Source organism: Galeopterus variegatus, unplaced genomic scaffold (assembly GCF_000696425.1).
Source record: "Galeopterus variegatus unplaced genomic scaffold, G_variegatus-3.0.2 Scaffold324, whole genome shotgun sequence".
In the NCBI taxonomy this organism is placed as follows: Eukaryota; Metazoa; Chordata; class Mammalia; order Dermoptera; family Cynocephalidae; genus Galeopterus; species Galeopterus variegatus.
This window is the reverse complement of record NW_007726435.1, coordinates 236,052-380,230: the sequence shown is the minus strand read 5'-3', so window position 1 is coordinate 380,230 and position 144,179 is coordinate 236,052. Positions and strand designations below refer to the sequence as shown.

The following is a 144,179-nucleotide window of genomic DNA, read 5'->3' as shown; positions in this document are numbered from 1 at the left end:
CCTGAGATATATACTTTGAAAGTTGAAATTCACCCTTTCTTCTTTTCACAATTTAGGGAAGATTATAAATGTTCCCCCTAAGTACAGTCTTATGTGCATCATACAAATTCTAATGTGCTGTTATTCAATTAAAAATATTTTTTAATTTCCACTGTGATGTCTTCTATGACATATGGTTTATGACTGTATTGTTTATTTTCTGCATGTGAAATTTTATTATTATCATATTGTTTTTGATTTCTTGCTTAATTCCATTGTGGTGGGAGAATACGAAATGATTTCAGTTCTCTAAAATTTGTTCAGACGTACTTTATGGCCCAGCATAAAATGTTATGGTCCAGCAGCAGACAAATGTTCCATGATCATTTGAAAAGAATGTAAGTTCTGTCCTTGTTGAATACAGTGCTGTTTATTACCAAGTTGTTTGTTAGTACATTGTTCATATCATCTGCAGATGTACTGATTTTAAAATCTGTTTGTTCTTTAGTGTGTTGTGTTAAAGTCTCTCACTATGATTATGGATTTTTTTCTCATTCTACTTGTCAAGTTTTGCTTTATATATTGTAAAGCTATATAATTAGTTGCATGCAAAATTAGAATCACCTTATCTTCCCAGTGGATTGAGTTTTATAATCTTACAAGCATCCTCTTTTTTTTAGTAATACTTTTTGCTTTAAAGTCTATCTTAACTTACATTAGTATGGCTATATCTGCTTTATATTCATTAATGTTTTCTTGATGCATCTTTTTATATCCTTTTATTTTTATCCCTGTGTTTAAGATGTCCCTCTTATAAGCGATATATTTCTAATTTTTTGTTTTAGTTTTCTTATGCCTTATGGCAATCTTTGTTTTTTAATTCAAATACATAATCGATTTTCATTTAATTTAATTATATTAGTTTCCTAGGGCTACCATAACAAACCACAAATTGGGTGTCTAAAAACAACTGAAGCTTGTTCTTTTATAGTCTGTAGGCTACATGTCTGAAATTGAAGTGTCAGCAGTGTTGGTTCCTTTTGAATGTCTGAGGGAGAATCTGTTCTGTACCTTTTTACTAGCTTGTGGTTGTTTCCAGCAATCTTTGGCATTTCTTGGTTTGTAGAAATATCACTCCGGTTTCGGCTTGTTTTCATGTGGTGTTCTCCTTGTGTGTCTATGTCCAAATTTCTCTCTTCTTTTAAGGACATCAGTTATTGAATTAGGGTCCACGCTAATCCAGTATGATGTCATCCTGATTATATCTGCAATGATACTACTTCCAAATTCAAGGCTACTTCCAAAATTCACAGAAAGATTCACACGATCCTTTGATTCTATTTTTCCAGAAACTTTTTGAAGTACCTCTGTACAGTTGGCCGTCTGTATCCATAGATTTTGCATCCATGGATCCAACCAACAACAGATCTAAAATATTCAAAAAAAAAAAAATAACACTACAATAATAAAAAATAATACAAATTAAAAAGTGCAGTAGAATGACTATTTGCATAGCATTTGCACTGTATTAGGTATTATAAATCATCTTGAGGTGATTTAAAGAATATGGGAGGACATGTATAGGTTAAATGCCAATATTATGCCATTTTATATAAGGGACTTGAGCATCTGTTCATTTTGGTATCCAAGAGGGCCCAGGAACCAATCTCTAGCAGATATGGAGAGACGACAGTAAGGTTACCTTCTCAGATACTGGGGATTAGGGCTTAAACATATCTTTTTGGGGGCACATTTCAACCCACGACAATAATTAATGATTTATTTAAGATTATATCTACCATCTTACTCTTTATCTATTTGTCTCATTTTTATCTTACTCTTTCTCTACTTTTCTTGCCTTCTTTTGAGTTACTCAAGTATTTATTTATTTATTTATTTATTTATTTATTTATTTATTTATTTATTTATTTATTTATTTATTTATTTTCCTTTTTGTCTTTTTTCGTGTCTGGCAACAGATCGCAACCCTCAGTGTCGCGCCCGTACCGGACCGGGACCGGCAACGGGATCGCAACCCTCGGTGTTGCTCCCACACCTCGCTCAGCCAGTGAGCGGGAACCGGTCTGTATGTGGGATCCGAACCCTTGGCGGGAGCGCCACCCTCCCAAGCGGCGCACTGTAGCAGTGCGCCACCGGGCCGGCCCTCAAGTATTTTTTTTACTATTTCATTTCCACCTTCAATTATCTGTTTATATAAACATTTCTTTACTATTCTTTTAGTGGTTCCTTAAGAGTTACAGCACTTATTATAGTCTAATATAGACTATATACTTATATGGTCTATACTTAATATAGACTATATTATACTTAGTCTTACTTAATATAATTAGACTATACTTATTATAGTCTAGTATATTTTTTGACACACTCTAGGAAAATAGAATCTTAGATCACTTTAATTTCATTTACCACTCCCTACCAACATTTGATTATTGTCATGTGTTTTAATTCTACATATATTTTTAATCCCCCAGAGTAGTCAAGATTTATTTTTATCTACTTTTTTTAGTGCTCTTCATTTCTTTCCATATATTCAAGTTTTTATCAGATACCACTATTCTTGTTTTTTAGGAACTCCCTTTGGTATATCTTTTGCTGTAGGTTTGCTGAGAACAGTTTTGATTATTTGTTTTAGTTTTGCTTGTCTGAGAATTTCTTTATTTTTGTTTTCATTTTTTTAAGGTTCTTTTAGTAGAATATTTTCTTTCAACATGTAAAAAATGTGATTTTACTGTCTTTTAACTTTCATCATTTTTATTAAGAAGTCAACTTGCCAGTCATATTGTTTTCTTGAAAGTAATGTTTCTTTTTCTCTATGACTGATTCTACTCATTTCCCTTTGCCTTTGGATTTCACTGCCTAGGTATGATTTTCTTTCTGTTTTTCTTCCTTGGGTTTTATAGTGCTTCCTAAATCTGTAACTTTATATTTTTCATCACTTTTGGAACAAATCTAATCCCTTTATAGTTTTCTGTGATGGGATTCACTATATATATATATTTACATATATATACACACACACACATTTTTATGGTATCCTACGTGTGTTCTGTATGTTTTTTATGCTTTTTTTGTATTTTCCCTTTTTTTTCTTCTCTGTGCATCGACCTGAAAATTTTCTGTTGACCTTTCAGTTCTTTAACTTTTTCTTCTACTTTGTTGAATTGGCAATTAAACCTATCAATTGAGCTTTTAATTTTAAGTATTGCATTTTTTATTTCTTCAGTTTCCATTTAAATCTTGTTGATAGTTTTAGCTTTCTGTTGAAATTTTCTACTTTATCAACTGTTTTCTTAAATATATCACTTACTGGATCAGCAGTTATTCTTTTTCTATTTTCTTTTTTGTTCTTCTTCTTCTTTTTTTTTTTTGGTTAGCCTTGTAATTTTTATTTAATGATGGACACTGTAAATGAAAAATTGAAGAGGCATAAGATGATATGATATTCCTCCAGAGAGGCAAACAGGAAGAAGATCGCCTTAATCCAATTAATGACTGAGCTGACCCGAGGCTTTTTTGTACTTTTTTATAACTCTCTGACCAACTCTGGGCTGTTCTTGATCCTCCTGCAGTATAGTTTCCCAGGGTTGCAACTATAAGGGCCTGGAGTGTTTACTGAGGTTCTACATACTTGTCTAATTCTGAATTTCAAGTTTGTCTATTCTGTGCTATGAGGAAGCCAAAACTTTTGTTCTGTATTTTTGAAAAAAAAAATTATTAATATTTTTTTACATTCTACAATGTTGTTGTAGAGCAGTTGGGAGGGAGAGGGGAAAAGGGAAGGAAATGGGATGAAAGGAGGAGGAAAGAGGAGGGGTGGGATTGAGGCCTGTGGCACCCCCACATTCCCATAGGGGAGACTGGTGGGCTTCCAGCGGTGGCTTGGTTATTGCCAGGCTAGGTGCAGATGTCAAGGGGGTGTGGCAATAGCCCTCGCCCCCCACCACCGCAGCTCAGGAACCCGGGGCCCTCCTTGCTGAGGCTTGCTGGTAGTTACTGGGCTGGTTGAGTGAGGGGAGGGTGTAGTTGAGACGCTCAGTCCCCAACTCTCCTGGCTTGGGAGAGCCTGGGGTGCCTCCTGCAGTGACTTGGTGGTCATCACTAGGATGGTTACACTTGTCAGAGGGGGTGTGGCTGAGGCCCAAGGCCCCCATCCTCAGGACTGGTTGTGGGTGTTGGGCAGCATGGCTGAGGCCCTCAGCCCTCCCCCACTTCCTGGCTTGGTATCCAGGGGACTTCCAGTCCTTCTAGGTGTTATAGGTGTTCTTTGGTGAAATGAGACCCTTACTACTTAATATGAAACTTTGTCTCTGTTTGTGGGTACTTTGTTTTTTCTTTCAGTTCTGTGTTGGGTTATTTGCTGTTCCCATCACTTAAACTCTGCACTGGAACTAATTTGTTGTCCTTTGCTTACTTATAAAATGGGGGAACTTCCTGTGGGAACCAGTACTTGAGCCCTGTGGTTGTGCTAATTTGCTGCTTTGTTGCTGATTCCCTAGGGAAGTCTTTTTGTGCATCTTAGGTTTTAATAGTTAACTTTATAGGTACTTCGGGGTCTGGTGAAATCTAGTGCACCTGGGTTGTACAGAAACAATAGTCTGGGCACCTGAGTCTTTTCATCAAACTGCACCCCCTGCAGTTCTATATTCCTGACCAGTCTCCTCTGAGTAGTACTGCACTGATTGGGGGGCAGATCAGCTGTCCTTGCTGTGCCCCAGTATTCCACCCAGGGGCCCATCTCCTCCACCTCCCATGCTCCAAACACTTCCTATTGGATGGGCAGTGCTCCGGTCCTTTGCAATGACTCACCAGCCTCTGAGTGGCTCCTTTTTTTCAGTTGTTGTGGCTCCTTGGTCCTATGTGGGTCCACAGGAACCCCTTTGGTGGTACTGCTGGCCTGGGGGCCACCAAGGCCCGCTTCTCCCCTGCTACTTCCAAGCAACTTCATCTGAAAGGCACAGCTGCAGCTTTTGCCAGCTCTTGATCTGTGCACTCAGCAGCTCCAGCCTTAAAGTGGCCGCAACATGAAACCGTAGGAGTGTTTTTTTCTTTCTCTCATCGTGGCTTCTCCCACCTTTGTGAGCTCCTTAGGTCTCTCCTCCTCCTCCCCTGAGCTCTAGCGGCCCCAGCTTGGCTGTTGTTGCTCTTTAATAGTTGTAAATTAATTGATTTATGGGAGAGAGTGACACTGGGGGGCCATCTATTCTGCCATCTTGACTGGAACTCTGTTCTGCATTTTAATAACTTTTTACTTAGGTCTTAACAATTACCCTGCATTTTTTTTTTTTTTTTTTTTTTGGTATCAGATTCCTCTAGGATAAAATGACAGAATTCAGGCTTTCTTTTCTGAACCAATCTTCCCACCAGAACTTTGGCGCCTTAAGTCCTCACTTCCTGGAAACCCATGAACTTAAATTTTTTGTTTCTTCATCTTCTTGAGACATCCAGAATCTTCTCTGACTCTTGGTAATGGTCCCCTTTTTATATTCTTGACCTCTGTCCTTGACCTTTACAATTATCAGTATATACCCCAAGGAAAAAACCTGGTTTCAAGAATGCCAGTGGAACTCTATACAATTTCTTGTTTTACTACCATGTCTTGGTTACCTCAGCAGCTGTCCAATACCTTCAAAAATTTTTTTTTTGTATTTTACCTTTTTTTAAAGTTGTTATTATGGAAGCATTGGTCTGCTGCAAACTATTCCACCATAGCTGGCAGTAGATATCTTTTACAAAGTTTTGACAAAGCAATGTAGACTAATGAAAAGAACATAGATGGACTTGAATCCCAACTTAGCTGCATGCTAGTTGAAGAATATTTTTGGGTAAGGGGTTTAATTTCTCTTATCCTCATTTATAAGAATATGATATTGATACATGCCTTCAAAATGTTTTTATGAGGATTATATTATATGTACAAAGTAAAAATACCTAACATAGTGTTCCTTCTACATGTATAAGATAATTGTTCCAATCTATTTTTAACTATCAGTGTTTCACTTCATTCACTACATTCTCTGTATTTTGTACCAACTATGCCCTGTCAACTTGTGAAGAAAAAAGGCGTACTTTACTCAACAAATTATAGTTCCATTAAAGCAATGCTATTTATTTGGAATCAATATAGTATAATGAAAGCAGCATAAATTTTGTAGTCAGACAAATACCATTATGTTTATACATTATTTTTACTTATTTAGTTTGCAAAATGGAGGAAATACTATCTTTGTCATAGTGATGTTCTCAAGTTCACATGATGATTATGTATAATGTTTGTCCATTTCAGAATTCAGTAAATGTTAGGTCCTTCCTGCCTGGATGATATTTTGCAAGCTAGCGAGTCAGAATGAAACATGGGTTTGTAGGCTTGTTCTGAAGATATTTTTACATCATTTACTCTGGTCATTAAGTATTTTAGTTGCTTTCATTTGGTAGAAGCTCTCTAATCAGCCCCATGTCAGAACCATCATATTTAGCATGTCTCAGTTCTTCAAAATATTTTTTCAAAGTATTCAACATCTAGAGAAATTGGGAAGCCATGTTTAGATTTTGGAAAGGCACATACTTGAGATCAAAACTTGACTCTGTGAATTAGTATATATTTGGCCTTGGAACTGTTCATTTCTTCCTCCTCTTAAATGTTTCATCTGTTACTCCTTTTCTTTTCATATCTTTAACATTTAACCTCCAGTAACTCTTTGTTCCAAGATACATTTCCAAAAGATAAATTTATTATAACTAGCAGTGGTTTTTCACTAACACTGATATACCCATGGTTTTAGGTACCATCTGTGCCTAAGTTGAAACCACAGACTTCAAAAACTAATGTCTTTGAGAATAACATTGAAATTTAAAATCTCTGAAGTAGCTCTAAGCCTCATTTTTCTCATTTATTGTAGCTTAAGTGTAGGTGTAAATTTATTTTAATAAAATTTCTGAGGTATGTTAAAGTACTTAATAGTATATGTAAACATGGCTATATAATATACACAAATATGAGAACATATGTTTTAGCATACATTTTGACATTTAATAATATTATTTTAGATTAAACATTTATGTGTATATTTTTTGTTTTAAAATATTTGTGTTAGTAAACATATCAGTGTGTATAAAAGTTATGGGCACATTTTCATTGTGCCCATAACATCCAAAGAATTAAGAACATGTAAATAAACATATAAATCACCACCTTGAAATTTTTAAACAGTTATGTAACACTTGTTAGACTCCTAGCTAGGGGTCTTTAAGATACCTATTGTAAGTTGATTGTGCTACTAAAATTTTTTACTTCTTCTTTCTTAGTCCCTTCTTAGAACTGGGAAATTATAAGTACAGGTACTTTTTATATATGTTTGATAATAAATAATAATATATATCTCTTCATCTCTTTTGACAAGTTTTTTGACAAAACTTGTTACTGATAATAGAATTATACTCTTTTATATTGAAATGAAGCTCTGAAAAGATGGCAGACATCTAAGTAGTAAGCTACAGGCTAACCAGATTCAGTTTTTAAGTTGGAACACAAATTAGTTTATTGACCTATGGATACTAGAAGAATGCCTTGGTGGGCTAAAAGGAATTTATCAAATTTATGCAGATATCAGAAACTTAAAGCTAGCTACTTAAGACTGTACAATGTGGAAATTCTAAAACAGATGTTTTCAAAACTTAAAAAAGTACATTTAGGGCCGAGCCTGTGGCGCGCTCGGGAGAGTGCTGCTCTGGGAGCGCAGCAGCGCTCCCGCCGCGGGTTCGTATCCTATATAGGGATGACCGGTGCGCTCACTGGCTGAGCGCGGTGTGGCCGGTCTCAAAAAAAAAAAAAAAAAAAAAAAAGTACATTTAAAATCAAACCACCTGCCCTTTTCATTAAAGAGTATAATTTCTTAATACATTGTTGAAGGCAGTATTAAGGGAAGCGTTATTCCAAAGAAATTATTATCAGGGGCTGGGAGAGAGACAGGAGAGAGAATAGAGGATAGAGGGAGAGAGAGAACTATTTACTTAGAAAAAATACAAACTCTGCTGCAAATGTTCCCTATTCCCCCAAGGTTTTCAATTATGATTTTTATAAGAGTCATCTGGCTGACAAAAAGAACTTGGGGCATTAAAATACCCTTTAAACCTTTCCTCTTGAGGATGCAATGACTGTATCTAGAAAATTTTGGCTAGACACATTAGTTTCTTTTTGAGTGCATTAATGTCCCAAAGAAGACTAATGTCTCCACCAGGACCATTGTAGCACAGGCTTGCCTTGCTTTATGCAGTAGAACAGAGGTCCCCTTAGATGTGGCATATAAATAGTATTTTTGTAAGTTACAGCATACTTGGATGTTGAATGCAAAGGGAATTTACTAAAAGTTAACCTAAAAAGCATAACTTGGGAAAACAAATAATTACGTCTCCATTCATCACTATTGTAAATCTGACATGAATCTGCCTAAAGAATGGTAGTGGTCAGCATAGTATTTTATACCAAGCAAATACTCAGAAAATACTGGTTAAATGGAAGAGTAGAGAGCCAAGAAATGCAGGATATTTTGTTGTTGTTGTTCTTATTAATGCATCTTGTCCTATTTATAGGTCTCTTGAATACAGTGCCCTCGAAGACCTAAAGGTGAAAACACCATTTGTTTAAACCTAAATAGGAGTGCTCATCATGCTTTTTGACATTAAAGCTTATGAGCACTATGTGAGACAGAGCAAGTTCCTGGACCCAGTGGCCTATGTTGGTAGCTTTAATGAATGTTGGGATGTAACAGTAGAGTTTATCATTTTACCATTAGAGAAAATTTGCTTTGCATGTCCTCAAATCATAAAATTTGTAAATATTTGTTGCCAAAAGAATCTTGATTTTATCAAATTTTCGTCTATATTATGTCATGTTGAATTTATTTTTCCCCACATTTCAACTTGAAAGATAAAACCAATACATTAATGTTTGTGCAAGTGTTTATTTATTAAATATTTTTGAGTGCCTTCCATGTTCCAGGAACTTTACATATTATAAAATAAAGGACTCTTTTTATTGTCATATATCAGAAAATTGATGTTATAAATATACCAATCTATGATACCTGTGATGTGTATAGCATCTTCTTAGACACAGTAACTTTGTTCAGTGCACAACCTGTCGAACTGTATGTTGTGGCCCTGATGAATAATGCATGTTTCTTGCCTTCAGGGAGCTCCCAGTGTAGCCAAAGAAAATAGTCTCAAAGAAAACTATAATTCAGCTCTATTATACATATAATAAAGGTATATATGAAGAATTGTGGGAAACATGAAAGACATTGTAGTGTGGAAGTGTGGGAAAAGTTTCCAATAAGAGGTTATCAAGTATGAGAAAAATATTTACCAGAAACACAAGGAGGTGAAATTCAATGTGAATGTTTTTCATCTGTGCAGGGAATGTCTGCTCATTTCTCTAGCTGATAACCTTCTCTTCTCCATGACCACACAGCTGCATGTATCTTTATGCAGTTACAAGGTCATATCTGGTAGATATTCATCAGTGAAACAATTTTGTTCATATGTGGTAGAAGATAGTATTTTCCTTAGTTTCTTTTCTTCTGCAAGTATGAAAATCTTCTACCTGTATTGTATAGGCACTGTGTATGCAAATAGGAATGGAACAAGGTCAATTATTTAACAGTTTTATAGAATTAATGAGGGATGTGAAACAGAAACTTATAATATGGCATAGAAAGTGCAAGAGAGATGTACTTAAAAGGTGCTATATTTTTAAAAAAGCTTCTAGGAGGTGGTATATATTCTTTTACACATTAAGTAAACATTCTTGAGAAGTTGCACATAACTTTACTTTTTTTCATTTGTTTTCTTTTGAAGAGTATTTACTGATTTTTTTCTAATTGTAATTCTACTAGTAAAATTTTTTGAAAAATAAAAACATAAAAAGAAAGCCCTTTTAGTATATATTCTAATCTCTTCTCTGTGTATGTGTGTGTGTGTGTTTATATGTATGCATGGCTCTGTATTTTTTTATTATTATTATGAATATTCATGAGATACAAAGCTGATTGTCACCCCTTATGCCCATGATGTGAGTGCCAGATTCATACTGGCAGCATACCCATTACCACACTTTTTCATTTTTATTGATTCCAGTATTAATTCATTCATCACTATGGAATTGATGACTCCTAGGTTCCTTGACTTTTCATGTCCTTGGTCATATTTTATCATGATATGCATATTTAAAATAATAGTTTTTTTAAAATATTAAAAATATAGGCCTTATTTAAATGTAATATGCTGCAGATTTTTTCAGACATTTTTTAAGTTGCTTGTCATCATCTTCATAATCATATTCATCTAGCACACTTTCCCCAAATTACTTCTTGCTACATTTGTATGCTTTGGAAGACCTTTTCCAGCCTCAAGGTTTTAAATACTTTTCCATTTCTAGTTCTATACTGGCTTCATTTTTTTTTTTCATAGTCAGGTCTTTAAATAGGTATATTTTATTATAATGTTTGTTGTGAAGCTTCTATATAATTTAATTTTTTTTTCATTGAAGTAATATATTGCCCCAGTACTGCTTAGTGAATATTATATTCTTTCCTTACTGTTTTGTTATCCATTTAGGTCTATCTGTGTCTGAGTTTTCCAGGCTATTACTTTGATCTTTAAAAACAAACAGAAGAAATGGTTACTTTTACAGATTTATCTTTATGTATATATATTTAAATCACTTTGTCAAGTTTCCAAAAAAAATTGCATTGGTATTGATTGACATTGCATTAAATTCAACATTGTTGAATTCATTTGACCCTGAATTTATATGGTAACAGACTTAGATGTCTCCTATCCATGTCTGAGGTATCTTTCTTATGCTGAGATTATCTGTTAAGAAATCATTTTATGGGCCTGCCCAGTGGCGCACTCGATAGAGTGCGGCGCTTGGGAGCGCGGTGGTGCTCCCGCCGAGGGTTCGGATCCCATATAGAGACCGGTCTGCTCACTGGTTGAGCACGGTGTGGGCGCGACACCAAGGGTTGCGATCCCGTTGCCGGTCACGGTACGGGCGTGACACTGAGGGTTGCGATCCCGTTACCAGTCACGAAAAAAAAAAAAAAGACAAAAAGGGAAAAAAAAAAAAAAAAGAAATCATTTTATGCACATAATAATTCTTAACTGATTTGGAAAAGTAATTACTTCAGTTACTTCCCTTCTTGGATTAATAGGTTAGTGCTGCTGTACTGATGGGACTGAGAGAAATGAAATCTAAATAGAAGATAAAAGATTTGTAACATTTTTGAAGGATAAGAACATGTATAGTTAATTGTTTATAGTATTAGGTTCTGTCATCTAAGCTAATCACAAAAACATATAAAGCCATCATAATTTTTTTAAAAAAGCAGATCAATTGAAAATGGATAGTTTATTCTGTAGTGTAAAACAATGTATTATAAATGTACAGCCCAAAGTAACTGTTTCATATCTCCTTGAGTGCTTCTTAAAATGCAGATTCTGGGGCCTCACTCCAGATTTGCTGGTGTAAAATGTCTGGGTACAGACCCTAAGAACTAGGTGATTCTTATGCACACAAGAGTGTTGTAGACAAAGTGTTTCTTTCTTTCCTTTTTTTTTGTTTTTGTTTTCTTTAAGTTAGCTAGAATGACAGCTGGTTTTATTCAAAGACCTATAAAGTATACTAAAGGAGCATCCAGTATACATAAATACCAAAGCAGTTTATATCATGTCAGGAATAGGGAGGGGAAGCCTTTTGAAGAATGATCTCATAGGCATCTTTGCTAAAAATCTGGCACATATCCTATGTACTCTAGCAAGGCTTACATTATTAACCAGACATTTCACCCCATAGGAAACAAATTGTGTGGATTTATTTACAGTGTTTTTGTTACCAAACCACTTTTTGGGGAGAAGAAAAGGCAGTCTTTGTGGGAGGCCTTTACTCACCCTTGTATAAATCATTTTTCATCAATTTAGATTGGTACATAGCGTCTTTCCAGGATTTTTATGATGTTCTACAAAGTTTCATATATCTATGCTCATGTGTCTAACAAGGTCATTGGCATATAATAGAATAGATTCATATTTACAGCTTTTTTTTTTTTTTTTTTTTTTTTTTTTTTTTTAAAGATGACCGGTAAGGGGATCTTAACCCTTGACTTGGTGTTGTCAGCACCACCCCCAGCCAGTGAGCAAACCGGCCATCCCTATATGGGATCCGAACCCGGGGCCTTGGTGTTATCAGCACCGCACTCTACCGAGTGAGCCACGGGCCGGGCCTATTTACAGCTTTTTGTGGAGTTTTTTTTTTTTTTTTTAAAGATGACCGGTAAGGGGATCTTAACCCTTGACTTGGTGTTGTCAGCACCACCCCCAGCCAGTGAGCAAACCGGCCATCCCTATATGGGATCCGAACCCGGGGCCTTGGTGTTATCAGCACCGCACTCTACCGAGTGAGCCACGGGCCGGCCCTATTTACAGCTTTTTGTGGAGTTTTTTTTGTTATTTTTCTGATCTACAGTATAGTACAGTCAAGTTCACAAATCTTGCTTTAGGTGAAAGAATTTTCACCAATGTAACCATTATGCATATTAAGTTACAGAATTTTTCCAGCATCCCAAAAGCTTACCTTGTGCTATCTACCCCACCAAAGGTAATCAATATTCTGAATTCTATGAACATAGTGTAGTTTGGCCTTTTCATGAAATTAATATATATAAAACATAAATTTAATAATACAGTATTAACTCTTTTGTCTAATTGCTTTTACTTAGCATTATGAAGTCTACCCATGATGTTGCATGTACTAGCAATTTGCTTTTTTTTTATTTCTTTAACTATTGTATGGATTTACCACAATTTATTATTCCAATTTGAGTAGCTATCAATATTTTTGTACATATATTATGTTGGGTGTACATATGCACACATTTTTGTTCGATTTTTACATAGGAATAGAATTGTGTTGTAAGGCACGCATATATTCAATGCTAGTAGATAATGCCAAATTGTTTTAAAAAGTAGCATACCTATACACATTTCTATTTGCAGTGTATGAGAGTTCCAGCTGATGCAAAACTTATTCAGTGTTTGATATTGTCAATTTTATTTTTCAGTTTTAGCCATTGTACTAGGAATGTTTTCTCTGGCTTTAATTTGTCTTTCCTGTGTCTAACAATGTTGAGAACCTCTATATATACCTATTGGCTATTAGAATCTTATTTTTGTGGAGTCATTTTTAAGGACATTTTTTTAAATTGCTATGTTATGATGTCTGTCTTGTTGTTTGGTAGGAGTACTTTATGTATTCTAAATACAAAAACTTTCTCAGATAGGTACTGTGAATATTTTCTCCAGCTCTGTAGCTCATTAATGTTTGCCTTAAAGTAATATTTATAGTTTTTAATGTAGAGGTCTAGCACGTACTTATTAGAGTTTTCCTCAGAATTTTTTTAGGCTCTTTTAAATCCTATTTATTAATTATTTTCTGCTAATATATAAAATACAAGTAATTTTCTATATTGGCTTTGTATTCAGTGACTTGCTTAATTCTTTTATTAATTCTAAGAATTTTAATGTGTAGATTCTTTTGTGTTTTTTAATTTTTACTTTTTTATTGAAACGTAGTTGATCGTACATATCTGTGGGGTACAGCATTGAATATCAATACCTGTGTGCAATATGTAATGTTCAAATCAGGGTAGTTACTATATTTATCATTGCACACCGTAATCATTTTTTGTGGCCCTTTACCAATTTCTCACTAACCACCCTCCTTGTAGATTCTTTTAGATTGGCTAATATAAACAATTAAATTATTTGGAAATAGTTATACATTTATTTCTTCCTTATAAATCATAATTCTTTTAAATTTATTTTCTTGCCTTGTTGAGTCTTGTTTTCTTTTGTTTGTTTCACCACTTTGTGCATATCTGTGGATGACTGTGAAAGCACTGCAAGTATTAGTTTGGGGGTTACAAAAATTTTTAGTAGATAGATAAATTCATAAATACAAAATCCATGAATAATGAGAACTGGTTTTAGAAATAGAATATAATATCTTGTAATATAGTAGTGTGTGCCTTTGTGTATATTATAAGATATAAACTCTTGGATTTGTAAGTTGTCTCCAGTTTTTCTTTGATATGTTCCAAAAACTTCCAATGCTGTTCCAGAAAAGTATTCCTTTTTTGTTCTTCCACATTTTGCACACTGGCGCTAAACCCAAACCATGTACCTGCTGATTTGTTCACTCATTTATTTGTTTTACAAACATTTATCGATCACTTACTGTGTTTCAGGCTCATTGGACTACTTTTTAGCATGTTTTTTACTTGTTTTGAAATGGACTCAATCATTAATTACCAGAATTTTTTAAATCATGAAGGGATTCTGCAGTCAAGAACATTTATTTATGCCCCTCTGTCTGTAGTGTCATGGAGTCAATATAATGAAAAGTCCAAGGTAGATGGGATAAAGGTATACTAACTCTCATATGTCATAAGCACCTTATATGAGTATAGCTGTACTATAACAAATATTATGTAGAACATACCTACCTTTAAGCCTTATTGTTTGTCTCAGTCCATTTGTGTTGCTAGAACAATATGCTACAGAAAGGGTAATGTATATAAAACAGAAATTTATTTCTTACAGTTCTGGAGGCTGGGAAGTTCAAGATCAAGGCACCCACACTTGTTGTCTGGTGAGAGCTGCTCTCTGCTTCCAAGATAGTACCTTGTTGCTGTGTCCTCACAAGGCAGAAGTGCAAGAAGGGACGAGCTCTCCATCATGTGAGAAGAGTAGAAAATAGCAAACTCATTTCTGCAAGCCCTTTTTAAAAGGGCCCAAATCCATTTATGAGGGCAGAGCCCTCATGACTTAATCACTTCACAAAAGGCCCCATCTGTTAATACCACCACAATGGGGATTAAGTTTTAACATGAATTTGGTAGGGGACACCATGATTCAAACCATAGCATTGTTATATCAAGTTTTGTGCTGTGGTGAGTTTTATTATCTGTGACTGTTCTTTGTTTTTATAGAACTTAATGCTGATGTCCATTGAACAAGAGGAAAAATGTAACACATGAATTTACCCTTGAACACTTTTTTTTTTAGGTTTTGGCTTTACAGACTAGTAGAAAGTGCTCTGGGACTGCTGAATTTATTGATTAGCATTAGATGAGGTGATGTAAACTGGTCCCTTAGCACAGGGAAGACTTTGAACAGTTTCTTTAAGTATTATTTGAGATGTTATTTTGTGTAGGTGAACAACTTTCTAGGCTGGTGAAATAAGTAAAAATGGGTAGACTGTATAATGAAAAATAATTAGGTTAACTCTTCTAGAGAAAAAATAAAACTAGAATGGAATAGAAGACAGGTGGTTTAGGTACTTAAAAGTTAGGCCAATGCCAAAAGGTTTAGATTTAATGAAGAAAGGAAGTTTGCACTACCAAAATCTCTTGGAGTTAAATTTACCTATTTGTTTTTTAATTTTAACATTTATTTTTATATATATTTGTGGGATACAGTATGTTGTTTTAATACATGTGTGTACTGCACAATGATTCACTTAGGCTAGATAGCATAGTTGTGGTACCCATTCATCTACTGCTACTCCTCCTCCTCACCCCCTCACCTCTGGTAACCATTATTTTACTCTCTGTGAGGATCACTTTAGACTCCACATGTGAGTAAGATCATGCAGTATTTGTCTTTTGACGCCTGACTTTACTTAACATGATGGTTTCTAGTTCCATCTATGCTTCTGCAAATGACATCATTTTTTAAAAATAGGTGAGTAGTATTTCATTGTGCATAAATACCACAGTTTTTTTTATCCATTCATCTATTGATAGACCTTTAGGTTGATTCCATCTCTTGGCTATTGTGAATAATGCTGTGATGTGAATGGGAGAATAGGTGTCTTTCTGATACAGTGATTTCATTTCCTTTGGGGTATATACCCAGTAGTGAGATAGCTGGGTAACAGGGTAGATCTATTTTTAGTTCTTTGAGGAATATCCGTACTGTGGCTGTTTCAATTTACTACCACCAGCAATGTAGGAAAGTCCGTTTTTCTCTTTATCCCCACCAGCATTTGTTATTTTTTATCTTGTTGATAATAGCCATTCTAACTGGAGTGAGGTAATGTCTCATTGTGGTTTTAATTTGCATTTCCCTGATGATTAGTGATGCTGAACATTTTTTCGTGTTCCTTCTGGCCATTTGTATGTCTTGTTTTGGGAAATGTCTGTTCAGGTCCTTTGACCAGTTTTTAATTGGATTATTTGGTTTTTTGCTGTTGAGTTGTTTAAGTTCCTTATATATTCTGCATATTAACCCCTTCTCTGATGTGTAGTTGGCAAACACTTTCTCCCATTCTGTAGGTTGTCTCTTCACTTTGTTGATAGTTTCCCTTGCTGTGCAGAAGCTTTTTAGTTTGATGTAGTCCCATTTATGTATTTTTGCTTTAGTTGCCTATGCCTTTGATGTCTTGCTCAAAAAAGCACTGCGCACTCCCATTTTATATAGCATTTCCCCTATTTTTTTTCTAGTGGTTTCTTAATTTGGGGTCCTAAATTTAGGTCCTTGATCAATTTTGAGTTGATTTTTATGTATGGTGAGAGATAGAGGTCTAGTTTCAATCTTTTGCATGTGGATATCCAGTTTTCCCAGCACTATTTGTTCAAAAGGCTATCCTTTCCCCATTGTATATTTTTGGCACCTTTGTCAATACTCAGTTGGCTATAAGTGTATGGGTTTATTTTGAGGCTTTCTATTCTATTCCATTGGTCAATTTGTCTGTTTTTATGCTAGTACAATGCTGTTTTGGTTATTATAGCTTTTAGTATATTTTGAAATCAGGAAGTATGATGCCTCCAACTTCATCCTTTTTGTTCAAGATTGCTTTAGCAAGATGGGGTCTTTTGTGGTTCCATACAAAATTTAAGACTTTTTTTCAGTTTCTTTGAAGAATATCATTGTTTTTTTGGGTTTTTTTTTTTGTTTTTTTGATAGGGATTGCATTAAATGTATACATTGCTTTCAGGAATATAGACATTTTGTAACATTGAAAGAAGAACTGATACTGGTTCTTCTCAAACTCTTCCAAAGAATTGAAGAGGAGGGAATACTTTCAAACTCATTCTATGAGGCCAGCATTACCCTCATACCAAAACTGGAAAAAGACAGCAAAAAACGAAAACCACAGACTAATATCCTAACGAACACAGACATGAAGATCCTGAACAAAATATGAGCAAGCAGAATGCAGCAATGCGTTAAAAGATCACACACCGTGATCAAGTGGTATTCACCCCAGGGATGCAAGGACAGTTCAGCATACACAAATCTGTAAGCATGATACATCACATCAATAGAATAAAGGAAAAAAAACTATATGATCATTTCGATAGATGGCAGAGAAAGCATTGATAAAATCCAACACCCCTTTATGATAAAAACAATCAACAAATTAGGTATAGAAGGAATGTACCTCAACACAATAAGGCTGTTTACAACAAACTCACAGCTAATATACTGAATGGACAAAAATTGGAGTCTTGTCCTTTAAGATCTGGAACAAGACAAGGATTCCCACTTTCCTCACTCTTATTCAACATAGTATTGGAAGTTCTAGCTTGTACAGTAAAGCAAGAGAAAGCAATAAAGGGCATTTGAATCAGAAAAGAGGAAGTCAAACTATCCCTATTTATAGATGGCATGATAATACACACAGAAAACCCAAAAGACTCCACCAAAAAATTACTGTAACTAATAAATGAATTCAGTGAATTGGTAGTATACAAAATCAGCACCCCAAATCAATAGCCTTCCTGTATGCCAGCAACGAAATTGCCAAGGAAGAAATAGTCATGCCATTCAAGATAGACAACAAAAAATTGAAATAACTAGGCATAAATTTTATGAAGGAGGTGAAAGACTGCTGAAAAGAAAACCATAAAACATTGGTTTAGAAAAAAACTGAAGAGGACACAAATAAATGGAAAGATATCTCATGTTCATGGGTCAGAAGAATTGAAGTAACCTTTAAAGAAGATAATCTAAGTGGCCAAACATAGGATAGGTGCAGCAGACAGAAAATGGGGAAAGAGAAGACACAGTTCAATATCTAGAACATGAAATATGATACTGGATATAGAAATAAGGGTGGAATGGCATATCTAAGAATATTGTGTATCAAGAATTATCAGCATTTGTTAATGGTCTGATGAGGCAAAGTATAAATGACCTCAGAGCCTGATGAATTTGTTAATGGCCTGACGAGACAAGCAAAGTGTAAATGATTTTTGATTGCCTGGAAAGATAGTACAAGGTGATTGTTGAAGGATATATTACATTGAGGTAAGTTAATATTTTGAGAGGAATAATGAGAAGACATTGGAACATAATTGTAAAAATGTTCCGTTACTCAGGCTATGTAATTTAGGATAAAAAATGCATTAAAACTCTATAATCGAATTATTTATTCAAAGAATTACCTTTAAAAAGCCAAGAGCCTTGGGGGTCATTCTCAGCCAATTGGTGAAGAGAACTGGATCTTGCAAAGGACCACCTGAACAGACATCTGGAAAACTCAGAGTGGAAAAGAATGAAATGTAGAATTGAAAGGCTGCATTAGTGGAGAGAATATGTGACTATTCATTCTGTTGAAGAAAGCAAAATGGGCTAGAAAGGAGATAGTGAGCTAGAAAGAAGGGAAAGGGAATCTGATTTGACTCAAGTCAATGTCTGTAAAGAAGCAGATATACTGACCCAGAATGGATAGGAGTAGGGTGAGGTATATACGGGTTGAGGAGTGAAATTTATTATTGAATTGTAAACCAAACAAAGATAAATGTACTTCTGGAAATGTTTTGTCTAAACAAATGCTTGTACTAGGTCAAGGAATTTGTAGAATGTTACTTGGGAGCACCTGGCACATAAGTGTTCAATAAATGTTTGTCAAATGAATGAGTGAACTCTCCTCCCTGCCTTGTACCCACCCTATGCCTTTTGGTACATTCTCTAAATACTAAAGGTGTATTAATAGGTGATCTTAGTGAAACAGTTTTATGGAATAGTAAGCTAGAGGACTGATTGTAAGTAGTTCCTAAGGATGCAGGAGGTAAAAATAGAGGTATTAGGCAAACTCCACAAATATGAAAGACTCACAGAAGTGGAATTCTAGAGCTAGGATGGATCTTGCAGGTCATCGAATAGCCCAATCCTTTTATTACAGGGATGTGGATCTGAAGCCCCGTTTTGTTAAATAACTTACCATATATATGTGAAGGTTCAGTTCCAGGAAATTAAAACCACACAAGCTATTTTAAGCATGAAAGGATTTAATATAAAGAATTAAGTGCACATTAAATTTTTGGAAGGATTGGTGGAATAGCCTCTAGGCTTGGGCTCCAGGACTAGTTCCCGGAACGATATGGCAGATTGGCCCACCCTGGCAGCTGCTATTTCTGCTAAAGTCAGGGAAGAGGAAAACAAGATAGTGCCACTGGACCTGTTGACTCCAGAAACTTGTCACCAAAGATGTTATTCAAGGATAACTAACTGCTACTATACTACTGCACCTTCCTTTCAGCATCCACACAGCTAGCAAGTAGACCTAGGACCATGCTACAGAAAACTCCTGTCTCCCCAGTGTCTCCACAACCACACTTGCCACTTCTAAATTCTAAATCTCACATGAGTTCATCTAATTGATGAATAAAATTCTATCTGGAATCCTAACTGAAAGCACATTGAGGAACATAGTTCCAACTTCTGCAGGACTGCATGCCACAGGGAGTTGGGATGGGTGACGACTGCCAAATAACCATATTCACCATTCCAGTTTCTGCAACTGAGAAAGAACATCACTGCAACAAAAACACAGTAGCCCTGTTACTGCAGTTTCTTTTTTATCATAGAAGACAAGTACACAAAAAAGAATTACGTAGATTCAGCCCAGCCTTCTATTAACCACATTCTGAGACTGAAAGACCTATAAGTAGGGTGACCACTTAATTTATTATTCAAACTAGGACACATTTGAGAGTGAATTATGTTACTAATATTTATGCCAGGATAACAAGCGTAACACAGAACTTTCCCAAGGAAAACTGGCCCGAAGCCTGTCTATAAAATATTTAAGATCCTTCATGATCTTGCTTCAACTTCCCTTAGCAACCACGTCTCTCAACACAAATCTCCACTCATTTTTTGCGCCATGCTCTTTGAAGTTCTATTCCCCCCAAATATCAATACTTTTCAGGTCTTCTGCACATGTGGTTCCCATTGCCTGGAATGGCCCTCCCTACGTCTCCACATCTCATTTCTGTGCATCTTTTAAAATCTTGTTCCGATGTCATCTCCTCTGTTGAAACATTCTCAGATTCTCCCAGGTAGAATAAATTGGTTCTTCCTCAGTTACGTACTTATTTTGTATGAAAATTACTGTTTACATATCCTTCTCTCCTTTTAAGTTGTGACCTCCTCAATAACGGGGACTGGGCTTATTCGTATTTTGTTCACAGAACCTAGATCAGGTTCTACGCTGAAAATGTGTTCAATAAATATTTGGAAATGAATTGAAGGAAGGAAGGAAGGGAGGAAGGAAAAAATGGAGGGGTGAGGAGAGCAAGAAATAGAAGGAGGAAAGAAAGGAAAGGGGAGGGCAGGGGGGAAGGAGGTAACAAACCCTTTCTATAATTCTAACATTTTCATTTGTAATGATTCTTGTGTTACCAGCCTATTAGATCTTTAAAACCACTGAATGAGTTGAGATGTGAACTCACATACTCACATAGACATAGACTTGCTTTCTGTAGTCTGAGTTTCTCCAAGAATTTGAAGAAAATATGAAAGTACTTCCAAAATTCATGGAAAAATGAAATTAAAAAGATAATATGAATCTTTCCAAGAACTTTTTGAAGGTCCCTTGTATTTGTATTTGACTTTGATGATAGTCAGTGGTAAAATGTTTCCACTACATCCATGATAACCTATCAGATAGGTCATTCCTCACTTTTAATTGAACATATATTTAGATTTCTTGGACTAAAAATGTAAAAAGTATGTTTAAAATCTAGAAAGATGAATTTGGAAATAATGGGACATACTGCACCATGAATCATCATTGTGCCACATTCCTTATTATCACAAGATGATTCTTCTTTTAAGTGAGTGGTTTCATCCTGCTTGTTGTTACTCATGTTGGTTTTTAAAAATGTTTTTTTTTTTTGAAAAATGGTTTTGAAAGGGCCCACAGTGAGCCCTCATTTATAGAATTTATTTCTTGCCTTCACCTCTGTAACATGACTTCCCAAAGTTCACCCTAATTTTCTATCATGTAAAAATGATTTTTAGAAATCTACTTTGTAATTGTCTAAAAAACGCAGACCAAACATATTCAGTAAATATTTCAAACATCATATTCTTTGGATTGTAAGGCAATACCTATGTTTGCTAAAGTTTTAATTTTTGCACTTTCTCCATGTTTGTGCTAAGGAATAAGCACCTATTTTTTTTTTTTTTTTGTGCTACTCTTGGAAAATAGTCTTTTTCTGTAACATATTTACAGTACCTTTTGGCTCAGATTTCTTTTAATGAACAAAGAAGTTCACATTCTTTTATAAGAAAGTTGAGTATAATTTCGGGGGTGAGGGTTTACTAAATGCTGTTTATACCTTGATTGTTCTCTCTTCCATATAATACTGTGTGTTGCAAGGACATATTCAAGGAGATTTAATGTCCCATAAAGTATAATTTTTTATTAAAAAGGCATCATCAATGTCTACACGGAAGAGTTCACTACTACCTAACTTCCACAAGTCCAAGTAAATGTGTATAGAAAGTCATTTAGGGAAAGCTGACTGGCTATTGAAAATTCTAAGTCATGTTACAGAGTAACGTGTGTATAAGTCCAAGCTTCTAAGACATCATATGTTTTTAGCAAAACTGAATTAAGTGAACTTCTGCTTCTGGCTAAGATGGAATAACAGATACTGCATTACCCTCTTGCTTTACGAAACCAGAAATGGACAAAATATAAAACTACAGTTTGCAGGACCCTGGACATCAGGCAGGGAATGACAGTGACCCTGAGAGATGAGCAGCAAATGAGGTGAGCCTCAGCAATACTCCAGCTTACTGCCTTGAGGCTTTCTAGTCTGCTCAGGGGAAGAGGAACCCAGCTGGAGCCTGACAGACTCTCAGAGCAGAGAAGCCAGAGCTGAGAGTCTGGAGACTTGCAGGTGGCCAGAGTTCACAGGACTGAGTATGGGAGAAGAGAGAGCTACTCAGAGTTGGACTCCGAAGCTCTGGGGAGGTCCCCCCTCTTGTTTCAGCACATACATATGTGAAAACCATGCAAAGCTTGGGAAAGAACCACTGGAGAAGATCAGAGGTAACAGCTCATGGCACTTACATGGGGCTGGAGTAGTATTGTTCCCACTAGCCACACTGGAATATCTCTCGATTCACAGAGCACTGTGTAGGCAGAGGGGTCTGGCCCCAGTAGTGGTGAATAATTGGCTCAAGATGAGCACTGCTCTGACCCTGCCTAATACATCTTAAAAGCGAAGCCTGAAAAGAGCCAACTGTTTTCAAATAATTTAACTGCATCCAAGAACAAAGCTCAAGAGTATTTATAGGAATACAAATATATTTAGCAGCCAAAAAGGTAAAATTCGTAATGTCAGACCTCTGGTCAAAAATTACCAAGTATGCAAAGAAGCAGGAAAAAGCAACCCATAGTGATGAGAAAAATCAATCTGTTGAAACCAACCTAGAATTGACAGAAATGTTAGCATTAACAAACAGAAACATTTAAACAACTATTAAAGCTGTATTCTATATGTTTAAAAAAACATGGAAGATGTAAAAATACCCAGTTTTTTTTGCTTCTGTGTGACCGGTACTATCTGGGAGAATGTATTTCAGGCATGCATTTATATGGGTAAAATGTAAATACAGCAATGTTTCTCTCCTCTGGCTTACTTCATTCTTTAAACTAAGAATGGTTTTATTTAACAAATAAGTGTCTTTAGTGGAAATTTACTTTAGGAGTGACTCAACAATTTATTTGAATGCAAAAAATAAAAATGCTGTGTTTTTAAATTTAACTTGAATAATGTTATTTGTGGATTAGGAATTACACTATTTTATTCATAGTATTTGATAGCAAATATTGTTCTGACATAGACTTGTCTTTGCAATTAATTACTATGGCTTAAATATGTTGACTACACATGATATAACTACAAAAACTGACCTTCCATTTGAACATGAGTTAAAACTGTTTGATCTGTATTACTCAAATGAGCATAAGCACTTTAGATTTTAAAAAATGTAGATTGATTACTAAAGAAGTAGTTTAATGTTATGATAATATGTACTTTTAATTCCATGTATTTGGAATTCTGCTTTAATAAAATTTTATTGCATCACAATAAAAACATACAAAGTAAATTTTTAATCAGGATAAAATTCTGGTCTGTGCTGTGGATATGTAATTACTTAAGTGATCTAAATGTTACCTGTTAGACAACTCAGTTTGTCTGTAAAATCTGGAAGCATAGATAAAATTTTATTTTTTAGAGAAAAAACTGAGTATGTCCTTGACAAACTATATATATTTGCCTATGTCTCCAGACTTTATGGACACTTTGCTCTTCTTTAAATGGTGAATGGGAAGATTATCTCTTATTGTGATAAATTACCAGACTTCTACATTTTTATGAAGTAGTTTATATCATGCATAATCATCAATGTAGTTTCTCTTCAAGTGTATCATATTTTTCCCATGTAAAAATATGTTTTGTTATTGTATCCTTGAAGGATTTGGCATCAAATTATAAATGTGATCAATCATATATAATTTTAAAATTCATAACAATAATAGCCATATTTAATAATTTAAAATAGTGAATTTATGGCCCAATTATTAATTATGGAAATTTTTTTTTTTTTTTTTTGTCTTTTGTCTTTTTTCCATGTCCGGCAACGGATCGCAACCCTCAGTGTTGTCCCCGCACCGGACCGGGGACCGGCAACGGGACTGCAACCCTCGGCGTTGCTCCCACGCCTCGCTCAGCCAGTGAGCGGGAACCGGTCTGTATGTGGGATCCGAACCTCGGGCGGGAGCGCCGCCGCGCTTCCCAAGCGGCGCACTTATCCAGTGCGCCACCGGGCTGGCCCTTAATTATGGAAATTTAACCAGAAAGAAAATTTTAGAGATACTCTAGCACAACCCATTTATTTCACAGATAAGGAAACTGAGGTTCAGATAAGTTTAGCATCTTTCCCAGAAATCATACAGTTATATTGTAGCACAGCTGGAACCAGAGTTCAGTTTTCCTTTTATTATTTTTCTATTGCTGCATAATAAATTGCCACAAATATGGCTTAATACAGTGCCCATTTAGCAGCTTACAATTCTGTAGGTCAGAAAGCCAAGGTGGCTGGACTGGTTCTATGCTGAGTATCACAGTGCCAAAATCAAGGTGTTAGTCAGGCTGAACTATCATCTGGAGACTCTGGGGAAGAATCCACTTCCAGGCTCATTCAGTTTGTTGGCAGAATTCAGGTCCTTGTCCTTGTAGGCCTGAGGTCCCCATTTCTTTGCTGGCTGTTGGCCATAGTTCACTGTCAGTATTTAGATACCTCTCTCTGGTCCTTGCACAGGCTCCCTCCATCTTCAGAACCAGCAATGGCACATTGAATCCTCCTCCTGGTTCACATGTGTGACTTTCCCATCTGCCACTGGACCAAGAAAGCTCTCTGCTTTTAATGGTGCATGAGGTTAGATCAGGCCCACCTGGATAATGCCTCTATTTTATGGTTAATTGTACCATATTACATAATCATAGGAGTGATATATCCACAGGTTCTGGAGAATAGGGCAGGGCATCTTAGTGGGGCCATTTTAGAAAGTCTGCTTACCACATTCCTGAACCTATTCTGATCTTCTTTGTATTATACCTTCTAAAAGATCTATGATATACATATTAATGTACTATGTATAAAAGTTTACGTGTATCTGATGCAGATATAACTTTGATATTCATGTGGCTGACTCCATCACTTTGCAGGATCTCTGCTTATTTGCTGCCTTCTTTTGAACACTTTATCTGAAATTGTGCCTTCCTCACTTGTCCTCCCGTTTCCCTCATCCAGTTTTATTCTTGTTACCCCACTTCACAGTTCTTACACTGCAGTGTGAGTTCTGCGAGGGCCAGTGCCATGTTTGCCCTGTCCACTGCTGGATTCCCAAGTGGTGTCCATTTCTTTAAACGTTTATCTGAGAGAATAAATGGTAAATGTTAGTATTAATATTTTGGCAATGATGACTTGTTCAAATTTTTATTAATCATTCCATAAACTGTTGCAGAAAAATTTGGTATGCTCATGTAGAGTTTCTGGGGAAGTATGAGGTGAAGAAATCTTCTATCTTTAATAAAGTAGCATGTAGAAGGCAACTGACAGAAACAACATAGCTTTGAAATTGACAGCTGTGAAATGGAATCTTCTCTCTCCTCTGTGCAATTGAGCTTGTTTAGAAAACCTTAACCTCTAACGGTCTAAGATGACTAGAATGTAGTCTAGTAAATCGTGCATAGTGACCTCTTCCTCTACTCTTCCACTACCCTCCTCGATTTAGTAAAGCTCAACTATGGAAACCATAAGTAAGAAAAAATATAATTTAGTCAAGAGGAAGAAAAATGTTAACTAAAATACTACTAAATGTTTAGAGTACTAAAATGTGAAAATTAAAAACTATGCTGTCTACTAAAATTAACTTTATGATTTTAGCTGAATTAAGAGCAACAGAAGAAATAAACTAGGAAGCAAGTTACCAGTAACAAAATCCTTCATTTATAATTGAATAGAGAGAATAAAATAATTAATTTGATAGTATATTAAATCATTTTCTGTTACTTATAACAGAATACCTGAAATTGGGTAATTTATGAAGAAATGAAATTTATTTCTTACAGTTTTGGAGACTGGGAAGTACAGGGTCCAGGGGGCATACCTGGTGAGGGCCTTCTTCCTGGCAGGAACTTTCTGCAGAGTCCCTAGGAGATGCAGGTTATCACATGGCAAGAATAGCAAGAGTGCTCTTTATGTGCTCACTTGCTCTTCTTGTAAGGCCCCCAGTCCCCTGATAACCCATTAAACCATTAACCCATTAACCCATGAATGGGTCAGTCCATTCATGAAGGCATAGTTTTCATGATCCAGTCATCTCTTAAAGGCCCCACCTTTCAAATATGTTGGGGATTAAATTCCAACATAAACTTTGAAGGGGACAGACTTTCAACCCATAGCAGAGAGATAAAACAGAATATATAGTTACTTTCAGAGGTCCATGCAGCCTAAGAATAGTTTACTAAAGAAGAGTTTGATTTGATCATCACACAGTTTATACATGTATTGGAATATTACTCTGTACCCCAAGAATATGTACAATTATTACATGCCAATTAAAAAATAAATAAAATAAAAAATAAATCAATGTAACTATGTAAAAATAAGTTTAAAAAGATGAATATAGAGCAAGAGGAAACCCTTATACAGTAAATATATTATGGCTATTTAATAATCAAGTTGCTGAAAATATAACATGCAATATAAATATCTGTAAAGAGAAAAGAAGGAAAAGAGTGGGAAGGAAAATGAGGATTATTGATGATGACAGCAGGAAGGGTACAGATGGGCTTATTCATCAGAATTCTTTTAGTTTCACGTGTCAGGAACTCATATCAAACTGTCTTGAGTTAAAGGGAAAAAAAGCAGTAAAGAAAGAAAATGAGGTGGTGGTAGTTTATTGGTTCATGGAAATGAAAAGACCAAGGTTTCAGGGATGAATGACTGAGTTCAGAGGCTCAAAGTCATAACTGGAGTATAATCTATTGTCTCCAACAGCATTCTCTACTTTCATCTTCTGGCATTAAACTTAGACCAACAACTATCCCCCTATAGCTAATTTAGACCAACAACTAGCCCTCAAATACATATGTTGTTATATTTTGCCAGTTTCAAGCTTAATAGAGAGAACTTTTTTTTCTTAGTAATGCCATAAAAGCCCTAGGTCATACTTTCATTTGTGTGATTTAGGCTATTTGCCCATCCACTAGCCATTACTGGAGTCAAGGAAATGGTATATACTGCTTGGCCATGCCTGGGTCAATGTCCACTGCTGGAACTGAAGAGAGAGGGTGGAGTGGGAAAGTGAGACTAGGAGGGTATAAATCTGTGTAACTGCATGTACTGCCTAAAGAAAAATAATTCTCTCACACCTAGAGTTGTTAGATTTAGCAAATAAAAATACAGAAGTCTTATTTAAATTTGAACCTCAGATAAATGATGAATAGGTGTTTAGAATTATGTCAATTAAGTTTTCTTTATGTGTAATATTTGGGATACACTTAGATTTTAAAAAAAGGTATTTGTCTTAAATTTGAACTTAACAGGGAATTCTGTATTTTACTGACAACCTTGCCCACACCAAAACATTTCAGTGATTTATTCATTAAATGGTTGCAATGGGGCTGAGCGAGCAACAGTGGTGAGAATCCCCTACTATGGGAATGAAGGATGGTACCTTTCAAAAGATGTTAAGAGTCCAAAAGAATGCAGAAGTGATCTCTAGGCAGATTACAGGAGGAAAAATTAAACACAAAATACATTAATGCAGACTAAGAGCCTAAAAGAGACCAGTAGAAGACTGTTACTAAGGGATGAAGGAAGAGGAGGATCTGAAAAGGAGAACTCAGCAAGGTGGGTTGCCTGTATGTGAGTCATTTCCTTCTCCTCTTTTATTTCGGGTCCTTACCCTTCATCTTTTTAAATAGAACCTCAGTATTATTCATGAACTCACACTTCTAAACATGTGCTTCAGAAAAGGCTGGCCTCAGCCACAGGGGTTGATTTCTTATTTGCCTAAAACAATACGGGGTTCCATTCTTCTCATTTGTGGATGATTTTGACAAAGGTGTGTAATTTTGATTCTGGTCACTGAAATATGTAGTTAAATGTACCCAGGGCATCTAGGAAAGGTTTTGACCTACTCCTAAGAAAGATGTGGAGGAAAACACAGTCTGTTGGACCTGCTGATGATGATTGGTGCAGCCATTCCAAAATAATCAAAGAAGTCAGTTTGAAGATAAAATTTGTACACCAAGAATGGCAGAATATGAAAAGATGGAAAAATTGGGTCCTTGCTGATCTCCTGATAGATTAACCCAGGAATCACCCTACCTTTGGATCTCTTGTTATGCAAACTAATATGTTTCCTTATTGCTCAAGACACTTTAAGTAAAGTTTTCTTTATTTGCAGCTAAAATCATTCTAACTGACATATAGAAGATTCTTATTGAAAGTCAGAGTCCGTCTTTTGGATATTGAGATGACTTTTTAATTTTGTTTACAAATGATCACAAACCCAAAGCATGAAAACATTATTTTTTACTTAAAGGTAAGAAGTTTTGCATTTAAAAAGTACCATATGTTATCCCTTAAAGTAGTCAGTAAAAACAAAAGCTAACACAAGTATTTTAGAATTAGAACTTTTGGGGAAAAGAAATCATGGAAATTAATATTCATTCAATGGTAACGTCTTAAAAAAAAAGCATCAGTTACTTAGTGAAATTTCTGAATTGACATCATAAATTGGCTTGAATATAGTTCTTTGAACTATCATTATGGAATTTCCCAGTTGGTTGAAGGATGCAGCTGCTTTCCACAGAAATGTTTTATATCTTGGTAGAATAGTTCTATATATATGGGGATGTTATTACTGTACCCTTTTAGGAAGTAATAACTTTAAATATTTTTTAAAAGGTGTCAATGGAAAGATCACTATTGCCGAAACAAACAGGTCGACACAATTATTTAATTTCACTTTGCTTCTGATATTAACAGATGACATTTGTAGGATTTTACACCTATTTTTAGCTCTGATTATAGGACTTCCACCTACTCTTGGAAAATCCAGCTTGTGGTATTTCAGTTACTTCATTTTTGTAACAGTATTCTGTTCATGAAGAACCAAATTTCTACATATAAACTCATTCTGTATTTATTGTTACTGCACAACAGTATGATTCTTCCTCATTTTCTGAAGTAGATTCAGTGTCATATAAAAGAAAACCCATCAGAATAGTGGCCTGAATATGATAGAAGAGTTATTTATAACTCTTGTGCATAACAAAGTCTGGTGCTAGGTAATCCAGCCCTGGTATGGCAGCCCCACGGTCATCAGGGAGTCAGACTCCTTCATGCTTGCTACCCTACTATATGCAGAACATGCCCTGATTCTCAGGTCACCTCATAGAGCACTTGATTTTAGGTTCAAGTTCCAGGCAGCAGGAAGGAATACTGAGTGGAGGGCCAAAGGGGCACACCTACCAGAATGCATCGCCTCCTTTGAAGAGCCTTTGTGGAAGCCTCCCATGTAAGCCAATAAAAGCCCTCTTTGTAAGCCACCAAGTATAAGCAAAGCTTCTGCTTAGATCTCATTGACTAATTCTTAATCACATGTAATCCTTAGTCACAAGAGAGACTGAGAATAACTTTTAGCTGGTTTTATTGCCTCTTCAAATAAAATTGACATTCTGCCCCCTAGGAAGGAGAGAATGGGTATTGGGTAGATGATTCTATCACAGTCTCTTTCACAGTATGCTTAAGATTGCTTTCCAACCCTAATGTATTGGTATTAGATTCAGAACTTGATCAGAGCTTGTACCTCTCCAATTTTACCTTTGTCTTCTGCTTCCTTTTTCAGACCCTTAGAATTTCTTCTGGAGTGGGGGGCAATTTCACTAATCCTGCACTTTGATTTCCTGTAAATATCATTAAGCATATAAAGATGTCATACTCCATCCTTAAAATGTTTCAAGCCCAAGTATTCATAATCAGCAAAGCAAGTTATATTGTACTTTGTCTGTTTAGTAAGTTCAAAATTCTGATTTAACACTAACAATCCTATATTTAACACTAAAAGGTAATTTGCTTTTTCCTAGAAAAATGCTTAGAGTGCTCTTTTTCTTTTTTCTTTTTTAATGCTCATTTGAGATCACATGTGTTGAGGTTCTTTCTAGACTGAATTTTTTTTTTTTTTTTTTTTTTTAATGCCCTTTTGGGATACCATGTGTTGGGGTTTTTTTTAAACTGAATTTTTTTTTTTTTTTTTTTTTTTAATGCCCTTTTGGGATACCATGTGTTGGGGTTTTTTTTAAACTGAATTTTTTTTTTTTTTTTTTTTTTTAATGCCCTTTTGGGATACCATGTGTTGGGGTTTTTTTTAAACTGAATTTTTTTTTTTTTTTTTTTTGCTAATTCTTTTATCACATCAGTCTCTGCTGCCCAACTCAGCCTCCACTATTCAAGTCACCTTAACACTTGTGTAGCAGAATGCCAGCAAGGTGCCACCAACGACCCATAATTTTTGACACCCAAAGCAAATTGACACTCTGCTTTCACTGGTTGAACTTGCCTACTGCCTTCTATGTGATTCTTTTCAGTACTTCAAAACAGTAAACAGATTCACTAGAAGAATATCTGGTCATGACTAGCATGATATTCACCTTTAATTGTTCCTATTCTTATGTCTTATGTTGGGGATATTGATAGCATTAGATACAGAAGCATCTAAGATTTTTGTCATCTTTTAAACTGTGAAGCATTACACAGGTGTGGACTATTACTAAAAGGCATGTTTTGGTACCTGATTAGGTCTACTTAACCTAGCAAATGTGAAAGTGATTCAAGCCTATATAATTGTTTGTCACTACATGATACGAATTTGGTTTCTTTCTGAATATAAATCCAATATGACTGGGTGGTTCCCAGGATTAATACCTAGAGAAATGGAGTGGTTTCTCTACCTTCTCAGGATCTACATATGTGTGGGTACTGAATAAATATGGTTGAGTGAAGGTAAGTGCTATCTGTAAACTAGCTCTTTCTAATTTTGTATTATGTATCTTAATTTTAATTGAAAGTAAACATTTTATATTCTCTCCTTTTGTCTTCTTTCTGCTGTGCAGTAAATATTGTTACCCTTATTCTTTCTAAGGTTATCAGCAGTTCGGATTTCCCTTCACTAATTCCAGATTCTTTTCTCACCTGTTTTAAAATAACTGAAACTGTATGATTTATGATATGTAAAATAAAATATACAGATCCTTAAAAATATGAAGGCTTCGGGCCAGCCCGTGGCTCACTTGGAAGAGTGTGGTGCTGATAATACCAAGGCCAAGGGTTCGGATCCCATGTAGGGATGGCCAGTTAGCTCACTGGGTGAGCGTGGTGCTGACAACACCAAGTCAAGGGTTAAGATCCCCTTATCGGTCATCTTTAAAAAAAAAAAATGAAGGCTTCTCTTAGTGGGAAAATCATCATTATCATCATAAGTAGTAGCAGTAAATACTATTTGTAGAGCACTTATATCTACGCACTGTGTATAGTGTTTTCACCATTAGCTCATCACAGTAACTCCGCAAAAATAGGTATTATTATCCCATTTTACAGATGAGGAAACTGAAGGTCAGAGGTTAGTCATCTTAAGTAAAATCACACTATTAGGATGTAACATTACCAAGATTTGAAGCCAGGTATGTCTGATTACAAAGCCCATGTCACTTGACCATTATGTTATAAATTAGGCATACTAAGACAAATTCATTATGAATGAAGATATTTCACATCTTCAGAGCTGTCTGTAATTATAATGATGTGTGTAAGTGAAAAGTGCCAGAAGCTATCCCACTATATTTCTTTGAAATGTGTGACGTTGCCCACTTTAGGAAACATAGAAAAGAACATTGCACATTTTTAATTGATTTTGATATATGGTGAGACATACAGGTCCAGTTTCATTCTTCTGCATATGGATGTCCAATTTTCCCAGCACCAGTTATTGAAGAGGCAGTCTTTTCCCCAATGTGTGTTCTTGTTGCCTTTTTCAAAGATCAGTTGGCTATAAGTAAGTGGGTGGATTCATGGGTGTTTTATTCTGTTCCATTGGTCCAAGTGTCTGTTTTTATGCCAGTACCATGCTGTTTTGGTTACAATAGCTTTGTAGTAGAATTTGAAGTTGGGTAGTGTTATGCCTCTGGCTTTTTTTTGCTCAGGATTACTTTGGCTATTCGGGGTCTTTTGTTGTTCCATGTGAATGTTAGGATTTTTTTTTCTAATTCTGTGAAGAATGTCATTGGTATTTTGATGGGGATTGCATTGAATCTGTAGATTGCTTTGGGTAGCATGAACATTTTCATGATGTTAATTCTTCCCATCCAAGAGCATGGTATGTCTTTCCACCTTTTTGTGTCTTCTTTAATTTCTTTCAGTAGTGTTTTGTAGTTCTCATTATAGAGATCTTTCACCTCCTTGGTTAAATTGATTCCTAGGTATTTTATTTTTTGGTTACTATTGTAAATGGGCTTGTGTTCTTGATTTCTTTTTCTGCTACTTTTTATTGGAGTATAAAAATGCTACTGATTTTTCAGTGTTGATTTTGTATCCTGCAACACTACTAAAATTGTTAGTCAGCTCTAAGAGTTTTTTGTAGAGTATTTAGGTTTTTCTGTATATAAAATTATGTCATCTGCAAACAGGGACAGTTTAACTTTGACATTTCCAATCTTTTATTTCTTTCTCTTGCCTGATTGCTCTGGCTAGTACTTCCAATACTATGTTAAATAGGAGTGGTGAGAGTGGGCCTCCTTGTCTTGTTTCAATACCATTCAGAATGATATTGGCGATTGGTTTATCATATATGGCCTTTGGTGTGTTGAGATAATTGCCTTCTATACCTAATTTGCTGAGAGTCGTTATCATGAAGCAATGTTGAATTTTGTTGAATACTTTTTCTGCATCTATTGAGATAATCATATGATTTTTGTCCCTGGTTTTGTTGATGTGGTGTGTCACATTTATTGACTTGTATATATTGAACCATCCTTTTGCATCCCTGGGATGAATCCCACTTGATCATCGTATAGAATTTTTTTGATGTGTTGTTGTATCCTGATTGTTAATATTTTGTTGAGGATTTTTGTGTCTATGTTCATTAAGAATATTGGCCTGTAATTTTCTTATTTTTGTTGTATCTTTGTCTGGTTTTGGTATGAGGGTGATGCTGACCTCACAGAATGAGTTTGGGAAAATGGCTTCTGTTAAAGACAAACAAACAAACAAACAAACAAACAAAAAACATTGCACAGCACAAGGGAAAACAGGAATAAAACTGTTCTTGATTTTAAAAGGCTTCCTTCTTTCCTCCCAGGATTCTTATGCAGCAAAAAAAAAAAGAGAGAGATTATCCTCTCTTACCAGAAAACCACATATTTAAGGAGGGATGCAAAGGCTAAACCAAAGGGGTATTAGAGCAGAATGAAGTCTTTCTGAAATAAATATTCAGTCCTCTTCATTCATGCACTGGGCTTAATGATATAATGATATTGCTAGTATATTTCCATTGGATGTTGTCTCTGACAGTTCTGCCCCCCAAAAAAGCCATTTTTAGAACTGAATGCTCATGTATGAATTTCCTATTTGTACAGTAGCTATCGCAACCTTTCACATTCTCAAATGTATGAAAAGACTTAAGGTTGAATAGTAAAGCTGTTTGCAGGTATAGTCTCTTGCCCTCAGTGTGGGTTTGTAGCTCTTGAAAACAACTTTTGAGGAAAGCTTTCTCTTTGATGTGGGTGATGGTGAGAGTTATTTATGTATTGTGGAACTAATGTGATTCCTTGGTGAGGAAAAAATTCCCAGCTAATGAGTTAGCAGTTGGGCTTGGGTCAAAGTGAATTACAGTACGGCTTTCAAACCTGAGTAGTCATATTCAGAGCTTATGCCCATACTTGTAGGGGAGGGTGTTGGTGTTTCTATGTATTTTTGAAGGAAGCAAGGGTGTGAGTGGGATCTATACTTTCATTACTTCTAATCCCATGTAGCTAGGGCATGGTCATCAATCTTCCTGGCTAAGAGACACCTTTTCCCCCTGCAACTTTATTAAAACCACAAAGGTGTATGGGAAAATACCTGTTCATTAATGTCAGATGCTGATTCTAATGGCTTACAGGCCCCAGTACAGCATTAAATAAACCTCCATATAAAGTATGAGTCAGAGTTGGTTTTATTAAGCTCACTTTTAGATATGTGGTTGTTTTAGACATCAAAGCAGGATAAAACAAAATCCTTTCCAAGTTGTATGTATGTGAAATAGAGATGAATATATTTTCAGTTTTTACACCAGCAGTTTTGAATAATCTCTTTAATTTTAGTTTCCAAATGATAGATTTTATTTTTTAACTCATAAAAATATTTTCTTCATCAAAAATAGTCATCCGAAGGCAGACCAAGAGGTCACTAGACAATGTCTGTCATTCTTTTGCTTCATATATATGTATATATGTGTGTGTGTATATGTGTACATAAATGTGTACACACATATGTGTATCTGTGTGCATAAATATGTGTGTGTGTGAAATGTCTATTTAGAAAGTAAAAAATTGAAATTCCTTAAACTGCATAAAATAAAAAATTACATATCCTTTTATTTTCCTTGAATATAGGTCATTTTCTGACTGACTTCTTACTTTGATACCTCACAGATGTTTAGCAACTGATGACCTGCTATCCAGATGATGGTCCATACAAATGTGGTGATCTGTAATATTGAGTGAATAGGCCTTATATATACACTTCTTCCCTAGTAGCATTCACTACAAAACCATACTCAGAAGAAACCAAGTAAAACATGTTGACCAGTAATTATCCTACTAGATACTGTTGTGTTGCCATGCTATAATTTGATTTTTAAATTAAAGTTACTGGGAAGAGAAGCAATTTAAATTTATGTGACACAGATTATATATTCCATGATTATAGTAACTTAAGTTATAATCACTGTAAACATACTGACATGTGCCTTTCATTTATAGTTTCCATTTATTTAGTAATTACTTATGATGTGTTCTGTGCTCTCGCTGCCTTTGCTCCACAGTGGGGATGCAGCTAGGAGAAAGACTAAACCACGCTCACCTTCGTGGAACATCAGCCTGGCACGGTAGCGCTGCTCTCTGTACAATAATGTTATCTTACCCTCAGTGTTCTGTGTTGAATTTGTTCGAGGTCTGTCTGATCATATGTATGTGTATGTTGTTGAAGGAATAAACTGAACAGCATCTTGAGGATTATGGATTATAATAATAGGCCCCCAAGAGGATTCTTTTTCCTGAGAAGTTATTAGAAGGCCCATTGGGGAAACTGAAATGCCTGGGTTCCTTTTGTTTCTTAATAGAGTCGGATCTGGAAGGCCTTGATGATCTAGGTACAGTTTACAGCGGCATTGACCAGCAGCTGAATGAAACAATAAGGCGCCGCAGACACGCGGGAGAAAACGATTACAACATCGAGGTGCTGCTGGGAGTGGATGACTCTGTGGTCCGTTTCCATGGCAAAGAGCACGTCCAAAACTACCTCCTCACCCTGATGAACATTGTAAGTAGTGACTCCTTTCTGAGGCTTTTGATCTTTCAATTCACTTCTCTTGTTTTGTTAGTGTCCTTTGGAAACCTGTGTGAGAACTTTTATGACTGTGCTTCACATCTGAAATGTGTGCGTAACCACATTAAATTTAAATGTTGATCTACATGTTTAAAATACAAGAATGCAAAACTAAAGGAATGATGAAGCAAAAGTTTTTTTGGCTAATCAGCTAGTTTTCTATTGTCATCAAGAGAAAATCATAAATATTATAAGCCATAATGAGATAGAATTATGACATGAATTATGATTTTCATTTTGTTCCAGGAATAATCAAAACTCTCAGAACTTTGTCCACCTGACTTAATATGGACTATGAAGGATGAAATAGTTCTTTTCAGAATCGTTCTGTATCCCAGGATGGTGAATGATTTATGCCTGATAACTCTGTGTGGATTCTGGCTAGAGATTTTGAACAAATATGATTTTTTTCAACATTACAAGACTAAAAGTAGTATATTTACAGAGCATGCAATTACTGGCATAGTGCCACACAGCAGTTGCTAAAGGACTCTTTAAATTTGTCCTTTTTGTATGACTTGCTAATTGGGTAACATGGATTAGAAAAAGAATGAAGAGTTTAAATAAGTAAATACATGTCATGTGTTTTGTAAAGTGCCATGTACACATGCATAAATACTCAACCATATTTTAGTTTTCCTTGTCTAATTTTACTTCCTAAATCATCTAAAATTTAAGAATTTCTACAGAGCTTCTATTTTCACTTGCATCATTCATTGTACCCCTGGGCTGCTTTCTTCTACCTCTAGGGAGGCAGCCAGTCAGTACAGACTTCTTGGACCCCTAACTGGTGCTCAGAACTACAGAAGGCTTTTGGAGTAATGCAGCGAAGGCTTGATATGGTCCTTGTTCTCACAGAACTTATAAATAGTCAAGGAGAAAAGATAAATACATGAGATAATTAGATGGAAAAAAATGTTAAGCAATCAAACGCATGCTGTTATTAAGACTTAAATTGTAGGCACTATGTCGTAAATGCTCTAACACTTTAGAAAAAGGAGATATAGCTGCAGTCATCTAATCATGAAATGAGGAGAGTATTAGATTGGGACTTAGGAGCTTGAGGTTTCAGTTCTAGCTTTACTACTGGTTGGCTCTGTGATTTTAGACAAATCATGTTTTTTCCTGGGACTTAATTTCCATGTTTATAAAATTGAAAGATTCAACAAGATGTTCGTTAATTCTGTAATCAAGAAGCTAGGAGTTAAACTGTGTTTTTAGGGATTTGTTTTTCTGTTGTTATTTCTTTGTTTTTTGAAGAGCACATGAAAATATACAGGGTTTCTTGGTAGAATCTATCAATAAGAATGTAGGAATGGATATAGTATATTCATCAGAGAGCAAGTACAGTTTGGAGGGTGTCAAAGAATAAACAAAGCACTGCATTTTAGGTTTTATAACAGTCAAGGACTTTTGTTTATAAGTCCATTAAAAAAGTTAGATAATAGACTGAGACTCTGTCTCAAATACCAAATTATCCTAAAGTTAATAGAACCTCAAAGAATGGAGCCGCAGGAGAGAAAATAATTATTAATACTTAATTAGTTCGTTGCATCTGAAGTAATTAATGTAAGTGGGGACTTGGGGAATTAATAACAACACTCCTCCCTTCCCTTCTCAAGGTCATAAGCAACTGAAAGATGGACATGGAAATCACACATATGTAGAATAAAATAATTTTATTATTGATGAGAGCTGAATTGCACATGACTTAAGTGTATAGTCATAAGGCTTTTATCATTCTAAATCAGTGGTTCTCAAATGAGCATAGTTTGTCACCACCCCTGGCCCTGGGGAACATTTGGCAAAGTCTGGAGGCATTTTTGGTTGTCACCAAGGGGGTGGGGGGGACAGGTGCTACCACCACTTGTGGGAGAAGCCAGGGATGCTCCTTAACCTCTTGCAACACATACGGCAGCTCCACACAACACAGAATTAGGAATTATCTGGCCTAAAATGTTAACAGTGCTGAGGTTTAAAAACCTTGTTCTAAATTAATCTTATTTCCAACTGTCATCTCTGTCCAACTGGTAATTTCAGGTTTCCTCTCTAGGGTCAGGCAGTCAGCTTTAGACATGACAGACAGAATCCCTTCTTCTCTTCCTCCTCTACCCCACACCACCATCACCCTACTGTGAACTGAGATGCAAAACACTGAGCTAAGCATGCTCTTTACCCTCTCTCAAATTCATCAGTCAGGTAAGAGTAAGAGGCAAGAAGAGAAACCAGCAATGCTATTCCCATGAAAATTTCTCATGGAAAATTCAAGGCCAGAAAAATTCATTTTCATAACAGTGTTCAAGTAAGTATCTCCTGTGCTAGCCATGCTTTATGACTTCCCATGGTTATCTAAACCTATGGCTCCTGAAACCCAAGGCCTACACAGACATAGATGCTTTCTTGAAATGTCAGATAGGTTCATACAGAAACTATAGAAGCAAACTGGCAGCAAAGTATTTCTATCTTTTTGCAGTGATTTGGGGAGAAGGGTGTCCATGTGGCAGAGAAAGGAGCAGGGTCTCTTTTAAAATTACTTGTCAGCTGAGACTAGTCAGCAAATATATTCTTCCTTTAGTTTACCTGGTTGTCGATTTAGTTTCCATATCAGAACCCAGATGGTATTTACTATACAGTTCCTGAATTAAGGGAGTACTTTTAGGTGCAAGGGCTTTGCTTCATGACGTCCCTTTAATTTAAACTGGGCTTTTTTTTTTTTTTTTTTAAGGAAAGCTTGTATTTATTATTTCATACTTTCTTATCTTGAAAAGGGCTCTTAAATTATTAAATGTTAAATGTCCTTTTAATGAAAGAAGGGATAAATGAACAAATGTATATAAATAATGTAGAGGTAGATTATGAAAAATCTTGGGAGGCAGAAATTTTGGACTTAAAATAAGGATATGCATGATAAATGCAATGATATAATGAAAGTAGTGCTTAAGAATAAGTTAGCAATTATTGGATGTCTACTATATTGCAAGATAGGAAATATTGCCATATTTTCTAAAAGAAACAGAGACTTTAAAATGTTAAAAAAATTGAGGTAAATTTTTAAAGATTATTTACATTTTGTACTATAGTGTAAAATAGTGATAATGTGGTGATGGTAATTTTTAAAAGAAGACAGGGTTATTGGGAGGAGAAACTGGTTGTTATATTTCATTTTAACTTATTAATCATAATTTAAGTGTAATCAGGAAAGACACTTAAGGGCTGGCCTGGTGGCGCACTCAGTAGAGTGCGGCTCTTGGGAGCGTGGCGGCGCTGAGGGTTCAGATCCCATATAGAGACCGGTCCGCTCACTGGTTGAGCGCGGTGCGGGCGCGACACTGAGGGTTGCGATCCCGTTGCCGGTTGTGGTACGGGCGCGACACCGAGGGTTGCGATCCTGTTACCGGTCACGAAAAAAAGACAAAAAGGAAAAAAAAAAAAGAAAGAAAGAAAGACACTTAAAACACAATATATTATACGTAAAGAGTAATGTTATATAGTTTTCATTTATGTGCTATTTTAAATTAGCCATGTAAATTGGTCACCTTTGGGACACAAATATATTTAATCTATTTCAGGGCCATGTTTCCTAATGATAGTGATGACTGTGCATATGAATGTGGTAAAGTTCTATAGGTGATTTGCCATGCAGATCTGGGGGTTTGGACACAGAAAAGGCAGCTTACTAAGTTGGCACTTTTCTCTGGGGGTTTAGTGGTCAAGTGAACAAGTTTGAATAGACTGATGATGATTTTGATATGACTCTCTAAGAGGGGAGATATACCCTCTATCACCCCCTCTCCTTTGTGAATCATTGGGGAGAATAATTAAACATCTTCCATCTCCTTTTATTTTTAACTCTCTATTTTGAAGATTGTGAAATTTCTCCAAGCATTATCTATAAAAAAGAAATAAACAGATACGAATATATTGTAAAACAACATGATTATTGCTCGTACTTGGATTCTTCATAAGCTTTTTATGTTTCAAATAAGAGATTGTGATATATGTTAAGGTTTTGTTAGGATCCCATGTTATATCTTGTTATATTAAGGAATGTTTGGTTTTACAGTTTTATAATGTGGCTCACTTGCTAGGTAAGTTGCTAGGTAATACTGATCCATTGCCTCCTATGTGCAAGGCCTATTTTAGGCTATCCCAGTGAGCGCGATTGGAAATTCTTAACCCTCTTGGAGCTCGCCTGTCTCCTTCACCGAGCTGTAAGCAGGCAGAGACTTTTTAAAATTTTCTGACTTGGTCCGTAATTATCAACCCTAACCTCAAAACTCTAATTAGTCAAAATAATATATAGGAGTCAGAATGTATGTATTGTAGATAAGAACAATGGTTTTCTAATCTTTTTAGAGTCACAGAATTATTTATGAATTTGAGGATAATAATGCAAAATGTATTTTCGTACAAAATAGTGCATACCATTTCAGAAATTCAAAGCCCACTGAAATTCATCTGTTAAGAACCCTGATGTAGAATTAACTTAAAGTAACTCCCAATAGTCAAATCTTAGATAATATTAGGGTAAAAAATAAGTGATTGGAATGGATTATAATCCATTATAAAATTACTCAGAGAAGAAATACTTGTGAGTTCATATTGATATAAATAAATAATTGACTATGTAAATACATGGAGAAGAAAGAAAATTCTTCCTTGTAGTAGAATTCTAGTTGATAAATGTAACAGGTATGATGGAAGTAGAAAATTGCTAATTGGCAAACACTGCAGATTAATTGTTGCAGGCAAGTATCATCAATGAATGGTAAAACTAGTGGATGAAAGTATAATGAGAAGCAGGGTGTATACATAGCCTCAAAGTATCTCTCCGCAAAGGACATGTTAACCACAAACCATTAACTGTATATTGGCAAAACCTGGCAGACGGTACTTTAATCATGTGCTCAAAGTTAATCTTATCCATACTGAGCCACATTAACATCCTGTGCCTCCTAATAAAGTGCTCTTAAAGGGCTTAGCATCACTTACATGGTGTTATTGCTAAAAATGCATAACCTGAGTTTACTCATGAGGAGCCATCAGAATAGCACAAATTGAGGGGCACTTCTACAAAGTAACTGACCAGTACACATCAAAAGTGTCAAAATTGTGAAAGAAAAAGAGAAACTGAGGTACTGTCCAAGATTAAAAGAGACTTAAGAAAATATGACAACTGAATGTAGTGGGTTGGTCAAAAAAAGGATGTAAGTGAGACAATTGACAAAATTTTAATAGAGTCTTTAGTTAATAATATTACATCAATACTAATTTTCTGATTTTGTACTGCATACTGTGGTTATAAACAATATTAACATTTGAAGAATATATGGGAATTCTTTGTATTATTTTCACACCCTTTTTTGTAAGTCTGATTTTATTTTGGAATGAAAGGTTAAAAATAAAAAATAAATACAGAAAAAGAACCTCTGATTTGGTGTTTTCCCTTATTTCATTTATTTGTTTTTAACTTTCAACGGTTACAATATGAATTTTTTTTAGAAGCTAATTATGGGTAGAGATGGGTAGTCAGTGAGACTGTAATTTATTTTTGTTAACTGCAACATGAAAAAATATGCAATGCATATTTGATTTAATAGTAAAAGTCAATATTGAAAATATAGAACATCGCGTTTTAAAACCAACTTTTATTGAAGTGTAACTGATGTACAATAAAATATACATTTTAAGTGTACCATTTGATGAACTTTTATTAAAAATTGTGTTCTTGTTTCAGTGCAGTCCTCTTTCAGATACCTTCAGAGTTTACAGCAAATAAATTGCATGTTACCTATCTGTCCTTCCCTTTCTCAGTAAATGACTCTCTTAGGCACTTTGTTGCTCAAGTCAGAAACCTTCATTTATACTAGTGATGTTTTTCCCCTTTGGGGACTCATTTTATTAGAGGAAATGAGGTTTATAAATAAATATGTATGATGTAAACTAGAAAATGCTAATTCACTGAAAAGTAGTGTAGGCTGGATGCTGTGGGGGGAAGAGTATTAGAGATATTTCTGAAGTAGAGGAATGAGAAAGGACATGAAGAACTATGCTTGAACCTGGCCATGAATGTTAGGTAGAAGTTAGGTCTTTGGAGATGGATGATAGAGAATTCCAGGAAGAGCAAATAGTTAAACAAAACTCTGACAGATGCTTAGTGTATATTTGAATTTGGCTATATATGGGTATATGAAGGAAATTAATGTAAAATAAGAAAATGAAGATATATTACAAAACTCCCAGAGGGTTTCTCTTCTTTTGTTTTGTTTTGTTTTAAAAACCAGTCATTGACCTGACAATAGACAGGTCCTTACTATGTTTAAGATGTTGGGAGAATATAAAGTCAATGACATGGGCTCTTCTAACATGATTAAACTCTTCCTGAGTACAATGTTATATACAGCTATACATATTTATAAAGCATGATATGAGAACACTAGCTATAAAAAATTGAGATAGCATGAGGTGGTATTAATTTTCACCTGGAGAGATGTAGGAAAACTTGGCCAAGGAACTAGCAAGTGACAGGTTTTATAGGATGAATAGACATTTGTAGACTGAGAAAAGAGGGAAAGCATTTCAGACAAAGGAACAACATAAGTGGAGTCACAGATACATGTAGGTATAGTATGTAAGAAGAGCAATGGATAATTCCAGGAGGCTGAAGTAGAATTTTCATGATAATCATAATACCTAAAATTTACTGAGAGATGGCTGTGTACTAGGCATAATGCTAAGCAGTATCTTGGATTAATTCATTTTACCTTCATATGAAATTCAGTGAGGAGATTAAGGTTTGGGAGCATACATCACCTGACTGAGCTCACAGCTAGTGAGGTGGCATAAATAAACTCATGCACTCTGACTTCATAACCTTTCTCTTAACTGCTGTTCTATAGGGCTTCCTGGTGGAGGATGTAAGGGGAGTGGAGATGCTGTTATTTAATGGTAGAGTGGGGTCAAATTATAGTAGGCTTTAAATGCTATGCTAAAGAGCACATACTGGATTCTAGAAAGAGTGTGAACACATGATCAAACCTTAGAATTCTGATGACTGCATGGAAAATGGTTTGGTGAGAGAAGCAAGACTGCTGAATGTTACAATAGTTGATGAGGGGCTGAATCAAAGCTGAAGTATGGGAATGAAGAGGAGGTGAACAACACTAAAATTTCATTTTGACCATATATATTTTCCGTTCTTATCTTGCTAGGGCTATGGAGATTTAAGAATCTAGCAATTTTAAATAAGTTGATTTTATTAAGTAGACTATAAGGGGAGAGAGAAAGCAAGAGTCATCATTAGTTCAGTTGCAGCTATTCTGTGAATGCACTTCAGACTTGGAATTGAAACCAAGTAGTTCAAAATTCAATGAAGTGAGTGTTTGAAAAAATCTCAATATTGGCATGAAATTCTGCAACATTTAGTGCAAATATGTTGATTGTTTCCATACAGAACCCTTTACTGGTCTCCTAAACTATTCTGGTGTATTAGTCCATTTTGTGTTGCTTATAACAGAATACCTGAAACTGGGTAATGTGTAAAGAAATAAAATTTATTTCTTACAGTTTTGGAGGCTGGGAATTCCAAGGTCCAGGGAGCACATCTGGTGAGGGCCTTCTCGGTAGGGACTCTCTGCAGAGTCCCGTGGTGACCAGGGTAACACAGGCGAGAGGCTGAGCAAGAGCATGGGCTAATGTGCTTCTTTCTCTCCTTAGCTGCTAGTGCCACTCCCTTGATAACCCACGTATCCATTAATCCATTAATCTGTGAATGGATTAATTCATTCATGAGGGCATAACCCTTATGATCCAATCACATCCTAAAGACCCCACCTTTCAACACTACCACAGTGGGGGTCAAGCTTACACATTAGCTTTGGAGGGAACAAACATTCAGACCGTAGCAGCTGGTATGGTTTTAGACATTTCATTTTGAAGGAAACTGTGATGAAGTTTTAAAAATGGATTTAGGGCCGGCCCAGTGGTGCACTGGAGAGTGCGCCGCTTGGGAGCGTGGCGGTGCTCGCGCCGAGGGTTCGGATCCCATGTGGAGACCGGTCTGCTCACTGGTTGAGCGCAGTGCGGGCGTGACACCAAGGGTTGCGATCCCATTGCCGGTCACGATAAAAGACAAAAAGGAAAAAATAAAAAATAAAAAAAAGAAATAAAGATAGTTTTATAATGCCAAGTAGAAAGTGGGGCTTATGGGGCCGGCCCGGTGGTGCACTGGAGAGTGCGCCGTCTGGGAGCGCAGCGGCCCTTCCGCTGAGGGTTCGGATCCCATGTGGAGACCGGTTCCCGCTCACTGGCTGAGTGTGGTGCAGCAGGCGCAATACCGAGGGTTGCGATCCCATTGCCGGTCCCCGATACGGGGACCAGTAAAAAAGACAAAAAAGGAAGAAAAAAAAATGGATTTAAAAACACCTGAGAGAGATGTGTATGAGATTTTTTTTTTCATGTTATTATGACATGCATATGGGTCTACATAAAGAGCCTGATAATTTTTAGGAATTGCCTATAATAAGCATTTTTAAAAATAAATAAAACATTGAAAGTATTGAAAAGAAACTACACAAAGATTAGTAGCAGTGATCCACTAATCCTGATTTCGGGATTTAAACATTACCCACAAAAACAAAAAATAAAAAAAGACAAAAAAACCCTTTGAAAGGAGTTTAATTATTAGTTGATTAATGATTTAAATTACTTTTGAAAGGGAAATTTTATTTGTAGAAAAACAATATATTAATATATTAATTTTATATGAAAGTCTTTAAAAGTTTGATCAAGAATGTCACTCATGGCCTCTGGTCAAGATGGCAGAATAGACGTACACAGAGTCACTCTTTCCCACAAATCAACCAGTTTACAACTATTAAAAAGCAATGACAGCCAAGCTGGGGCTGCTAGAGCTCAGGGGAAGAGGAGGAGAGACCTACGGAGTGCATGAATTCAGGAGAAGCCACAATAAGGAAAGAAAGAACTGCTCCAACTGTTTCAAGCCCTGGCTGCTTCAAACCTGACCCTGGTGAGCATGCAGAGCAGGAACTGGCAGATGCTGCAACTGTGCCCTTTGGATGAAATTGCTTGGAGGCAGCAGGGGAGAGGAGGGCCTTGGTGGCCCCCAGGCCAGCAAGACCACTAATAGGGTTCCCGTGGTCCCACAAAGAAGTGAGGAGCCACAACAACTGAAAAAAATGGAGCCACTCAGAGGCCGATGAGTCATTGAAAGGGACCAGTGCAGGGCCTGTCCCATGGGAAGTGTTTGGAGCATGGACGGTGGGGGAGATGGGCCACCAGGAGAACTCTGGGACACAGCAAGGACAGCTGATCTGCCGCCCAGTCAGCGCAGGATCACTCAGTGGAGACTGGTCAGGAATGTAGAACTTCAGGGGGTGCAGTTTGTTGAAGAGACTCAGGCCCAGACCAGAGTTTCTACACAACCCAGGTACACCAGATTTCACGAGATCCTGAAGTACCTATAAAGTCAACCATTAAATCCTGAACTGCACAAAGAGCCTTCCTCAGGGAATCAGCAGGGAAGCAGTGGTTTAGCTCTATCATACAGCTCAAGTACTGGTCCCCACAGGAAGTTCCCCCATTTTAGAAGTAGGCAAAGGATGGCAGATTGGTTCTGGTGCAGAGTTTGAGTGGTAGGAACAGCGAGAGATCTAGCACAGAGCTGAAAGAAAAAACAGGATACCCATAGACGAGAGACAGTTTGATATTGACTAATGAGGGTCTCACATCACCAGGGAAGGCCTGTGAAGCCTAGAATAGGTTACCAAGCCAGGGAGGGGGGAGGGCTGGGGGCCTCAGTCATGTCCCCTGACACCCACAACCAGCCCAGCAATGACCAAGCCACTGCTGGAAGCCCTCTCGTCTCCCCTGCAGGAATGAGGGGGGGTGCCATAGGCATCAATCCTGCACCTTCTCCTTCCTCTTCCTCTTACCCTATTTCTTAACCCTTCCCCTCTCTCCCTTCCCCCAACTGCTCCACAGCATCATAGAATGTAAAAAATAATAATATTAGTAAACTTTAAAAAAAGAAAAAAAGAATGTCACTCTCCAGAGTTAGCTCTAAATTTTCAAAATTTCCAATTTCCCAAGAGATCATATATAGGTTTCCACAATACCTTGTCCTGTGGGATTTTGATGCTTTTGTTCTTTGCAGGTTAAGACCATAAAACACAGAATTTGGTAAAGGCAACAAAATAAACAGTTCTTCCAAATTTTATAGTTTTATTTGAAGGGAGTACAAGCTGGTGTTGTACGATCATGGCTTTTTTTTCAAATTGGAACTTGTTAAATTTTTATTGAATTATTAAGTGAAAGTCAGTTGAAAGGACATAAAACGTGTGTTCAGCTACTCTGATACTTTTTGGAAACTAGAATTTCTCTAGGCCACTACACACTTAAACAGTGTTTACCATCACTCATCTTGCTTCTATGAATCGCTGGCACTTTTCTTTCTTTACATACCCAGTTTTGCACATTCTCATGATGATGTTTGAAGGCATCACTTCCTTATTGTTATCATTTCTTTGACTCTTTCATGCTTTTTTTTATTACTATATTTATCATCACACAATGTAATCATTTTTTGTAGCCCTTTACCAATTTCTCACTAATCCTCCCTCCCTCTCCCCCTTTCCCAGCTCTGGTGGCCTCAGTTCTGTTCTCTTTTTGAATCTGCAGTGAATTACTGTGATCGTCTTATCTTTCTTTTTTAGTTTATTGGTTTGTTATTATTTTTTAGTTACCACTTTTGAGTGAGGACGTGATATTTCTCTTTCTGTGTCTGGTTTATTTCACTTAATATAATGTGCTGCTGCAAATGGCAGAATTTCATTCTTTTTTATGGCTGAGTAGTATTCCATTGTGTAGAAATACCACAGTTTCCTTATCCAGTCATCTGCTGATGGACATTTAGGTTGGTTCCAACTCTTAGCTATTGTAAATAGAGCTGTGATAAACATGAGAGTGCAGGTAAGTTTAATATATTCATTTATGACAATAAAAGAAAGGTTTGGAAATACTAACTTTTCCAAGATGGACTAAAATGAACCTACACTTTCCATCCTAGCAATCCGTAAAGTGGTTGATTTTCACAATCATTAATATATCAGTATCAGGATTTGAAATCCACATACATTGGCACCACTAGGCAAAATAGCAAACTAATGTTATTTGGGTAAAAGTTAATTTACTTATTAAACATTTATTGAGCCATCAATGATCCTTGCTCTCAAAATGCTTATAATTAAAAAAAGAATAAAACAAGAATCATGGGCTGCTACATTTAAGGGGGAAATTAATGTAACTCCTTCACTTTATAGATGAGGAAATCACAGCACATGTATCTTATACTATTTTGGTTCAAGTGTTGGTGGTCAGAGGAAATAAGATACATCAGCTTCAGAAAAGCTCATCTTTTCACAGTTTCTGTAATAATCAGAACCAAGGCAATAGGTAATATATATGGTAGCAATTACAATTCACTCTTGTGCCTTGGGTCTTTGGGGGTCTCTAAAATAACCTCCTTCCTCTGTTCCTTCCTCCCATTGCCTCCTCATTTCTGTCTTTCTGGTGATGTTTATCAAGATCGGGATCAACTATTAGCTCCTATGAACCTTTAAGAAATTATTCAGTCCTTATAGTAAATTTTGTGAATTCCTTAAGAACAGTTCTCTAATAGGTTGTTTGTTCCTTGAGTGCAGTTATTATGTATCATTAAGCTTCATATTTGCAACATTAAAAACAGTGTCTTCCACATAGTAGAAATGCAACAAAATTTTTATTTAGTCTTTTGAAAACTATTTTAATGCTGTATAGTGATAAACACAAGAACTTATTTTTTGCTTTCAGCAAGATTACAGACTGAGGAGGAAATTAAACACATCATAGGTTATGAAAGAGCTCTGCAGGGAACCCAACATATTTTTATACATAGATGTGATGGTCAAGAAAGCCATCTCTTTATACATAGATGTGATGGTAAAGGCTTCTTAAGCCTTCTCTTAAGAAGTGATGATTAATTTGAGACTTAAAGTAAAAGAGCCAGCCATCAAACAAGGGCATGTGTCTTAGTGATTAAAAGAAGGCCATGTGGCCTTCTAGTCTAGTGTGCAATGTCAAGTGGAGCTAAGAGAAGAAGGCAAGAAAATTGAAGGCCATGGGAAGAATTTGAATACAATTTTCAGTGCAATGGAAAGCCATTGAAGGTCATTTCCTGCCTCTCTACCTGGTAAAGAATAGATTGGAGAGGACTTGGGTCAATGAAGACAGAGCAGTTGGAAATCAATTGTAGACACCTAGGCAAGAGATGATAGTTTATTGGATAATGATGATTGCAGTAAAAATGAAGGATTTATGGTAGAATCAATAGGATTTGCACTGGATCAATGCGTTGAGAGAAAGGGAAGAATCCAAAATGATTTACAGTTTTTTTGGCTTGAGCATTCTGCTGGATAATGGTGCCATTTACATAGGTGAGGTGGTCTATGAAAAAAAAAATGGAAAGAATATTTGTGATGAAATCTTTGAAAGTGTTTGAAATAATCTAGCTTTAGGTCTGGATTCAAAAGAAAGATTAATGTTGTTAAGGATGAAGTTTATAGTAAACATTTTAGTCCTTGCTCTGTGCCTGGTTCTCTGCTAAATACTTCACATGAATTATTTAATATCCCCCAACCCTAAGATGTATTCATTTTTAGTCCCCTTTTACAACTGAGGAGACTGAGATTTAGAAAACTTAGGTGACTTTCCCAGGGTCAGACAGTGTATGGCAGAGTCAGGCCTTGAGCCCAGACAGCTGTCTCTGCCTTCTGGGCCCAGTGCTCTTTCTTCCTCCCTAAGCCTTACTGCCTCTCGTTACAAAGTTGAGGCATTTTATATATTCCTTGCCAGATAAAACTCTGGTGTCTTTCCCTTACCTGCTTCTGTGTCTTGTTATACCATCCAAGTCATTGAAATGAGAATTCAGTTACTTGCCTGATTGAATCAAACCAGTTAGCAATTTAGTTTAAGATCCTAACAGGATGATGAGGCAGATTTTTGTGGTTAAGTGGATAGGTTTTTCTCTTTGTGTGCCAGGTGTTCTGTCAGCAACACTGCTGTCTGGCAGGTGGCAGGTATCCTTGTTATTTGCTAAAATCTTTGTAGTGATCTGGGTCTACTGAAATTTTCAGTGCCCTGCAGAGTCTGTACTTAATCTCAGAATTTACCAAGTGAAAAGAAAACAGTTCGTTTGAAAGGATGCCTCTCAGTGCTCAAAATAAATTTTAAAAACAAGCCTAATACTACAAAGAAATCATAAGTAAGAGAATTCATCAGTTATTTTGTATATTGAAATTGGCTATTGATGATGGACAGTGAGCTAATAGCAGCATAGATGAGTTATCTGGACATGACAGGCTTCCCTACCTAGTATTTTTTTTCTTTTTATTTTGACCGGCACGGGAATCGCAACCCTCAGCACGGTGTGGTCCGCACCACACTCAGTCAGTGAGCGCACCGGCCATCCCTATACAGGATCCAAACCCGGGGCCTCAGCGCTACCAGCGCCGCACTCTCCCGAGTGAGCCACAGGGCCAGCCCCCTACCTAGTATTTTTAAAACAAAATACTCCACAAAAGTACTCTGGTTCTTACAAAACCTTGATGGACTTATCCAAGGGTTAGAAAATATGTGTGGTTACTGGTTACTTAATGGTGATTAGATCAATATACTGCTTTTGATTTCTTAACTAATGTTTCTGAAAACATTGAATGTGAGTGCAAGACAAGTACTGGGACGTGTATGTGTTCAGACAGCCTAAGCAAATCATGTAACAGTTTTCTATTTTGGGTCATTATCTGTAATCCATTTTTTACATTGAATTCACTTGAACAATGATACCTGCCACCTGCCAGACAGCAGTGTTGCTGACAGAACACCTGGCACACAAAGAGAAAAACCTATCCACTTAACCACAAAAATCTGCCTCATCATCCTGTTAGGATCTTAAACTAAATTGCTAACTGGTTTAATTCAATCAGGCAAGTAACTGAATTCTCATTTCAACGACTTGGATGGTATAACAAGACACAGAAGCAGGTAAGGGAAAGACACCTGGCAAGGAATATATAAAATGCCTCAACTTTGTAACGAGAGGCAGTAAGGCTTAGGGAGGAAGAAAGAGCACTGGGCTCAGAAGGTAGAGACAGCTCTCCGGGTTCAAGGCCTGTTAGATTCTTGTGAAGCAAAAAATGATAAAACGTAGCTCCTTTCCACAAGGAGCTAATTCTAGCAGGTGAAATGAATGTCAGCAGATAATAATAAAATGTGATAGTTTCTTCAAATGATTCATCCACAAAGTACTATGTAAACATGAATTGAAAAAGAGTGGATATGGTTTGGCAAATAATGCCAGTGGCCGATAAAGTTTTCATAGACGATGTGTCATTTGAGTTGGACTTTAGAGGATGAACTGGCATTTCCCTACTAAAAAAAGGGAAGATGAGTCTTGGAAGATGGGAAACAGCTTGTAACGAGATTGTGAAAGAGTTATGTTGTCTGGAGCCACTGTAAGTTTGTCTGCATGGTAAAATTGAAGGTTATCTAGGAGAGATGACAGATGAGACTGCATAGAGAAGTTGGGGCTAACTTTAGAAAACTGTATGTGCCATCCTAAGAGGTTTGAATTTCACTTTACTAATGAAGAGTCATAAAGGTTTTTAATGAAGATTAGTGACTTGATTGGTCTGTGTGTTTCAGAAAGAGAATTCTGCATGCATTAGGATGATTTGGAGGAGAGAGACTGTTAGACACTGTGCTATGATCATAGACCCATAGTATCTAAGTGTCAAAAGTAGGGTATAAACCATGGTCTTTCTGCATCCAAACTCATTGCTGTGGATACTACACTTCCCTACCTCAACGAACTATCTTCATTTCCTCAACGTGGATTGAACATACCAGGTCACAGGGACAGATTGCAGTGAGCACAAGTCAATTCACTGACCCCTCATATAAACATACACACCAGGACCTGTTATTCTAGAAGGGAGTCCCCACATCACAGCTTAACATAACAAAGCATCCACACAGTGTGGCTGTCTAAGAGGGCCCTCGATTTGTACTAAAGCATTTGTTTTCTCTCCTTGCTCCCCTTCGGTTCTGAAATTCATTCATTTTTCTTTCTCATGCTGCAGACACCAGACTGACCTTATTCTTCTCTGATTTACTCAGCCTTTATTTTTCCCAGTGTCCTAAAACCTAGAAAAGGTTTTAAGCTTGCCGAAGGAATCTTTCTCATTCTTAAAGGAAAAGTAATCAGTTCTACCTGGGCTTTTAGTATGTATCCATTGTTACAAAGGCCAGAAAAGTTTGTAAGACTTTGCCGCAAATTGCCTATTCTTGGCCCTCCCAAAGTTCCTTTGATGCTTGAAGGAGGGAAAATCATTATTGACATAAAAGGACAAGCTCATGTTTATTAAAAACAACCTTATAACCTGATCCTTATAATCTTTCCTCTGGAGAGCTTACTGAAATGGGCCGAAATCTCCCAAAAGTAAACATTTGCAAAAATTTTAACAGGTTATTGTAGCAGTCCAAGTGAGTTGGATGGATACTAAGCTGATGGGTGTGGAGGTTTGAGAGATGTCCACAGGACTTGGTAATAGATTGACTCTAATATTCGAAGAAGATAATGGAGTCTAGGATGATTTTGTCTTTGAGAGGATGTTCAGAAGAGAAGAACAGGTTTTAGGGAGAAGGTGAGGGTGCTCTGAGGTGTGTAGATGTACTTCTAAATACATAGGTCTGTTACTAGAGTTGAACAGATGGCTCTGGAGCATGAGAGATATTAATCAGTGTTAGACATATAACATTTGGAATTCATAAGCCTGTAGGTGTTGATTGAAGAAACAGCAGTGAATGAAATATTGCAGGGAAAGCATGTGAGGAGCGTTGAAAATGAAACCTAGAAAAACACTGATGTGTATGCACTAGGCAGAGAAAGAGGAGTTAATATTGTAATAGAAAAGAATAGTATCATTAAAGAATGTAGTGGGAAACAGTACCAAATGCTGCAAAATTTTGCATGCAGATTATTATTTCATGAAGGAAAGCTGAGAATGTTAGTAAAACAGGAAAAGTAACTCCCTGGAAGGGAGAGAGAGAATAAGGGACATAGGGAGATGACTTTTTGGAGCAAATGTTTTTAAGGAAATGAGAAAGAGCCTCAGGGAAAGTACAGATTTAGCACTTCCACTATGACAGAAAGAAAAGACAGGCAAGGTAGCTGCAAAACGAGAGTGGGCATTGGCATCACACAGCTTAATTTGAATTTTGGCCCTGTTAATCATGGGGGAAATACTGTATAACTTCTCTGGGTCTCTTATCTCTTTATAGCACAGTGATAAGAATGTCTCCTTCATAGGGTTTTGAGCTTCCTAATGCATATCGAGCTTTTGCACTGCTCTTTTCTTTGCCTGGATGTCTTTTCCCCCTAATAGTCACATGACTATGTCCTTCCTGTCCATGGGTCTCCCTTCCCTGGTTACCCAATCCTTTCCTCTCTATCTCCTCACTCAGATTTGTTTACTTCGTAGCGCCTGTTCTAATCTGACATGACCTTTCCGCATTCCTTTTGTATGTATTTTTTTCCATTTTCACAGCCTGTTTTGCCCAATAGAATATATGCTTGATAAGAACAGAGACTCAAACTTATTTACCATTCCATATCTCACCCCTAGAACATCTGGGCACGTAGCAACCGTTCAATAAATATTTGATGAGACTGTTAATAAACAGTATTTATTATTGGTATGAGATGGGAGGTGAGGGAAATAGAGTTGGAAAAACAGCTACCAACTCTGAGTAAAAGGAATATAGAATGTGGAGTAGAGAATCCAAGTAGGTATGTATTTAGAACTTCTAACTATACAAGAGATAGTTGCAAACAGAGTAATATTTTTTCCCAGTCCATTTCAAAATTCTTTTATGTTAAGCCAGAATCACCCAGGCTATCTTGTCATTACTTGTTTACCTTCAGTTAACCAAAAATTTCTTTAAAAATAAATTCATGTAGATGTGAGTAATAATACGTTTTGTGTGTGTGTGTGTGTGTGTGTGTGTGTGTGTGTGTGTTCATTTGTAAGGGCCAGGCACCATTTTAAGCAATGTCTGAACAGTATATGAGTCTATTTATTGCCTTCCACAATCTTATTAGGACAATACTGTAATTATCTCATTTTATAGATGAAGAAACAGAGGCACAGAGACAATTAAGGAATAAGCCCAAGGTCATGTAGCTAAGATCAATGCCAGGCAGTCTGGCTGCAGAGTACACGCTTTTAACCACTAAGCTATACTGCCTCTCAAGACCTAATCCATCCATCAGAAAGAAAAATGAATGTTGCTTTGTCAAAGAGAAACAAAGCTGTTCATCAGCTAGTCAGACAAAGCAGGTCAGATTGTCCTGCCAGGGAAATGTCCTGGGAAAAATTGTCCTGTCCGGGAACAAACCTGAAAGGAATTTTCCTTTCAAGGAAAGGAATACTTGATTTGATTTTTACCTTTTCCCCCACCTCACATCACTGGCAACCTCTTCCAATTTAAGGTCATCTGAAAATTGAATTAATGTTCTGTTTACCCCTCTGTCAGGTAATTTAATAACAACTTTGGCCGTTTTTATTAACCATGAACACCTCATAGAGAATCTACCCATGGTCTATTAGGTTGGCCCACATGGTGAAAAGATACACAGTTTTGCATAAATGTGTTTTGATTTGTTTTACGTAGTGTTAAATAGGTGACTTCTTAGAATGTTTATACTTGATGCTTTTTTCATTTTAACCCCAAACACTGATTAAACATTTCACCCTATCTTTTCTTGTTCAGTTTTTCCACTGATTTTCTCTAGCTCATTTTTTCCCAGTATTTCTTAGGACATCATTTATATTGATCACCAAGAAATATTCATATTAAATTCAGAGGCCAACTCCTAATTTCCTTAAAATTTACATGCAGAAAAATTATGAAAAGAGCGAAATTTTTAAGTTTACTTTCTGAATATTTTCCATACCATATTCTTGAATGCCAAAATAGCAAATCACTATTGATTATTCTAAAACCAAATCTTTTGTTCATAGTGACAGGGCTATGGTGTGGAGGTCTGTGGAAGTGTAGCAAAGTGGTTAAAACTACTGATTCTGGAGTCAGACTGCCTAGGAGTCCATCCTTTGCTCTATTAATTTTGTGACCTTGAGCAAGTTCTCTGGACCTCAATTTCATTATATGTAGAATGGAGATAATAATATCTTTAAAGTTGTTACAAAGATTACTCTAATATAGGCAAAGTGTTGAAAACAGTGTCTGGAGCCTGGAAAGCTCTATGTAACAGTAGCTGATGTTTTTGTTTGTTGTTGATGTTGCTTTTACTTCAAAAAATTACCTTTCTTATCATTAAAAGTTCTAAAAATATTTTCTTAAAAAATATTATTTTAGTCTATCTTGACAGATTCAAATTGTTAATTCAGCTTTATATGCTTTTAATTCTGTCTATACATCATTTATTGGTCCTAAAAAACAGCCAGATCATAGGGATTTCTTTATGCCTCACATAATATTGTAATCAGATAACATTTAAAAAATCTAAATAAAGATTTTTTCAATTTTTTTTTTTTTTTTTTTGCTTTTGGGAGTCGAATGAGTAAGCATTCAAAACTTCACATTTTGCTCAGGTTATAATTTTTTAGATTTTTATTTCATTTTAAGGAAGTTATTTTATTTATGTGTAAGTATAGGAAAAGGCAGACATGCCAACTGCTCTGTGAGTACATTCAACCTGTCCTTTATCCCCCTCTAAAACGTGCGTACTGCCATCTGCTGGAAAGAGCTTTTCTACAACATTTAAACAGTGTTTTTGAAAAAAATTAGTAAAATGATTTTTTCAGTAACCTTCTTAATAACTTAAACTGCATCTTTTATTCTATTGAGACTTAATGAATTTCGAATAGAAGAGTCTTGAAGTTCCTTTCAGTGAAAACTATGGGGGCAATCGTTTTTCTTGGTCTTTTCAGGTAGATTATGAAAATACATTCACAAATCTTTAAAACACTTTGCATAGATAGGTGGATGGGTGCTAAAGTCCTCTGTATTTTGTTGAGTGTAGTTGTGCAGCATTTTGCTTTATTTGGGCAATGACCCTTCGAAGTAGGCAGAGCAAGCACAATTATCATTTGCCAGTGTGAAAACAGAGGCTCAGGGAGGTTAAATGACCCAAGGTCACTCAGCTTATCAGTAGCACAGCTGGGACCAGAGTCCAGGAATTTGAGTATCTAATCCTGTGGTGTTGCTTTATTCCTCCAACTTTTAGCATGTCCAATGTGTCTCAGAGTATAAAGGCATGGCATCTCAGGCATTGATAAGGCCTGGCAAAATGAAAAACAGCCAAATTACTAAGTACGTTTTAAAAGTGAATACAGTGTAGAAACCAACTTTTTTAAGTCTTGAAAATTAGTAAGTGGGATCTAGTATGTTGCACGATATAGACACCTAGTATTTGTTGATTTTCCATGTTGAGAGAATACTTTCTTCTACATAAAAATGTTATTCCCTTATACTTGATTATTCCTACCCATAATAATTTATGTATATCCTGTAAGTTTCAAAAATGTGTGCTGACTCAGAACATTTCATAACTGATTTTAGTTTCTACTGGGGCACCCTGTTATCTAATTAGCCTGGCATAATAGTGACATTTGTTAAATAATACTTTTCATTTGGTAAATGGTATATTTGACCTTTAGAAAAGCATCCTTTTATTCATTTAAGATTATTGCCTTTGGGAATGTGAAGTTTGTTCTTATGCTTTCTCAGAACTACATTGATTTTGTTTATTTTATTTATTTATTTATTTATTTTGTCCTTTTTGATACCGGCCGCACCGCACTCAGCCAGTGAGCGCTGTGAGCGCACTGGTCATCCCTATATAGGATCCGAACCCGCGGCGGGAGCCCTGCTGCGCTCCCAGCGCCACACTCTCCCGAGTGCGCCACGGGCTCGGCCCTTACATTGACCTTGAAATCAACCAAGTGCAAATGAATTTGCTAATTTAGGCTGATTATATGTATACATTTTATACTAACTTGAATATCACAAGCTATTTGTTGTTATGACTGCCTTTCTTTCATTTTTTGATTCTAAGATTTTCTGATGTGGGTGTTGTCACTGCTTGTGTTATCACTGCTTTTCTGCAGTGGCTGTAAGTGCCTCCTACTTCTATCATTCCTCTTCCAGAAATTAATTCATTTTTTTTTTTTCAACCAAACTGCTTCTTTAGTTTTATTGTTCTTCCATTTTGTTTATTTACTAACATTGCTTTCGATCTTTTTTTTTTTTTTTTAATCAAATGCTTTTTACATTTCAACTCTGTTAAACTAAGTACATGTTATAACTTGGTGAAGCCACATTTCTAATTTGAAATAGCTGCCTTCCAAGACACTTCTTGGAATGTCCATCAGTCTGTGAGTGAACATGTTAGTGACAGGTCTAACTTTGGACTTTTTGCTTTTATTGCAACTATAATGTTAGGAATTTATTATCAGGTAATTAATCTTGAAAAGGGGGATGATTCAATCTTTAATTGGGTAACATGAGGTGTGATGTTAAAAGAACCTGCCCATGACCATAAGGGCCATAAGAAGCCACAGCTTTTTGCCTAGCATTCAATTTTTCCTTATATTGAGCTGAAATTTTCTCCTTTAATAATGTGATCCCATGGTTTTTAATTTTATTTTCTGTAGATATATGTAATAAATATAAGTCCTCTTCCATATGACAGCCATTAAGTCTTCTTTCTACATTTGCCTTTTCTGTTTCCCAAACTCTAATGTCATTCACTCCCCGCTTTCCTTCCTTTCACTCATAAAATTTTTAAGCAGTTTGTTTGTGTGAGTTAATTTTTTTAATTCTTACCCCAACCCTGAGATAGTATTTTTATTATGTCCATTTGACTGAAGCTCAGAAAGATGAAGATCTCCTAAGCAATGAGGGGTTGAACCAGGATTTATCTATTAATGTGTGGTAGCTAAGCTTTTAACCACTATGTCTCCCCAACCATTCTTTTTATGGCACATGTTCCAGGCTCCTTGCTCTTTTTCCTTCTCTGGAAATATTCATGCTTTTTGAACACCTTTATTATAAGGCAGCACAGAAAAAATGAACCCAATACTTTGGGTGTATTCTAGGCTTGAATGGAACAACTTGGGCATGAGCTACCTGCCTGCACACCTATGCAATGCAACAGTGCATTGCAGTTTTGTTTTTTGTTTTTTTCACATTGTGGCTTACCTTACACTTGTATTAAATTGAGTCCTACCCTTTTGTGTATGTGCATGTGTGTGTGTGTGTGTGTGTGTGTGTGTGTGTGTGCACATTCTCAAATGTATATAATTATATTTATGAATGTATGTGTATATATCTACATGCATTTTTCCACTTAAAAGGACTTCACATCTTTTTTGTTAAACTATATTGTATCATCTTTAGTATGTTCTACTTTAGGCAGTTCTTTTAGCTCCTTTTTTTTTTTTGCCATCTACAAATTCAGTAAACATGCCTTCCATGTAGAAGGAAGGTATTGATAGTTTAAAGTGCTCTATGCAGTCTTATTGGATTCTTGAAACATTTGAACTGATATTTCTCAGTCTGTTTCTTTGTCAGTGTGGCAAGTCAAATTTTACGATTAGTGAATTTCTTTTTTATATCATTTTATCATTCTTGAGTTATATTTATTTATAAAGTGTCTCTCTCTGGGATTATGCCTATCTTTTCTCTACAGGTTTTAGTTTTGCTAGGCCTACTGTCCAAACCTCCTGGATCTCAAGTTGAATTGCTGTTAGTTTTCCATCTAGTTATTGTGACAAGTGTTGGGTCCCTGTTCTTGGGAACAGCTAAGCACCTCTGTAATCTAGCCAGGTAGTACCACCTTTCTCATTCCTGCTAGCATGTGCCAAGTTGTTAAGCATTTTTATTTGTACTAATTTTGTACCAGCTTAATCAGAAGATATAATTACAGTCCACTTTAGAATCATATCTGCCAATAACTTACTGTGTTTTTTTGTGTGTCAGTTAATTTCTACAGGCGTCATCTTCCTCATCTGTATAAAACTGAGTTGGATTATGACCTCTGAGAGATTTTAAAATATATCAAGTCACTTTTTAAAATTTCAACAGAAAAGAGAAATACCACATTTCTCACTTATTTGTGGGAGCTAAAAATAAATAAATACACAAACAAACGGGGGAGGGGACGGAAGAAACCACAACAATCACAATTTCTTGAAGTTGTTAATACAAGTGAACAGAGATGAGGTTGATGGGAGGGAGGGGGGAAAGGGAGAGGGGAGGGAACATTTGGTAATGGGCCACAAAAATCAACCAATCAATTTAATTCAATAAAATTAAATTAAATTTTAAAAAATTCAGCCTAATTTTAAAAATTAAATAAAAAGCAGTGACTAAAGTTTGATCTTCTGAGCTGCATCCAGGGCTGACATTCATCTGATATGCACTTGTACAATCACTTTAGTATTAAAATGTTGAAGGACGTCTATCCTTTAGGACTTCTAAACAATCATTGCCACAGCTGCCCCATTCCTGGGGGGCACTGAGAAGGCCACATGCTGGCTGGCCCACAGATAGGCCACCACAGCTCCCACACACAGACCCCACACCTATGGGCTCCCTCAAACAGATATTGCACCCCCGGTAGCCACAGGACATGCTAGAGAACAAATGCCTGCTGTTCGTTATCCTCTACCCTGGCTATAGCCGCTCACAGGCTAGCAGAAGATCAGAGTCACTCTTCTGTCATTGCTTTTGGTGAATGTAATATGTGGATAAATTCACTCGTGACCCCTTTCCAACACTACATGATGTAGTTTGGATGTTTTGTTCCCTCCAAAACTCATGTGGAATTTTGATTTCCAATGTGGCAGTGTTGGAAACTGATTGAGTCATGGGGGCGGATCCCTCATGAATGGATTAATGCTCTCCCTGGGGGTGGAGGGGTAGTGAGTGAGTTCTTGCTCTATTAGTTCCCTTGAGAGCTGATTCTTTAAAGGACCCTGGCACCTCCTTTCTCTCTCTCTTGCTTCCTCTTGCCATGCGATCTGCTTGTACCCACCAGCTGCCTGCCACTGCTCCACCATGAGTAGAAACAGCCTGAGGCCTGTGCCAGATGCAGCTGTCCCAGAATCGTAAGCCAAATAAACCTCTTTTCCTTATAAATTACCCATTCTCATACAGGCGTGACACCGAGGGTTGCGATCCCATTACCGGTCAGTAAAAAAGACAAAAAGGAAAAATAAATAAATACATACATACATACATACATACATACAAACATACATACAAACATACATACAAACATACATACAAACATACATACATACATACATACATACATACCCAGTCTCAGGTATTTCTGTTATAGCAACACAGACTAATACAACTACAGTAGTTTAATGAAGCCTTTTCTGAGCATATACTCTAAGTTCATAGTACTGTGGAGTGTACCAAGTCAGTAATTCACACATTCAAGGACTGTTCTAAAGCTAAAGAAAGATAGATGACTTCATTTCAGAGTTCAGCTTAAACTAAATTTTTTTAAAAAGTAATTTGACTTTTGTACTTGTGGTGATTACATGGCCAATCCCTTAAATGGTGAGCGTTTCATGAAATCCTTTGTGTTACCTTTCTTTAAGCAATTTTTTGTTTCTAGGTGAATGAAATTTACCATGACGAATCCCTTGGAGTGCACATAAATGTGGTCCTGGTGCGCATGATAATGCTGGGTTACGCAAAGGTAAAGTGTCTTAAAACATGTGAACTATAAGCATTAGGGACTGGGTTGTTACTGAAGCTACTGTTAACAAGTGGCATAGATATATCCCAAGTAGACCCCAACTGCTCTGAGCTGAAGATGTGAAACTGCCACAATGAGTGGAGATCTCCAAATCTGAGCAAATAATGAACGGTTTTTGTACTACTACCATTTGCTTATTTTCTTCTGTCTAAGGGAGATGCAAATAGTTATCCTGACTTTAGGCATGATTGTGTGAATAAAAGCTAATGGATTCCTTTATGAAGAAAGAGACTTTCCTTAGCTATCATTATCATCAAGTTTGTGATTCATCTATTCATTCAAAAAATCTATATTGAGTTTCTACTATGTGGCAGACACTTCCTAGGTGCTTGGAATAGAGCAATGAAGAAAAAAGATAAAGATCTTTCTTTGTCTTCTCTTGATTTGTTAAAAATGGTATTTTACAGGTGTATGTTTCTACTTAAGTAAAGTGAAGCACAAAGAGAATATTTTTTTATTCAAAAGAGCTTTAATCCTTTTGAAGCCAAAAGGTTGTATCAAAATGCATATGATAGGCATTTCATATAATATATTTGACTTGGCTGGCTTTAAAATGGTACTAAACGGGTCCCTGTCCTTGGAAATAATGAAATGGATGAAGAGGTTTCTGCCTTTGAGTAGCAAACATAGGGGAAGTGACTAACTTGACAATTTTCATGACGTTTAAAATTACATTCTTCTCCCATAATTAATTCTCTTGATTATGAAATAGTAATACATTTGTACATTTAGCAAATAGGAAAAATTCATGTGTTTGCATTTCATTATAATTTCACATTCACTTGTCATTTGTTAATGATAAGGTGCTATTGATCTTTAGTTTATCGTATCAACCTGACCTGCTTTGTGTTGCCAACAAAGAATACAAGTTAACTCTAGCTGAAGGTGTTAACAGGCTTCAGTCGGTTGTTAAATCATTTGTTTGGAGGAGTACGTGATCAGCATATAACAAACCAAGCTAATTTTATTAAGAATGTAAACACTGATAATAGCAATTGTGGAAATATAACAAAACTCTCAGCCTGTCAGCCAAGTAGGGACTACTTTTGGGTTCCAAGTTCAATTTCTCATTGCATCAAAACTGCTATGGGAAATGTGGCTTCTGAGTTCTGGAAGTATGGGCCCTTTTCCCTCTGAACTTTTAACTCCTGACCACAGTGTGATAGTAGCAATATCCCAAGGAACTTAAATCTATCTACTGGAGCTGCAAGGTAAGAGTTACCTTGAGGTAACTCTTCATTACCATGAAGTTTAAAAAAAAAAAATGTTAGTTTTGTTTTCAGTGTGAGGTTAAAATAATTTGACTGCTCCCCATAAACTAATATTTGACCTGTTTTGCTAGCTTATGGAAGAACTTATATTCTTTCCACATGTTGATTAATTCTGGTCCAAAAAAATTTTTTTTTGACTAAGATATTTTACTTTAACATCTTTGGAAAAATGTCTATTGCCAGAATCTTTTCCAATATTTTTGTTCTTAATATCTGAAAAACTCAAAATCTAAGCTGGATCAGGAAATATTTATACTACTAAAATCATAACCCAAAAAATTAATATCAAGTCCCCTCACAATAGCAAATCCCAGTATCAGACATTCCCTTAAATGGCGTCAGTTAACTTTCACACAGGTGATATTGATCATCATAAAGATATCCTTCATGGGAATCTAGAATTCCCAGACCATAGTAGATATCTAAATAAGACCCAAATAAAATCATGGAATAGTTGTTCAAGCACTGTAATCCCAAATTTCAACTTCAGAGAAACTTATTAAAGGAAGCCTTTGGGAAAATATTATGTACGTCTTTAACATATTGTTTCCTCTTAGTCCATCAGCCTCATCGAAAGGGGAAATCCATCCAGGAGCTTGGAGAATGTGTGCCGCTGGGCTTGCCAACAACAAAAATCTGATCTCAACCACTCTGAACATCACGATCATGCAATTTTCTTAACCAGGCAAGACTTTGGACCTGCTGGAATGCAAGGTACTACCATTAAGATGTAGAAGGAAAACTTCAGGGCATGAGTTTTCAAACGTAATCCTAAATCAGGCAGTCTGTTCAAATGTTCATATCTCTACCACCACATTCCGCCATGTAACAGCCAAGCATACATTTTCTTTCTATTGCTTCTGGTGACTTCTGTGGAATTCACAATGTTAAATACCACTTAAATACCATAATAGATTAGAGTTGCCTTTTAAATAATTGAACATTTGGGGTATGGAGGGGATGCTGTAAAATTCAGTGTAATTTTCACTAAGTGGAATGAGAAAAGAGGTTCCATGAGAAATGACTGCTGCCAAAGAGCTTTTTTCCAAAGTCGGCTTACATTTATCTAATAAATTCTGATGTGGATTTTGGAAAAAGCAGACTGATGATTTTCTTTTCAACATTGGTAGAATTTCTGGCTTCCTTCATCAGTACCATGATATGAAGGACCATTTACTAAAACAGAATGACAAGACTGAGCTGGTGGGCAGAAGAGAATAGTGACCCCGGCCAGTTCCTTCCCTTAGGAAAGGAGAAAATGCAAACAGTAATCTTTTTAGAGACCATTACCTATGGCTTTCCCAAGAGAATGTGGCACAATGATCGCAGGGAAATAATACTGCCCCTGTTTGCTGAGAAGTTTTTTTTTTTCTCCTTAGGCAAAGGTCCAGTAGTAATTCTTAACGGGTTTTCTCATAAAATGAAAGTAAAAGTAATTGTTATTCTCTACAGGATATGCTCCAGTCACGGGCATGTGTCATCCAGTGAGAAGTTGTACCCTGAATCATGAGGATGGTTTTTCATCTGCTTTTGTGGTAGCCCATGAAACCGGCCATGTGTAAGTCACTGTTGACAGCTATAAAGCAAGAAAAAGGTCTTTTCTTTCCTGCTTTTCCCAGTATTGTTTGCACTTTGGGCAGAATGCATGCCAGCATGCGATTCTCATCCCTTGCCAAGAGTGATGAGCTGAAAACAGCGAAGGGGTCACGTACTGAAACTAAATAAGTGACTCTGGCTTGCAGAGCCTCTCCTGGGCTTTTGATAGCTATAGAATAAGAAAGGCGTTTCTGTCAGATTGCTGACGACTTTAGTTTCTATGTCTCCTCCAAGAAAACCACATTGACTTAAAACTACATATTTTCCAGTACTTATTTTCAATACAGAAATTTAGTAAAAGCTGTAGCCTCCTGATCCTTACCAGTGTGGTCTCCTCTGTGTTTTAGGTTGGGAATGGAGCATGATGGACAAGGCAACAGGTGTGGGGACGAGACAGCTATGGGAAGTGTCATGGCTCCCTTGGTGCAAGCGGCATTTCACCGGTACCACTGGTCCCGATGCAGTGGTCAAGAATTGAAAAGATACATCCAGTATGTCCCCTGCTGCATGTCCTGAGAGCACTTATGTTATAGCCTACAGACATGAAACTGACTCTTAGGTCCTTGATCGTTAACAAAATTCCCAGCAAATGAAAACTGTTGTTGGCAATAAATGTTTTCTTATGACTCAGAGCCTTTGGTACAATGATTCCATAATGTAATCACAATATTTTAAGCCATGAGCCTAGAATTTAAGTGAATTTTTAACAGTGATGTGACTTCCCTTTAAAAAATTCTTTATGGAATGTTTGATGAATGGTCAAACTTGAGTTGAGGATGGGGAGAGGATATTCATGTGATTCCTGCTTATTATACCACCCATACCTTGTAGTGTAGCTGTCAGTATCTGCCCTGCCACACCATGTAGGGGTTCAGTTAGTGACACAAATAAGGTTATCACAGCTCTACTGCATTCCTAAGCCACCCTTGGCTTACTTTCCTGGGATAAGGATGAAGTGTCTTTTTCTACATGGAACTGAAACCAAAAACCTTAAAACATGTGCTTTTGTGAACTTGCTGTGTGATCTGATGAAATTCTAGTGTATATAAACTCGGCGTACTTTTCCATTAGAACATGATTTGAAACGTGAACATTTAACAACATACAATATTTTCCTTCCTGCAGTTCCTATGACTGTCTCCTTGATGACCCTTTTGAACATGATTGGCCCAAACTCCCAGAGCTTCCTGGAATAAATTATTCTATGGATGAACAATGTCGTTTTGATTTTGGTGTTGGTTATAAAATGTGCACTGCGGTACGTTAGTCAATTTCAATTTGGTATCTTGAAATCTATTTGTGTAGCTCCTGTTTTGTTAGCTTTATAGACTGCTCGGTGCAAGTCTAAGACAACTTGTGTTTGCTATGTTGCTGTGTGATTAAAACTAAATTCTTTAAATATGCTACCTTATTTAATCCTCGTGACAGATTAGAAGGGAACTGATATACTTTTATTTTACAGAAGAAAAAGCCAAGACTTACAGAGATTAAGCAACCTGCTTAAAGTCACACAGCTGGTATATTGGGGAGTTGGACTTTGAAACCAAGGCTCTCAGGCTCAAATCTTTTTTTTTTTTCTTTTTATTTTGTCAATATACAATGTAGTTGATTATTATGTCCCATCACCAAAACCTCCCTCCCTCCTCCCTCTCCCCCCTCCCACCCAAGCATGTCCTTTCCATTTGCTTGTTGTAAGAACTTCAAAAAAATTGTAGTTGTTATATCTTCCTCTCCCCTCCCCCCCCCCGGTTTTTTTTGTTTGTTTGTTTGTTTGTTTTTGTGTGTGTATGTATGTGAGTGAATTAATTAATTTATTTTTAGCTCCCACAAATAAGTGAGAACATGTGGTATTTCTTTTTCTCTGCCTGACTCGTTTCACTTAATAATCACTTCAAATCTTTATTCTCTATTTCCCCCCTGGTTTTTGTGACTTCAGAGATGACTATTAAACCTTAGATTTATTTCCTTTGGCTTGATGGCCAGGAGTCCATGGATGTGTGACCACAGGGAAGGGTTGCGCTGGTATATTGTCTTATGAGAAACATATTGTAAAGTATGGGGTCAGGAATATGGACACCATAGTCGAACTGGGTGGGTCAGATCCTAGATCTGACACTTACTGAATGTATGACTTTGGACACCTTATTTAATCTCTCTGACTTAGTTTCCTCATGTGTAAAATGTGAATAATAGTATTTGTCTCATAGGATCAGTATGAGGATTATATTAGATAATGGAATTAAATTGCTGCATACAACACAGGCACATAGTAAATGCTCAATGGAATTCATTAAAGTCAGTCTTCCACATAACTAGCTAATTCAGATTAGAGTTATGTTTCATTAAATTTCCATGTTGATCATTAGCAGTTAACTTTTTTTAAAAAAAAAAGTAAGGGCTTTTTACATGTTGGAGCAGATTTTGTGTGTTACAACAAGAAAAATAAGGATTTCATGGTATTGAAAAAATATTGATCTGCTGTTCGAAATCTTTCACATATAGCCATTTGGTCTGTCTGTGTATACACCGTGAGCTCCTAATTACCTGCATTAATGTTTTAGGTCTGAGAATTTTAAAGCTTTGGCTCAATGCCATGGAAAAGTACAGTTTCTGCATTAAGTAATAGGGATTAGAACAAAAAATCCAGGTCTAAAAATGAGTACTAATAAAAAAAAAATCTATGGACATAAGGCTGTATGTGGGTAATTAGCCGTGTCGGCAGTAGATATGTGGATAAATTGTTGTTTTATATTTTTAAAAAATCTATCTAAAGAATGGTAAGATGTTTACATTTAGAGAGAAAGACAGCAGATGAGTAAAGAGCAGGCACATATGTTACACAAACATTCAGATATTACGATGCAGTGTTTTAGGAAAATAAAAACACATGCTAAAGAGTGAGAAAACCAAGACTTAGTGTGGCTCTTTTACTGTCTTACCTGTAATCATAACTGTACCCTTAACTTGTGACCCGTGTTTCTCAGCCAGACATTGGTGTGAGGATCGAACGCATGTATGAAAGTACTTTATAAACTACATGAATGTATTACGATATTTTGTTACACCTGGAATACCTTATCTTACACAGAAAGTTTGACAAATATTTTCTACTTTTAGTCACCTAATTAGTATGAGTATTTTTATTATTTATTTCTAACTAGTTTGTACTTACAGGGATAAAGAGAAAACATTTTGATAGCTTGAGAGCTGTCAAATGATTATATGTTTTCATATTTAAAATGTTCATGGTAATTTCTAGCTCTTTTTAAAATTCCAGCATTATCTATTTGAAAACATTAAAAGAAACATTAAAAGCCAACTGGGGAATCCCAGACAAATCATTGTTTATCATTGTTATTTTAGAAACGCAGAATAAAAGTCTTCTTAGAATTCTTAGGCAGTGTTTTTTTCCTTAACGTCAAAATTTGGCTATTAACTTAAAATAAATATATCTAAGAAACATGACATGAAGAGACTGTGTAGGATATATGTTTGGTGCATGTCATGCTATCTGAGAGTTCACAGGGAGTTTAATTCTCTCTCTTCCAGTTCCGGACCTTTGACCCATGTAAACAGCTGTGGTGTAGCCATCCTGATAATCCCTACTTTTGTAAGACTAAAAAGGGACCCCCACTTGATGGGACTGAATGTGCTGCTGGAAAAGTGAGTATATCTATTTATACAATGAAGATTTAAGTCATGTTGTATAATCATCATCTTTAAAAGTCTGGAAAATGATGAACATAGCTGTACTGTTATTTTTATGAAGAACACAGTATGTGAGGTTTCATTAGGGTAATGCACTGAGATAGCGTACTAATTTCCTGTGGTTGTTGTAACAAATTACCACAAACTTGGTGGCTTAAAACAACAAAAATTTATTCTCTCACAGGCCTGAAGGCCAGAAGTTCAAAATCAGCTTCACTGAACTAAAATCAGTGTGTGGGCAGAGCCATGCTCCCTCCAGAGGCTCTAGGGGAGAATCTGTTCCTTGCCTCTTCCGGCGTCTGGTGGCTGCCTACCCTCCTTGACTTGTGGCTGTACAACTCCATCCTCTGCCTTTGTGGTCACACTGCCTCTTCCTCTTCTGTGTGTGTCAAATCTCCCTTTGCCTCTCTCTTACAAGGATACACGTAATAGCATTTTGGGCCCACCTGGATAATCCAAGATAATCTCCCTAGCTTAAAATTCTTAATCTAATCATATTTGTAAAGACTCTTTTTCCACCTAAGATAACATTTACAGGTTCCAGGGCTTAGGACCTGATATCTTTGGGACCACCATTCAGCCCACTCAGAAGAAAATCTGGTCCCCTGCTAGTGGGATTTGATTTACTTGCTGGCATCCCATTCCTGTAAGTTGCCCAGAAATAAAGTCATGTGAGCTTATACAGAAGATTTGGCTTTGTTCCTTGAGGAAAGATGCCCAGAGGTTTTAAATCTCGAATTGTGTAGTCAGTATTGAATACTTTGAAACTGGCTGAGTGCCAAGCTATGATGCTCATGAGGGCAAAGATCCCCAAACAAAGGCATGTTAAGAACTTAAGTTGAAGAGCATTGACTAGTTTAGAAATAAGTTATTGCAGACAGGACCAAAATCTGACAAAGAAGATTTATATCTTTATAGCTCTTCGTTCTTTTAAAGCTCTATTTCAAATATATATAACCGTACTTATGAGAATTATATGCATAATAATAATAATAAAACCTGTCATTATGAGTGTTTGCACTATGTTAGGCACTATGCTAAGTACATTTTATACAATGTCTTGCTTTGGGAAAATTCAGTATTACAAACTTTTAACTAAAATCAAGAGAAATAATAAGTTGATTCATTTTGCTTTATAAAAATAAAAAAAGATAACCTGCAATCAACTTCTAATATCCAACTCCCTAAATATATTTGTGTTATATTTAAATTTACAAAAGTTAAGTTTTAAGAAACAATTTTATTGTATGTAGTATAAAAAAGCACATCAAAATGTTGAAAAGGCAAATAACTAATACCCTTTGAGCACCTGCTGTATGCTGGGCACTATAAGCTAGCTGCCTGTACAGTATCAGGGTTCTAGTAGTCCTATTCAATTAGTTCTTGGTCAGATGGCCTTAAACTATTCACAAACTTTTCTGGACTTAGTTTTCGTCATCTAAAAGGTAAAGATCATATATCTGACCTATCCATCTCTCAGAAGATTGTGAATGAAAAATTTAAAAAGTAGAAGTACTTTGAATGCTGGATATGTTTTGAATGTGTTATATTAGTTATTTTGTAAGTCAAGGTATATTTTCAAGTCATCATTTTCAAGGGGGGAGCATTTTTTTTATTTTTAGTTTTAATTTCTTTTTTCATTTTATCATTACACAATATAAGCATTTTTTGTGGCCCTTTACCAATTTCTCCCTAACTGCCCTCTCCCCCTCCCCCTTTCCCACCTCTGGTGGTCTCAATTCCATTCTCTCAAGGGGAGCATATTGTGCCAAAAAAAAAAAAAAAAAAAAAAAAAAAACCTGATATGATATGGGTAGTGAGAGATGAGGGGTAGAGTAGTACCTACTATGCAAGTTGGGCACTCAGAAAATTCTTATTGATTATGATGTTTGTTAGTCGCTGGTCAATGTATCATTTGAAAAATTGTCTTAGTGAATGTTATCTTTTCATTTAAATTTTATACTTAAAACTGTAAGTCTAAATTACCCTTCAGTAGGGCATTAATGGTATAATTGCTTTTGGATAATTTTAAATGAATGCATCTTCACCTGGAAAAAATAAAGAAGAAATGAAGCCCTTCCAAGAGGTTGTTCTTGTGTAACAACTTCAGCTTCAATGTATGCATGATTTTCATAATTACCTTTGGTCATTTTCTTTAGTGGTGCTATAAGGGTCATTGCATGTGGAAGAATGCTAATCAACAAAAACAAGACGGCAACTGGGGGTCATGGACCAAATTTGGCTCCTGTTCACGGACGTGCGGAACTGGTGTTCGTTTCAGAACACGGCAGTGCAATAATCCCATGTGAGTATAATCCCTGTAATTCCTGTTATTTTTAGATAGATGAGAAAATACTTCAATATTATTTTACGAGGTACATGTAAAATACAGGACATGAAAACAAATTGTTAACAGTTCATAAACCAGTGTCTCTTTCAGATAAACCTTCATTTATCTATCTTGTGAAGAGTAGTCAATAATGAAGATTAGAGATTCTTGAAGAAAATTGCTGTTTAGGAATATTAAGGAGCTGAGCAGGGAAAGTGGATCACTGTGCCCGCTGTGGCCATAGGGCCTGGGCAGTGTGGGCTGTGAAATCCACTGCCAGAAGCAGGGGAGTGGCAGGCAGGGAGCAGAGCAGTGGTGTGGACTCTCTGCAGGGGCCAGGCTGCCATTGCTTCAGAGGAGGGCGACAGAAAGATTATGATAGAAAGTAAGGAAGATACTGGGGAAATTTATCCATTCATTCACTCAGGATAAACTTATTGAATCCCAATTGTGTGCTCAGCAAGCTTTATTTTCTGAAGGAAAAAAGTAACTGAATTACTAAATTAGGACATTCTTCCTTGTCCAGGGTTTAACATATGAGCATCCCTTTCTGTTTTTAGCAACAGGATGGCTCTGAGCATGTCTTTATAAAGACTATTGGGTGCCACAAACTTGTCTTCACAGAAAGACTTGATAGTAGTGTCAGTAGAGGTTACAAATATAATAAAATTGTGATAATAAGAACAGCTAAAGGTCATTGTGAGCCAGGGTCTATTCTAAGTGCTATAAATATGTTAACTCATTTAATTCTCACATTTTTCCTTTAAGGAAGATAGTTATATTATTTGCATTTTAGATATGAGGAAACTGAGGCATAGAACTGAGATCAAAGTTTCCTTGACTTGCATCTACATGTTTTACACATGGTAAAAATGTATATTTTTCTTGAGTCTGTATACATGCTTTTAATTTTATTATATACATTTGCCATGCATTTAAAATATACTGTTTGGAAAGCTGGTTTAAGTTGAGTTTTTTAGGGTTTTGTTCCCCCAGCAGGGAGAAAAAGGGTACTTTTGGAAAGGGTGCTGGTGGAAAGGGACTGAAATTAGGAAGTATGAGTTCATTCACTTTGTACTGGCAGCTCAGAAGCTCTGGCTGTCTGCCCTCAAGCACCATGTCTCTGTGAGTTTTAACTGCTGAACCGAAGCCAAAAGGCCTTTTTAAATGTTGTCTTTTCTTTAGGCCCATCAATGGTGGTCAGGATTGTCCTGGTGTTAATTTTGAGTACCAGCTTTGTAATACAGAAGAATGCCAGAAACACTTTGAGGACTTCAGAGCACAGCAGTGCCAACAGCGAAACTCCCACTTTGAATACCAGAATAGCAAGCACCACTGGCTGCCCTATGAACATCCCGACTGTAAGCAGACTCCCGCTCCTTTCCTGCTGTGGGAATGGTCACTTAGGATTTAGGCTTTGCCAGCACCAATCCCTTGGACTCTTGGTCCCTACTTGCTAACTTAGGAAACTTGGTGCTTATAGGGGTAAGTCCTCCTGGGTTTCCAAGAATAAGCCTCAAGTACTACTTTTTCTAGAGAGGTAGGAATTGTGCAATAGTTCCTGGCAAACCACACTATCATCATCACCAGTGAAAAGACCAGTGGAAAGTAATGCTTGGGGGAGATGTTGGATTTCCTGATTCAGCTGAAATCCTTCTACTAGGAGATGCTTCTGGAATATTGTGATCTTTCCTTTCTAAATAACTAGAGAAAAATATAGTTCTTTTACAAGTGAGTCAGGACCAAGAAAAAGACCATTATTTAATATTAAAAGGCATTTCAGAATCTTTTACTTTTAGACTGTGAACTAGTTATCTAAAAAACACTTGGAAATTCTTTTTTAATGTTTTACTTCTTACCCCTGAATTTATGGTTAAATATATTCAAATGGAAACTTCTTGCCATATTTCTTATTTGTGTGAATAAAAGAAAATGGTTACATGATTATCATGTGATATAATACGCTACTGGACTCAACGCTGTTTTAAAGGAAAGGCAAATACATGTAGGAATTCAGAGTTGCAATGTATTAAGAAGAAATGCATTACTTTTATTTATTTTTGTGAAATGAGTTGCATAAGTTATATTTGATTAATGAGATCCTACAAGAGGTGAAAACTATGCTAGGTGATTGAGTCAAACCAAAGAGAAATCCTTTCAGTGCTCTAACATTCCTAAAACTAAACTGGTTTTAATAGGAAGTTTATTAAAGAGCTGTGGTGAAATCTAGGGTTGCCATACAAACTGGTTTGTCTGGAGCGGTTCTAGTTCATATCTGTTATCCCTGCTCGACTATTAACAGACCCTCTTCTCCCTCTCAACAGTATCCCAGTTTAGGTGACAAATCATATGATCACCCTAGCTAAAACAAAATGCCACATAATGCATACTTTTCTCCTACTCCTTATTTTATTTATTTATACAGTATTCTTTTTGTTTTCAAGAAACCACACTGAAACTTAATATTTTAAAAATAAAATTATGCTGTTCAGACATTCCATGTTATGTAAATAGTTCATTTTATCCTCCATTTTATGCAGCCAAGAAAAGATGCCACCTTTACTGTCAATCCAAAGAGACCGGAGACGTTGCTTATATGAAACAACTGGTGCATGATGGGACACGCTGTTCTTACAAAGATCCATTCAGCATATGCGTGCGGGGAGAGTGCGTGGTGAGTTACAATCGCTTCCCAGTGCTTCCTGCAGGATTGTGCAATTTACATCTACTACCATTCATCTGCATATTTTAAAATTTTTATCTGTTTCTTATCTGTGAAATCACATTATAATGAGAATCTATGACATAGTTCAAGTAGCTAAAATAAATTTGGGAGAAACTGTGCTTACTAAAATCAAACTTTAGTCCCTGGCAGAATCTAGGTTTACATAGTTTTCCTAATTTCCAGCCAAATGCCTTTTCTAAGTAACTCTGATGCCTCTCTGTTGGGAATACAAGTTGAGAACAAAGCATTTGCTTTGTGTATTTTACCAATAGCCATCTACTATTAAAATACAAGGTCTTTTTAAAAAAAAATTGATGCTAGCTATACTTTATTTTTTGTTTTGAAAGATAATAGAAACATGTTTCTCATGTTCCAATTGGTTCTAAGTTCAAACGCTGAATTCCACATAAGAACAAAAGCAGTGGGGAAGCAAAAACAATGTTTTGCTCCATTTAATCTCTTTTTAAAATTGCAGTTTTTTTTGTTGTTCATGTTCATGGTTAAATTGATATGAAATTATTTTTATAAACTGAAGCACTGCTCTTCTTGTCAATTTCCTTTTCACTTCAGCAAAACTAAAGTGCTGTGTTAATGAGTTTCAAGTACACTTTCAAGTACACATAGTTGAATTAATACTTCCTTGAAAGTCTTGTTAATCTTTTACTTTCCACAGTATCTATTACATGAACTGTATGTGGTTTTATTGCTTTCCCTGCCCACTTTCATCCCAAACTTATGAATGCAGTGGTGTATCATGTATCGTTATCCTACACTGATTTACCTTAAGAACCTGCCCCAGTTTTGAAAATCTTTAGTAGTTCCCTGTTAAATTAATGTGAAAATGTAAACTCCTCCTGGTATTCAAGGCCTTCCATAGCCTGTGCTTTGCAGATCTTTCATTGTCCTTCCTCTATTATGCAATGCTAACTTTCCAGTGGTTTAAATATGGGTTTAAATACTGCTCTCTGAACCCATGTGCCATGTCCATACAACTTCCATGGCTCTGTTTTAACCCCTCTGCATTCCTGAAATGCTTTTCCATTCTCTCTATGTCCCATGAAAGTCTCCACCAATTTTGTGAAGTTTTGTTCACATCCTAACAAACTTTTAAAGATTGCACTAATGTGCGACTCACTGTGTTATCATTCATCTTTACAAATATGAATGCAACAAGGCAAAAAAGCACTGTCTTATAGTTTGTCTTCCCAACACTGGCTACATCAACTTTCAATAAATGTTTGTTTGGTGATTAAGACAATTTGTGATGGAGTAAATACTTCATTAGATTGAGGGAAACGTATCTTTTATTACCTAGAGTACAAGTCATTTGATTTCACATTAGTTCTTTAAAAGACTGAGTTATTAAAAATCATGACTACAGAGAAAGTTTGGTGCAAACTGGTTGACTGTGGGCTGTGATTAAACAAATGGTCCATCGTTCTCTGGGATGTTGACTTCTGCTTGGCACATTAAAATTAGCCACCTTGAACATCTTCTCTCCCCAGAAAGTGGGCTGTGATAAAGAGATTGGTTCTAACAAGGTTGAGGATAAGTGTGGTGTCTGTGGAGGAGATAATTCCCACTGTCGAACCGTGAAGGGGACGTTTACCAGAACTCCCAGGAAGCTTGGTAAGATGAGGTCTCTCATGAACTTGGTATACTTCTCTGTGATTTGTACTCTTGTAGGAATGCAGCATTTTCTATATAAACAGAACAAAAAATTACCTGCTAATTTATTTTTATTCAGTTTACCTTTTAAGGAATTATTTTTTTAAAAACTTGATTGAATTCACACTCCATAGCATCCATGATGGAACAAATAAAATCAATATCAATTATAGTAGTTAGCTAAAATCTGTTTTATTTTTCATATTTAATAAAATACAGATCTAATTATTAGAATTAATGCTTATTTTGAATTTCTGTTGCACATAAATTGTTGACCAGGAATTAAAATGATCAAAAAACTTTAAACATAACTTTTTAAATATTACACTAGTTTTACTTCTTTTATTTTAAAAGTGAACAATTGTATCCTGTTTATAAGTCTATGAATCTAGGATCTATATTTCACATAATTTTAAAGATTTATGTTAAACAAAATCGAGGTACAAGCAAAAAATAACGAGATATAATTGCTCATGTGTGTGAACTTTTGTGCTTGTTGCACAATCAATAACTTGGACTTGGACATACACTGAACGTTCAAAAGGTGTATCAAGGAGCTATGTTCGTGGTACAAATAATATGAAAGAATATCAGTAGTTTCGTAATATTCATTAGAATTTTCATAAATGGTTTAAATACAAACACTTATTACTAAATAATTTCCTGAGTTTGTAACAAACACTCAGTTTTTAATAAAGACTTACTGGGCAAATGTTTCTGGAAATTCAGCGTTTAAAAATATGTTTGGTGTGGCTCTTTGTTGAGAAGATTCTCCTGTATCTTCCAAAGCACTGTCAGTGTATAATTTCTATCAGAATGACAGAAAACAAAAGAAAACACAACAAAAACAAAAACAAGGAAAGAAATTGGTTTACTTTAAGTACATTGTCATTGTGGTCATTTTTCCTTTAAAAGAAGGAAAGCATAAAAAAGTTTAATTCTCTCAGTGTTTTTTACTCCCATTATATTGCTGCTGCCTAGCTCAAGCTAATTCCACATATATTAGCTTTGCTTTTTGATAGATTTAGAATGGCAGAATTAGGTGACTATATTCTAATGTGTTTCTCTTAGGCATTCCCTATTCTAGTCTCTCATGTTTTTGCTATTCCTGTGTAATAAATTTCCATGTTTTGTACTTTGGAAATTGTTAGAAAGTAAATGTTCACATTTCTGGATGATTATATTTTAATTAGGCAAACAGAATTATATAAATATATTATGGTTTTGGTGGCGTTAAATGTAATTTTCTCCATATTGCTGTGAAATAATGTACTGTGCTTTCTCCATTGGCATTATATGCTATACTTTTCTTTTGGATGTAAAATGATTCATTTTGTTTTATTTCCAGAGTAAATTAATGTACGGAAAAAAGTGTTCACCATGATCATTTATTCTGTATCAGGTGTAATATGAGGTAGTGATGTTGTTTTTCAGATACCTCAAAAATTATGCTAAACCAATGAATCAGGGTCAAAAGAACATGAGAAAGTTTTCTTCAGTCATGCAGATTCAAACTGTTCAAAGATAATCTAACATCCATTTCTTTGCACTAATCTTATCTTCACAGTCATTCAATAGACTAATTAACCTTTTCCAACAGGGAAACATTTAAGCAAGAGGTGCCATAAAGAACTCAACTTGCTGGAAAATGAAATCTGCAAGTATTCAACTTCAAATCACCTACATCATTTTGCATTCATGCTTAGCCTTACTTTCATTGACTATTAACAGTTTATTGGCATTAGCTAACTACTGTAAATGCATTTTGACATCAACATATAAAATTACAGTACATATTTTATATCTTACCTAATAAAATATATATTAGGATAGTCAGTGAAACAGCAAGACTTTGATAAACATGAAATCTCCACTAACTAAAGACATTCTATTTAAGGGAAGACGAGAGGCGCTTTCACTTTACCCAAAGGAGCTCGTAGTATTTCTCTTGCTGAAACAAGAGAAGCTAAAAATGTGCTGGGTAAGTTGTAGCAAACCGCAGAAAGATGGGCATCCATAAATGACATTAAGCTGTTTTGCATGTTACTTCTAGCCATTGCGTACTTAGGCGAACTTGGTACATTTCATGTGTTGGACTTAACCCCAGGCTAAGATGCTAAAACCTGATCTCAAAATGACCACTGCATTTAGTTAGAACACTAATAAATATTGTGAAAAAGTTGGGTAAATCTATGCATAGGTACACATTAATTGTACATATACAAATGACAAAAACCACATTTTCCCCCTTATTTCACCAACAAATTGTGTTTTGATAACTGAATTTCTGTCAGTACTCATCCTGTAGTATATCTATTGGATGTTTCATAATCTGCCGAAGGTGCAGGTTGCATAATCTTCCTACAGTCACTTGTTTCTAATGGAAATAAGATATAACATCTTGGTGTCTCTATTTGACTTGACTCTTGTTGATTTATAGTATGGTCTTAATTCTAAGTGATCATAAGATAATTTTTCAGAGATGTAATAATATTTTAAAAGTTTGTCATATATGACATTGACAGTAATAGGAATAATACATGATTTTAAAACACAAAGTGATCAATTAAGCATACTGATTTTATTATTTCTGGCTTAGAAGGTTGAGGTTGGGGTGCATGTAAAGGCAATGGGTGATATAACTTGCACACATTTTTCAACCAAATGGTTTGGTCAAATCTATAACATGTATTTTAAAATAGCCTCATCATAAAACTTGCTTAAAGCTTTAAAATTAATTGCTGGTAACAAGAAAAATGGAAGCTACTCACTGATTTTTCTTTTGTAATTTCTTTATAACAAAATAGCTTTTAAATATGAAAATACTTTAATAATTAGAAGTTTAGCTATTTATACTTGCCATTAGGCTTTTAAAATAATATGTAGACAGATAAATTATATTCTCAAGAAGCTCACTACCTAAGAAAACTTTCACTAAAAATTGGCCATACATTCAAAGGATTGTTTGGAAAACTTGAATCACATACAGGGATACAGGAAAGTACTTGTGTAGAATTTGCCTGAATTGCTGACATAATTCATAGGTTAACACAAGATAAATGACTAATAACTTGGTAACAAAATTAACTCCCCCCTCTTTAATAAAAAAAGTTTCCATTAATCTCACGTCTGATGTCACAGAAGCTGCCAATGCTTTGAAGTTAATTTCTGAAACTGCTTCTTTTGGTTTATGGATGCCCTCTTCTGCACACAGGAGCAGTAGGAGTATAGTGCTCGACTAACCATGGTTGTTGCTTTTTTTTCTTCTTTGCTTCCTCCAATATTTACTACATATGCAAAGGGTACCTTAAGATGTTTGATATAGCCCCTGGGGCTAGACATGTGTTAATCCAAGAAGACGAGGCTTCTCCTCATATTCTTGGTAAGTGTTCTGTCTGCTGGCTCTGCTTTAACATGCACTTAAACACTGAAATGTCAAAGAAATCATATATGTAGAAATATGTGTATGTGTACATACATATGCAAGAATAAAAATTATGTACTAATGCATTAATTGAATATTATGTGGGTTTTGTTGGTCATTTTTCTGACTATTATTACTTAAAAACAAGAAATATCCAAATACAGAGCTTTAATTTTTGGTAGAAACTGAGGTTAGCCTATAATGACAGGAAGGAAAAAAATTATTTGACAAGTTTATAATTGGTTATGCATTTTTGGCTCTGTATTAGGGGTTGAGAAAAATAAATATGTTAAGAAAATGCACCAAATTAAGAAATATTATTAGAAAAATTTATTATATTTATGTTGACAAATGAGTTCTGATATTTTGGTTGATGCCATACTGTGTGCCTCCCCTTATTTTTATCGCATTTTAAGTTCTTTGACTGAGAAGCAACCAAAGGTCAATTTTCCTAATCTAATGTTGAATTTTCCTAATATCTGACATGTGTCAGGTTTTTGACTGGCACAGCAAATCCATTTGCTTGGCTGACTATAATTTCCGAAAAAAGATTCTTTTCCTCTTTTGTGAGAGGATCACATAGAAATGCCACTTTAAAGGGGTTTATGTTTAAAATGTATGTACAAGTGTAAACATAACATTCACATATTGTGTGGCTATTAAAACACTAAGAAGATTTCTGAAACTAAGGCATCATCTATCAACCCCATGGAAATGTGTAGCAAATTGCTTTATTTCATGTGACTTTAAAGAAAAAGAATAGTTTTATAGTATTTCATAGAATTTTTTAATATTTAAATTATATTCACTACTAGATGCCACAGTAGTCTAGTACTTAGCCACAGTTCTTTCTACAGTATTTAAAATTCCTTATTTTTCATCCTAGAATTCAGCTTATTATCCTTGGAAAAATTAGAATAGTTTAAAAGTACAAAAAGAATAAATATATTTAAAATTATATTTTATACACATTTTCAGTAGTGGTAGTAACTTATTAAATTTTGTTTTCTAATTTATCATTATATGCTGATAAACACCTCCAAAATTTAGTATCCCATTTATTACTTTTTACTCACTAAAGAAACATTCTCTTTTATAATATATAATAAATCCGTAGTGCACTAAGAATTCTATCAGCAGTAAGTAGCTTTCTCTAACTCTATAAGTAGGTGATGTGAACTTGGAATTTACAATCATAAGAACTAAATTGCTGCCCTAAAAATTGGATCAACTGTGTTGGGTGGCTATAAAAATTTTGACCAACTTTAAAGAGATGCACAGTAAAGAAAAGAGGCTATTATGCTATATGCTATCCTAGCATAAATTGTTTGTACTAGTTATTGGAGAAATATCCATTCTTTTCAAAATGTTCTCAGCTTTCTGAGGAAATGTATAGGATGAATGAGTTAGAAACTGTTAACCTCTTTGACGATGTTTTCAAATGTGAGTATTTGCAAACATTATTTTTGCCTGTGTAACCATCTTGCCATTGTTCCTGAGTACTTAGAAGTACTTCTTGAGAGTTTTGAATGCCTAATGAAGGAAATGGGAATAATATCAAAACTAACACTCATTTCTATTGCTCGATACTAATAAAGAAACGTAGTCATTGACTTATAGGAGGGGGTAGACTTGCTATGCATCTTCAACACTGTCACATGGTAAAATAAAATGTATGCTAGTTACTCATTTTCCTTCCTTTAGCTATTAAGAACCAGGCAACAGGCCACTATATTTTAAATGGCAAAGGGGAGGAAGCCAAGTCGCGGACCTTCATAGATCTTGGTGTGGAATGGGATTATAACATTGAAGATGACATTGAAACTCTTCATACCGATGGACCCTTACATGATCCTGTTATTGTTTTGGTATGTGGCGTTCTGGTCTCATTGTGTAGTTGGTTTAGTTTATAATTTTATAATTAATTTATCTGAAAACACTTTTACCTCAAACATTGAATATTTAGTTTCTTGTTTTTATGATTCCATTTATCTCATTGTCATATATTTTATTATATTACAATATTATGATTTTGACTTAAGTAAACAGTTGTCTTTTAGAGACAACAGGAAAAGAAAAAGTAGTATTTTATATTTACCTACACATTTACTATTTCTGATGGTCTTTATTCTTTCTTGTAGATCTGACTTTCCACCTAGTATCGTTTATCTTCAGTAGAAAGAACTTTCTTTAGCATTTCTTGTGGTGTGAGTAACTAGTAAAGAATTTTCTCAGCTTTCAATTATCTGAAAATACGAGGGTACTTCAAAAAGTTTATGGAAAAATAAAATTGAAAGATAATACGAAACTTTCCATGAACTTTTTGAAGTACCCTTGTAACTTACTTCACCCTCATTTTTAAAGGACATCTTCACTAGGTAATAGAACTTGGGATTGTTATTTTTGTTTTTTTTTTATTTCAGCACATGAGAGGTGTTTTACAATCTTGTATGGAGTTCAAGGGATTTGGGGGGCTGATCAAAGAAAATATATGACCACAAGGTGGCAGTAACACATGCAAGCTTTGGCTGAGGCAGGTTTGCAAGTGGGGCCACCACCCAGAGGAGAGAAGAGCAAGGGGACTCCAGAGGAACAGGGGAATCCAAGAGGGGGTTAAGTGTCTAGGTGATGTCATTCAGCAGTGCACTGGGGAGTCTATGGCCCAAGGAGTGTAAAGGGCAGCAGCAGTAGCACAGCCTGGGGTCCTTATAGCCACAAGGTCTTATTTACACCTAGCAGAGGTTGAGTGCAGTTCCTAGAGGTATGCAAAGAAGGCAGCAGACTTTACATGCCTAAAACTTTTCCTGTTGGGCTACATTTAATTGGACATGCACAATTTTGCGTTTGGCATAGGTGGGTTTTCGAGCTAACAGGGCTCAGCCTGCTGTCACGAAATAAACAACCTAGGGGCCAATATATAGAAGCCATCTTTAACTCATTTATATAGCATTTTTCTTCTAGAATCTGTCATTTATGATGAGACAGCCTAATTTATATTGCTGCTCTGTATGTAATGTGTCAATTTTCTCTGTATGCTTTTTAGTTGGTTCAGCAGTTTGATATACTTAGTTTGTGGTTTTCTTTGTATGTATTATGCTTGGGTTCACTGAGAATCTTGGCCCTGGAAGTTACTGTTTTTCACCAAATTTGGGTAAATTTTTAATTATGTCTTCAAGTTAGTTGGGTTTTTTCCTTCCTCTTTCTCTTCTCTATTGGAACGCATTTACATGTATGTTAAACCACTTGAAATTGTTCCACAAGTTTCAGGCTTCTATAATCCTTTATAATCTTTTGTAAAATATGTTTTTCAGATTGGATAATTTCTTTTGAGCTCTCTTTAAGTTCACTGACATTCTTATGTGATCTCCAATGTGTCCTTGAGCCTATCCAATAGATTTTTCTTGTCAGACGGTGTACATTTTTTCTAGAATTTCCATTTGTTTTCATTTGTTGTAATTTCTATTTCTCTACTGAAATTCCCTTATAGGTTCACTCACTCATTATGTCTAACTTATCCTTTAAATTCTGGGTCTTCATGTTGCCTGTTTCTATTGGCTGCTTTTTATTTATTTATTTATTTATTTTTTTGATTATGGGTCACATTTTCTTGCTTCTTATTTTTTTCTTGTACACTGGACATTATGGGGTTTCATTTTGTTCTGGCAGGCAATTAAGTTATTGTCAGATCCTCCTGATTCTTTGAGGCCTGGTTTTATTCTTCATTAGAGCTGGTCTGTTTCAATCTTGTCCTTATTCTTATGGCATGGGCTTTCTAGTGCTTTAAGTAAGTACCTCAAGTGTTCCTGAGGCCTCTTTGCTCTGACTGGATAAAAATTCCTACCACTATCAGCATGCCAGACCTCCACTACTTCTGCCCCACTGCCAGCCCCATGACAGCTGTTCACTGATATACCACATGGTGTCCTGGCCTTGGCCTGGTGGGCTCTTCCTCCCTGTGCCAGGGTCCAGAACCTGGCACCTGTCAGGAAGAGAGAACTGGCTTGTTTCTCTTCTCACAAGGATCACTGTCATTTGCCGCGTTATCCTTTGCCAAAAAAAGTTCCCTCGTATATTCTGTCCAGTTCTACAGTATTTAACATCAGGAAGGCAATTCCATTACTTCCTCATGGATGAAAGCAGAAGAAACTTACTTAATTTGAAGTGTATTGTTAGATTCTGTATACAAATATTTATTGGACTGTCTCTTTAAAAATTTTACTAATCTAAAACCAAGTTTTCCCAGTCAATTTTAAGTCTTTTTTTTTCCCCTTTGAAAATAATTTCCTGTTTGAAGTGTCTGTTCAAATTGTTTGCTCATTGTTAAAGAAAATTGGTTTTTTCTTTCTTTTTGTTGCATTTTGGGAGCTCTCTATGTATAAGTTCTCTGTGAAATATGTGATTTGCAAAATTCCAATCCATAGCTTGTCTTTTCCTTCTCTTAGTTTCTTTCATGGAACAAAATATTTTAGCTTTGCTGAAGTCCAGTTTATCAATTTTTTTCTTTATGGATTGAGATTTTGGTATTATGGAAGAATTTTTTTTGCCTAATCCAACATCAAAACATTTTCTCCTACTTGTTTTTGATAAAAGTTTTATAGTTTTACTTAGGTTTATGAACCATTTTGAGTTAATTTTGTATAAAATGTTAGGTTCTTATTTTTGCATATTTATATCAATATTAGTTATCCATTGCTGCATAACAAATTATCCCCAAACTTGGTGGCTAAACATAAGCAACATTTATCTCATAGTTGCTGTGGATCATGTGTCTGGAATCAGCTTATCTGACTAGTTCTGACACAAAGTATTTCATGAGGTTGCTGATGGTTGTGGCTGTAGTCACCTCAAGGCTTGACTGGAAGTGACTTTAATTCCGAGTACAGGGATATGGCTGTTGAAAGGGCTCACAAGATTGCTCCCAAGCTTTTCAGTGTGGTGGCTGGCAGGCTGCTTAAGTGTCCTCATGATTTGTTACTGACTTGCACTAGAGCAAGCAATTCAAGTGACAGAGAAAATGAGACAGTGCAACCAAGACAGAAGTTACAGTCTTTTTAAACCTAATCTTGGAAGTGACTTCCCATCACTTCTGCTGTTTTTCTCTGTACTAGAAGCAAGTCATTGAGTCCAGCCCACACTGACAGGGAGAGGAATTAAGCTTCACTTACTAAGGGGGAAAATATCAAGGGACTTGTGGGCATATCTTTAAAACCCCCACAATGTCCAGTTGTTCCAGCCGTATTTGTTGGAAAGACTGTCCTTTGTCTATTAAATTGCCTTTTCATTTATGTCAAAATTAATTGTCTAAATTTATGTGGGCATATTTCTGGGCTCTCATTCTGGTCCATAGATTAGTTAATTTTATAGCAAAAATATGTACAAATCAAAATTTTATTTATTTTAAGTGTGAATGATTAGAGATCAGAAGCTCTATTTCACTTTCATACAATGGGTCTTTTAAAAGTTTATGGAAAGATTCATTCATATTATCTTGTAGTTCATTTTTTCCATGAACTTTTTGACATACTGTCATATAATTACACTTTCATTTTTTTCCAGCAAACGGGTATCTGATGCTTAACCTCCGTGATGGACTCCCTCAAGGCTTTGCCATCTGGTTATAACGTGACCACTGAGAGTGCTGTGGGCTAGAGATATAAGGAGATTCATAGCTAGGAGATGGGGGTGTGGACAAGCAGTGTTCTATCATCATGGCCTTTCTTTTCCTCTGTAAAAGACTGGACCCCCGGGTTTGGAGCACGGAACATGGTGGCTAGGCTGTCTGGGGCTGAGAGAATTAGACATGTGGCTAGAGTTTGAGGGTTGGTGCTTGATTTTTAATGCTGTTTTAAAAATAAAGACTAAGGAAAAAAGAGAACAGAACACAGCTAACCAGATCTTTCACCCCAGCGGATCTAGTATCACTTGAATTGTCAAACAAAAGCTGTTTCTAAAAGTTTAGTTTAAAATACAAATGAATTGCACATGTTTCTCCCTTTGTATAATTGTTTCAATCCTATAAACATGACATGAAAGTCAATTAAAATGTATGGGTTTTTGGTTTGTTTTTATTTCTTAAAAACTGCTTTGCTCTAAACAAAGTTAAAAGGCAAATAACAAACTAAGAAAATATTTGCAATTCTTATTACAAAAGGGATTAATGCCTTTAGTGCATAGATTATTTAGAAAATAAATATCCAAGTGCCGATAAAAAAGAGGACTGATGATCATGCAATGCACAGTAGACAAAATACAAGTGATAAACTTAGGAAAATTAAACTTTACTGGTTATTATGTAAATAAAATTGAAAAATGATCTTTTTCCCATCCACTTAATGAAAGTAAAATTACATAATATGTAGTGCTGAATGGGGATACATTCATATACTCTTATTATGAGATAACAATTATTTTAACTATTATGGAGGGCCATTTAGCAGTCTATTACAAGAACTATAAAACGTGTTTGTACCCTTTGGTGTGCTAAGGAAAACCAGAAATCCTCACAAAGGTGGGGACAAATGCTAACTAACATAAATATTCATTAATAAGTAGATGGTTAAATAACACATAACACCTTTAGGATTAAAGACTGTGATGACATTTAAAAGCATGTCTTCAAAGAATATTTATTATCTTGGAAAATGTGCATGACACATTATGTGAAATAAGCAAGGCCAGAAAAGTATTCATGTCTGTGCACTACACACACATACACACACACACACACAGAGTGCAAATATTTTGAGGGAATCTCCAAAAATAACAAAAGTTACTTTGATTTTCTCTGGTTTGGTAGAATTATGGATGATTTATATTTTCTTTGTATTTTTCCATAATGTGTGTATTTTCTGGTGGGAACATTATTATTTTTATCATCATAAAACAGTTATTTTTTAAAAAAACAATTTTTAAATGCACTAAGGAGATAGTATAATTTAAGGAAAACTACAGTGAATCTAATAAAGAATTTGTTTTTATAATCAAACTCTTCCTCCTCAGTGTATTTTTTTTATTTATTCAAAGTATTATATATTTGCATTTTATTCTTAACCAGGGTACACTTGCACTTTACTGGATAGAAACAAAACCATATTTTAGAAACTACTTGAAAGTTTTCCAGTTTTAGTAAGAGCAATACGATGAAATATTTATAACTTCTTACTCAAAATTTAAAACCCTCAGGTGACTTACATATCGATTTCATGTGCATGTTAGATTATACCTCAGGAGAATGACACCCGCTCTAGCCTGACGTATAAGTACATCATCCATGAAGACTCTGTACCTACGATCCACAGCAACAATGTCATCCAGGAAGAATTAGATACTTTTGAGTGGGCTTTGAAGAGCTGGTCTCAGTGTTCCAAACCCTGTGGTGGAGGTAACAATTGAACATTTATTATATTAATATGTAACTCATATAAAAGCCAATCTTGCTTCTACCTTAAGGACTGTCTCTAATTGAGGCCACAATCTGAGAAACACCAAACAAAAGAACCAAAAAATGAAGACAAAATATTTTTACTGGAATCTCAGACTCAGCAAGGGGTAGGATTCCATTGATTTTAAGGTAGAACTTAAAATTCTCTTGCCATTTTCTCTCATGTTCTTTATGTCTTGCATTCACTGCAGTGATGCCCTTAATCACTTTACTCTTTCAAAACTCCAGGACTCTCCCAAATTTAGTGTGTTCTGGTTCTCACCTTTCTTTTCCATTTTCACTTTCCATATCTATACATTTCTATCCATGTTAATAATAAGAGCTATTAGTTACATATAACTATGTAGCTGACTATGCTTTGTATTTGGAACCAGACGCTGTTCTAAATGCTGTCTGTATCAATGCATGAATACTCACAATGGCCCTCTGAGATTGGTACTCTCATTATCTCTGTCGTACTGATGGTGAAACTGAAGCACAGGGAAGACCTGTAATTTGCCCCAGACTGTAGGATTCAAACCCAGGTAGCCTGGCTTCTGAGTACACACTCTTACTGCCTACTCAGTGCTGCCTCTCTGCCCTATCCAGAGTAAATCCATTAAGCTGGAATTAGTGTTTCTCAATTTCTCCCATCATCCATTCCTCTAGTTCTGAACAACAAGTGCTCCAGTACCAAGCTGGCCTAGAAAAATTTCTTCCCAGTGAGCAGAAGGTGAGGGGCTGTCACAAAAAAGACAGTGAATAATGGAGATCCAAAAAATTGTTCATAGTTGGGAATGCCTGAATAAACCATTTACTTTATAATTTTTAAGTTCAAAGATATATTTCTAAAGTGAGTGTGTTGTTTTTGGTAGAGTGCATAATATATGTTTAGTTAATTATTTTAAATGATACTCTAGCTGATGCTTGTTTAGTTTGGATCCTGCCTTCTGCTGTACTCTCAACATCTGCTTGGTACATCAGGCTTTGTCAGACACATCGTCCTCATATGTACCATACCTATTCCTTCCTCACCAGGCTTCCTTCACTATTTTGGAAAGAAAGATTATTGCAACAGCCTCTTAACTAGTCACTTAACTTTGATTTTCTTCTCTTCCTTTATTTCCAGGGTAATCTTTCTTGAATAAATGCATGCGTCAATGAATGAATGAATGAGTGGCATTATATTGTTTTCCTGATTAAATTCCTCCAATCTCCTAATGTGCTGCCCTGAAGACACACATCATTTTATGTGCTATTCTTGCCAAAAGTGAATAACCTGAATCTCATCATTAGGAGATAATTAATCAAATCCAAATTGTGAGACATTTTACAAAGCAACTGGCTTGTACACTTCAAAAATATTAAAAGTCAAGAAAGACAAAAAGAGGTTCAGATATTTCTTATTGATGGAGGCTAAAGAGACAAGACAGTTAAATGCAACACATGATCCTTGATTGGAAAAGCATTACTATAAAGAACAGTTATAAGGATGGCTGAAAATTTTGAATATGGTCTGTATATTATATAGTAGCATAATATCTGTGTTAAATTTCCTGATTTTAAGAATTATATTGTAGTTATATAAGAGAATTTACTTATTATGAAATATGTGCTGAAATATTTAGGAGTAAAGGAACAGGATATCTGCAACTTACCATAAAAGGGTTCAACAAACGAATATATATCAGTATATATAAAGAAATATGGCAAATGTGGTGGCATGGTAACAAAAGATTAATCTAGATGCAAGATATACAAATGTTCATTGTACTTTCCTTGCAACTTTTTTATAGGTAGGTTTGAAATTATTCCCCCCAAAACATATATATAATTACAAATGTCAAAGTTGGTGGTTGGGAGACCCCCTTCAGTAACTCCCTGTGTCCTCAGGATAATGTCCAAACACTTGTCTGGCACGCAAGGCTTTCAAGATCTGATCCTTTCCTGTCTCCTGCCCTTTTCACACATGATACTTCAGCCATACGAAGGACTTGCAGTTTTCTATATGTTATTTTCTTTGTGTAGAGTCTAATTCTGCTTCATTTGCTTTACCCAATACTGTTTGAACTTCAAGATTCCGCTCAAGAAAGTGCTGATCTTGTAAGCTTTCCCTACCCTTCTCTGGCTGTCAGAGACCTTTCCCTCTGTGTTCCTTTGGTGCCCTTTACAGTAAGTTATTTACATAGCCTATAAAAGCCTATGTCACAAGCCATTGTCACAGTGGTTTTCATATCTGTTTCTCACACTTGTCTGTGTTTATTCAGAGTCTAGTTCATTAATAAGAGTACAGTTGCTGCTTAATAATCTGTAATATTTATTAAATTGTAGGCTCTGAGAGGATAAGGATTTTTGTTAATTCACTTTGGGACTTCCAGCACCTATCACAATACCTGGCTTATTGTATGCACTCAAAAATATTTATTTATCAAATGAATGAATGTATGAATTAATTAATAAGTAATTCAATACCTGATAGCATGAGTAAGTAATTAAGTCCAAAGAAATTTATTTCCTTTTCCAGGTTTCCAGTACACTAAATATGGATGCCGTAGGAAAAGTGATAATAAAATGGTTCATCGCAGCTTCTGTGAAGCCAACAAAAAGCCGAAACCTATTAGACGAATGTGCAATATTCAAGAGTGCACACATCCACTGTAAGCCTTTACTTTAACTATTATGTCCTGAGGTCAAAATAGGGGTTTAAATGTCTTTAGCTCTTTTCAGTTTTAGTTTTATTTTTAGTCAAAGCTGTGCCTGCACCTGGTTTAAATAGTCAAATCATTTCATAGGAATTATATAAAGCTGTAGTTCCCTGCCTCTCATCATTTTCCTGCTCCTGAAAAACAACCATTTTTAGCTGTTGTGTTTCTTTTGATATTTGGTAATTACTTGTTTCCATCTCTCTAAGTAAAATGTTTTTGCTTCTACTCCTTGAATTTTGGGGTGGACCTGGGGAGTTAGATATTGTATACTGAAGTTCCACCGCAGAATGTGAGGGTTTAGCATTTTTCTATGACCCCTCCCCAAATGCACGCCCAGCGGCCACAATTTTTCCTCCCCCAGTACTGCCAGTAGTCAGCTTACATGCCTTTTACTCATGTTAATATTCATGGTTTATATTATTTTAACATGTGTCTCTCTTAATAGCTGAGTCCCATAGCATGTTCTGATTATATTTCCTTTCTTCTAGAACTTTGTTTCTTTTCGAGTAAATGAATGTCTTGATTTTTTTTGCGTTTGGTTTTCTACTGCTTTTCACTAATTCATCCCCAAACTCTCTTTCTATCCTAAGTGTCAATCCCCTCCTAATATTCAACACTCAAGTGTTCTGTCACTTTCATCTCCATGGAGACAGAAGAGTTCTTAGCAGAGAGTTCTGTGTGTTCCAGCTCGAGTCTGGACTTTGACCCAGCTATGATCCTGGGGTTTCTTTTCACCCTCCTCCTAGAGATTCCCACTCTCTCTTGTACAGGATCTCTTATCTCCTGCAGATGTTGTCTTCTTTTTTTTTTTTTTTTTTCCTTTTTGTCTTTCTTCGTGTCCAGCAACGGACTGCAACCCTCAGTGTCGCGCCCGCACCGGACCGGGACCGGCAACGGGATCGCAACCCTTGGTGCTGCGCCCGCCCCTCGCTCAGCCAGTGAGCGGGAACCGGTCTGTATGTGGGATCCGAACCCTCGGCGGGAGCGCCGCCGCGCTCCCAAGTGGCGCACCGTAGCAGTGCGCCACCGGGCCGGCCCAGATGTTGTCTTCTTACCTCTTAATTCGTTCATTCATTCCAGTAGGTCCCGTCGTCCAGCAGTTTCATGAAAAAAAATCTATACAAAGTAAAATTTTCATATAAGAATTAAATTCTTAGACCACCTAAGAAAAGTCATAAGAGGTTAAAGTGTAAGATTATGAGGAAATCTTTCTTCTCTCTCACTCCTGATCATTTGGAGACACACACATACGTATACAATGCCAAACTCTAATTTATTTTGCCTCAGAATCTTGAAAATGTTGTTCCATTATTTTCTATACCTGAGTGTTGCTGTTGAAAAGTTAGTTGCCATTCTGATTCTCATTTTTTCTACATAGCCTGTTTTTGTTTGTCTTTCAAAGTTTATAAGATTTTATTTTTGTTTTCAGTGTTCTGAAATTTCATGGTGGTAAAATTGCCATGGTGCTTCTCTTTCCTCATCTATTGTGATCTTTTTTAAATTGACTAATAATAATCTTGTATATTTATGGTGTACAATGTGATGTTTTGATATATGTATATATTATGGAATGAGTAAATCAAACTAACACATCCTCCTGACATTTTTATGTTTTGTGTGTGTAGTGCAAACATATAAAAACTGCTCTCAGCAATTTTGAAGTATACATTACATTATTATTAACTATAGTCACCATGCTGTGCAATAGATCTCAAAAATATTCCGTCTAGTTGTAACTTCTTACACTTTGACCAACATTTTTCCATCCTCTCCCAAATCGTCACCCCACCCCACCCCCACCACCAAACAGCCTCTGGTTACCACTATTCTGCTCTCTATTTCTATGAATTCAACTTTTAAAAATTCCACACATAAGTGAAATCATGCAGTACTTGTCTTTATGTGCCTGGCTTATTTCACTTAGCATAATGTCTTCCAGTTTCATCCATGTTGTTGTAAATGACACTTGCAGACTTTTTAAAACATAAAAACAATAACTTTCATCTCTTGGAGATTTTCTTATATGTTTCTTTGAAAAATTCCCTGTATGTTTTTCAGTTATCTTTCTTTAGGGCATTTTGTAGTTTGGCTTTTTCATTGTTCCACTTGCTGAATTTCTCATTTTTGTTATTGTATAATTAATACCTGGGAGCTCTGTTTTGTTCATTAAGTATTTTTCAAGGCATTGGATTCTTATTTCACAGATGCAATATACTTTTATCATTTTTAGGTTATTAAACATTATTTCCTTTTTCATGCATTACTTCTTTTGAGTTTTTTTCTTCTGCTCCCCCCTCCCTTTTATCTAGTTAATCAGTCAGTATGTAATTGAGGCATGCCATTTACTCATCTTTTCCAAAGTTACTTTCCCTCTGCATTTTTTTTTTCTTTCCACATATATGAGGCACCAAAATATAATCATGCTAGAATTTCGGTGGTCTTTGGTATTCATAGTTTAAGTCTGCTGTAGTATGTCAAACTGGCAATAAAATGTATTGTGATGGCTAGACTAATGAGTTTTGCTCAATTTTGAAGACCTCAGTAGTGACTCTTATTTAAAGGCAAATATTATATGAGGCATACAGTTCATAAATATAGACACTTCTGATTACCAGATAGAATCAATGGTGACAGCCCTTTAGGACTCAGTAACCATATGTAACAGAGAACTGTCCAAAATATATTATTTACGACTGATTTGGAGAGTGCTTAGAGCATCAACATTGACACTAGAATTTGGAAATGTCCCATGGGAAATCTTTTTGAAAATGTCTCTCTGGAAATATTTCTATCAGGTGCACTTGTGGGAGCCCTTTCTACCCAGCCCTGGGTACAAACTACCTTTACCTCTTTGTCAGGCCCAGTAAGGGCCAATAAGAATAACTGAATTATCCAAGCAGAACAGATACGTCAGGCAGTCTTCACAGCAACAACTGTAGAAGTTAAACAGTCATCTCAGTTGAAATATTAAAACATGAGTAAACTCTACAGGTTTTATGAAAAAGTAGCAGCAACCAAGTCAGTTTTTCATAGCAAGTATCAGATGGATTTCTTTTTTTCTTCATTTTTCGGATGTTTGACACCATTTAGCAATATTAGTGAGTTGGTGCTATTTTTGAAAACCACCTTCATGCCTGAACCCAATAGGAAAACCGTAAAGACGGGTTTCAGAAACCCTCTCTAGATCATCCTTTAGGAAAGGAGAAGTTTTCAGGAGAAGGCAGAAAATATAGGAGGGCATTAAAATGGAAGTGTCAGGCCTATTATTGTCCGACAGTTGTATGATGCATGTATCTTTCTGAAACCAAGTCTGGATCTGCGGCGTGCCCCACTAAGTTGCAAGTCACTCAGAGAGCAGAAGAGTCTAGGCTTTGCAGGAATGCGCACACGACACCTCCCAGTGACAGTGTTCAATCTTACCCCCCTGCTCCCACAGCTGGGTAGCGGAAGAGTGGGAGCACTGCACCAAAACCTGCGGGAGTTCCGGCTATCAACTTCGCACTGTGCGCTGCCTTCAGCCCCTCCACGATGGCACCAACCGCTCTGTGCACAGCAAGTACTGCCTGGGTGACCGTCCTGAGAGCCGCCGGCCCTGTAACAGAGTGCCCTGCCCGGCCCAGTGGAAAACAGGGCCCTGGAATGAGGTGGGTATGGTGTAAGGTGTGTGTGTGAGCGTGTGTAGCATACTGTAATTTGGCTTCGACACCAGGTAGGCTTTGTGTGAGCTGTTACATGTTTTGTAATCACCTGGAGGTGTTAGGAAAAATTAATACTTTAAAATAACATTTGCATTTAAGATGAGTTGTGACATAGAGGAGTCTGAAAGGTGACTGGTCTTCTGTCTAATATCTTTGTTGACTCCCCTATTCCTTCAGGATAAATTCCAAACACCTGACACTGAATGCAGGGCTCTGCCCTGTTTGGCACTGCCCTAACTCCTCTTCTTTTGTCTTTTTTCATTCTACCCTAATTCCTCTTATTTTATCTTTCTTCATTCCAACTCTTTGTGCCAGTTTGAGTAAACTCCTCACTGCTCCAAACAGACCATGCTTGTTGGAGCCTCCTGCCTTCTGGCTGGCTCGCGCTGTCCCCTCCTCCTCTCTGACAATCTCCCCCTCATCCAGCAAGACTCATCTCCACAGTCCAATTACCACCTTCCTGGAGGTGACTTTCCTGGCAGTCGCTCCTGTGCATTTGGAAGGGAGCACAGCTAACCTTTCTTTAGTGTGCTGCTCGTGGCTGAGTATTGTAACTCCTGTCTTTGAGTCTGTGCTTGCCACTAGTCCTCACATGTCTAAAAGCAGTGCACTCTGCTTCCCCAGCACCAGGCAGTGCCAGGCATATGGCCCCTGCCCAGATGATGTTAGTTTGGTGACTGGCTGACTCAGTGTCACCTTGCCTGTACAGTTACCACCTGTCTTTGGTATTTCTAAAGACTCAAAATAAAGAATCATGGGGTCATATGAGAAGAATTTATAGGAGGAAAGGGCATCAAAAAGCAGATACAGAATGAATGAAAAAGTAGAGAGTAGGGCCTGGAAGGAAGGAACAGGCAAGTGAAGGTCACGTACAGGACAGTGAAGATGTCTCATGTCCCATTTCTCCTCAGAGTCGGGAAACAGAGGTCCCTTTTTCACAGCTCCTACCTACATCAATAGCATGGAAGATTCTGGGGTTTGTTTTAGAGCAATAAGCCCCTTCATTAGAGAAATGAACTGATGGAATAGAGTAATCATTCCAAAGAGGTTGAGTTAACCAAAGTAGCATGTCAGCAAACTCTGCCATCTGAAAGGAAGATGAAGGAGTGGGGAGCGGAGTGCCTTGATCTGCTCCCAGAAAACAGGCACAGCGGCTGATTTTAGGAACTCCAGCAGGTACTGCCGTCGTCATAGTGACGGCTTCTTTTTCATGGGATGTTTCCTCAGTGCTGGGCATTGTGCTGCTGCTTTGCACGCATTGCTCCTTTTGCCTTTATTTAGTCCTACAACAGTCCTGTGAGGCAAGTATTGTTATTCCGGCTTTCCAGATGAGGAGGCGGAGGCTCTTAGAGAGAAAGCAAAGAGCCTGGGCTGGTAAATGCTGAAGCCAGGTAAAAGCTCAGGATTCACTGTCTTCAAAACCACTGTGCAGCACCGTCTCAACACAGTAAGAACTGCAGAGCTCTGTGGGTGTGAGCACGGGTGTGAGCACGTGTGTGAGTACCTGTGCACGGTCTTGGTGGAGTGAACATCTGTAATGGCAGCCCTTTGTTTCTGTAGTGTTCAGTGACCTGTGGTGAAGGAACAGAGGTGAGACAGGTCCTCTGCAGAGCTGGAGACCATTGCGATGGAGAAAAGCCCGAGTCAGTCAGAGCCTGTCAGCTGCCCCCCTGTAATGGTAGGTGTGACACTGATTGATTTCACTGCTCTGATGATGTTTTTAAAATTCAAAAAGCAGACTTTCCTTTCAGGGTAAGCTCTAGGATTTTATTTGCTTATTGAGAAATAACTAAAGGGAAACACCCTCCAAATGTTAGCCTAATATGGTTCTTTAAGATGAGTATTTGAGGAAATGTCTCACAGAGTTGAATTATTATAACCTCCGTGACCCTGCCCTTCCTATTAGCTGGTGACACTAGGGTGAGGGTTGTGGCATTTATGAAGTCAATTTGTGTTTCTAGGCAGGACTAATTATTTTTCTCTGTTATATTCTTTAACTAAACTTCATATCATTGTAAAAGGCATAATATTGCAGATGGTTTTGAAATATATTGCTAAAATTACTCAATTTAGACATTCGGACAATAAATGTCACTCAACTCTAAAGACATTTACAATTACTGTCCATCATATACATGATGATTTCCAAATAAACACCTTGTGCATATGCTATAATTATCACTTACCTGACCTACCAATTTGCTGTATTGCAAAACCAGAGTAATTTTTCCTTATTTTAAAATATAAGTGGATTTGCTTTGTTAAAACAAACTAAATATATGAGATGCTTTCAGTCACTTTCACTGTCTCCTTCTGCCCCCTTTTTTCTGTCGCTTTCTCTGTTGACATCTGCCTCTGTCCCTCCCTGTCTCATTCCATGTCTCCATCTTCTCTCCTTTGTCTCTCTCTTATTTTCCATGTCTCTCTTGCCCCCTGTCTCTGACATGCTGTCTTTTGCTGTCTGAATGCCAGTGACTTTCTCTGTGTCTGTCACACGTACTATTTCAGCCTCACTCTCTCTTCTTGCTTTCCCTGCCTCTCCCTCTCAGTGTCACTAACGCTACCTCCTAGCTCTTCTCTCTTCGTCTCTCTCTCCCATGCCTCTCCCTGCCGCTCCCACTCCGTGTCTCTCTCTGTCTCTCCATCTCCCCAGCCCCTCTGTCTCTCCCTGTCTCTTGTCTCCTCCACTGCTTTAGTCTCTTTGGGCTGTTATAACAAAATACCTTAGACTGGATAATTTATTTTTAAAAAAAAATACAATTTTGGAGGCCAGGCAGTCCAAGATCAAGGCCCTGGCAGATTCAGTGTCTGGTGAGGGCTTCATAGATGGTGCCTTGTTGGTTTGTGCTCACGTGGTGGAAGGGGCCAGGGAGCTCCTGGAGCCTCTTCTGTCAGGGCACTAATCCCATTTATGAGGGCTCTTCACTCATGACCTAGTCACCTCCCAAAGGCCTCCCCTCTTAATACCATCACTTTGGGGGTTAGATTTCCACATATGAATTTTGGGAGGACACAGACACTCAGACCATAGCACTCACCTTCTTTCTCTCTTTCTCCCAGCACACTGGTCTCTACTCTTTCATCTCTGTTTTACTCCCCGTGTCTGTCTCTTTCTCCCCCATCTCTTTCTCTCTTCGTGTCCCCTCCACTACCCTGTCTTTTGCTCTTCCTGTTTCACTCTCTCTACCCAATGTCTCTCTCTCTCTTTCTGACTGCCTCACTTTCTCTTCCTTGTCTCACACTTTCTCTCCCTCCCTTCCTTTCCTGACTCATCCATCCTCCACCACAGCCCACCATAGCCTTCCTCTCACATGCAGTTCTCCTAACTCCATGCCTAATGACAACTGTGGACATTGCTTCGACATACTGATAACACTCAGGACCAAAGAAATTGTTTTTTCCTTGGCCTGCAACACCATAAGTAAGCCACTGATTGAATATTGACATATGCTGAATGGCACTTTATTTTATTCAAGTAAATTGACAAGGCACTATCTTATCAAGTGTTTTATTTTTTGAAGAAATTTCAAGCTTCAAGTCTTTAAACCTTATAAATTGTTTCATTATAAATTTTTATTTGAAATGTGTGGTGGCAAGAACAAGTATGACCATGAGGGGGAGACATAGGACTTATATATTTAATCATTTTATTTTGGAAAGTATATTTGAAAGCTCAAAACACAAGTCAAAGCCAAAAGAACAAGCTTTACCCGGTTAGAAGCATTAAAGCTTACTGTCGTCATATTTTATTCTTATGTAGTCATTAGTGTCAGAAGGGTAACCACTTTGTGATTAAGCTTTATTGAACTTAAAAGCCGGTAGAGCTATGCATTTCTGCAAATGTGCCCAATTATCAGCAAGAATTTGCTTTATTCTCCTCCTTTATCCAGAAGAAAATATTTTCATTATAAAACCAAGGTGCTGGTAAGATAGCATAACCATGCTAGTGATTCCACATTCCTTTTAGCTGCTGTGCTGCTCTGAACTCTAGGCCCAAAGGCCAATTCTAAGAGTCCTAAAAGACCTTTTATATTTCTACCATATTTTAATCAGATAACTAATACTTCCCATCAGAGTCTAAAACAGCTATTAGAATCAAATATCCATTTGAGACTGTAAAACTCTTTTCTTGAAACTTCTTATGATTATTTAGGGCTGGAGTGAGAAGGCTGAAAAGTTTCCTTAATTTTAATGATTGATTTTGTCATGTGACTCCATATCATAAGTCCCATTTTGATTGTACTATTTAATTGTTTGCCTTTAAGCCCTTCTCATCTATTCCTAAGCAAATTTCCATAACACTCATGTCTTTCTTTGCTTGTATTTGTTCTTTCTCTGAATATCTCTCCCTCTTCCTCCTCCCCACAAGAGCGTATTGTGGCCCTGATGAGACCCAGGCTATGAACAGGGCTGTGCAATGCCAAAGGGCTCCCACTTGGAAACAGGAGGCTCTCACACGGACTCCTTCTCTAATGCAGAGAGAATATTCACACCTCAGAACAGGGGTGGTGAGTGCAAGGGGTCAGAGGAAAAGGACAGTACAGGGTCAAATAAGGTCCTCTCATCCTAGGGCCTAGAGCCTTAAACATACAGGCATAAGAAATTGTCTTATTTTAACATATTGGCATAGAAAAGGTAATTCACAAATGATAAGGAATTGATAGTTGAGGTGAAACCCATTCATGTAATTCTCAGGCATTCATAACATGATTAGATAATGACCTTGGTCAATATGAAATATTCAGATACATCATACTGTCTAATAGGACTATAAATGTCAAGCAAACATGAGTCCTTCCACAATTTGGGAAGTGGACATAGTATTACAGCTCTAACAAAGGTGGTCATTTTAGTCCTCGATAGGTTTTGCCAACTGACCTCCTTTATTCCTTTTTTTTAGCTTTAGAAAAAAGATTCTTCTTGGGCCGGGCTGGCCCGGTGGCGCACTGGAGAGTACGCCGCTTGGGAGCGCGGTGGCGCTCCCATCGAGGGTTCGGATCCCATGTGGTGACTGGTTCCCGCTCACTGGCTGAGCGTGGCGCGGGCGCAACACCGAGGGTTGTGATCCCATTGCCAGTCCCCGGTACGGGCGCGACACCGAGGGTTGTGATCCCGTACCGGTCAGTAAAAAAAAAAAAAAAAAAGGAAAAAAAAAAGAAAAAGGATTCTTTGATTTCTTTGGCGAGTTATACAGCAGATTCCTTACCTAGCAATATAGTAGTACTAAATAATACATGATATTTTAAGTAATTCTGTTGCATGAATGCCACAATCGACAGTTCTTTGCATTTGTTAATTGGACACCGGATCAGTATTTCTGTGTTGCACATCTATGGGGATGCTACTCGCCACATTGGCTCCACGTGTCAGAGAGCCATGGGATATGGCTCCGTTCCATTGGGTATGCCTTGGAATAACTGAAATAAGTACAAATTCACATTTTTATGAGTTCAGTATTTGGATTTTTTGGTTCTTATAACCTGCAATCAGTAAAATTTTAAATTGATAAAAATAGTATGTACATACACAACAAGTGTTTTATGACTGTCACTTTAGTATTCTTTAAACATAAAATGCCATCAATTCAATGAAATTAAAGAACCATGAATTATTCATAAGAAAGTTGGCACATGTCACCCAAATTTGTGGTTACAAATAACACAGAACATGGTTAACATTCAGTGGTAAACATGAAGCTATTGCATTCAAGCTGGAGAATATTCTTTTAATCAAAGTGATGTTTTGGGGCCGGCCCCGTGGCTCACTCGGGAGAGTGTGGTGCTGGGAGCGCCGAGGCCGTGGGTTCGGATCCTATATAGGGCTGGCAGTGCGCTCACTGGCTGAGCGCAGTGCGGGCGACACCACGCCAAGGGTTGGGATCCCTTTACTGGTCCCCCCCCCCCCCCAAAAAAAGTAATGTTTTCATTTTTCTTTTGATAATATATTTTTAAGATTTATTTTTTTCCATCAAGTCTTTAGTGTTTATTTTTATTTTAAATCTAAATTTAATGTAGAGGCTACCCCAGTATAAAGCCAGAAATAATATACAATTGGGGTCCCTTTACTGGGCTCCCCCCCCCCCCCAAAAAAAGTAATGTTTTCATTTTTCTTTTGATAATATATTTTTAAGATTTATTTTTTTCCATCAAGTCTTTAGTGTTTATTTTTATTTTAAATCTAAATTTAATGTAGAGGCTACCCCAGTATAAAGCCAGAAATAATATACAATAAAAAAACAGATGCCCCTTTGTATCCTAAAAATGTTTGGGGTAAAATGAATCCTATCTTCTTATTCTAAAACCTAATATATGTTTCTACTTCAGAAAAAAAAATGGTGTTCAGAAGACCCATGATAGTTATTAAAATGGTGCTCATCCCAAGTACTTCATAGGTAAAGAACTACTTATTTCCATGAATTCATCCTGACGTTCACATTTTTAATGCAAAGGCTCATGTGGACAACTGTCATTGATGTCAGCTTTCATTTAGATTTTTATTCTTTTTATATTCATTAACAATTTTAATATCTTTTCTCCTTTTATTTTATGTTTATATTATGTACTACTTTCTTTTCTTTACATTTTTGCAGAAGAGCCATGTTTGGGAGACAAGTCCATATTCTGTCAAATGGAGGTGTTGGCACGATACTGCTCCATACCGGGTTACAACAAGTTATGTTGTGAGTCATGTAGCAAGCGCAGTAGTACCCTGCCACCACCGTACCTTCTAGAAGCTGCTGAAACTCATGATGATGCTATCTTTAACCCTAGTGACCTTCCTCCATCTCTAGTGATGCCTACAGTTTTGGTTCCTTACCATTCAGAGACCCCTCCTGAGAAGAAATCTTTGAGTGGCATCTCTCCAGTGGAAGGTCCACATGTATATGCTGCTTTCAGGCCAAAGGGTAAAGCTGATGGTGCTAACTTCCCCCAGCGGAGAGCTCAGCAAGCAGGAAGTAAGACTCTGAGACTGGTCTCAGGACCATCCTCCCCACCCACCAAGAGGGGCCACTTCAGTTCAGCTCCACACATGGCTGCCGCTGTCTCCTCGGCAGTCGGTGATTCAATAGGTGCTTCTTCTCAGGCAAGAACCTCAAAGAAAGCTGAAAAGATTATTGACAAAAGACGTCCAATAAGATCATCCACCTTAGAAAGATGAGAAAGTGAACCTAAAAGGCTAGAAATCAGAGGAAAACCTGGACAACCTCCCTCTCCTCATGGTGCACACAGCTTGTTTAAAGTGGAAATTTCCATAGGTCATCAACTCATTGCATCTGTAAGTGGAAGAACAAAAAGTGCTGGTTCACTTTCTAGTTGCTTTCATCCTCCCTTTGTTCTGCATCGACTTGTTTACCAGAATTCATTGGAAGAAAGCACCAAAGATTATTAATAGAAAGAAAGAAAGTTACTAAGGGTTGTTGGTCACTCTCTAAAGTAGAAAAGGGACTGGGACCAATTGTGCATATCAGTTGATTTTTTGTTTTTAAAATGTTACAGTAAAAATAAAAAAGAGATGCCAATGGTTTACACTTTAACAAGAAATTTTGGAAATGGAGTAAAGAATTTTTAGGTATTCCTATTTATCTATATTAGAAATATTGTATGAGCAAATTTGCAGCTATTGTGTAAATAATGTATATTGCAGAAATCAGTATTATTTTAAGAGATGTGTTCTCAAATGATTGTTTACTATACTACATTTCTGGATGTTCTAGGTGCCTGTCATTGAGTATTGCCTTATTCGAAATTCTATAGGTTGAATTTCAAGCAGAATATTACGAAGAAGTTAGAATAACAGCTACTGACGATATGGAGGGCTTTGTTGAGTCAACAATGTGCTACCTAAATTATAGAAAAAGGAAACTGCAGATAAACAGATCTCAGCTTACCTGTTTCCTTCCATTCTTATAATTAATCAGATTGGTGTCTTAATAGTCACAGGAAACTGAAAACAGTAAATGAGCCTATGTAAGACAAAACTGCGGCGCTCTTATTAGGACCTCAGTTGGCACCATTGAGATGCCATTGAGATGCTATTCTTTTGTGGGTTTTGTTTTATTTTTGTTTGTTTTCCCATTGTTGATATATACAAATAGTTATACTTGATGTACTGTAATAATCACAAAGGAAAAATGTTTTGGGATAACTTGTTTGTATGTTGGTAGCTGAGAAAAGTATCATTGAACTAAAATTGGCACCGAGTAGGGCTTTGGAAGCAGGTACCAGAAAGCACTTGTCAATAATTGAAATATTTATTTTCTGCATGGCTCATACCCAAATGTTCACAACCACAATGCATCTGACTGCAATAATGTGCTAGTAATTTATGTCAGTGATCACCTTGCTCACAGTGAAGCCAGAAATGCTCTCCCCAGGGAGTAGATGTAAAGTACTTGTATATAGAATTCAGAACTGAAGATATTTATTAAAAGTTGATTTTTTTCTCGATAGTATTTTTATGTACTAAATATTTACGCTAATATCAATGACGTATTTTGGTAAGCTAGAGAGACATAATTAGAGGTTTTGCTTTGTGCATAGAGGAGAAATTTAAGTGAACTACCACTGCCAACTCAAAGAGCTAAAATTAAACAAATTTGATGTTATTCAAATGTTTTGCAATTTTAATGTAGTTGATACAAAGTCAACGACTTGTTCCCATTCAAGGAAACATGAAAAAGTATGAGCTCACCTAGCTGTTTAATAAAATAGTGAATTAGAAACATTTTTTAAAGTATGTGAAAGACATAAATACTTCATGACTTATACTTAAAACAGAAAAAAATGTGTCATCAGCATAACGTTTTTGAGATCAGTATCTGAACTGTCTAAGAATATATTATGCAAACTAAAATGTGGATGTGTTAGCCTCTCAAAGCGCAGAATGTGCAAGGACTTCTGCATTTTAATCATTGTAAACTAACAGCCTAACCTATTGACTCTATACCTCTAAAGAATCGCTGCTACTTTGTGCAAGAATTTTGAAGGTCAAATGAATTAGTTGAATTCTAGATATTAAAACAATTCCTGAGCCTTAAATAGAAGTCATTTTTTTTTCCTAAAAATTTCCCTAGAATAAAATTCTCTCTAGTTTGCTTGTATGTGCATATGTCTGGTCCACAGGGGAATATAGAGAAAGGTGGTCACACACGTACACCTCCCATAAAGATGTACATATTTGTTATACTTCTGACCTTCGAGCTTTCTTTTCTACTAAGCTAAAAATTCCTTTTTATCAAAGTGTACACTACTGATGCTGTTTGTTGTATTGGGAGCACGTAGCAATAAAAATGTTAACAAAACATATATCTGGCTCTATCTAGATTTTATCATTAGATTCATCACAGAATAACAGAGACGTGTCCTTTCCTCCTACAAAGTGAAATGGTATCGAATTCATTTGCTACTTTCTCTAAAGAAGCTCAAATTAAGTGACAGTGTCTCCTATTTTCACACCAGGATGTATCATAATATTTTTAAAAAATAAAAAAGGTTTGCAGGAGGTAGCTTTCTGCTTAAGTCTGTCCCATAGAACTATGAAAAGAAAAAGGCAAGATGGAGATAATGCTAGTATTTGTGAGAAGGAAAAGGGGTACTTTTATTTTTTAAATATGCAATCTTTGAGTAATTTTTTTAAAAGCTGTCCAGCAGCTTCAAACCCTGATTACCTTAAAATTTGTGGGAGCCCATCATCCAGACTCAAGAGTACGGGAAGAAGGGAACCTCACAGTGGAAGGCCTTATTTTTGCGTAACAAGGAGATACTATTAGTGCGGTGGTCACCAGTTTGAACTGCAAAGGCAGATAGACTCAGATTCAAACTCCACCTACCACTTCATACCTGAGTGGCCTTGGGTAACCTCCCCAAGTTTGTTTCCTCATCTGCAATGTGGGGGGCAGAACTGTCGCACATCATTCCATGAGCACTATGAGAAATTAGATCATATAAGTAAAGCTTTTAGCACATGGCCTAACACATAATAGCTCACACACACACAAAAATTAAGTATTAATAAGTCACTGTCCTCCTTTTCATCAGCGTCCCCCATCCTGATAAATGGCAGGTGCGTAGAAAGTTGCTCATGTACTTTGTGGCGGCACTAAAGTTACTGCATTAAAACTGTCATTTGGAAAGGTTGCTATTTTCAGCCAGTTCATAGTTTCAAATTGTTGATTTGACCAATTAGCTTTTATCCATTTGATTGTTAACAATTCACCTAGGGCTCAGTAGTGTTGTTTTTTGTTTGTTTGTTTTAATCTACCAAAACCCCCAAATATTCTGATATAAAGGAAGAAAATGATTACTCACAGCCAAATATTATTCATATATCACAAATGTTACCATCCTGTCCTGTAGGATGAAAGTGATAAAACAAAGTTCTGCAATCTGCTACTGAGTAAGCAAGTGATGTTAAAATTACAAATATATCTACACAAAGAGCAATTCTTTTCACACGAGCTGTTTGGGGCCTTCCCTGGAGAGACTCTCACTAGTAGTTAAGGGTGAAAGCAAACTTTTTCAGGGTGGAAGATATGGTGACAGTAGTTATGTCTGCTTTCTGTTCCTGCAACAAAGTGCTAAGAGTTCTAAACTTCACAAGAAGTTATCGTGTCCTAGATAAGAGTGTGGATGCTAAAGTCAGACTGCTGGTTTACATCCTGATTCTGTAGTCAACTAATTGTGACTTGATTAGTTACTTAAATGTGCCTAAGCCTCAGTTCTTTTATCTGTAAAATAAGGATAATAATAGTACATACTTCATGGGGCTGGCTGTTTAAATAAAAACTTTGATAATCCAGGAAAAGTAATGAACACAGTGCCTGACAGGTGTTAAGTGTTCATTAAAGGTTTGCAATTATTATTTTCCACAGAGAATCTATGTTTAAAGATATTTATCTTTTTATGGATGATCAACAGACCTCAAAAGATTCAGTTTATTTTAAACCAAGGTCATAATTTCCACAAAGTTTCATGTGCCCAAAAGAATGTTGAACATAAGAGTGGAAGCAGAGAGCTGTATAAACTGTGTAATGTGACAGTTATCCTCTCGTAATAGGCACAACCTGGCAAATGACACCAAAGATCAAAGCAACTGCTTTTTCTGTGAGGACATCATGCACTACAAGATATTGTCCACAGACTCGCTGCCGCCAAATATTCTTCAGAGGGTGACATACTTTCTCTGAAGCCAGAGAAGTGGCTCTGGCTATTACATGCCAAGGGAAAAAGGGCTCACGTATGACCTTTAATTTTATTTGAACTACACATTTCCCCCCCAAACAAAAATTTCTATTTTCTTTGTATTCTTCTTTAGTACCTAGCTCTCTGCTTTGCCCATTGTAGTTAACTACCTACTACATTCTGTAAGGACCCTGCTGCCGAAAACAGATCTAGAGTTATAGCTGTGGTATCCCATCTGTTTTCAGCCTTTTCCTCTCTCTGTTACCTTACTTGGCAGAACCAGGAACTAGCTAATGTTGACCCTGAAAAGATCTTTAAATATTGTCTAGTCTAGCACTCTTTATTTTTCAGAAATAGGATTAAGACCCAAAGGTGACTTCAACATCTCATTTCTGAATTTGGGATTAGAACTGAGATTAGTATTGCCGACTCTCAGTTCAGTTCTTCTTCCATGGCCAGGATGCTTCTATTCTATAAAAATAAGGGACTCCAATGAAAGAGAAGGTCATTATCCCTGGATCAGCAAGTGTCTAAGTAATCATCTCAACCAAGTGAGCCAAAGTGTGCATCTTGAAAGGGAAAATCTGAATGTCTCTATTAGTGAGGTACTTTGTACTTCCTGTGAGCCTGTTCCAACCTACCCCACTATCCAGGAATATGGCCAGCTATGTGCTAGGGACATCTTCATTGTGTATACTGGGGGATGAGTCACATTTTCCTGGCCATTTCAGAAGATGTCTGTCTAAATGACAAGGTGTAATTTTCTGGTTTCTTTGTTGGGGTGTACAACCCTATTTTTATATCTCAGATGTTGCGTGGTGCTTAGAGATGGTAACACAGCCTCTCGCAGAATGCTTTAATATCTGTGATGTTCCCAGCATGGAACTCAAGTTGTCAGAAGAAGCCTCTCTGATTCCATTTGGCTTTGCTTTCAATTTTCATGATTATTAGAAATCTTCTTGAATAATGTGGGTTGTCTGGATATATACTTTCTTTAAGCATATAGCTAGTTCTATGATTTTCTTCCCTCCATATTTGTCCTGCTGTCTTGAATCTTCAGACTGTTCTACATACACAGATTCCTTAAACTTATAAGCATCCTCAGGTCTCCCTCATTATACAAGGAAGGATCAAACTTCTGCTTGACTCTGCTTCTGCCTCATTACCCACCTTTTGATCTCTTTTCTTTCTTCACCATCAAACTTCCAAGGGACTGGCCTAGTGTTGGGAAAATAGAATAGTTGGGTCACGGCCCTCGCCTCAGGTCCAGTTGGGTGTGGTTTTAGCACATCCTTTGTAAACAAATTGTCTGTGCGTGTGTGTGGAGTTAGTGTGCATGCACGCCAATGTATCTTTTTAGTTTTGTTGCTATTCTTGTGTTCTTAAGAGAGAGAGAGAGAGAAAAGTTTAGTTTGAGTGAAGCAGGTGGGCAGGCATCTGCCTCAGGCGTCATCCCCAGGTGTCCTCCCAGCGCAGCCATACTTTCTAATCTATGGCTTCAAGGATCTTTGGCTGGTTACCTAGCTCACAGATGTGCGTGTAAAGGGTCTGGTGACCCAGCCTGGTGTGTGAAGTGTTTGTGACCCAGTCTTTGAATGGGCTTGAGGGGTCTGTGAGCTCCAGACCCAGCCCTAGCTCAGCAATTGGCCCAGTTGGTACAGGATTACCAGCAGGTAAAAGAGCCCAACAATTGGTGTGGTCATGGAGCTAGACAATTGGCGTCACAAACAGGATTAAGAGCACTACAACTGGTGATGTTGACAGGATTCCAGATATTAGCCGTGGCTCTACACCTAGCTACATTGCCTCTTCTTCTCACCTGTTAGGTTCAGCGAGAGGGAGGAAAGAGAGAGACCTGAGCCAGGCGCTATTTCAGCCAAGAAGCTTTATTCCATCAACATGGAGGGGAGACTGAATCAGATCAGCTCCCACCCCTGTACAGACTAAAAAGGTTTTATAAGGTTTGAATTAAAGAAAGGGTGTTGGGTGGTTGTTTTTGCATAAGAATATGTTTTGCACAAATTCTGGTATTTGTCAGAAAGCAAGGGAGTAGGGAGTGGAGAGTTGATTAATGTGAGATAGGGAGGGGGAAGGGGGAAGAGGGAGGAAAGTTGCTTATCAAGGCTGTGCTATGTTCAGCCAACCATGAGGCCTAATACGACCCCCATGAGCAGTCACTCTGGAGCTCACTGCAGCCTGTCTTCTGCCCCAAGCTCTCAACAAAAGGAACTCTCTCAAAGGTCATTCCCAATGGCTGCTTCTCAGAATCCTTCATGGATTCAACAGACTTTTTTATTAAGCCCTGATTATGTGCCAGACACTGTTCTAGGTGCTTGGAACACAATAGTGAGCAAAATGGTGAAAATCCCTGCTGTCTTCCTGGAGTTTACGTTGTAGTGGAGGAAACAACAAAAAGTAATCATGCTACATGAGTTTGTGATATAGTATGTTAAAAGGTGATAAAGAAGAGCATATTGTAGTAGTAAGTAGAATGGAGGTGGTAGATCTCATCTAGAAGGTGACAACAGAGGAAAAACTTGAAAGAGGTGAGAAAATTATCTCTGCGATCCCTGGGGAAGAACATTCCAGGAAGAAGCAACATCCAGTGCAAAGGCCTCAAGGTAGAATACTGAATGGCAAGTGTAAGGAGTAGCAACGAAGACGGTGAGCTGGACAGGAGCGTTTGATAGGGCGGATAGCAGACGACAGCGTCGAGAGGTGAGGGGGGAGTGAAAAATCTCCTAGGACATTTGGTATTTATTTTTCCCAGATTCTCTACAGCATTACATGACCTAGCTGGAAAGAACCCAGGATTTGATCACAGACAACTTGGATTTGACTCCTGTCTTCCATTTATGAATTGTGAGACTTGTCTCTTAAGTTCTCTTTGTTGTCTCATCTACAAAATGAAAAGAAAATACTACTTACCGACTTCTAGTGTGAAGCAAATGAGCTCATGTGCCTGAAAATGTGTTTCAAGATACATGTCTCACTGCCAGTCTGCAGCTCCAGGCTGACTGGAGAGCAGCTTTACATTTATGTAAATAATGTCATCTTGTCCCATAACCAAGGTTCAACATATCTAATAACCATGGCAAAAGAGGGAACTCAAAGCAATGTATGCTAAGGAAAAAAAAAAAAACAAAAAAACTGTGTCTTTTAACATTTCCTGCAGCCCAGGTAGTTTTAGATCCCAACATGGCTTCAGTCCTGCTCACTCCAACACTCTCACCCCTCACCAAGTCCTCAAGAAATCCTGCTCTCTCTCTCTCTCTCTCTCTCTCTCTCTCTCTCTCTCTCACACACACACACACACACACACACACACACACACACACACACACACATGCACGATCTAACTGCTTGTCACCATCTCCATTTCTATCACCCTAGTCCATCATCTCTCACCCGCTATAACCTTTTCTCATCAGAGAAGCTCCTCAATTTACTCATTTACTCATTTTACATCACACACCCCTAACTCATTACTTCACAGATCTCATTTCCTCCCTCCCTTCCTTCCCCCGCCTCATTCTCTCATTTTCTCTGCTCCAGCCAGAGTAGCTTCCTTCCTATTTGTCAAACTTTCCAGGTATACTCCTGCCTGAGAGTCTTTGCATTACCCTCTGCCAGGGATGCTTTTTATGGACTTAATCCACTTCGGTAAATTCCTCACCTCCTTCAAGTATTTGTTAAAAGTCACCTACTCAGTGAGGCCTGTCTCCTCCATCCTGTTTAAAATTGCAACCCCCTCCTCCAGGACTCCCAGTTCTGGCCCCAAAAGACAAGACTAAAAACCAAATTTTGCTTTATTTTTCCTTTCTCTGTAGCATTTATTATCTTCTAATTGATCATATCATTAACTGTTTTCCTTTACTAAAATGTAAGCTCCTGTTGACCAAAATTAAGGCTGTTTTGTAAATAGTTTTGTAAAGTTTATTGGGAGCCAAAGGTGAGGATCAACCTGGGAAACACCACCCAACAGAGTCAGAGAAATACTCCAAAGTTTATTACAAGTAACAGAGGTTGTATAGGTAAAAAAGGGCTGAAGAAAGCAGAAACAAAGAACAAAAAGAGGATTGGTCATTTCAAAGTTACTTTCCTTGTAAGGTGGTGATATGGAGACAGAATGATAGGAAAATAACTAGTTAGCATCAAGTTACTTCAGGCTATCTCTTTTGTGTGGGGATTAAAGCAGAGGGAATTTCATTATCATAGCTATTGAAGATTTAAACTGGCCTGTTCAGGAAATTGGCTGACTCTCTCCTGACTTCTCAGAAGGTCAGACCACAGCCTGAGTGATGTGGAACTTAATAGGGATGACTTCATTTTGGTTTTTAGTCTGGTCTTTTGAGGCCTAGTGTAAGAACTTAGTCCAAAACAATGGCCTCCAGGGCTGGCCCAGTGGCGCACTGGAGAGTGCGCTGCTTGGGAGCGCGGTGGCGCTCCCGCTGAGGGTTTGGATCCCATGTGGAGACCGGTTCCCGCTCGCTGGCTGAGCGCGGTGCAGGTGCAACCCCGAGGGTTGCGATCCCTTTGCCGGTCCCCGGTACGGGCACAACACCGAGGGGTGCGATCCTGTTACCGGTCAGTAAAAAAGACAAAAAAGAAAAAAAAAAAACAATGGCCTCCAGGGCTGGCCCAGTGGCGCACTGGAGAGTGCGCTGCTTGGGAGCGCGGGGGCGCTCCCGCTGAGGGGTTGGATCCCATGTGGAGACCGGTTCCCGCTCACTGGCTGAGCGCGGGGCAGGTGCAACACCGAGGGGTGCGATCCTGTTACCGGTCAGTAAAAAAGACAAAAAGGAAAAAAAAAAAACAATGGCCTCCAGTAATTTTTATTTAACATTCCACAAAGGTGTGGTTATCTGTTTTGTGTGTACTGATGTGTTCCAAACACTTAGAAGAGTAAAATTGGTAGGCACTCAACAAGTGTAGCTTGTTGAATGAATAATAAATAAGAGAACATGAAGACACTCTTCTCCTCCCTTTTCTTCAGTCCTTCCACACTTACTAAGTATGTTCAGGCCTCTCCTCTCTTCTCCTATGTCCATTAAGTCCTGGTTTCCAGTGACTGCAGTAAGCTTTTGGTTTTCCTCACCATGCTTCATGACTATTATTTCATTCTACTGGATAGGACCACACAGAGGTTTCATTTCTCAAGACATAGGGCACTGAATCTGTGTCATCATTTTTACTCTTTCAAGTATTAGCAGATTCCTATTACCACAGACTGATCAACCCTCCACCTGCCTTAATATTGTGTGAAATTACTGGGATGGATCAGTTTCTTGTTTTGGCACACTTCCTACATTAATCATCTGACTAAATGCCAACTCACCATATCTCCTTTAACTACATAGGTAGGTAGAGAAAAGATTAATACACATTCATACCCATTACCCATGCATAACATGTATTCTTTAAAGGCAGAAACATTTAATAGAAGAAATGGCACACCCCTAGTTCTCATCAGGTACAGTGAAGCAATTGGGCGCCAAATTTTGGCACTGAGAACAAATCCTGTCTGCAAATTGTATGACTCTGAGTTGAAGATAATATTCCTAGCAGGACTTCTGTTAAGAGCAGACTAAAGCCATGCTCATTGACTTTTCTATTTGAATACATCTTTAACAGTTGTGTTGCAGAATATTTACTTTCCCAAGTCAAAATATCGTGTGAATAACCTCAACTGAAAAGGAAAATATTTTCCATGATACTCTTATAGTTAACTTTAGCATTTTTTCATGTAAAAACACACTTATTAAGTTTACTATAAGCACTCTTTAGAGTTTATTCCTTCATATATTATTCTATGAATGTATTTTGAGCTTTAAGAATACAGTAGTCTCCTTACCTTCAGGGAATATGTTCTAAGACTCCCAGTGGATGCCTGAAATTGTGGATAGTTCCAAATCCTATGTTCTTTCCCATACATACATAACCATGATAAAGTTTAATATATAAGTTAGGCACAGTAAGAGGGTTTGGCAATTAATCGAAAGTAAATATCAATTAATTTTTTATATAATGGATATATAAAAGCATTTTTGAAATTCAGAATTAAGTTAAACAATATAACTTAAATAGCTGATCATAGATTAGTGAGTAATACCTCCAAAAAATCTTTGAAAAGCCTAAGGCTCCTATTTCAGCATGTCTATAAGCATCTATTCGTGCTTTTTACTTTTTTCTTTTTATCCTGGATTCTCTGTGTTATTCGTCTATTTCCTGTTATGCTGTTTAGAATCCTAAAGAGGCATGTGAGGTCCTCCATGGTATCACTACTATTTGACCTATTCCTTTCTTGGCTTCTATGATACCACTCTCCTGGTTCTTCTCTGAAACTGTCATTTGGTCTTTTTCACCCTCTTTTGCTGGTGTCTCCTCTTCTACCCAATGTAAAATGTGTTTTTCAGGCTTAAGTTCTTGAGTCTATTATTGCTTCTTTCTATATTCTCTCTCAGTAAATTTCATTCCTATGGTTTTAGGGATCATGGATAGGCAGGATGACCTTCCAATTTTTATCTCCAACTCAGATCATTCCTCTGTGACACAGGCTCACATGTCCACAACTGCCTATCTAACATCTCCACTTGGATGTCTTATAAGCATCTCAAACAGAACATGCAAGCAGTCCCCTCGATTCCCTCCAAACCTGTCCTTCTCAACCAACTTTCTACCTGGCCCAGTTTCTTAAATATTTTTAAAATGCTAGTACTTCTACCTAGTGACTTAAGTCAGAAAAACTAGACTCATTCCTTTCCTCGACTCTCATCCTCTTGCCATATCTAAGTCACCAGAGAAGGAAGATCTTAAATATAGCTGCTTAACTCCTACATCCTCTGTCACAACCTTAGTCCAGGTTGCCATCAGCTCTCATTTGAACTTTGATAAATGGTTACTCCATTTCTACTCCTGATTGTAGACAATCCATAACAAAATATTTATTTAAAATGTGCCTCTGCTTAAACACAATGGCATTCTACTGTACTCAGAATAAAATTTAAACTCATTGACAGCTGGCAGGAGTGTGGAGACGTCAGAAGCTGAGAGCAACTCCTGCTAACAGACAGCAGGAGCAGGGGCATCACCATGCAGGCAGCCTGCCACTACCACAGACACCACCCCCATGTGGGTGGTCAGTCACAGCCAGTGCCACAGCCACCACTGCCATAAGGGTAGACTGCCACCACTGCTGCTACAAGGCAGCCCACCACCAAAGCAGCAGCCACCACTGCCACAGCGTCCACCACTGTCATGCAGGAGGCCTGGTGACCTCTTGACTGCATTGACACAAGGAGGGTCAGCAGTGGACTCCAGGGAAAGAGGTAAGCAAGTACAGACCCATGACCCAGTGGTCCAACCCACAGGAGGAATTTTGCTGCCCCCTGCAGTAGCACACCTGAGGGTAGGAGGTATGTGTGCAGTCCACACACCTGCCTTGATCTGGGGAGAGATACATACAGAACCCCCAGAGAATGCAGAAACCCAATACAGCTGAATAGAGTAAGGAAGAAACTTTCCGAGTACTACCAACCCATTCACTAACTGGGGGATGCCAGGACCCAGGAGGAGCCTCTGCCAATAGGAAAGAGTAAAGAGAAATCCTAGGGTCACCTATTCAAACTTAGGAGCTTCAGTATATGCCAAGGCCCCCATCAGAGTCATGGGATGCCAGCTAGGATGCCAACAAGTTCACTCAGGGTCACCTACCCAGCCAAAAAGTGACAGGGTACCCAAATGCTTCTCCCAAGAACTTGAGTTTGCCCACATCTTCAATGAAACAACAGTGTCGCTATCCTCAGCAAGGAGTCACTAAGTGCCCAAGTGCCTAGGCCACAGAGGCACTCACAAACAATCTTAACATTGAATATGGCTGATGTACCCAAACAGAGAGTACACTACTGTGTCTATCCTGAACCAATCCTAAAACATTCTACTCAATAGTCAATATTAAACACATCTACAGGAAAAAGTCTCTCTCCTCAAAGCCCATTCCAGAGTAATAGAAGAAGAAACTGCTCTATCAGATGACAGGACATCAACATAGAAGTTTTTACCACAAATATGAAAAAAAAAAAAAAAAGAAAGAAAATCTGACGTCAACAAAGGAATACAATAATTCTCAAGTGCCAGACCCCATAGACCAGGAAACCTTTGAAATGACTGAAAAAGATTTCCAAGCAACAATCTTAATGAATCTCACTGAGATATGAGAAGACTCAGTTAGAAAACACAATAAAATGAGACAAAAAACGCCACAAAACCCTGGATATGAAGAAGGAAATCTACAAAGATATTAATACCTTGAAAAAGAATGTAGCAGAACTCCTGGAACTGAAGGACTCATTCAATGAAATAAAACAAACAAAAACAACAACAAGAGTTTAAGCAACAGGCAAGCAGAGTAAAGAATTTCTGACCTTAAACACAACCTTTTGAAATAACCCAGGCAGATAAAAAATTTAAAAAAGAACTAAAAACATGAAGAAAATCTGAGAGAGCTAGCAGACAACCTTAGTGCACAAACATCCAAATCATGGGTGTTATGGAAGAGGAAGAGAAAAGAAAAGGCATTGAAACATAGTCAATGAAATAACAGTGTAAAACTTCCCAGGCATAGGGAGAGACACAGACCTTCAGATCCAGGAGGCTCGAAGATCCTCAAACATATTCAGTTCAAAAAGACATCTCTGAGACACATTATAGTCAGTTAAAACTTGAAGACAAAGAGAGAATCCTAAAAGCAGCAAGAAGAAAGCATCCAGTGACCAATAAGGGAGTCCTTGTCAGACTAACAGCAGACTTCTCAACAAAAAACTCTACAGGCCAGGGCCGGCCCGGTGGCGCACTGGATAGTGCGCCGCTTGGGAGGCGCGGCGGCGCTCCCACCCGAGGGTTCGGATCCCACATACAGACCGGCTCCCGCTCACTGGCTGAGCGAGGCGTGGGAGCAACACCGAGGTTTGCAATCCCGTTGCCGGTCCCTGGTCCGGTACGGGGGCAACACTGAGGGTTGCGATCCGTTGCCGGACACGGAAAAAACAGACAAAAAAAAAAAAAAAAAAAAAAAAAAAAAATTAAAGTCATTTCAAGTATCTTTTCAGACCACCATGGATTAAAACTAGAAATAAATAATGAGTGAAACTGTGAAAACTATACAAATGCATGGAAAGTAAACACCATGCTCCTGAGTGACCTATGGGTCCAAGAAGAAATTAAAGAGGAAATAAAAAAATTTCTTGAAACTAAACTAATGAAAATAAAGAAACATCATACCAAAACCTGTGGGATGCAGGAAAAGCAGTACTAAGAGGTAAGTTTATTGTAATGAGTGCTTACATCAAAAGAATAGAAAGATTTCAAATAAACAGCCTAACACTACATCTCAAAGAACTAGAAAAACAAGAACAATCCAATGCCAAAATTAGTCAATGGAAAGAGATAATTAAGATCAGAGCAGAACTAAATGAAATAGAGACCCCCCAAAATGATTCAAAATATCAATGAGAAAAAGTTGTTTTTTTGAGAAGAAAAACAAAATAGACAAATCATTAGCTAGGGTAACTAAAAAGAAGAGAGAAGCCACAAATAAAAAGAATCAGAAATGAAAAAGGAGCTATTACAACTGATACCACAGAAATTCAAAGAATCATTAGAGGCTATTATAAACAACTATACCTAAATGCCAACAAATTTAAAAACCTGGAGGAAATGGATAAATTTCTGGATACGTGCAAACTACCAAGACTGAATCAAGAAGAAATAGAAAACTTGAATACATCAATAACAAGGAAAGACATTGAAGATGCAATCAGCAGTCTCCCGACAAAGAAAAGCCCAGGATCAGATGGCTTTATTGGTGAATTCTACTGAACTATGAAAGAGGAATGAATAACAATCTCCTCAAACTATTCCAAAAAATTGAAACAGAGACCACTCTCCCTAACTCAATCTATGAGGCCATTATCACTCTGATACTGAAACCAGTCAAAAAAAAAAAAAAAAAAGAAAAAAGAAAAAAATATTTATATATATATATATATACATATATAAACTACAGGCCAGTATCTCTGATGTACATAGACACAAAAATCCTCAACAAAATATGAGCAAACCGAATACAGCAACACATTAAAAATATTATACACCATGATCAAGTGAGATTCATCCCAGGGATGCAAGGATGGTTCATCATATGCAAGACAATAAATGTGATACATTACATTGACAAAATTAAGGACAAAAATCATATGATTATCTCAGTAGACACAGAATAGCATTTGAAAATATTCGGCATCCCTTCATGATAAAGGCTCTCAGCAAATTAGGTATAGAAGGAAAGTATCTCAATGTAATAAAAGCTGTATATAACAACTCCCCTCCCCCACCAACATCATTGTGAATAAAGAACAAGAACAAGACAAGACAAGAATGCCCACTCTCAACACTCCTATTTGACACAGCATTGGAAGTGCTAGACAGAGCAATCAGGCAAGAGGAAGAAATAAAGTGCATCCAGATTGGAAAAGATGAAGTCAAACTGTCCCCATTTGCAGATGATATGATTCTATATATAAAAAACCCTAAAGACTCTTACAAAAAAAAAACCTCTTTGAGCTGATAAACAATCCCAGTAAAGTTGCGTGATACAAAGTCAACACCCTAAAATCAGAAACATTTTTAAACAACAACAAACTAGCAAAAAAGGAATCCAGAAGACAGGCCCATTTACAATAGTCACCAGAAAAATTAAATACTTAGGTATAAATTTAATGGGGGTGAAAGATCTCTACAATAAGACCTATAAATCACTGCTGAAAGAAATCAAAGAGGACACAAAAATATGGAAAGACATTCAATGCTCTTAGATTGAAAGAATTAACATTGTGAAAATGTCCAAACTACCCAAAGCAATGTACAAATTCAATGCAAGCCCTATCAAAATACCAATGACTTTCTTCACAGATACAGAAAAAATAATCTTAACATTCATATGGAACAACATAAGACCCTAAATAGCCAAAGCAATACTGAGCAAAAAATAAAGCCGGAGGCATTACAATACCTGACTTCAAATTATACTACAAAGCTATAATAACCAAAACAGATGATGCTGTAATAAAAACAGACACACGGACCAATGGAACAGAATAGCAAATCCAGAAATCAACCCACACACTTACAGTGAACTGATCTTTGACAAAGGCACCAAAAATGTACATTGGGGAAAAGACTGCCTCTTCAATAAATGGTGCTGGGAAAACTGGACATCAATATGTAGACGAAAGAGACTAGACCCATACCTCTTGCCCTTTACCAAAATCAACACAAAATGGATTAAGGGTTTAAATGTAAGACCTGTTACTACCAAACTCCTAGAGGAAACATAAGGGAAATACTTCAGGATGTAGGTTGAACAAGATCCTAATATCACAAGTAACAGAAGAAAAAAAAAAAAACAACAAATGGGATTACACAAAACTAAAAAGTTTCTGCACAGCAATACAAACAGTTAACAGAGAAAGAGAAAGACAATGTACAGAATGGGAGAAAATATTTGCAAACTATGCATCTGACAATGGATTAATATCCAGACCTAAACAACTCAACAGTAAAAAAGCAAGTAACTCAATTAAAAAATAGGCATAGGAGCTGAATAGGCATTTCTCAAAGGAAGATATTTGAATGGCCAACAGACACATGAAAAAATGCTCAGCAGCACTCAGCATCTGGGAAATGCAAATCAAAACCACACTGAGATATCATCTCATCCCAGTTAGACTGACATCAAAAAGGGAGTAACAAATGCTGGCAAAGGGGCAGAGGAAGGGGAACCCTCCTACATTGTTGGTGAGACTGTAAATTAGCACAGCCATTATGGAAAACAGTATGGAGGCTTCTCAAACAACTACAGATGGAACTGCTATATGATCCAGCATTTGCACTACCGCGTATATACTCAAAGGAATGAAAATCATGTCAACGGGACACCTGCATTCCCGCAGATCTATTTACAATAGCCAAGGGTTGAAACCAACTTATATTCCATTGACTGAAGACTGAGTAAGGGAAATGTCCTATACATACACAATGGAATATTACTCAGCCATAAAAAGAACTGAAATTTTGCCATTTGCTGCAACATGGACGAGCATGGAGAAAATTATGGTCAGTTAAATAAGCCAGGTTCAGAAAGAGAAATACCACCTGTCCTCACTCTTAAGTGGGAGGTCAAAAAATAAACAAATTTTTAAAAGACAGAAATAAAGATACAACAATTACAATAATTCCTTGAACTTTCAAAAAGGAAACAACAGAACTGTAGTTACCATAGATGGGAAAGGGGGAAGAAAAGGGGATTTAGTGAGAAATTGGTAAAGGGCTCAATTATTACATTATGTAATGTTGAATATACTAATTATCCTGATATGAGCATCACATATTGCACACGGGTATTGATATTAAACTCTGTACCCCACATATATGTGCAATCAACTATGTTTCAAATAATAATAATAATAATAATAATAATAATAATAATAATAATAATAATAATAATAATAATAATAATAATAATAATAATAATAATAATAATAATAATAATAATAATAATAATAATAATAATAATAATAATAATAATAATAATAATAATAATAATAATAATAATAATAATAATAATAATAATAATAATAATAATAATAATAATAATAATAATAATAATAATAATAATAATAATAATAATAATAATAATAATAATAATAATAATAATAATAATAATAATAATAATAATAATAATAATAATAAAGTCATTACACTGGCTCTGCTACCTGACTCCTGGCTATTTGTGCCACCTAATTTTACTCCACTTCTCCTTCATTTCCTCTCTGCTTTAGCTACAGTGATCTTCTTTTAAATGCCAATGACTTCCCACCATTCATGTATTTGCATATCCTATAATTAATTATTCCCCCACCTCCTATGGAAAATGAAGAGAAGGGAGTAATCTATTATACCTACGTAAGGCTGAGATCATGAAATAGCTTCAGAGAGCACCTAATACTTTATTTTGAGCAGATTTGAAATGAAGAAAAGTGTTCACAAAGTAAAGGGAAGAGTGGAGGAGAAAAGAGAAAGCAAATGAAGGAACAAGTATAAGGACACATTGGAATGAACAAGGTGATACTTTGTAGAAATTGTAAATAGCCCCATATGCCTCGAGCTTAGTGCTTGTGGAGATAACGGGTTCATTTCTCCCAGGCCTTGTTGTGCGTGAAGCATGTGATGCTGCCTCTGGATATGGTGGAGCAGAATTCTACTTGGGGCTCTTGTGAAATTCTGATTTGCTACCATTCCCTCAGGATCTAGAGGTGGATGTGGTTTTCATTTTAAGTTACCCCAGAGATCCTGGAAATTTCCAGCTAGTAGATTTAAACTTTAAATTGAATTTACTTGCAGATTGTAAGCTTTATTTCATTACACAAAAGCCCCTCCTATATATTGGATGTATCTGGAACCCATTTCTTAATGTGTCAATCCTGTCCCTTAGCAAACTATTTTCTTGTTAAGTTTATGTCACTTATCTTTATTAGAAGTTTAAAGTGCTTCTCCTTTCTAAAATGTATATTCTGTGTCCAAAGTAAAACCAACTGGTATATGAAAAAGTATCTTTCTTAGCTCCTAAAATAAAAACTAAATGAAATATTCCACACCCATGTAATACCCTCTGAAAACCAAGGTGCATGCTGTCTTTATTGGTACTGCTTAAGACTAGCTGGTGCAAGGAACTGGCAAAGCTAAGGTTTTATTGTAATTCACACATCGGGTTATTTAGCTCTTCTCTGTTCTCTAGTAAGGGACAGTCCCTACACCATCATCACCAAATTTATAAACTTCATTACTGAGGAATATAAGGTATGAAGTCCACATTTCTGGGGGTTTTCTATGAGCCATTCTATCTGAATTCCTTAGTTAGTGGCTGATAGTCATGTTTCAAATTCGATCTTTTTGGATTTCAATATTCTGGCTGATGCTGCATAACCTATTCCAATATTATTGCTTCCACCCTATTTCACAAGCATTTTTTCTTGATTTCCATTCACTGGCTCAGCTCCAGTTTCTGAATGACAAGTGAAGAAGACACGGATGACCTATCAAAGCCTAAAAAACAGGAAAAAGTCTAATAAACACAACTATATTATACCTGAAAAACTATTGTCTATATCCACGATATGTAGTTACAAACAAAAATAGAAAATTGCTGATCAATTGTACTAGAGGAACATCATAGGAGAGAAAAATCCAACTCTTTCTTCGTACTAAAAATGAATACAATATGAAAATTGCTGAAGAGACCAAAATGTGTTTTGTAAATTACTACAGGAGCAAAAATTTGTCAACTACTATTCAACATACTTTAGACTTTAAATGTTGTTTGGACACTTTTTTCTTTAATTTGGACCAATTGCAGGTTGTTACAGTCCTAGGATTTAGCATTCCTATTTTCTCTACCAAAGTGTTTTTCGAAGCATCCCAACTTGTTGATAAATAAGCCTTTCCTATCAACCTCATTCTAACTTCCTAAAACCTTAGATATAAAGGTCCTTCCTCGTTTTCCCCATATATCCCCCTATTTGGGAATTTGAGATTCTGTTTCATGCTGATCATCTTCCTAATCAAAATTGCTTTAAGTTCTCATAGCCACTGGATACCTACTTTTCAAGGCACTGTCCCAGGATTGTTCATACATAGAAAATGGCAAAAGTACTGTTCATGAATTTCCCTTTAACATCAGTGGGGTTTTTTTTGTTTTTGTTTTGCTTCCTTATTTGTTTTTCCTTGAAGCTTTGAAGAGAATTGATCATGGAGGAGAAACGGAAAATTTTGTTTTTTAAAAATCAGAACTACTTTAATGTTCTTTGCAACAGCATATTTCCTTGCCTATTTGGAGCCATTCGGAATACTTAGGTCCTAACCTTCAACTGAGCAGACCTTTGGCTCTTTTTTGCAACAGCATATGCCTATTTGGAGCCATTCGGAATACTTAGGTCCTAACCTTCAACTGAGCAGACCTTTGGCTCTTGTGTCTACTATTGATTGTTTTCTTGAGTTCTCAAAGACCTGTGGCCAGCTGTTTTAAAAAGTTGCCTGTTTCTCTCTAATTGCATCAACTTGCACACTGTTGTCTAACTATATGTGGTATTTAGAATTACTTTTTAATTCTTTTTGTGCAGCCGTTGCCTGTATTTTCTGAGCTCATCCCTCTTTTCCTTACATGAGCTCATCTGACAAGGAAATGAAGCTTTTTGTTTTCCCTCTCTCTGTACTGAACCATCTACATCAGTTTTCTAACTCATCCCTGGTGGTCCCTGAGGTATGTAGACTATTGCACAAGACTCAATAGTTACTCTTAAGCAATTTTGGGGTAGAGTTGGCCCTGTTAGGAGATTTTCGAGGTTACCTTCATTATCTTGAAATCAGGTCCTTCCCTGAGGCTCTTAATTTTTTTCAAACTTGATGCTGTTTCAGCTTAAAAATTAGCAAGACTATTAAAATCAAGTTGAGGAGAGCTGTTTATGAAATTGAGAAGTAACTGCGAACTACAATGGATAACTGTGACTTTCAGTTGTTCTGTATCAGTTGAATTTTTGTGCTCTTTTCCCTGTGTACGTGGTGGTTCTATTTTTCTCCGATAAAACTTTTATTTAAAAAAAAAAGCCTAAAAAACACAAAAGTCTAAGTAAAAAGAAAAGTCTAATAAACAACTATATTATACTTGAAAAACTATTGTCTATATCCATGATATGTAGTTACAAACAAATCGGTTCCTAAATCAAACTGCTTGGATTAAAACAGAGACATCATAACTTAATTTTCTCATCTACAAAATGAGGGTAATAATTGTGGCTACTTCATAGGATTATGTGAAAATAAATCAGGTAACATTCAAAAATTTCTTTAATCATTATAGTAGTGATGAGAATACCACTCAATAAATTTGAGCATTTTATGTGTCATTATTTTACTATATTTTTAATTTCTTGGCTTATTTTCCCTGTATTTTTATTTATTCCAAACCTATTTTATATTTTCTTATTTATTCCAAATATGAAACCATAACAGAGAGAGGTATTGTAGAGGCCAAAGAAAAACTTCTTTACCCCTAAAGTTTCATTAATAAAAATCACTGACAAATTTAGATCAATATGAAAAAAATCATAATAAATTTTATTATTTAACATGCTGGGAGAAGGCAAAGCAGGGGGCAAGCACAAGAGAGTAATGTCCCAACTATCCCAAATTCCAATGGGGGTACAGAAGCTTATTACTCATATTCATAACAGGTGGAGAAGGTACAAGCCCCAGAACAATGGCCTGAGACCAGTTTTCTCAGAAATTGGAGAAGGAGGTAGGGTGTTCTCATAGGTGAAAAAAGAAAGTCAGAAGTTAGTTAAGTAGAGACATTTTGTAAGCAAATCAAAATACTTCAGGTAATCTCACAGCTGCCCTCAGAAAGAATAGACAGTAGCCAAAGGAGTGTCCTGTTAGAGCAAGCCTGGCTGTTCGCATTACAGATGTAAATTTCTTTCCACAAATAAACATCCTTTTAGCCAGTGTTGTTTTTCCAGTACCTCTAATTACCTATCTTAAATGTCAAAGAAATATATTTTGGAATATTTTGCTTTCCCACAGTATCATTATTGAACTGAGTAATGCCTAGTCCAATTTTGATGTGATAAAAATCAGGAAAAGAAATAAAGAAAATAACCTCTTTTAAAATAACAATAAACACAGATCCAATCAAGATGGCAGGATAGACAGTCCACAGTGTCACTCTCTCCCATAAATCAACCAATTTACAGCTATAGAAATGTAACATCAGCCAAGCTGGGGCGGCTGGAGCTCAGGGGAAGAGAAGGAGAGATCTACGGAGTTCAGGCCGTGGCTGCTTTAAGGCTCGATCTGCTGAGCGCATGGAGCAGGAGCCGGCAGAAGCTGCAGCTGTGCCCTTCAGATGGAGTTACTTGGAGGTGGAAGGTGAGAAGAGAGCCTTGGTGGCCCCCAGGACAGCAAGACCACTAATAGGGTTCACGTGGACCCAAACAGGAGCAAGGAACCAGAAAAACTGAAAAAGGGGAGCCACTCAGAAGCCGGTGAGTCATCGCAAGGGACTGGTGCATGGCCCGTCCCATGGGAGGTGTTTGCAGCACGGGCAGTGGGGGAGACGGGCCCACCAGAGGAACACTGGGACACAGCAAAGACATCTGATCTGCCCCCCAATCAGCACAGGACCACTCAGAGGAGACTGGTCAGGAATGCAGAATTGCATGGGATGCAGTTTGATGAAAAATCTCAGGCCCAGATCAGAGATTCTACAGAACACAGATCCACCGGGTCTCTGGAGAGCCGGAAGTACCTATAAGACCAACCATTAAACTCTGAGCAGCACAAAAACCTTCCCTAGGGAAACAGCAGCAAAGTAGCAATTTAAACAACCACACACTCAAGTACTGGTTCCCACAGGAAGTCCCCCTGTGTTAGAAGCAAAGGACAAAAAATTAGTTCCGGGCCAGGCACACCACCAGCACCTTGGGACCTGCCTGGGAACTGGAGGCTTGGATCTGGGGACTGGACCCCACTCCCACTTCCAGGCAAACTGCACCAGTGCATCGGGGCCAGCCTAGGGACCCGAAGCATGGAGAAGGGGACTGGACCCGCCTCCCACAACCAGGCACACCATGCCAGCACCTTAGGGCCGGCCCGGGAAGCCGAGGCAAGGAGAAGGGGAATGGACCTCTCTCCCACAACCGAGCCAGTGCTTCAGGGCCCACCCAGGGACCCGGGGTATGGAGTCGGGACCGGATCTCCCTCCCACAACCAGGCACAACATGCCAGCACCTCAGAGCCCACCCGGGGACCTGGGGCATCGAGAAGGGGACTGGACCTCTCTCCCACAACCAGGCACACCAAGCCAGCACCTTGGGGCCCAACCACGGTCCTGGGGCATGGAGAAGGGGACCAGACCACCTTCCCACAACCAGGCACACTGTGGCTGTACCTCGGGGCCCACCCAGGGACCTGGGACATAGAGAAGGGGACTGGACCCCTCTCCCACAACCAGGCACATGGCGCCAGTGCCTTGTGCTCTGCCCAGGGACCAGAAGCATGGAGAAAGGGACCAAACACACCCCACAACAAGGCATACCACCAGTGCCAACGAGCATGCCAAAAACAGCACCTCCACGTGGGTGGCTCACCACAGCCACTACAATAACCATGGCTGCTGCAAAAGCAGCTAGACACCACAGCCACCATGCAGATGGTCCGCCAACCACCGGAGTGCATTCACACAAAAAGAGTCACCAGCAGAGACAAAGAAAAGAAGAGGATGTCTCTTTCCACAAAACCCATTTCAGAGTGACAGAAGAAGCATCTGCTCTATGATAATATTGGGGGACATGATCACATCTCTCAGCATTGGACAGATCATCTAGGCAACAAGTTAACAGAGTAACCATTATTCTTTCAGAAGGAGAGAAGAAATCTAGGGCAATTAGAGGGGGGAGGGGGAGGGAATGGGGGAAGGGGAGAGGTTGGACAAGGGTCATAAAGAATTTATGATTTGTAACAATATATATGCTAGTAATACTGATTTAATCAACATATCTCAATGTTCAACCCCCAAAATATGTATAATCGATTTTGATTCAATAAATAAATTATTAAAAAAATAAAATAAAATAACAATTAAATATTAAAGATGTATTCTGTCACACTGTATAATGAGTCTGGCCTTATTAATATATGTGAAAATTGATATCTAACTTTGTTTCCCTCATTTTGATAAAAATAATTAGTAAAGAGATTACAAATGGCTATAAGGCATATAGTAGATTTCTACATCTATTTTACAGGAATTGGATCCCTGGCTATTCACAGGCTCATAGTAACTTTAAGGCAAAACAATAAGGCCAGTCCTGTGGTCGTGGCAACTGATAGAGTTTGGATGTTACTGTCTCCCCAAAACTCATGTGGAAATCTGATCCCCAATGTGGCAGTGCTATTCACAGGCTCATAGTAACTTTAAGGCAAAACAATAAGGCCAGTCCTGTGGTCGTGGGAACTGATAGAGTTTGGATGTTACTGTCTCCCCAAAACTCATGTGGAAATCTGATCCCCAATGTGGCAGTGTTGGGAGCTGTTTGAGTCATGGGGGTGGATCCTGCATGAATGGATTGACGCTCTCTCTGGGGGGAGGGGGTCATGAGTGAGATCTCGGCTTATTAGATCCCAGGAGAGCTGGGTGTTTAAAAAGATGCAGGCACCTCTCTGCTCTCTCTCTTGCTTCCTCTCGCCGTGCTTGATCTGCTTGTATCCGCCAGCTGCATGCTGCTTTCTGCCATGAGTAGAAGCCGCCTGGGGCCTGCGCTAGATGCAGCTGTCCCAGAATGTAAGCCAAATAAACCTCTCTTTTTAATAAATTACCCAGCCTCAGATATTCTGTTATAAGCAACACAAAAACAGACTAATACAGCAACTAAGATGGTCATAAGAAGGGACCACTATAGGAAGGTAGCATTGAAGTCTTCTCAGGATGTAAAATATTCCCATGCTGGATAATACAATTCTGATGCTCTGTACCCTGTGATTATTCTGATCTAGCTATTTGATGAATAGTGGCAGAATTCAAATTACTCATTAAGGACAATCTCATTTATAAATATGTAAACAGTGGAGACTCTTAAATGGAGGTATTGAATTTAGGAGACGGTGGAGGAACAAAAGAGCTTATCCACTAGTGCTTCTATTATATTGACTGCCTTCAGCCAACTGCTGCCTTCCTTCTGTCTTTGTTTCTAATTTGAGTACAATCGGTACAGTTCAGAGACTCAGAAAAGCGTTCATGTCTCAATAGGTAGATGAAAAATTGATAAAGCTATGCAAGGGAAAGACAACTCTAATCTGTGGCTTGTAAGTAATGGGATTTATGTGGTATTGAATTTAGAAAACAAAATAATGATGGAGCTGGAGATCTAATATATGATGCGAGACAAATGGTAGAAGTAAAATATGGCAACATAGGCAAATACTATTGGAACAAAATATTCGGGATATTAGAATACTAGCCTAGCTGCATTTGTTACAAAAGCAGAAAGAAAGAGATCTGTTTTTTCTTTCTTTCCAAAATAAATGAGAGGCAACTATTATTTTCATCAGTGACAGCACTACAATGATGTAAGGATACAGAATACATGAAAGGTGTTCATAATGTCACAAACTAAATATTTATTTTTTAGCCTAGACATTCAAAGTCTTTGGAAGAATGAAAGTTTCTTCATCAGGATATGATGATCAACTCCTCTTCCAGCTTGAAATCTAAAATTTCATTTAAAAATATCTCAGAAATTTAACTTCAGAAAAATGCTTGTTTTCTTCAACATTCATCTATTGGCAATGTAATTAAACTGCATCTCAAATTTTTCTCTTCCAGTTCCTGAGAAAATTTCATTTGTCTCTTCTTTACTCATTTTCTCTAAATATTTCTTCCTGTCATTATTAGTCAATCTCAAAATTACTGAGCTAACACTTTGTTGTGAATTCTCTACTAGAAACGAAAGAGGTGGCAGAGTTCCTCCCCACTTTTAAGTGAATCTGATTGGTTACACACGTATTTACAGAACAAAACTGAGTTCATTTAATTCAAGGCAGTTGTAAAGCAGAAGCAAAGCAAGCGGAGAAACAGAATAAGTTTTAGGTAACTAAGAAATCTTCCTTAAAGACATTCATTTTGATCAGGAGGCAAAATGACCACAGAAAATGCAGATCAGAAAGAGTTTAATACAACTAAAAGAAAGCTTTTCCTTCTCTTAAGAAATTCATTTACTCTTAAACATAGGTTTCCTGCATAACGTTTACTTAAAATTGCATCAAAATGTTGTAAAGCTAAAAAAGGATAGATTGTTACTGAATTTTCTAATACAGGAGTAATTAATTTTGATTTTACAGATAGGACTTCATGGCATCCATGAAGCTGCTAAAATTACATGCAAAAATTTTGTGTGTATATGAGTATAGAAATTTTTCATTGTATTTATCAATTTAACAAAGGTGCTCTGATCCCTAAAATATTCTAAGCATCTATTTTAGAATGTAAGTAATATTTTACTACACAAATTAGAATTCATATCTTTTTCTGTATCTCTACATATACTAATCACGGTTTGACAATTCATTATATATGTACATTGTGTCATGCATTGCCATTTTAAAAGTTTTCCTGATAATTTAGGGTAATTTTTAGTTTCTTATATTTTGCTATATTCAGATTTGAATATACTTTTGCAAATTCTGTCTCAAAATACAAGTTTAAATATGTAAGAAACTACACCAAACAACATGAGGCACCAAAACTAAAAGAAAATGTATACTAGGACATTTGCTTGTTAGTTAATGTCAATATGGCATGGTTTTGATACGTAATCGCCAATGTGGATGTGCTCTTTGTTCTATTCTTTAAATAATTTCACGAAGGATTGTGTCTAATGGTAGTTTCTTCCTCATCTTCTCCCAACACTCCAGGGAATAGAAGACAGGAATGTCTGCCAACCCTCTTGATAGCAACTTCACTGTGAGATTGTCAGAATAGAAGTTATCATGTACACTAAGCACAATAAATGCAATATGGAAGTTAAAATCCCTGCACTGCCATTTAAATCCATGAATCACTATCTCCTTGCTTTTGGTATCTACACCTAGTGAACATCTCCTTGGCTGCTGTCTTCTGGCCGCTGTGTTCTGTAATGCAATCTTCTGTGATGGTCTCATTTTCTCCTGGATCTCAACTATGTTCTTGGCCCCTTGGATAATACTGAAACCACTACACATGTACCAATACATGTTAAAAAGAAGTGGAAACAAGCGGTATTGTGTGTCAATGAGATGGAAGTAAGCAGTTGTGAGTTTCATTACACGATACCATCATTCTCTGTTGAGCACACTATCCTGCTCTTCTCTCTGCTTTTTCTTTGCGTGTTAAAAAATTTCTCTCTTAAATCAATAGCCAGACCTCCACCATCAATGGTAATTATTCAGTTTTATTTTACCGTAAGTAGTATGAAAATATCATTTGCAAGATCATATTTATTTACAAAGACGTACACACACATACACCATGTAAATGCATATCTAATTATATATAATTTGGGGATATAATGTTGAGTTTATCTACAAATATAATTATATGATCCTTAAATAATTTATAAATATTGAAAACATGACATCGTTTATCTTATCTTCTGACTTCACCATCTTGCTTGGGAAATCTCCAACATCCAAAATGTTATTTGAGTATAAAAAGAGTAATTATAAAGTCCTCCCACCAAAACCAAGTTTATTAACTTCATTTGTCAAGTCTTATTTTTTTAAATGTTTTTATTTTTTAAAATTTATTTGTTTACCAAGCACAGCATTTTAAAGGTTTAAAAACCAGAAGAGATTAAGAACAATGCCACAGGATTGTTCTTAATCCTGTGAGGATATGTACATTGATTTGTTCAAATAACAAATACATAAACTGAATTGGATGAATAACAAAATACTCTGTAGGAAGTAGGGCTTCAAATTTTTACAAAAACTGGAGATGTAAAACTTATTAATATTTATGTATTTCATTTTATAATCTCTACAATTATTTGCGACATCTCTCTAAAGTCCTCCAAAAGCATGCAAATATCAAATTCATTTCAACAGAGGAAGATAAACTTTTCAAAGACAAATTAATTTCTAAGCAAATCAACAAGTCCACTTAATAAAAGGAAATCAAGAACAAAAATTAAATATCAGTTTAGCAATATAAATTGCATAAAAATCAATAAAAACAGAGTATAAACACAAGGCACTTCAAAAAGTTTTGGAAAGACAGAATTGAGAGATAATGGATATCTTCCCATGAACTTTTTTTTGTTTAAAATTTTCCTTTCTTCAAAAAAGACTAAGATCATAGAAAATATGTTTTCTGACCACAACAACAAAAGGAAATTTGGAAAACTCACAAAAATGTGGAAATTAAACAACATTCTCCTAAATAAACAATGGGTAAAAAGAAAAATCACAGGGAAAATAGAGAGTACTCTGAGATAAAGATCAAAGCACAACATATCAAAATATACAGGATAAGGGGCTCACGCATTGCTTAGAGGAAAATTTATATTTGTAAATACCTATATAGAAAATAAGAAAATTCTCAAATCAGTAATGTAAACTTCTACCTTAAGAAAATAGAAAAAATATAGCTAACTAAATCAAAAGTAAATATAAGTTGGAAATAATGAAGATTACAACAGAAATATAGGAAATAGGGAATTAAAAAGCATTAGAAAAAATTGACAAAACCAAAAGTTGATTTTTTTAAAGGATCAACAAAATTTTCAAACCTCTATCTAGATGGACCAAGAAGAGAGAAGACCAAAATTACTAAAATCAGAAATTAAGTAGGGGCATTATTACATTGTCACTATGGCTTTTTGCGGTGGTAAGATTTAGTATCTTTCTCTTTTTCTCCTGCAATTTTTTTCTACCAGTGGGGGTTTTTTTTTTTTTTTTTTTTGTATTTGTAGTAGTGCTTACTGTTTTTCAGATTCCAGATTCAGAACTTCCTTGAGGATTTCTTGTATGGCTGGTTGTATGGTGGTGAACTCCCATAGTTGTTTATCTGTAAAATACACTATATTTCCCTCATTTCCGAAGGATAGCTTTGCTGGGTACAGTATTCTTGGCTGCCAATTTTTTTTTTTTTCCTTTTAGCATTTTGAATATATCATCCCATTTTTTTCTGGCCTATTGAGTTTCTGTTGAGAAGTCTGCTGTTGGGCCGGCCCAGTGGCACACTGCTACAGTGCGCCGCTTGGGAGTGCGGCGGCGCTCCCGCCGAGGGTTCGGATCCCACATACAGACCGGTTCCCGCTCACTGGCTGAGCGAGGTGTGGGCGCAGCACCGAGGGTTGCGATCCCGTTGCTGGTCCCGGTCCGGTACGGGTGTGACACTGAGGGTTGCGATCTGTTGCCGGACACGAAAAAAGACAAAAAGGAAAAAAAAAAAAAAGAAGTCTGCTGTTAATCTGATAGGGCTCCCTTTTTGGTGACTTAACACTTTTCTCTTGCTTCTTTTAAGATTCTCTCTTCATCTTTGAACTTTGCCAATTTGACTATAATATGCCTTGGAGAGGAACTTTTGGGGTTGAATCTGTTTGGGGGATCTTTGGACCTCCTGGATCTGAAGGTCCATGTCTCTCCCTATACCTGAGAAGTTTTCTGTTATTTTGTTGAATAGGTTTTCCATGTCTTTTCCTTTCTCCACCCCTTCTGGAACACCCATGATTCAAATGTTTGTTGATCTACCATATGATCCAGCAATTCCACTGCTGGGTATACACCTAAATGAAAGGAAATCATCATGTCGAAGGGATATCTGCACTCCCATGTTTATTGCAACTCTACTTATGATAGCCAAAATATGGGACCAACCTAAGTGTCCATCAATGGATGAGTAGATAAAGAAAATATGGTGTATATATTCAATGGACTATTACTTAGCCATAAAAAAAAGAATAAAATTTTGCCATTTGCAGCAACGTGGGTGAGCTTGAAGAAAATTATGTTAAGTGAAATAAGCCAGGGACAGAAAGAAGAAATTGGTAAGGGCCACAAAAAAGAATTACATTGAGTAATATTTAACATACTAATTATCCTGATTTGAGCATCCCATATTGCACATAAGTAATGATATTTAATTCTGTACCCCATAGATAGGTACAATCAATTATGTTTCAATAAAAAATTTAAAAACAAAGAAAATTATGTTAGGCGAAAAAAGCCAGGCACAGAAAGAGACATACCAAATGTCCTCATTCATAAATGGGAGCTAAGAAAGAAAGAAAGGCAACGATCACAATAACATGTTGAACTTTCAGAAGGAGAGACCAGAACTATGGTTATTAGATATGGGAAAGGGGGAGGGGGAGAGATTTTAGGGAGAAACTGGGTAATGGCCACAAAGAATGATTAGGTTCAGCAATGATGAATATGCTTATTATCCTGATGTGATCGTCACATGTTGTATACAAATACCGATAGTCAGTTCTACACCACAAATATGTATAAACAATTATGTTTCAGTAAAAAAGTTGTTGCACTTTGAAATAAAAATATTAGAAATTTTAACAAAAAATTTATGCCCAAAGGAGACAAACCTACTATTACAGATAACATTTATGGAGCCTACATTATGTACCAGACTTCTGGTGAAGCCCTTTTTGTATATTATATCACTAAATTCTCACAACACTGTGAGTTGAGTGCTGTCATTGTGGTGGATTTATTGAGGAGGCCAGTGAGATTTAGAGTGGCAGTAACTTTGTGAATGTCCTCCTTCAAGGGAAAAAGCTAGGGCTTGAGACCTGATGGGACCCTGCTCTGTGGTTCCTTTTTTTAAACACTAAGTCCATGTTACTCATCCTCTACACTACGGACAATCTCCCCTTTCCCCTGTGGCTTGAAAACATGTGTACATGGCAGTTATGTGCCTTTAATGAAAAGTATTAATTTGAACATAAGTGAGTGCCTACTTAATATGGATTTAGAATATTATCTTCTTACACTCAATTTTAAGGTTAACACATGATTAAATAATTGATTTATACAATAAAATTTGCTGCTATTATACTGTTGTTTTAATTTTCTTATTACTAGTGAATTTGATTATCTTAAATACTGGTTGATATTTGTCAGCCATCTGAGGTTTTCCTTCTCTGCCCTTTGATCATTTTCCTATTGTTTTTCTATTTTTCTTATGTTATGAAAGAGTTTCTTGTATTAGGTCAAATCATATGTGCTTGCTACTCTTTATGTCAAAAATTGACAACTTTATGTGATGCAATATAATTGTCATAGATATTAAACCTTTGCAAGTTTTAGATGTATAAATATCTTTTTTCATTCTGTAAGTTATGTTAGTATTCTGTATTTATTCTTAACAGAAATTATACATTTTAATATAATCAAATTTATCAAGTTTTTTTAATATATGGTTTCTATTAAGTCCTTTTCCAGCCCTAATCTAACAGGTGTTGTCAAAAAATATTCTTTTGCTTGTTTTCCTTCCTCATTCAAGCCTTCAATCCTTCCTAAGTATACTTTTGAATATGATATAAAATGAGACTCATCTCTATTTTTCTACATATAACTAAAAACTTTTCTCAGCACCATGTATTACAATCAGCCCTCTCTCTTTTGATTAGCATATAAGTATTTGATTATATATCTATATTCCATATAATCATAAGGCCATAACTGTGTTGTCTCTTTATAAGCCAATATAATACTGTTTTTGTCTTAATACTATGATCCATCCCTTTTCTTTGCTCTTCTTTTGCAAAATGAAAATTATCCTTTTAAATTCATAACTCTTCTACAATAATTTTAGTGTACATATTTCTCGTCCCTCAAAAAAAAAGTCCAGTAGAATTTTTGGATTGGAGTGCACAGAATTAGAAGAGTAATAAATTATTTAAGATCAAGTTAACATAAAATATTATTATAAAGCTATTAATAGTTTATATTATTACAATGTGAATTAATCCCATTTAAGAACATGGCATATCTTCCCCTTTCCTCAGATAATTTCTATTTACTATCATTTATTAGAGCTTGGAAATGTTCTCTTTAAAGGTTTTGTGCATTCTTTGTTAGTTTAATTCCAAACTGAAGTGACCATGATGTACTTTTTTATACACCTAGTACTGGAAAAAATGATAAATACAGATATTATCAAATGTTATACTCAAGTGGAGAAATAGGAACTGGGATGTGCTTCTGATGGGCGTGTAAATTGGTACAGCCATTCTAGAAAGCAATCTGGAGGCTCTTAGTAAACTTTAGTATGCATGTATCCTTTGAACATTTTACTCCTGGACAAACTAACAGACAGGTCAATGGAAAGATGTGACATGAACAAGGATATGTATTCCAGTGTAATTTCTGAGTGTGAAGAGCAGAATGCAAATAACAACTGCATAAAACATGTAGGATATGCATTATATAATATTATGTAGCAGTTATTAGCAAAAATTTCAGCAACATGGTTAGATTTTTTACATGTGCAAAAATAGGAAACTAAGAGATCTACAAACACAGCCTTACATTAGTTAGCAAAACATGCACATAAATAACATGTTTTACTTAGGTATTCTTTGAGGACATATGAGCACATAACAGAGATCAGAGATTAGGGAAGAAGAAAATATAAACAAGAGACATATCTTGTATGTCTTGTATGTTGTTGATGATAGTGTATACTGCATTGCAGTATAGTTAATCCATCCTTTGTGTCTAAGCTAAAAATAAACAAATTTTTGGTAGATTGTAGAAATCCTGTTGGGGGTCAAGGGAGACAAACTAGTTAGTTTGGAGCCTCAAAAACATAGTAGTGAGAATTCCTATTATTTTCTATACCACTACTTCATAATTAGGATACCTGTAATATCAATTTGAAATTACAATTTTTACCATAATTCGTGGGCAGAACTGTACTGAAAATGGCATTTGAATGCCAGGTTGTTTGAATGCAGATATTCTCCCCTAGTCTCCCCTAATATTCTATCAGAAAAGATACATAAATTCTTTATAGATTTGTGAGCTCTAAGTGTCAATGAAGTTGACCCTTCTAAAACTGTTTCAGAACGTAGCTCCTATCTGAACAGAGCCTGGCCTGCCCTGAAATCCTGGCTAAGGCAGCTTATTGTCTTTAATAGGCATTTTAGCTCGTTTAATTATTGCAAAAATTTTAAAACATTTTAAAGAGAAATGGTAATTAAATGCATATTAGCAAAAATAAAATAGGTTGAATGATTTTACAAGCTTTTATCACTTCTCACTTTCTATTAGTGTGCCTCTCTGCCACCCCATTTATACATACGCCTCCCTCCAAAGAGTGACTACATTAAAATATCCCCAAAGCCAGTGCCATGTTTGCATTGTTTGCTATCTTTAAATTCCTAGGACATTGCTCAGTGCTTGGTACATCACAAGCCCATACCAAATATTTATTAAAATGGAAACAAATAATTGGAGTTAGGTCAGATATCTACAACATCTTCACACAATATAGCATTATTACTTAACCTGGATTTGTGTTTTCATCATCACATCTTATAGCAGACTAGAAAATGCTGTAGTTATCATTCGTTTAATAGTTAACAAAAGTATGTTTGCATTGCTAAACACTGAAATAATGAGAATGGAAGAAAAAGTGCATTTTGTCATAGGTTAGGACCCCAACCCTTGGCCACTTTGGTGTTGCACAATGAATCCATCAGCCGTCAGATAACTTTATATACCTGAATGTAAACGGAGACTATCCATAATGACAAGAAGTGTCAGACCTGCTTGGTTTATGTTCTCAGTGAGACTTGATACTATTAAAACAAAGAGAAAAATAGTTATTTAGAAAAGTTAGTTATTTAGGGTAAGAACCAAAAAAGCAACAACAACAACACGGTAATAAAAAAGGCCTTAGAGAACTAGATGGTTTCATTCATTACCTTATAAATATGAATTTATTTATCAAATATTTGGGAACCTGCTACGAGCTAAGCATTGTGCTCCCTGCTAAGAATACAGAAATGGACAGAAAAACAGAGTTTCTGTCTATATAAAAATTACAGACTAGATGAAGATACAGACAGTTAAGCAATTACAAAAATGTGTGATAGGTAAAATTTTAGAAGAAATAACTACTGTAGAAATAGATGCTGAGGTGTTTAAACTAGTACATGGGGTTATATATATCCTTCTAGAGGAAGTACAAAATAAATAAGACTTGGAGGTTAAATCATGTTAGCCAGACAAAACAGGAGGGAGGAAAGAAGGAAAATGTTCTGTACAGAGAGGGATCAGGCTTGAAGGCAAGAGAGACATGACTTGTTTAAGGAAACAAAATCTACACCTTTTATCACCTTGTTAAATGACACTATACAAAGCCTATGTGTCTATAAGTGTGCAGTTTAGTTTGCACAGAGAAAAGAGTTGAGATAAATTCATCCAAAATTCTGGATAATCACTCGCTTTATACCCAGTTAAGCAAAATAAATACCAGAAAACATCATTTCAGTAGTCTACTGCTCATCCCTAATCTCACATTATTTTTTTACAAATTGGTTTATTCTAGATGCAGCTAAAATGAAACATTTCCTTCCTAATATACTTGATCCATTTCTACCAATAAGGACTAATTGGGTCTTTATCTACAGAGCATATTGGAATGGGAAGTTGTTTTGATTGTATAAGAAAAATTTAAAGGAAAAACTTAATAAACAAATAACTCTTTTATGTAGCCCTTGAATCCTCCCAATCACCTCATCCAATAGTAGGCATAAAAAAATAAGATAACAATATATGAACATCGAGGTTATATTCATGTAATATGAACTATTAAAATATGAATGCAATACTTCTTATAATACTTTTGACTAGCTAATAGAAAAGCATATATCGGAATTTTTTATTTCAGTATAAGTTAGCTTTATGTTTCTTGCTGGCAAGTTAATTACATAGCAACTGTTTTAAACCAACAAATAGCATTCCAAAAGTTATCTAAATTATATTATTTTAATGTTCTAGAGTTTTTACATCTCATTAATTTTAGCAAAGGTGGATGCTTGCAAGTGGCATTATAATGTAAATGCCATAAAATTATTTCAAAGCCAGATGAGCTGTTTTCATCTATTTTATGCAGTCATGATAGCCCTGCATCAGAAAGATAGTCCACATCTGTCCTTCTTTTTCTTCTCTACTTCTACTTCTACCTGTCCAAGTCATACACAGGAACTGTTTGGACAAGTAAGTAACCTCCTCATTAGTATGCCCTTTGCACTGTTTCCTGGGCCTGGAGTATTCCTCTCCAAAGCATTCTAGGGGCACACTTGTTTCTAGATATTTGCAAGGCTGCCCCAAACATCAGCTCCTCGGGGAGATACCCCTTCACCTGCTTATATAAAATTGCTCAACCAGTCACTCTCTTATGCGTTGTCCTGTTTTATTTTCACAATTATGTACTGATTTAATCTTGTTTAGTAATTGTTTATTTTCTTCCCCCTCAAACTAAATTGTAAGTTTCATCACAAAAGTGCCTTTCCCTGAACTGTTACCACTGTATTCTCAGTGTCTGCAACAGTGCCTGATACATTGTAAGTGCTAAATGTATCTGTGTTGAATACAAAAATGAGATTTCAGGCCTAGTATGACCCTATCTAGATAGGTAGATTTACAACCGCTGAACTCTTAGTTCCCACCTTAGGCAAGGCCCTTTTGTAAATATAAGGACATTGGTTTATAGGAGGCTTTCTAGTGTATTGATGGGAAGAAAAATTTAAAAACACTGAAATCCTCCTCTGCTGCAACAAAGGCCACACACATTACACACCTGTATACACATATGTGCTCATGAGCACACATGCATGAAAGCACTGTCAAAGACACTTTCCTCTACTTGGGCCCATGAGCTATCCCGAGTGTGAATTGAGTTAAATTGTCATGTTGATAAGTCTTAAGGTTATTAACAAAGCATGCAGTTGGACAATTTTTTGATTCTGTATATTTTCTGTGTTTATTTTAAGGAGAAAGATAACCACCTAACTAAGAAAATGGACAGAGGTCTACATGGCCATCCATCACTCTGCCCACATCCCTCCTCATCTCATTCTTCCCAAAGAGGAGAGGATTCTGAATGAAGAGTTTAGTCAGAGCCAGAAACATGGTGGGCCCACAACTAGTCTACTAGTGGTCAGGTCACAGTGTTTTAAAATGAACGAACCTATGCTGGACAATATTTATTCAGCTTCTTCTATTCCGCCAGGCCAGGTAAGTAAGAAAGGTTAAGTATAACTTGCTTTGAACTGTGATCCTAAAAGCAATATCTGTATCCAGACTTCAAAAAGACAAAAGCTTAATTATTTCCCTTAAGTAATAAGTATTTTAGTTTTTCCCTTTATTCCACAGAGAAAAGATCTCATTACATCTACTCTGACTTCTACTGTCAGATTGATTTATACAAAGCGCAGCTATGATTATATCACATCCCTGCTCAAACACCACAGAGGCTCACCCAGTCTAGGAAAGAGAGTTCAGACTCTCCAGTCGAGCATTCAAGACTTTTACAATCTGTTACCAAAGTTTCTTTCTAATATAATTTCCTACCAGTCTACATACCAGCCAAAGTGTTCTCTATTTTCTGCAGTCTTTTTCTGTCTTATTGATGTTATGTCTGTTTGAGAATTTCTTTCTTTTTTTTTTTTCCTTTTTGTCTTTTTTTTGTGTGTCCGGCAATGGATCGCAACCCTCAGTGTCACACCCGTACCGGACGGGGACCGGCAACGGGATCGCAACCCTTGGTGTTGCTCCCACACCTCACTCAGCCAGTGGGCAGGAACCGGTCTGTATGTGGGATCCGAACCCTCGGCGGGAGCACCACCGCACTCCCAAGCGGCGCACTGTAGCAGTGAGCCACCGGGCCGGCCCTGAGAATTTCTTTCTATCACCCACCTATCCCCCTGACAAATTGGAAATAACATTTCTCTTTCCTGAAATCAATTGTACTTTGTCTATATGTATTTTATGGCACTTGTTTCCCCCTCACCATATTAGTTATTTCTCCTACTATTTTGTATGTTTACCATGGGAAAGATTTCATTACATTCTGATGCTTCTCTAGGAGCAGTGTTTCAGTATTCACTAATTCAGTGTTTCTGGCAACATTATAAAATATAACTACAGTTGACCCATGAACAACATGGAGGTTGGGTTGCTGACCCCCACACAGTCGAAAATCCGCATATAACTTTTGACTCCTAGCTTACTGTTGACTGGAAGACTTATTGATAACATAAACAAGTGATTAAAACGTTTTGTATGTGATAAGTATTTTATACTGTATTCTTACAATAAAGTAAGCTAGATAAAATGTTAAGAAAAACATAAGAGAAAATATATTTAAAAAACATTGAAATACATTGAAAAAAAAATCTTCATATAAGTGGCCCAGGAAATTCAAACCTGAGTTGATCGAGGGTAATCCGTACTGTGAATAGCAAGAATTAACTTATTATCATATTTTCTACATCTCAACACTTCATATTACCTCTGTCACTAACACCCTGGTCTGATAGCAATTAATTAGCCTCTCTTCTTCTATCTGTGATCCTTTGTGTTCTCCACATGAGTCGGGTTTATCCTTTGAAAATATTAGCTTGGTCTTTTTCCTCTGCTCAAAACCTTCCAAAAATTTCCCATTGTATGGTCTTAAAAGGACTATAAGGTCCTGTGTGATCTGCTTGAACACATCCCCTGAACTCAAATAAATGAATTGTTAAAGAGCATATCAGTTAACCACAATCTCAGAATAAGAATCAACTCTCATGTTTTAGAATCATCTATAGTCAACCAGACAATTACTGATTGTGTAAAAAAATCTTTAAAACTCATTTGAAACTTATTTTTTTGTTCACAAAACAATTATTTTGGAGTCTGGCACTGTAAGAACACAGAGATTACAATGTTGAACAATGCAGGGTGTTTTTTACCGAGGAGCTCACACTCTGGTGGGAGAAAAGCTGCTAGCTACACCCTCCTGGTGTAAAATAACTCTCTCTTGGTTTCTAAAATGGCAATCTCTAGTCAAACACAAATGTTAAATTTCCCCTAGGCCATAAAGAGAAGGGAATGTGGAGTATACTATAAAGCAAGTATATTTCACAGGGCCTAGTTTCTTGTACTTTCAGGTTTAGTCTAACTTCTTAAAAGTACGTATAAAATGTTGACCTTGCAAAAAACAGGAAAATTTTCCCAGGCTATAGTCTCTGTTGTAAGATAAAGAAGTGTAATACAGCAAGGTTGCTGGTTCAAAGACAGACAAGTTTCTAGTTGATATGTAAAGAAACTAGGAAGCTGTTGGAGGGAGAAGGAATGTTTGCTAAGATCAAGCTTTTGTTGGTGGATCACTTAAATTGCCTTATGGAATGTCACTTTGCTTGTTTTACTGAAAGTTACCAGCCTATATTGTTAAACTATAACCCCACCTATGTTCTCCTCCTGTAACATCCTGGTCTAGAGAATAAATGCAGAAAGAAAACCCCAATTCATGGTTAATTTCCCAAATGAATGGAATGCCTCTCTCTTGAGGGTTCTAGGAGATTAACCACATTGGGGCTTCTCACTGCTCAGTAGAAATGCACTTTGAGTAATCCTTTGCAGCTCTGTCACCCAGGGGAAGTGGGGTGACAAATCCGTGGGAGGCAAAGCAACAAAGGAAGAAGGAAAAAATCAGTAAGTTCATCACCCAATCCAGAACTCATGCTGTCAAAAAAGATAAAATATGTCTTTAAAAAAAAATAAGAATGTATAGGTTTTTTACAAATATCAACTAATGAATAAAGCTGAACGAGTATTGAAATAATTCATCAGGAGGTCCATCATGGCCAACTGCAACTGCATTCTTTTTCTTCTTCTTCTATTTTCTTTTTTTTTTGGCAGCTGGCGTTTATGGGGATCCAAATCCTTGACCTTGGTCCAACTGCATTTTGCTAACTTATCCAGGGCCATGGAGGCTGGGGATTGATCAGCACTGGCAGTATCAATCCCTCTTCAACATTTGGTGTTAGGGCCTCCCAAGAGACCACATAAGACTGCGTATTACACCATCTTGAAACCGTATTTACCTCTCACTGCCTTGTAGGTGCTGCTAAACTAAGCCATGTCGGTTTTCTGCAGGATACAGGACGGATACAAGATGACTGCCTCTCCGTGGTTTATGTATTAATATTGAGAATTTTGTGTTTCTCCCTCACCTTCACATCCTCCCATTTAGTAGCTCTTTATCATTGGTATAGAATATTTGCATATTTCCTGGTCCTTGACCACAAGGATAAATTTCTTCCTATGCCTTTTAAAAAATAATTTTAAAAAAGAATATTAATCTTCCTTTTGAAAGAGAGTGCTTTCATCTTTGAAAAGAATTAGTATAGAATAGTGAGGGAAAGAGAAGATAATTATCTAGTCTATTAGGTGGGTACACAAAAATGACTGGTCATCAAGTTGTTGAGAATCACCTATACTTCCTACTAGATGTGAAATGTTAGAGTTGGAAGAGAAAATCAAGATTATACTCCTGTGATGTTGACTGTTTTTACTGGAAACCAATTAATTTAAGCCAACATCAATTTGAAACTTTTCTTAATTATCCATTTATTGTGTGAGTGAATGTATGCATGTCTATATGCATGTATATGTGTGCACACACACAAGGGGCAAGGGAGCCTGCGAATTGCATGCTGACGTGCTTAATTTACAGTGTACACTCCATTGCTTTAGATGTGTGAAATGAGAAATGCTTCATCATTTGGAAACTTCTAAAGAACAATAGATTGTGGCAAACTCTCTAGAGAGTTATGCAAGCCCTTTATGTTATAGGATTATCTGGCACAAAAGCAATATTTATTTGGTATGTAAGAGCAACATAGGAACTTGCCTTTCAAGATGGATTTGTTATGCTGATTTTTTGAAAGAAAAAAATAAATTATCAGCACTAACATCAATTAAAATGAATTTTGAATTGTAGTAGTTTTATATTTATATTTCATTTCTTGTGGGAAGATTTATCTTTATAATGTTAGCTCCCTGAGGTAGCAATTCATTAAGGGAACTTCTGAGCATTGCAAATCAGGTTTAAGGACTTCTAGTTATTTATAGCAACTGAATATGCTCTGTTGGCATATAAAAATGAAACTGAGCATCAAATATGAGCTTATTGGGTAATAGGAATGGCACTGAAAACTTCACTTCACAAATGGGTGCACTTATGTTCAGAGCCTCTATATATCAACTGATATATGAAGTTTCAGGTGAGTGCATGTAGGAGATCTCAGTGAAATCTTGCCTCTCTTACCTCAAGCACACCTCATCTGTCTTTGGGTTTTCCAAAATCACATATCCTTCTGCCAACTTTTTAGTGATTTACAAGAGAAGAGGACAGATCAAGGACAGAGCAGCTATTTTTAAATGTGGAAAAGCCATATTCTGCTGGTTACATATGTGTATAAACTAGTTATATAAAATTATTGATTGTTTTTCCAAAACAGACACAATAAGTCAAGCAATAAATTAATAATGACCAGTAATTATTTGAAATGATATATTCAGAAGTATTGTGAAAAGAATTATGATCACATTTCCCTTTATTTCCTCAAATTGTATGTACAGATATTCTTTTAATCTCTCCTTTTTATTTAGCCGCAGAGTAGATTTTTATTCTCATCTGCACTTGGATTTCTGGAGTGACAATACAAATTCAGCTTTTAAAAAAATTCACCCCTATTTGCTAATTACCCTGATATGATCATTGCACACTGTATAAATGTGCTCAAATATCATATTGTACTCCATAAATACATACAATGATCATGGGTCAATTAAAAAAGAAATGAAAAAGAAAAAAATTCAGAGACAGAAATACATTAGAGATTACCAGAAACTGGGGGGAAGTTACTGCTTATTAGGTACATAATGTTTAGGATGACAAAAATGTTTTGACATAGATAGAGATGATGGTCACAAAGCATTGTGAATGTAATAAATTCCACGGAACTATATGTTTGAAAGTGGTCAAAATGGCAAATCTTGTGTGTGAAGGTTAATTCTCGGTGTCAACTTGGTTAGGTTAAAGAATGCTGAGAAACCTGGTAAAGTTATCTTTTTAGATGTGACCATGGGGGTGTTTCCAGGAGAGGTTAGCATGTGGGCCTGAGTGGACAGGGTGGGAAAGATCCATCCTCAATGTGGGCAAGAACCATCCAATACACTGGGGGCCTGGAGAGAAAAAAAAATGGAGAAAAAAGGCAAATCATTCCATCTGCTGGAGCTGGGTTACACTCTTTTCTCCTGTCTATGGACATCAGAGCTTGAAACTCTTCAACTTTTGGGTTCCAGGATGTACACCAAGGACATCATTGGCTTTTCAGGTTTTGTGGCCTTCAGACTTGGACTGAGCCACACTACCAGCATCCAGTTTGCAGACAGCCTGTTGTAGGACTTCTGTTCACAATCATGTGAGCTAATTCCCCTAATAAATCCCATCTCATATATTTAAAACATATCCTATTGATTCTATTTCTCTGGAGAACCCTGACTAATACATTATATATCATATATTTACCAAACTAAAAATAAATAATTAAAAATTCACTCTTGATTTCCAAAAGGAGTAGTGCTCACTTACATGAGTAAGGAAGTCTTGTAGCTCTGTGTCATTTGCTATTTCCTCTGATATTTTTCTTCCTGCAATAAGGGTCACAGATGGAACGCCTTTGGGAAATATCTACAAGCAGATACTTATTTTACTTAAGAGTTTTTTTTAATTGAATATTATTATCTTTAAACTGAGTATGAAGCCTCTAGACTGACATATGTCCACTGTTTCCTAGTGCTTTTAATTGGCCTATTTCACTCATTTATGTTTTCTCTCTTGTCCATGTAGCCAATTGAGTTTGAAAAAGTTCTGTAGAGTTTTGATTGATGACCTCTGAGCTTTCCATACCTGGATGTTGTTGTCTTTCCCCAGATTTTGGAAATGTTCAGCCACTATTTTAAAAAAATATATGTTTTCTAGGCCCTTTTATCTCCCCTTCATAAATTACTATTATGCAAAGGTTAGTTTGCTTGATGGTGTTTCATATTTTCTATAGGCCATTTCATTTTTTTCTCCTCAAACTGGATAATTTCAAAACATCCTGTCATTGAGCTCACTGATTCATTCTTTTGCTTGATCAAGTCTTCTGTTGAGGCTTTCTATTGAGTTTTTCAGATCAATTATTGTATACTATATATCAAAGTTTTCTATTTTTTAAAAAAACTTTCTATTTGTCAAATTTCTCATTTTGTTCATGAATTGTTGTCCAAGTTTAATTTAATTTTTCATATGCATTTTCTTGTAGTTTCCTGAACTTCTTTTAGAAGATTATTTTGAATTCTTTGTCAGTCATTTTATATACATTTATCTTTTCTGGGTCCATTACTAGAGTTTTATTATTTTCTTTTGGTGTGTCATATTTCCCTGACTTTTTATAATCCTTGTGTCCTTATGTTGTTGCCTCCACATTTGAGGACACAGCCACTTCTTCTGCCCTTTGCAGGTGTTCTTTGCTGGTGATAGACTTTTACTATTTAGTCTAGCCTGGGATTTTGGGTGGGCTAGCTGGTGGCAACCCCAAACAGGCAGAACTTGGTGTAGGGTTCTTTAGTTGAGCTGGGTTGCTTTCTGTGCTCCAAGGACAAATGGTATTGCTCACAATGTTCTGTGGTCTGGTAAGACCACTGGCTAGACTATGCCCTCAGGTGGGACTGCTGGCCAGGCCCTGCAATTATTTCTGATTTAGCAGGATTGCAGTTTATCTTCCCTGGCTTAGTAGTACTGTTGTTTGAAATCTGTAGCTGGGCAAGGCCATTTGATGGGATCTGAGGCTGAGCGATATCTTTGGGGATGCTGCTTGGCCACATGGTACAGGCAGGGTCGGAGGCCATGCTCCACAGATATATGTGGACTTGGGCTTACCTCCTGACCTAGGGTAAGCTGACATAGAGCACCAAGGTTTGGTGGAGATACTATTCTGCAGCTGGGGTTGGGCAAGGCCAGATGTTTCCTCCACCAGTAATCAGGTAATCACTGACCTGTAATTGCTTCCTGGAGAAGACAATGCAAGCAGCAGAACTTAGTTGGATTACCTTTCCATCACAAGGCTTGGGTGGAGTCTGATGCTTCCTCAAGGGTAATTACTGATCTACAGTTGCCTCTCTACCAGATGAAGACATAGTGAGAGTGCTCAGGTGATGTGAGAGAGCTGGCTAGGGATTCAAGCCTAGAAAACTGATGGGCTATGTTTCCTGCAGCATGATGCTGTTGGAAACACTGTTTCTCTGGTGTAGCATCTCTGTTGGCCAGAGTCAGAGCAACCATCAGGATCTGCGCACTGGTTGCTGTGAGCCTTGCCCATTCTTTGTTTCTAACTGCCTCCAGGTGGTCTAGTCCTGCCAGTACTCCCAATATTTCTTGTGGAATGAGACAGGAGTGAGACTCCTGTGAAGGGTCCCAGAATAATAGGGAGGCTGAATGTTCACCTCTGACTCATTTTTCCACTTTAGAAACTGTAGTTCCAGGGACATTCTCTGCATGTGGTGCTGTGTTGGCTTGGGGGAGGAGCAACATGGTCAAAGAGAGAATTTTCTCTAACCATTCAATTGTTGCTTTTCTCATGAAGGTGAGTTTCATTTTTCATCACAGTGAGAGTGGTTTCAGTGCAGTGGTTGAAAAAAGTGCTGATTGTAGTGGTTCTAGAGAAAATGAGTGGAGGAAGTAAAGACAGCAGTATAGACAACCCTTCTAAGAAGTGTTAAGGAAAACTGAAACTTCGGCAGTTGCATGGGGGAACGTGTAGATAAAGGAAAACTTTATAAACTGAAAGATATAACAGCATGCTAATAGGAATAGTAAATGGGAGGAAAATGACACTATAAGAAAGAAGGAAAAAATTACAGAAACAATATATTAGGCGAGAAGATAGGATCCAGCCTACACATGGATGGGTTGATCTTAATTATTACAAAATATATGGTTCATCCACTGTTACAGGAGTGAGGGCATATTACGGGTAAAATTTTTAGTGATTTGGTAGATATGGTGGCAAAAGTGAGTTGAAGTTCTTTTCACATTAGAGTCATGCATTGCTTAAGGATAGGATATGCTCTGAGAAATGCATCATTAGATTTCATCATAGTACCAAAATGTCATTATGTGGTACATAATTGTACTTTTACATCCTCAATTTTAAAAAATAATCCTCAAGAATTATTCATTTTTGTGTAATAGTATGTTTAGAAATAATACCTAAGATTACTAAAAGTACAAAAAACATTATATAATACACGTTAAACACTACTAATGTGAATAGAATTAAATTAGGTCTTAAATACATAAAGGCAAAGAATCTATACAATTCTCAGAGTGAATTATAAAAAAAGAAAAAGAAATAATTTTTTTTCTTTAAAGTGATGAAAGAAAATAACAGATTTTGCCTATACTTCGCGTTTACTAATTAAAATAAAGTATCTATTTCAGGATTTAATATATCTTTTTTTTTTTTTGTATGAACAAGCATACTTTAGCTTGTTAGGCTTATTTGTACAATAACTTCCTAACACTCCTAAACATGGTTACAGTAAGAGGTGACAAATTTACTAAGATATAGTTTGGATTTTATCTTGAATTCTCTCAAGGTTTATAATGCTGTCATCCATTAAAACAAATTGTCTTGAAAATCATTATAGGCAGAAAACATTGTACTACGGTATCAGTATTCTGAATGCAATTAACCTCAAAATATCCCAGTCTGTCACTTTGTAAATTACATAGAAATATGTTCCATTTCAACATCAACAGTTCCAGAAGAAAAAAAAAAAATTGAATAAGATATATTAATTGTTTCTAACAGAAAAATGTATTTGAAATTTGTCTTCAGAAAATTATATATCTCTTTATAGACAGGTTATCTGATTATTAGGGTAGGTACAGATAATAATTTTTGGTTAACATTTTTATTTTTTAGGTATATAATTGGATTAGTAGAATCTATTAGAGGTCAAAAAATGAAAGTGTACTTTCCCCTGGAAATAAATCAGCATCATCCTCTTAGGAGATGAAAGATATCATTATATACAATTTCAGTAAAATTAGAAGGAAGGAAAAGTTCTTTTAGGATTAAATTAAATTGGGATAAAACTTATTGAGTAATCTAAATTAATCTGCTTTGATAAGATGAATCTAATAATGTATTTAGGATAATGAAAAAAATCACCATCACAAACTTTTCTCTTAAGAAATCTTCCTTTAATCCATGTTATTGAGACTGTCCTTTTAGCTGAATTATCACAGTGGGCCTCAAATAGCCTTTTTTACATAATGTTACATTCCCTTGAACCTACTATTTACATAAATAAGAGTTCCCTAATATTATTTGCAATAAAGTATAAATACCTTCTTACTTTTTAAATGGAGAACATATACAAAATCTTAATAAAAACAAGGTAGGTATCTTAAAAATCGATGGTAACAAATTTAAAACATGATTTATATCCACAGGAATAATAACCACAGTAATGTAACAGCATTGTAGTTCAACATTGACTTACTGGGTGCTGACTATGCGCCAGGCATTAGTCTCGCATTGGGGATTTAGGGCTTAGTAATAAAAGGTGGAAATAAGTTCTGAATAGAGGTATAAGGAATACAAGGAATGAAAAAAGGAATGTTTTGGGAAGAAAGTACTATTTGAGCTGTTTCTTGACAGGTAAGAGTAAAAATGGTTAGGAATGAGGAATTATTAATTCACTTTAAGTAGCTTATAACTATTTTTCATGAACATTATTCCACATTGCTTTCCTCCCTACCTCCCAACATCCTCTCCATCTGCACCACCGACACTTGTAGATTGCAATTAAAAGCATCACCTCTAAGCAGACACAAGAGGAAAGAAAGGTGTGATGGTGAGAGGGAGCCCACGTGAACCAGTGAGGAGGAAAGTGTCACCTGTTTAACAATTCAGATCAGTGAAATCACGTCCCAAATGAGGTCCTTTTCAATATATGGAAACAGTAACTGCTTGTCTTTCGCAGTTTTGATTCCCAAATCTCCCTAAAGATTCAGGTTATAATTCTTTTTTAACTTTTTCTACACCTAGTTTCTTTTTTACCCTTTCAATGGACTAAATTTCAATTCCCAAGGTCCAAAGGCAAGATGGATTTCTACCTGAAACTTCTCAGTTCATGGTGGGGTTCAAGGCAGATGAAGAGGACATGTGAAAAGGTGTTACATATCCTGGATGCAGTTAAACTTTTTATCATTTTAGTTAAATTATTATAAGGAAGTGAAATTACTATTTACATAATATATTTTTATTAGAAGACAATCTTCCATGAATTATCAGTGTATTAGCAGATATTTCAATTCTATAATAACATTTTTTGTATTTATTCATCCCCACACTGCTATTATATCATCAATTATTTGAGATTTTTGAAAGAATATACATTTTAGACCAATAAATTTGCAACAGATAACAGTGTTTAGATTGTTTAAATACACATTTTAAAAATAAATAGTTCATAATTTCCAATATTCCTGTTTTATTTTCAGTGGATAAATAACATAAACATCAAGTTGTAAGAATAAGATGAAAATATCAGAGTAAACAATATGTCTATCCTTCTTTTCAGTTGCAAGACCTAGTGTATTACTCTGTATAATTGATTAATTCATTGATTCATTCATCCAGTGTTTATTGAATACCTGACAAGAACTGTGCTTGGCTCTGCAGAATATAGTAGTGAGGAGAACAGAGAAGGTCCTTGTCCTCATCAGACTTTAGTGGAAGTTGCTCCTTTATAAGCTGGTTTGTAAAACAAACAAACAAAGAAAGAAAAAACAATATGGTGCCCTTTCCCAATAAATATTCAATTAGTGCATTAAAATATTATAGTTGGAAAAATACATTATAAAGAGAAATGTTAGCTGGCTTTTCTTGGAGATGTCACTAGGGGCAATGGTTAACTACTCAGTTCTGCAGATACAGAAACCGAATCTAACCAGAAATCTAATCTAGCAGTTTATTCATCATGAGTATTACTTGGGAAATGTAGATAGATCTTATGTATTCAGTATCTAAGGTCTAAATTAAGTGGTTGCGGGAAGTCAACACCACACTTACCAATGGAGGACTGCCAATTTTGTATGTTTCCACAGTCATGGAAATGACTTAGACATAACAGCATGAATTAGCAGCACTAACTCATATTCAGCACTTAAGAGTGTAATGGGTGCTCTGAGTTCCCTCTAAAACATCATTTATTTAACTACTACTATTACCATACAGAATCATTGCCTATTACAAATAAAGAACAAAGAAACTCATGCCTGTTTCTGCAAATCCCAATATTCACAGTCAAAGTTATGAGATATGTTTACAGATCATTACTGTGGTAAAGAAACAGTTTCAAGCAGTAACCAATATTGTTGATGTAACCACACAATGTAGGCCTAGGACTCAGCTGGTAAATACTATATTGGGCAAACATAATTGATAATCAGAAAGTTGCTAAGGATGCCTAGATTCAGAGCAAAAAGTTGAATCATCTTGATTCAATGGTTTATTAAACTATAGGATAGGATAACTTGAGAAATTATTCTTGACACACAAGAGAATCTGCCTTTCTTGTGGTTGACACTGCTTTCTGCTAGATACAGTATTTCTTTATTTATATATACAATCATTGGTTCATGCATCATCATAATGATCTTGGAAGATAGATATTTAACATTCTTCCTTTTCTTTGAGAGTCTATCAAATGTTATGTATTATCAATTTAATTACAGCTTTTTCATGGGCAGTAGGGTTGTAAAACTACCACAGAAGACGCACACATTGATTTAAAAAGTCAAGTTCTGATTTCAAAAACATTAAAATGGAAAACGAATGTAAATTTTAGAACCAAACTTATATTATACTGTTGAGAAAAGGAATGTTAAATAGGTTAAATGAAGATTATAATTCTATCACAAGGCAGAGTAGATAGGTTGTTTGTCCTGAGTCTACCCAGCAATACTTGACAGAACCAGCATTAGGACCCTGGCGTGTCTCTCAGCTGGCCCAGATAGCACAGACTAGTCTGGGCTTAAGGAAGTTTGGGATGAATAATTTAGACCCAGCTGAGGTTATATTTATTTGATTTTACTTGTGGACCAGCTAACAAATTGTGGTTGGGTGGAAAATGCCCACCCTCTCTCTCAAATTTCCATGTCCTAAGC

The 144,179-nt window shown here is 36.6% G+C and overlaps 1 protein-coding gene across 1 annotated transcript; it reads left to right on the top strand.

Annotated features, from left to right (window-relative positions):
- The first annotated feature begins 27,749 nt into the window (after positions 1–27,749).
- Positions 27,750–99,352, top strand: ADAMTS3 (ADAM metallopeptidase with thrombospondin type 1 motif, 3). The gene is made up of 19 exons (XM_008567491.1): positions 27,750–27,789; positions 35,321–35,520; positions 59,360–59,443; positions 61,332–61,488; positions 62,227–62,332; positions 62,718–62,861; positions 63,496–63,628; positions 65,920–66,033; positions 68,238–68,383; positions 69,593–69,768; positions 70,948–71,081; positions 72,638–72,761; positions 76,102–76,182; positions 77,929–78,092; positions 83,440–83,605; positions 86,169–86,301; positions 89,786–89,993; positions 91,608–91,725; positions 96,637–99,352. Exons 1-19 carry the CDS (start codon positions 27,750–27,752, stop codon positions 97,203–97,205), a joined length of 2,997 nt encoding a protein of 998 aa, XP_008565713.1. The 3' UTR covers positions 97,206–99,352.
- Positions 99,353–144,179: the final 44,827 nt, after the last annotated feature.

What these genes read in the sequence shown, in the direction of transcription:
- ADAMTS3 (XM_008567491.1), top strand. Translation starts at nt 27,750, where the DNA reads ATGAAGGAAGAGGAGGATCTGAAAAGGAGAACTCAGCAAG. An exon ending in GTTATAAAATGTGCACTGCG is followed by an intron (nt 63,629 to 65,919) that starts GTACGTTAGTCA and finishes TCTCTCTTCCAG; the next exon opens with TTCCGGACCTTTGACCCATG. An exon ending in CGGCAGTGCAATAATCCCAT is followed by an intron (nt 68,384 to 69,592) that starts GTGAGTATAATC and finishes TCTTTTCTTTAG; the next exon opens with GCCCATCAATGGTGGTCAGG.